Source organism: Culex pipiens, chromosome 3, assembly GCF_016801865.2.
Source record: "Culex pipiens pallens isolate TS chromosome 3, TS_CPP_V2, whole genome shotgun sequence".
Taxonomy (NCBI): domain Eukaryota; kingdom Metazoa; phylum Arthropoda; class Insecta; order Diptera; family Culicidae; genus Culex; species Culex pipiens.
This window is the reverse complement of record NC_068939.1, coordinates 165,108,927-165,230,822: the sequence shown is the minus strand read 5'-3', so window position 1 is coordinate 165,230,822 and position 121,896 is coordinate 165,108,927. Positions and strand designations below refer to the sequence as shown.

The 121,896-nt window shown below is 34.1% G+C and overlaps 3 protein-coding genes across 6 annotated transcripts; 2 read left to right on the top strand and 1 right to left on the bottom strand.

The window, feature by feature from the left end:
• Positions 1-294: 294 nt before the first annotated feature.
• On the top strand, positions 295-28,332 carry LOC120418797 (actin-binding Rho-activating protein). Of its 3 annotated transcripts, none has more exons than XM_039581293.2 (4): positions 295-855; positions 20,882-21,018; positions 21,628-21,787; positions 27,053-28,332. In XM_039581293.2, exons 1-4 carry the CDS (start codon positions 811-813, stop codon positions 27,275-27,277), a joined length of 567 nt encoding a protein of 188 aa, XP_039437227.1. In that variant the 5' UTR covers positions 295-810; the 3' UTR covers positions 27,278-28,332. The 3 variants fall into 3 exon arrangements, with proteins under 3 accessions (XP_039437227.1, XP_039437238.1, XP_039437219.1); XM_039581304.2 differs by lacking the exon at positions 295-855 and adding an exon at positions 9,586-9,743; XM_039581285.2 differs by lacking the exons at positions 295-855; positions 21,628-21,787; positions 27,053-28,332 and adding an exon at positions 16,869-20,768 and having other exon boundaries at positions 20,882-20,928.
• Positions 28,333-32,339: 4,007 nt separating this feature from the next.
• On the top strand, positions 32,340-32,879 carry LOC120419387 (uncharacterized). Its single transcript, XM_039582062.1, has one exon. The coding sequence runs from the start codon at positions 32,340-32,342 to the stop codon at positions 32,877-32,879; it is 540 nt and encodes a 179-aa protein (XP_039437996.1).
• Positions 32,880-36,096: 3,217 nt separating this feature from the next.
• Positions 36,097-93,440, bottom strand: LOC120418785 (tyrosine-protein phosphatase corkscrew-like). 2 transcript variants are annotated; one of them, XM_039581266.2, is made up of 10 exons: positions 92,420-93,440; positions 68,384-68,546; positions 62,714-63,041; positions 54,567-54,877; positions 53,992-54,498; positions 53,841-53,931; positions 46,971-47,160; positions 45,966-46,085; positions 45,730-45,794; positions 36,097-36,850 (listed from the first exon to the last, which is right to left on the bottom strand). In XM_039581266.2, exons 1-10 carry the CDS (start codon positions 92,833-92,835, stop codon positions 36,792-36,794), a joined length of 2,250 nt encoding a protein of 749 aa, XP_039437200.1. In that variant the 5' UTR covers positions 92,836-93,440; the 3' UTR covers positions 36,097-36,791. The 2 variants fall into 2 exon arrangements, with proteins under 2 accessions (XP_039437200.1, XP_039437208.1); XM_039581274.2 differs by lacking the exon at positions 45,966-46,085 and having other exon boundaries at positions 92,420-93,438.
• Positions 93,441-121,896: the final 28,456 nt, after the last annotated feature.

Here is a 121,896-nt window from a genome sequence, read left to right as displayed (position 1 = left end):
TGTTCATTTAATTATATTTTGGGCAATTTTTATGTAAATTTCGCAACATATTTTATTGTTGTTATTTAATTTGCTCTCTTTGGCTCTCTCAACTAAAATTTCTCTCCTTCTCTCGTATCTTTCTCTCACACATTTTCCTCTGTATGTGGACGACGCTGGCGTCGCTCTCTCTCATCTTTTCCCTTGTAAGCTGAGTAAGCTCCGCCAAGCGTCCAAACCACCCAAGTAGGCGCGGAGGAAAATTTTTATAAAAGCGTTTGCCAACTTTCGGCGCGGCTCACTCGCAAGAAAGTGACTAAACTGAATCCGTCGTCGTCGTCGTTTGAAAAATTTGCGCGCGCGCCTTACCCTCTCAAGAATTCACGAAACAAGAGAAAAAAAAACGCGTGTGTAAAAAGATTTGGTCGAATTTCTTCGCGGGCCAGAATTTCAGTCGGTGTCCAGAGCTTGACTTGAGCAGATTGCAGTGCCCGTTCAGAGCAGAGTTGGAAAGCGAGTGTTCGAGTTCGAGTCTCTCTGCCAACAGAACGAAGCAAAAAAAAGAAGAAAAGTTGAGAGTTTTTTGCCGGTAGTGAATTTTGAAACAAATTGTGTTTGAAAAAACAAAATCGTAAAAAAAGCCACGTGAGTTTGGATAACACGTGAGCAAGAAAGTAACAAATTTCAAGTGGTTGACGGAGCAAAAGGTCTGTCAACAGTGAAGTAAACCAGTAGTGACAGCTAGAGAAAGAGATTGTGGCCAAACTGTCCGACCAGGAGTCATCGTCTGCCAGTAGTGCTAGCGGTAGTGAGTTAGAAAAGGTCAACACCATGACGGACGTAGCCCACGAGCTCGGAGCCCTGCGGTTGATAGTGGTGAGTTGCTTTGTTTTACTTTGGAGAATCGTTTGACATGTCAAACTTTCTGAAAATTTCCTGATTAGTTTGAAAGTTAGTTTGCTTCTAGTTTTTGAATCCTTTAAGGAATTTTCGACTAAAAAAATAGCAAAAGAATGCTGATATCAGAAAAAAATCTTTGTTTTGACTTTTGACAAATATTTCTTTTTTCAAAACTGAGGAAAATCTATATAAACCACTCAAATAATTAGTTCTCCAAAATATCTTTGAAAATCATTTTGAAATTAATAAAAATCAATTTCAGTAAAATATATATAATCTGGCAGCACTGTCAAATCAAATGTGCAGTTAAGTGTAATTTATAAAACTCTCAACAGCTGGCTGTCGTAAATCTGGTATAATTATTCTTCACATCGATGAAAGTGTACTCAAAATTTTTTGTTAATAAGTTTCAAAGTTGATCTGGCAGCACTGTTCTGAGATATCGTGACTTAAGTGTAACGCTTTTTTTTTTTCTATTTGGATGAAAGAGAAGTATTGACTTTTCCGATATGTAATTAAGTGTGATTATCTGGTAGCTCTGTGATCCGATATTATCTGATAAAAATACTAGAACAAGGGAAGAAGGCAACTAAAAGCTACCAGTAAGAATATTACGCATAAGACATTTTCAAAAAGATATTCTGAATTTGTAGTTAGAATTGTAATGATGAGAATTGTCATCCTCAATTAATAATTATACAATTAAATTATAAATGAAAGATTACGTTTAGTATTTTCTTACTAATCTTTATGATAAATAAAATAAAATATAAACTCAACACAGAATGTTACACCTTTTATAACGTGTCCACGTGGTATATGAATGGCCTCAATAAGCAAAATCGGTTTTGTTTTTTCTTTTGGTCATATTTTCAAAGTTTTGTCCGGGGCAAAAAAAAATTAAAATTTATCTAACAAGTCATTGTTTCAACATTTGAATGGAAAAAGTGAATGAAATTGCATTCAGTTGTAGGATTGTAATATTGTAGATTGTTAAAGTTTTCAAAAAAAAAATTGAGATCTGACGAAAACAAACATTTTAACGAAAAAAAGTTTTTGCTGCTCTGTACAACGAAAATTTCAAGAGTTTAAGAGATATTTGAATAAACCCAAACATGCTAAAAATGATTTCAAATGCAGGGGAATGCATATTAAATTGATTTCAGCTTATTGCACTTAAATTTCTTTTGAAGTTTTTTTGAGCAAATATTGCTTTCCCCCCTGATTTTTCGGGCCGATTTTGAAGGCCAAAAACTTTTAAAAATATTTGTACCAGCCTTAATTTATTTTAAACAATTGTTAATTTTATTTCAATTTTATAGCAAACAATTGTTTTAAACATTAGTTTGCATTCATGCTTTTATTTATTTATGAAAAATGAGCTTCTGGGTTCCGACAATTAATGATATAGTTAAGGGCATAATGCTAAGGAAACTTATAAATTATAAATAACGAGGGGACCACCGATGCATTTTCCTGATTAAATATAATATAAAAGTTACTCAAATTTATTTTCAATATGATTACTTTTCAAATTTCTGTAACTGTGACTTGAAATTAAATTAACGTTAATACAAAAGTTTTCTTATTCATTGAACATGATATTTCCATCCATTAACCCCTCGGTCATTTCAGTTTGTTTGGTTTTTTTTACGTTTGTCTGCTTTTTAACTGGGCTAAGGTCCAGAAAAACAAAAACAAAAGACGAAAACTTTGATAAATATTTGCTACAGCCTGATACAATTTAGAAAAAAAAGATAATTTTTAGAAATATTTAAATCTTTCAAATTATTTTTGAATATGAGAGAAAAACTATTAATTACCTTTCAAAAATTTAAAACAAAAATACAAAATGTTTGTTTCTTTACATGACTTGAACATTTTTTTATTTTTTTTTTTGTTTTCTTGAAATAAAAAACAATTTTCAATCCAAATAGTTTCTTTAATTTCTTTGCATTTATTTTTTTTATTTCAAGAAATGTTTTTTCCAAGAAATGTAGAGAAATATTTTTTTTATTTTTTAGCTTAAATTTTTGATAATTAATAGGCCATTGCTTATTTTTTTTAAGTGTATGTCTTCTGGCCAAATCAAGGCCTTTAACAACAATCGAACTAAATTTAACAACAAATTTATTTTAATGAAAATGATTTCTTCAAACAAAATATTTTTTCGAAAAAAAAATTATTGCCCAGTTTTTTCAAGCAATCATTAAAGGGGAGGGGCGACAAAAACTTTGAAAAATATTTGTGACGGCCTTAAACCGAAAAACAATATCCAGTTTTAGAAAATTTTAGAAGATTTTAACGTGAACACTTTTATGATTGCCATGATTTTTCGTTCAAAGATATAAATTTTGCGTCGCTATCAATATTTTGATAAAATTCCTTCTGCAAGTTGTTTTGAATAGTGCCCTACACATGCTGATTCCTTTTGGTAACGATTATCCCATTCCTTGCAAAGTTATGGAAATCATCATTAATCAATAATTGCCAACTAGGACGTCAATGATTGTACCACAAAATTATATAAATTTTGAAACACATTTGATTTAGAACAAAAATTCTTTCAGTGGTTTCAAGAAGGCAACAACCGGCACTTGCTGATTCATTTTGGTGCAGAAATTCGTTAAATTGAATTCAATACAAAGAATTTTAGAGCGATGATCAAAATTATTCGAAAATTATCAACGGCTTCACCTTAACTTATTTTAATTTATTCAATTCTCATTTTTTTTACAAATATTACTAATATCCAATGGGCTACCTTTTTTCAATAAATTATTAAAATTTACATACTTCTTGTTTTGAAAAATAAAACAACTAAGATAGTATTAGAAAAAAAATAAAAATAAAAATACAAAATTTTTATTTCTTTACATTTGTTTTTTATTTGCTTGAAGTAAAAAACAATTTTTCAATCCCAATAGTTTCTTTAATTTCTTTGGATTAATTTTTTTTTATTTCAAGATATTTTTTTTCAGGAAATGTAGAGCAATAAAATTTTTGTTTTTAAGCTTAAAATTTTGATAATTAATAGAACATTGCTTATGTTTTTTTAAGTTTATGTCCCTTACCTCTGGCCAAAATCGAGGCCTCCCTCGAACTTAATTTAACAACAATTGTTTTTAATGAAAACTATATTTTTTGTAAAAAAAAAACAACAAGCGAAATTAAAAAAAATCAAAAAAATATTTTAATTTAAATCAATGTCAAAGTGATTATCAACGCATGTTTTTTTATTTTTCACGCATGATTTCTTAAAAAAAAATTATTTTTTCGAAAAAAAAGGATATTATTCCCCAGTTTTTTCAAGCAGTTATTAAAGGGGAGGGGCGACATGAACTTTGAAAATAATTGTAACAACCTTTAACCGAAAAAAATCTCCAGTTTTAGAAATTTTTAGAAGATTTCAACTTATTTGAAATTATTCAATTCTATTTTTTTTTAAACAATATTACTACTATCCAATGGGCTACCTTTTTTCAATTAATTATTAAAATTTACATAATTCCTGTTTTGAAAAATAAAACAATTGAGATAGTATTAGAAATTTTAACATTCAATTTAAAATATATTTTTGAAATTTTTGCAGTAACATTAAAATTGGCAGCAACAGACATAATTACCCTTTAAAAAACTAGTTTCTTAAAAAATCTTTGACATTGGACAATATTTGTAAACGGTTAATTTTTTTCATACGCCTTTCTTTGCCAAGAGACAAAAAAGTTGAACAAGCCAAATCATTACACCGTAAAAAAATATGTTGACTACTTCGGGAATTGGGGACAGAAATTGAGTCAGCAATTTAATATTACTTACACAGTAAAAATAATGTAAATTTGGAAGGTGTAATTTTGGAAGATTGAATATTACCTCTTTAATTTGTAATTTTACCTCAATCTCGACTGAAATAGTGGCATTACATCAGAAAAGTTGTTAAATTACACATTTTCAGAGGTAAAATTACAATTTTTTTTACATAAAAGATGTACCCCATCCCAGGTATAATATTACCATGATTTTTTTTACTGTGTATAAAAATGTGTAAATTTACATTTTTTATGTAATTTTAAAAAAACATAAATTAAGGAAAAATTCCATAGAAAAAGATGTTACGTTCAACAATCCCATTTTTCAACCTAAGAAAAATCAAACTTTTTTTACAGTGTAACTTCATGAATTTTGATTAACATTACTTGAAATAAAAAAGACTTGTTTACAATTCTCAATCAAATAAATCCATCAACTTTCTCAAACTTGCAGTCTTAACACACTTCAAGAAGGGCACTTTTTCTTTGTGGATTAAAATAGAAAATATACGTGTTTTATCTTTGCCCTACGATTCCTATCAGCAAAGTGCAGTAAATTTTTACAGTGAATCATTGTCGCGTGAGCCGTAAATCAATTTCGTCGTTATCAGTTTGTGTCACTTTGATTTTTTAAGTATTATTAGTGTCGTGACAGTTCATAGATAACCATCATCGCGCTCCGATAAATCAATCGTTTTGCAACGTGCACTTAAGTCGCAAGCTTTACACGGGAAGAAACAATTGCAACTTTGTGAACAATTTCGCAAAAAAGTAACTTTCCAGTTGTCGAATTCCTTCCAATTTAAACAATGCAGTAATGACAGAAAAAATTTGGAAAATTAAAAAAAACGAAACAATACCCGCTGCCAAGATGCACACTCTAGCGAGAGAGGTTAAAACAAAAAGCTTAATAGAGTGTAAAGTTTCGACTTTTTACGAGCCGTTAAAGTGCACCCCACCCCACGAGACAATAATACCAAAGGGGGGTAACCACAAAACGGCAACGGGTCATAAATGTTGCAAATTAGGCATTGACTTCGCCACAACTAAAAAAAAGAGGCGCAAAGCAAAGTGGAAGCTTCAAACAAAACACCACACAAGTGTGCAACGCTATTTCTTCGTTTATAGGAAGAAAGTGGTTTAAGTCTGGGTTGTTGCCACGATTTTTTTTCGCTTCTTTTTTCGTTGTTGTGCGCCTATTTATTGGGTGTACATCATCACCAACCTGTGGACTGCCCTGTGCCATGTGGGAAAGTCTCGTTAACGTTAATCGGAACCATCTGGCGGAACGGACTCGAGCACAACGCCGCAGGTCATTGTGGCCATTCTTCAGGGCAGGCCAGCTCTTGGCTGGGGAAGATGAATCGTTGCATTTGGATGAGCACACAGCGGCTGTCAAATTGTAATTAATTGTTGTTGAATTATTCAAATCATTCATTTAATTATAAAAGTTTAAGATTCTGTTGCAGTGCAACTGAAAATTATTGATTTTAAGCTGTTTAAAATTAGAGTGTAGCTTGAAAGTGACAGCTCTTTGTTTTCATCAAGAGAAATATGCACGCTAATGAATAATCACTCAAGTTTGAATTAAATCTGATAACTTTCGCATCATTACAAAAGAAGCAGCTTACCTCACCTTCGACCTCTGTTACGGTCGATTGATCCCTGTGCGAGTGCAGTGCCAACAATGTCAAACGTCGTTTGCTGCTACGATGGCTGACAATCCGAAGAATGTTGCTTGCAAATTTTTCCACAGCCCAAAATAACCTTCCCGCGCGGGGTTGGCTCAATGTCAACGAGCAGTCTTTGTATAAGGTGGACGCCATTATGGCACACTGAAGAGTGCTATAATTTGTAGGTTTTACACGCTAATGAGCAATTCTCAAGAATTCAAGAATGTTTTCGTGATTTTCCATTTTGTATATTTTATGATTTTGATGATACTTTGTTTAGTTATTCAAAATGTCTAATAAAAAAAAAACATTGCATCATTAGTTTTTTTCATACCTCAATACAATGTTGTGGGCTCACTATTCAAAATTGAAAATCTTTTAATGTTAAAAAAAGTCCAAAAGAAACTTTTTCTGATTACTATTTCAAATTTTTTAATGAAAATATCGAAAAAATTAAAAACCAAAACGACAACAATGCATTTTACAACAATTTTTTAAAATTAATTTGGAATTTTTTATTTAAGATTTGTTTTTTTTGTAGACGAAAACGACAGCTTTCATGAATTTTAAGTATTTTTTGTTAACAAAAAGCAACCATATAAAATAAGTTTAAAGCTGAGATAACTGATAAGGTCGATACAGATATAATTTAAAGGTTTTGTCAGTCACAAAATTTTCATAATTGATGAGACATTGTGTTTTAGATATTGCTTTATAAAAATATCAAAAAATATCTTAGAATTATGTTTTTAACCTATTCTATTGAGTTAACTTAATTTTTCAACTGATCTTGGTGACCGTTCGTGCTATTTTGAATGTAAAAAAAAGATAAATTACTAGAAAAAATTCTGATCTTTTACTATTGCCACAATTTTATTTTTTGTTTCTAAATTGGTGTCGTGCGTCTTTAAAAAATTGTCCTGCTTGAAAAATTGAATTTAATTTTGTTCAATTGAAAATATTTTCACTAAAGAAATAATTATTAGAATGATTGTTTCCTAAAATTTGGCTACACTTAAAAAAAATAAAAGTACCAAATTCCCAAATTCTAAGAATTTTGGCTCCTTTCCTTATTAAGTTATCCAAAAAACCCGATTACTAAATAAGGAAAAGAGGCAAAATGCCTAGAATAAAGGAATTTGGTACTTTTTTTTTATTTCAGTGTATACATTGAAAAATCTACACTTTATCAAAACTTTGCTTAATATATTTTGGTTCCGAACCAAAAATTTACTCCTAAAATGATTTTATAAAAAATATCAGACTGTCGATCTAAAAAAAAAATGCTTACAAAAATATTATGGACATAATTTGGCCACATCATGTTTTTTTGTCCTTAAATAATTTTACTAAAAAAAATCAAAAAAACAAAAAAAAAACTAAAGGTTTTTTAAAGGTACAACCAACTTTTTTTTTGCTTTTAGGGTGTGGTTTCGCGTTTATTTAGGAAGCGAAAAAATAAAATTTTGTTTATTGGACATTTGAAGAAAAAAAACTCCAGAAATTCTAACTAGAAAATTGAAACCATGTATGTAATTAGGCGAGGAAAGGCGGATTTTCCAGCTGTAAAAAATAGTTAGCAGGAAAACTGGATTTGATTTAGAGATTTTAAGAATCAGAATTCTATATGGAGATTTTTCAGAAAAGTTAAACTTTGACAATTTTCCGGGCAAATTTAACCGGAATTTCAGTTTTAACGGAAAATTAGCATGCTACTAAAATGTAAATATTTTTTTCAAAAAAATAAATTCAGCTGAAAACGTTTTCGGTCCAATTTGGCATTCTAAATCACCGTGCAGAAAAAATAAGATTAAATTTGCCCGGAAAATGACCAAATTTTAACTTTTTTAAAACTATTTTTTGCTAGCTGAAAAACTCGCCACACCTTATATCTAGATTAAATTTTAAAAACAACCTATCCCTCATGGGTTTCCTATGCAGATAGGGCCTTTTGAAAATTTAATCGAGATATAATCTATATGCTTTGCGTTGAAACGGTTGAAACTGAACCTTGACGTTTAAAAGAAGTTCACTGATACACTCTCATTTCACCCAAACGCAGGTGAAATTCACCCAGAAATGACTAAAAACCCCTAAAACGCATTCTTGAGTAGGTTCGATTCCAACGAAATCTGAGTGAAAATAAATTAGGAATTAGTTATTTGAAATTAGAGTGCAAGCAGTTTCTCAAACGTCAAAGTTCCAATTTAACGGTCTTCTGGAACTACCCAAAAATGAGTTATTTCAAATGAGAGAAATTCCAGCGAAACAATGTAAATGGGCCAATGACAAAGTGTAAACAAAGAGTCTATCCTGCTCACATCAGTTAATGTTTACATTAGAAACGAGTAGGATGGACTCTTTGTTTACACTTCGAATTTTTTACATCTATCAGCTCAAATTATCCTTCTGAAATGTAAACTCAGTCCTGTCATCGATGTAAGGGTAGTCGGAGCATGACTCATTTTTCACCACAATAAAAATTCTTTCACGATCTGGCCTACCTCACTGCGGCGCACCCAAGCGACCACTGGCGGTACTAACAAACTGACATTTGGTGTGCGAGCGGTCATCGCGCCGAGGGATAAACAACCAACTCTACGAGGAAGGCCACCACATTCCTGCAGACATCTGTCCGCCGCCCATGGTCCGGTCCGATGCTCGGCTAAATCCATGTTTATAAATAAACCGAAGAATCTCTTCCCGTTTCAACGAAAAAATCGCACCCGTCGTCCCAGAAGGTCATCCAAGCAAACCAAGCGCGCGAAAAACCGCCAACTGCAGCCGCCGCGGTTCGACTCGGGGTACTTTATGTAATTAATCGGCCTAACCGAGTAGGCGGTGTGAATTTCATTCACAATTTGGCTTGGGAGATGCGGTGAAAGGCCAGAGTTTGACGTTTGACGGTGCGGTATTGATGGCGAATCGGGTTTGTTTGGTCTTGGTTGCCAACCGCAGAACTTGGATGGAATGTCAACAGGTTGTTTTTGACAGCTTGAATATCGAGCACGACTAGTGGCAACTACTCAAAATAGGGTAAAATTGTTTCCGGTACACTGTAAAGTGTACGAACATAAAATGTAAGGAAATTTTCCGTTCTTTGTATTGCTTCGTCGCACCAACCTTTCCCGACCGCATTTGACCTATACCTAAAATTGTCCCCACGAATGTCGGGCCTCGGTGGTGGTCGTATGCAAGTCCGAACAAGTCGCAAGATGCGCAAATCGATTGCAACGAAAATAACCCATCGATCCACGCTAAATCGGCACAGTTCCCTGCCGTTCGTCGTTCAAATAGGTCCTTTTAGCTCAGTGAGTCTCTTCCGTTGACAGCCGTCAGAATGTCCGTCATTCCCGAGATTATTCCCAGCCAGGTGGACATTGTAAGTACCGTTAATTGGGCGCGCAAAAATCGAAAAAAAAGCTGTTAATCAAGATGCCATATTTCACCGCGCTAATTGGAGCCATGCTGGGACGCCACACGCGCTCATCAAAGGTGGCGTTGAAATGTCAAAAACCACGCGCGTGTGCACCACACACGCTCAACCGAAAAGGCCCACTTTGGCTCGATTTGTTGATTGTTTTAGCGCCTCCAGCACGCACGTAGATTGCGTGATAAGAAGAAAAGCACAAATCGGGGCGCCATCTTGGTTGACTTGGTTGGCGCAATTGGTGTGCGGTATTGTTGTGGTTTTGCGCCGCTCGTCCAAAGTGACGTAAGGTTCGTGCGCCGTCTGTACACTCTAAAACGAAAGTCACCGTAAATTGAATTACGCCTGCTGCGATCACTTCAAGGTTATTCTTCGCCCAATTGGCGTTCGTGCAAAAGGATTATACAACACAAAAGTTGTTTGTGTTTTGTTTGTGTTTCAAAAACAATTACAAAGTAGTGCAGCAAACTTGAATGAATCAAATCGGCGCAGTAGGCGGCTTGCTGTGGGACTAAACTTGGTGGGATTTCTTGCCCGGCTGTGACAGCCGAGGAAGCCAGCCCAGCTGTCCTAATTAATTTCCCTCGTGCCGTGTCATAAAGTGGCCATCTCTGTCAGGGGGGCCGTCGTTTCATAAATCAGAACGGCGCGACGGCGGCGGTGACGGCGTCATCGATGGCGTAGCGAAGGTTGGGTGGAAAGTATTTTGGAATCATTTTTGTTCCAGATTTGAGTTTTTAACCAAAAAGTAACGGTTTCCTCGTTAGCGTGCATAATTTTCCGGTTCAAAACAAAGAGCTGTCAAAAATCATACCAACTTGGAAATGAGTAATAAGCCGTGCATCAGATTTGAGTAAATTTAAGTCAAAATTCAACGAAAGCAGAGTAAAATTACCCAAATTTGCACGCTTATCCAAATATCTTGATTCAGAGATTTTTTTTTCAAATTTTGTTAAAACCTATAAGGCTTTCTAGTCAGAAATTTACCAACACATTCAAAGTATGTTTACATTACAGCTGGACGTTTGTTTGCATCAGGTTTCCTATCTCTTTCTAGCAAAAGTTTTTTGTCAGGCGACTTCTAGCTGGTTTTTTTGATTAGCCGCCCAATATGTCAGCCACCATACTTCGCAGGGCTGTGACAGCTCGAGCTCGATCATTGTTTGCATCAGGACACTGTGACGAGAAGTTCGTCATTTTTGGGTTAAATTATATTTTTTTCACTGGGCCTAGAAAGCCTTATTCGATTTTTTGACTAAATTTGAGAAAAAAAACATCAATTCGCTTTGATAACTGTGCATGTCTGAATAATGATTTCTAATATAAAATAAATACAATTCAAAACAAAAAGCTGTTAATAACAAACCAACTCAAAAATGATTAATAGCTGTAAATCAGATTTAGGTTAATTAAATTCAGAATTAAACAAAATATGAGTAAAATTATCATCATATAAAATTAAGGGTTGGTTTGTTATTGACAGCTTTTTGTTTTGAACTTAAAAAATTAGGCAGAGTTCAGAAAATTTAGTTCGCTTTTTTGAGTTTTTTACCCACAATGAACGGTTTCCTTGTTAGCGTGCACATTCACATAGCGTGTACATTTTCATCTTTTTTTCTACTTGGAAATTAGTTTTAAGCCGGTTATCCGATTTGGGTAAATTGTTACTCAAAATTAAATTAAACGATAACAGAGTGACATTACCCAAATATGCACGATCATCAGAATTACTAAGTTCAAAGTTTTTTTAAACTCAAAATTTGCAATCAAAAACCAAATCAAAAAAAAAATCAGCCTTAATTTTTTTTGGGTGAGCGCGCAGATTTTTAAAAAATTTACTCATATTTCGATGAATTCTGATTTAAATTTACCCAAATCTGATTAACAGGTTTTTACTTATTTTTGAGTTGGTTTGTTGTTGTCAGCATTTTGTTTTGAATGATTTTTTTTTAATTTGGATTAAGAAGGAAGTAAGTTTAGACCAATGCAGATGTAATTTGCTCTTGAAAACCAAAAAAAACTATAACTCATTCTGAAGTAGGATCGTTTTGATGAAATCTGTTTAAAAATAACTCTGGAAAATGAATGAAAATATCTTATTTTTATTACGAAATCCAACCTCCCCTAACCACCACACTCTGTCCGTCAGCCAGTCGGTTTGTTTTGTTTCCCTATTTATTTACGATTCCGCCATTAAGATCACGCTTAAAGTTCCTGACTGAGAGGACCACCACCACTTGGCCGATCTTGGCGCGCGTTCAAAACGCGATCGCCGTCGTTAGCGACATTCCAAAGCGGTTACCGCGCGGAAGAAACGCGGACTAAAATTAGAACTTTTTGCAAGCGAAACTATTTCAAAGGGACGATCGGTCGGCGCGGGCGGCTCGTTTTGAACTTGAACCTCTGGCCGAACGAAAGGGTACATTGACAGTAGATCACTCCGTTGACAGATGATTGCCCGGACGGAATCAAATTTGACAGTTGCTCACCTCTTTCCACAACCACCTTGCGAAGCGAGTCATCAAGATGGTTAAATAAGGGTGGGAACGATCGGAAAAGATACAATTTCATGCAAATTTGACAGTTGCTCACCTCTTTCTACGCCACTTTGGTGCAAAAATAACCCAACCTGACCCAAAAAAAATTGACCGGCGACCTCACACACACCTCGAGACCCCCCAACTTTGGGTTCATCGCGCAGCGTAACGAAACTAGGTTAAACGTGGCCGCTTCGACTAAGTGCGCGGCTCGCGAAATGCGCAAAGTGGAAGAAAGAGATGCCAGCAATACACCATTAGTGAGATGATGCAAATGCGCCGATGGCTGGCTGGAGGCAAGTTCGTGAGAGAGTGTGGCTGCTTCTTTTTGAAGACTCAATTATGCTTTAAAGTGGACACGTGTTATCGCACTGCTAGGCTGCTGGTTTAGAAATCTGGCCATTAAAGATCGACGTTTAGTTGGGGGGCCTTTGTTTTGGGCTCAATTGTGTTGTGCTGAGCTTTCTTTAAAAATTCAAATTTTCACTTTTCAATGAGTACTTATTGTGTTAGGCTGGCAGGGTTCGATGAAAGTGATCATGACAGATGGTCTTTTTTTCAACCTTTTGTGGAACTTGATGGGAGGTGAAACTTGGCATTTCACATCTTGAGCGCATCTTTAGATGCAATGAGTTTACTCAAACCGATTGCAAAACAACGATTTCCCAAAAAAAAAAGTACTCAGGGTGACCACTCAAATCCCATTTCCAAATTCCCGACTTTTCCAGAAACTCAAATATTAGGAATTTCTTATCTAAAGAATGATTTTTAAACAAAAAACTTAATACAAAAAAAGTCAATATCAGCTATGAAAAAAGAATCGAAATACATTTCCAGTTCAATTAGTGTTTTTATTAGAATTTAGCAGTTCTGTTCCAGGATATTACATTTGCAATTCAGAGATTTGGAGAACCTTTCAACTGAGATCAATTCATAAGCCTTTGCAGGGAGCGTACATATTTCTATGTTTTTTGCTAGCTGAGTGCTAGGGAAAAAAAAAAATTCAGAAAAAAACCCTAGATCTATGAGTGATTCAAAATCAATTTAGAAAAAACAAACTTTGACATTTTTTTATAAAAACAGAAATAAAAAAAAGTCCTTAAAAATAAAACCAAATTGGAAGCACTTTTTACTTTGATTTGGAGTAGAAACATAAACAATGAGTCTTTGAAAAATACCTAAAGCTCAACAATACTTAAAATTTCAATATTTATTTCTATAATTGGCAATCATTTATTTTTAATACATCGTTTCAACCGGAAATGGTAAAAAGTTGAATTGAAAATTGTATTCTTAACTTTATTTTAGTTCTAAGAACGCTTAAAACATGAAAAATGTTATTATTCTTTTGAGAATTTAGACAAATATCTAGGAATTCGTTTTAAAAAATGTTTGTACAATGTTTCCTTTTAAATTCTGTAAATTTTGCTATTGATTTTTAGAATCTTGATTTATCTAGTTGTCAGTATTTAACTTTTTTATTTTTTCAATGACAAAATTCAGTTTGATACGATTCCATGTGAAATTGGGTCATACCAAAATGCTGAATATGACCTTTAAACATATTTGCAATAATTTCCTGGATTTTATTTTCCATTGTTTCATTCAGTACGAACTACGAATGGATTTTATTTGATATTTAGGTTTTGCGATAACTGAATATCAAGCTCTTGTTTTCTTTGTAAATAAAAATGATTAAAAAATCTGTGAAAATCTGTGTCAAATGCACCCCATACTATTTAGGATTTCTGATGACTTAAGGGGTTATATACATGTTAATTTGTCGAAAATGACAGAGGTTGGAATGTGCACACATTTAAACTATTTTTTAAATATTTTTGCAGGGCATTCAAAAATTCATTTTCGTTAATTAACAAAATAAATATGAAGACATTTGGATGTACCATTGCCGAGATATAGCTATTTCAGTTTAGCAGTTTCAAAAAACGGGTGCCACGATATCTCAACACCGCTTTGACCAAATTGGCTCAAAATTTTGGTAAAGACTCGTTAAACTGGTCCCATGTGCATGACGAAGGCTGATTTTCAAAAACTTAGTTAAAAAAAAAGATAAAAATATTATTATGTTTTTCATATAAAAATCGTCAATTTTTGATTTTTGTATTAAAAAAAAAATAAATTTCAGAATCGGGCTTCGTCATGCACACGGGATATGTCTTGGGAGTCTTCACCTCAAATTTCAGCCAATTTGGTCTATCCCATCTCGAGATATCTTGGCACCAGTAAATCAACTCGGTGTTTAGAGAAAAACGATCAGAAAGTTTGACAGTTCGCTTTGCGCATGGCAAAATTGTGAACTTAAATCGTCTCTTACTCAGCTCAGTCTCGAAATATCGTCATGAAACCTTCAGATGTGATTAAAAATCATCTTTTAAGTAAATTTAGTTAAATTTCTGAAATATGATTTTTTTTGATTTTCTACATGTATGTAACCCCTTAAATAGACTTGTCATTCTCAAATAGATTGAAATTGTGAAAGAAGCCTTTAATTTAATGTAAGTTTCTAAAGAAGAATCTAGTGAAATTAATTTTAAAATTGTACAAAAAATTACAAAATTAGTCAAGAGTTCGAAAAAAAATTACTTTTCGTTAAAAAAAATCACAAATAGGGTCCTAAAGCCCTATGTTAATTTGTATGTATAACGGTAAAAACACGATTAAAAACCATTTCTGGTTACTTTTTTCTCATTTTATGCAAAAAAATAAATTGACAAGACAACATTTTTTCAATGAATCAACTATGGTCCCCTTGAAAAGAGCTGTCTAGTAGGAACATTTCTGTCAAGAAGGACCGAGAGGTAAATTTTTCAAGATTGATTTAAAAATTCTTTTCAAACTCTTTGAGCCCACACAAAAGGTCGTTTTACTCTGCTAAATAAGCTTTATCGTTGTGAAAGATAATATCAGCAACCTTTTTCCGATTTTTGATGGATTTTAGCGAATTCCCGACTTTGCCGACTTGAGTGGCCACCCTGCATAGTACTTTTTTTGTTAGTGTGTATAGTTTTGAAGTAACATGAACCAGCTATCACAAATGTCAACAATACTCTGGTAATGTAAAAAACGACAAACCTGCTGTTTTCAAAATTTCCAAGTCGAGGCTAACATTTCAAAAGGGCCAAACATTCAATATTAAGCCCTTTTAAAATGTTAGTCTTGGTTTAAAATTTTTGAAAATATTTTTTTCGAAAAGATCGGAAAATTTCACGAATGTTTCATATTTTAACATTGAAAGTCGGACCATTAGTTGCTGAGATATCGACTTTAAAAAATGGTGGGTTGTTTGGGTGAGACTTAGAAAACATCAATTTCCCTGTTTTTAAACCTTTGCATTGCAATATCTCAGCAACTAAGGGTCGTATCAACAAGGTTCAAAAAAGCAAAATATAGAGAACTTTCTCAGCTTTTCAAAAATATTTTTTCAAAAGTGGGCAAACATGTGCACTCATTTAAAAAAATGAAAAACTGCGACTATTTTCAAAAAAGCCACCTTAAAATTGATTTAACATGAAAACGGTGCAGTTTATCAAAATTTCACTACTTTTTGAGTACTTTTTGATTGTAAATTTGATTTTACATAGAAAAATGAAGTTGACAAATTTTTGCGACCGATATTTCGATTTTTTGAAAAAATCAGTATTGATTCGGAATTCATAACTCGCTCAAAGTTTTTTTGCACTACCTGGAAATTTCTGAAAAGTTGGCCTCTAAAACATACCAAAAAATAAAAAAAATAAAAATAGTGTTTTTTTGCAAATCAAGTTTTAGTGACAAAAAGTTAAATAAAAATTCACCAAATTTTTTTTACCGTGTATCATTTTTTCCAGTGTAGTCCGTATCCATACCTACAACTTTGCCGAAGACACCAAATCGATCAAAAAATTCCTTCAAAAGATACAGATTTTTAAATTTTCACATATCATTTTTGTATGGACAGCTGCCAAATTTGTATGGAAAATTATATGGACAAACTAATGATGCAAATGGCTCCTTTGGGCAAACCAAAGGCACCAAAAAAGTTTCAGCCGGATTAAAAAATACAAAAATTAAAATTGAAGAAAAAAGACCGATTTCGTAGTGAATTGCTCTGCTGTAATATTCATACTCATTTCTAAGTTATTTTCATAGGGCTTTATACTGCCCATGTTCGCATAAATGTCCCATATGCAAAAACAGCAAGCTGAGAAAAACGCATTTTAAGTTTGTCCCATACATAAGGCTACGTGTTAAGTTTTCACGAAAAAACGGGATTTTCTCTTGATTTCTAGAACAAAGTACTGGATGTTATAGGCTCTTTCGAAAGAGCACACAATTTTGAAGCAAACTGCATCTATAACTCGAAATCGATGAAAATGCATATGGGACATTTATGCGATCAGGGGCAGTATAGGCCCAGTGAAAAAATAATAATAATTTAACTAAAAAATTACGAACTCCTCGTCACAGTGTCTTGATGCAAACAAAGATCGAGCTCGAGCTGTCACCTGTCCCTGCGAACTATGGTAGCTGTCATCGGGCGGTTGACCTTTAAAAAAAACTGTAAATCGCATGACAAAAAAAAAAATAGCTGGAAAGACAAAGCAGATCTGATGCAATCCCACCAACTTCTGTGGCACTCGGAGTGCTAGTAAATTTTCGACTAGAAAGCCCTATTAACGTTTAGGTTTGGTTTTGAAGAGTTTTACACGCTTAATCAAGGCTATTAAGCATAAGTTTTAAAATTTTGTGGACTGATATTTTATAAGAGTTAAGTCAGATTATTCACCGAAAACGCTCGAAGAACATGTTTATTTTAATCAAATTGTAAACATTGAGCTGTCATTGTTACTCTCCAAACAAGGTTTTCAAGCCGTTCTGGTTGAAATTCACACAAATTTGACAGATGCCCCATTTACTCATTTCTAAGTAGGAACTGTTTTGACGAAAACTGAATGATGTGAAATGAGGGTGTCGTTTTTCACTGCATTTCCAGCTATACCTGCTCCATTTACCCTCTGTAGACAAAGTAATTTTCAAATTTGCCAATTCAGCACAAAAAACACAAAACAAACAAACATTTAGGTCTTCCAAATGTTTTCCCACCTCACTCACGCTCGGTGCAAAACGGTCACCTTGAGTCATCGACTGTCGAAGCGGGAGGGAAAAAACGAAACCAGATCAACAAACAGTAAACAAATTTAAGAACCACCCGAAAAAAAAACTGCGAGTCTGTATATTTTTCTTGGTTGTACCTCTAGCTTTCGCTCCACTCCACTCTGCCGCTATCCAGAATTTAACGGCAGTGCAGTCCCCCAAAAACTGGTGCAGTTGTTTACCCAACTGCGCATCGGCACACCTGACCATGGGCCACACACCCGGCGGTGGAGAGAGGCCATGGAGTTGTTTTTTCTTTCCACCTCACATAAGGTTTTTTTTCGAGATTTTCTTTGATTTGGTGGAATGTAAACAAAGCTTGAATGTTTGCAATGTTTGAGATTTGACGTTTAGATGCACGCTAAATTTTGCTTGACCAAGATGCGCGTTTGGAGATTTGTCAAAAGTCAAGGGTCGCTGCGTTGCAGCGCAGATCTCCTGTCCCTAATTTGACCGTAATGAAGCGCCATAACGCAGTCACGATCGCGTTTACGTAAAACGTCAAATCACTCACGATTTGTTCACACAAATCGGCGCCGAATGGGCGTAACCTTTACACCGTCATTAACGACGGTGCGTTACGCTACACGGTTAGTTTTTTTCTACGGTCTTCTTCACAACACTTTCGGAACTGTTAAATTTTTGATAGTTTTTTTCATCTTCGTAGACCCGTTGCGCTCGTGTATGAGCGCATGTTGATTAGACGGTGCGAGCCGTCAAATCGTGATTGCTCGAATAGATTGTAAATAATTATTTTGGCACGGTGAATCTTTTCAACCGCCGCTGCAATTACCCGCATTTTATGGCACATCTGAGCGGACCAACTGCTGCGTTAGATAATGCAGCAGCGCCTGATGAGGGTTCAGTGGGACACTTATCTAATGCCCTGCGCCGCAGGGCCCGGGACAACGGACAAGATTTCTCTACAACAGACTTTTTCCTTTTCCCCCCAATTACTCATCAATCCAAGCATGCCGGATCGAACGCCACCTCCCGTGGCGTCGCCGAACTGTCATTGTTTTCCAAGATGGCCGCCCGTTTCGATTTCAGGCCGCGTTACCTCACCGTCCTTTCGAAAATTTTCACCCCCCGAAAATCCTCCCACGCAAGCTCGCAGTGCAACCGTTTAATTGATAAATCAAAAGAGAAAACAAAGCGCGACCTCTTGCGGCAAAGTCACACGATGCCGCCGCGATGACGAGATCGAGAAATGAAGAAGATGAGTTCATTATGTAAATTTTGCAAGCGCGAGAAATCCCAGCGGGTTCCCACAACAAAGTTGCAGCAATTGCAGCGCGCAGCGCTATCTTGAGCAAGTCACGCAACTTTCGCTCTCAAGAGAACCCGCGCGGCGTGGCCTACTATGGCTGTCAGTTTAGCAAAAATGGCTGCGTGCAAGCGCGCAGCGCGCGCGTTGAACTCTTTTTGAGGTTAGAGACGAACCACTTTTATGATGTGCCAACGGGTCACGATAACTAATTGGCAAATGGTCGGTTCGGGAATTTAGCTTACCTGCACTGTAGGCATGCAAAGGGGTCCGCTCAAGCGGAACCGATCGCAGTTCTAAGGATTTGATCGAGTTAATTACGGAGGGTTAATAAAACCAACGGTCAGCGCTAGAACGGCAGTTTGTAGCGATTCTAAACTGTAAGCGTTAACATCGACGCGTGCTCCAATCGGACGTGATCAGAGTCGGAAGCCTCTAGAAGAAGCCTACTTCGTTGCAGGACGCAGCCAGTTTTGAGTGTGTTTGAGTTGCGTCCGTTGTAAAGCTCCCCGAAAGCAAAAACACTTCACAAAATGGGCGGAATCGTGTCGCGAGTTCTACGCGGAAACGCTGAACAACCCTGCGTCAAGTGCAAGCGGGAATGCTGCGTCTGTCTGGACGCGAACCTGCAGCTGACCCAGCGCCGTGTCCGGCGACTGGAAGATCGCGAACGGCGACGCAGCCGCGTTCAGCCGCTGGACGAGGAAGACACGGACGACGAGGGAATGTTGACCGCGGAGGAGGACCTTCCTGGCTTTTCACGATCCGGAACGATCCGACGAACCCGAAGGCGTCTGCTGGTTCCTCCACCACCTCCTCCTCCTCCGATGATGATGCCTCCAATGCCACCGATGGTGATGATGGTTCCGATGCAACAGCAACCTCAGGAAAGTCAGCAACAACAACCACAACAACAGCAAAATCAGCAACAACAACAACAGGCTCAGCAACAGCCACAACAACAACAACAGCAACAACAACAACAGCAACAGCCTCAACAACAACCTCAGATGATGATGCCGATGGTGATGCCACCAATGATGCCTCCCCAAATGATCATGGTCATGCCGGCAATGATGCAACAACAACAGCCGCAAACACCGGAACCTGCCGCTGCCGCTGGAGGTAATGGAAACGGAAACGGAGGTGGTAACGGAAATGGAGGTGGTAACGGAAACGGAGGTGGTAACGGCAACGGAGGTGCTAACGGAAACGGAGGTGGTAACGGCAACGGAGGTGGTAACGGAAACGGAGGTGGTAACGGAAACGGAGAAGCTGCTGCAGCGGAACCTGCAGCCGCACCCGCAGCCCGGCCACAGCGTAGACAACCCGCTGCGCAACCGGAAGAGGAAGAACCAGAGGAGGAGGAGGAAGCTCCACGGCGTCCACGACGCCGACCATCCCAACGTCGTGCTCCCCGTCGCCGAGCTCCAGCTCCAGAATCTGAAGAAGACGAGGAGGAGGAGGAGGAGCAGGAGCCACCTAGACGACCCCGGCGACGTCCGTCGCAGCGAAACGGAAATGGTCGCCGCAACGGTCGGCGCGAGGAGGAAGAGGAAGAACCGTCCGAAGAGGAGGAGGAGGAGGAGGATTCCGGCTCACGGCGAGCTCCGCGTCGTCGGGGATCTGAACGTCGCGAGAGACGCACTCGTCGCAACCGACGCCCGGAAACCGAATCCGAGGAGGAGTCCGAGCTGGAGGAAGAGCGCCGTCGGATCCGGGTGCGACGCACGCGCAAGGAAGTTCCAGAAGTGCGCAAAGAGGCTGGCGTCTGCCGGCATGACTCCGTCCGGCGTCAGCAGCTGCACGTTCACCACGTACACAGTCATCCGGAAGTGCCCCAGCAGCGAGAACAGCAACCTCCGGCCGCTCATGGTCCGAACGTCCGTCGACTGGTCGCTTGTTACGAACTGATGCGTTCCGACATGAGCGAGTGTGACTCGCAGTCCATGCAGAACCTCATGAGTCGCGTTGACGACCATCCGATGCGGGATTCGGGTCGTCGCTGCTAAATTTCCAGTAAAGTTTCTTTTGTTTACCTAATTTTGAACTCCGTGACGTCATATGTAAACAATCCACCAAGAACTGTCAAATTTTCTAACCTCAAATTTGTTTTCTTTCCCCCTTTCCAGGACTCCCCGCTGTCGTCCAAGGTCGCCATGTTCAACAACCGTGAGAAGAGCCACACCGAGTCCCAGCTGACGAATCCCTTCTCGGAGTCGCACGGTGGGATGCAACGGCTCAAGATCAGCAAAGAGGAGTACGGCAGGTAAGGGTTTCGAACTTGACCTCACCGCGGTGGTCATGGCGCTCAGCATTGCTCCACTGACCAACTAACGCTGTTCGTGTTCTACTTCTGGTGTTTTACTTGTTTTTGTTTTGTTTTGCCTGCGCGCATAACCAGCTTATCGCATGACTAACCACCGTTGGATCGCCCGTAACGGCCAACTAACCTCACTTTCCGTGCACGCCGGCCCCGGCGGAATCTCTCAACACCTAGCTAATTAAGTTATAGTAGCTAATTAAAAGTGTATTAACGTATTATCTAACCCAATCACTGAACGTATCAATCAATAGGTGAGCAAACAGACTAGAAGAGAAGCAGCAATTGTAGCATAACCTCAAAATATTTAGTCGCACTTCTTAGTCAAGAGAATTGTTAAACTAAACTAGTCAACGTAAGGAATCTTCTACTGTCCCACCGTTCTGCGTTTGCCCTAACCTCAATAACAACAGTATCTATTTAGTATTAACCCGTTTAATAACAAATACATAACCTAAAACTAGCACCCCTAAAAACCAAAACAAACCGCCATCTTTATTCTAACCTCTCCGAAATTCTCCCACCCCCCTTTCTGTCAAAACTTCCAACTCTTAGACCAAAGGCCGGCAGCCTCACCGAGTACCGCGGCAAGAAGGCCAACATCCAGGTGTACCAGGAGATGCTGGAGCTGTGCACCGTCATCAACGACGAGGGCCACTCGGTCTCGAAGCAGACGCCCGAGATCCGGGGCATCCTGTTCGGGGAGCTGTTCAATGTAGGTTTTTGTCCACGACTTTGTTTGTTTGGGTGTCGACAGATTTGAAAAGCAACTTTTGAGTAATTCAAATTGAACGTGTGCAAGTGACAGATTGGTGCTGTCACATGTGCACGCTTAATTAACTATTCTTTAAAAAAAATAATGTCACGGCGTTCTAGCAGAGTTCAAACAAACCTGTACATTCTAATAGAACTTTGACATAAATATTAGAACGATTCTGGTAGGATACTAGCAGAATCAGCTCTGCAAGCATTTTTCGTGACTGGGTGTGGTGCTGTCACTTGTGTACGCTAAATTTACTTTGCTCAGGATTTTCACGTTTTGGACAAAGCAGTTTAAGATGATTATAATCATGGTCAACCAAACAAAACGTGCTTGTTATTGTTTAAGAAGAGAAAACGCGTTTTCTCCAAACGTCAAAAAGCGACATGCGACAAGATAGCTCGACAGCGTCAATTTCTTATTCTGATTTTAAATAATTTCAGATTTTTCCCAGAAAAAAAAAGATCATTAACAAATGCTTTCTGAAATTAATAAAAATTTCAAGTGTCCACTGGTTCAGTGATCCGGAACAGTCAGAACTGGTTCCTGTTGGTCACTTGGCAACACTTCTAATTCTGATTTTAAATAATTGTAGATTTTACTGGAAATCTTGAATATTTCTTAATCAAAAATGTTTTATAAAATATACGAAAAACTTCAAGTGTCCACTGGTTCCCTAATCCGGAACATTCAGAACGGGTTCCCGTTGGCCACTCGGCAATATTTCTAATTCTGATTTCAAATAAATTCAGATTTTTTACCAGGAATTTTAAAATTTAATTAATCAAAATATGTTTTTTTTAATACTTAATAAAAATATCTAATGTCCACTAGTTCCCTAATCCTAAATGTTTCGGATTAGGGAACCAGTGGTCATTTGAAGTTTTTCCGTTGGTCACCTGGTCACATTTCTGATTCCGATTTTGAATTAATTCTGATTTTGCCTAGAAATCTAGAAAATTCTAATGAAATTTTCTAGTCTTTCGAATGAAAATATTTTCAATTCTTTTTATATCAGCCATAATATTTTAAAAGGTACCCTATGAATAGTTTTTGGATGGTTTTTATTCATCAAAATGTTCGTAACAATAGTACAGAGCGGATTCAGTAATCCGAATTTCGCTACTTAGAATGACCACTAACTCTTGCTAATTTGAACGTATTCGTCTAGTAATCCGATCAAAATATTTATCTGTTTTGACAATTGACTGTTTTGACAGTGTGGTTTTGCCATGGGCAAATTTAGCTGTCAAAAAAGGTAAATATTATGGTCGGATAACCAGACGAATTCGAACTAAAACGCACCCAATTGTCAAAATCAGCTGTCAATTTGATGTTGACATTTCAACCTCATGGATTGACGATTTGGGAGCGTTCTTTTATTACGTAACGCAAAAAATCTGAATTTAGAACCCCTCCCCCCGCGTAACAAAATTTCCATACACATTTTTAAAAATTTGTATGGAGCGTAACATGGGCTCCGACCCTCCTCCCCTACCCCCCAATTTCGTTACGCAATAAAAGAACGCTCCCTTTCTGAGCAAGTGGTTTTGTGCTTTTGACAGCTGTTAGTCATTTCAAGGCAGTTTCATTCGAAGTACTGAATTCGCTCTGTATAAAAGTAAAACAAGAAATGGGTTAATTTCTTTAAGTGTGTAACATTTTTTTCCTAAATACTTCTAATCAATACTTACAACTTTTCCGAAGACACCAAATCGATCCGAAAGCCCGTTTTCATAATTTATATTTTTTTATGTATTTTCACAGCATTTTTTTTTTTGCAGCTGCCTCGATTAATTTGTAGAAGATTTGGGCGAATTATTTATGCAAAATAGCCTCTCAAGATCATAGAAAAAAATCTCACAAAGTTTCAACTAAATCAAAATCGCAAAAAAAAGGTGTTGAAAATCTCAGAGAATTGCTTTTTGCACAGAAATTAAAAAAAAAATAAATAATAATTTTTGAGCGTAACGTAAATTCAGATTAGACACACAAATTTAAGAGCCATATTTTCGCTAGGGGGCACGGCTTTGTTCTAAAGGTCGTATCGATGAGCTCCGATTTTGATGAAACTTTCAGCGTTTGTTGGTCTACATAAAAGATGAACTCATGCCAAATATGAGCCCTCTACGATGCGGGGAAGTGAGGTAAAATATCAATTCAAAATTTTACAAAAATGTTCAAAAAAAATAGGCCAAATTTTTAAAATGCTCATAACTCAAGTTTGGCAATACGTAAACCTGCTCGCTTGGTTTCATTCGAAAGGTTTTCACATGCACTACAATTTCGACTTTGAATTACATCTGTCGGATACTTACTTTCAGATATATTTACTGATTACTGAAAAGTAGTGATTTTTTTTTAAATTGTCGTATCTTTCTCAAAAACGTAGATACCACCATACCCTATGTGGCGAAATTGAGGCATGGTTTGTACTCTAAGTCTACAATAATAACTTTTTGGTACCTCCGATTGTGGTGAAAAAATCAATAATTCTTTGAAAATCCATTTTTTTTTAAATAAATTTTACAATTCCATCAAACCCAAAACAATGTTTCGATATGAAATTGTTCTTGTTGAGTCTCAATTTCATCACTGAATATGTTTTATACGTTGGAGATGTTAAATATGGCATAATTTGACATATCTTTCAGCTTTTTTTGCAAAACTTATTCCAATAACTGTATTAAAAAAAGAAAAGTTTGTGAATACAAGCTGAAACTATTTTAAAAACTATTATCTTTATTGCTGTTGTTACATTGAAGTTCATAACCCATTCATGACTTTTTGGAGATACTTTAATAAGGATAAGGTGAGGAAATAAAAATGAGTAAAATTAAATTGAAAATGGATGTGAATGTCATTTCTCATTATGAAAAAACGGCTCGCAAAGATGATCACAAAATGAACGCCAAAAAAAAACAGATAAAATAACAAAAAATCAAACTATCTAAACGTTTATATCCGATGCAGGATGAGGTTATAAACTTTCAGCAGACATTTTTGTTGAAAATCAACCATTAGCATTGACAAAATCAAGAGAAACCGGTGACAACACAAGTTTTAATGAATCCAGTATTTTATATTATAGCAAAGGTTGGTGTATTAGTAATCGGAAAACTCAACGCCTTAACCCCAATATAAAGCAGTACATGTTGGAATTATTTAGTGTTGGGCAATTAACAGGTAAAAAATTCACTGCTGCTGAAGTTTTCAAAGCAATGCGTTCGAAAAGAGATTTTTGAGACATTTTTGAAAAGAATGATTGCAAATCAACTGAACGCGTGTACAATACATTTTCTAACCATTTTTTCATTGAAATTTTTAAATTCTGACTTGTAATTTCACTTTTTATATATCTTTTTTTGCCTCCCCTCGACCATAGCCATGTTGGAATATTACGTCCAAAACGTAACAATTGATTGAAAGATAAAGTTACGCCATTTACATAAATTGTTCAGAATTCATGTCACCATTTTCAAAATATAAAAAAAACTCTAAAATTTAAATGAAAACACAAGAACATTTAACTAAATACCTTATTTCAAATACTTAAAACAATAAAATCAGCAAAACTGATTGACAACTTTCATTTTCTGTTTTCTATTATTTTTAAATACCAAAATTTTCCAAAAAAAATACAAAAATTCCGAAAAAAAATCAAGTGATGGATGAATTTTTAGAATTTAAATTATAATATCGTAATTTCATTTTTTCAATAACCAATTTTATACGTTTGGCCCGCAAGCCCATTTGAGCTTCAAATTTGGCCCGGCATCAAAACACTTTGAGCACCCCTGTCCTAAAATGATAGTTTTTTGAATGAAAACTGATGTTTTGTGCAAAGTCTTGTATCAAAATATGCCATATTTAACATCTCCAACGTATAAAACATATTCAGTGATGAAATTGAGACTCAACAAGAACAATTTCATATCGAAACGTTGTTTTGGGTTTGATGGAATTGTAACATTTATTTAAAAAAAAAGATTTTCAAAGAATTATTGATTTTTTCACCACAATCGGAGGTACCAAAAAGTTATTATTGTAGACTTAGAGTACAAACCATGCCTCAATTTCGCCACATAGGGTATGGTGGTATCTACGTTTTTGAGAAAGATACGACAATTTAAAAAAAATCACGACTTTTCAGTAATCAGTAAATATATCTGAAAGTAAGTATCCGACAGATGTAATTCAAAGTCGAAATTGTAGTGCATGTGAAAACCTTTCGAATGAAACCAAGCGAGCAGGTTTACGTATTGCCAAACTTGAGTTATGAGCATTTTAAAAATTTGGCCTATTTTTTTTGAACATTTTTGTAAAATTTTGAATTGATATTTTACCTCACTTCCCCGCATCGTAGAGGGCTCATATTTGGCATGAGTTCATCTTTTATGTAGACCAACAAACGCTGAAAGTTTTATCAAAATCGGAGCTCATCGATGCGAGCAGCGTGCCCCCTAGCGAAAATCTGGCTCTAAGAAAATAAATATTGTGGATTTAGTTGACTGCTGGATTTTCTGACATCTTCACACGGTCGTTCGAAACATTCGGGAATTGACCGAGGGGATCCCAAATGTTTCAACATTATTGCTAGATTTTTCTGCATTTGAAAAAAATATTTATATTTATTTTTACTTCATCTAAAATCACATCTGGAACAAATATTTCACAATTCTTCCTAAATTTGTATACATTTTAGAAAAAATATGTATTTATAAAAATAGTTTAATTTTTTACTACAAGATTTCCCCTCGATTGAACATTCTAACCTCACTTTTCCGCATCATAAGTAAACGTCAAACCAGAAAGCTGTTGCTAGTTTTTTTTCCAGAAGAGTTCTACAATGATCCGACAGAACTTTTGTTCTGGTTTGACGTTTACTGAGGGTGCTAAAAAATTTAGTTATGTCACTGCTTGGGTTTGTAAACAACAATACCGAACTTTCTCAGTTTTGTTTTGATACAAACTGAGTGTTTTCAATAAGAGTGCAGAGTTACGCGACATACCGAGAATAGCGCAAACATTTTGATGTTTGACACTTTAAAACTGATAGACATTACACGTTTACGAAATTTTACTGAACTTCAACAATATTTTCTAGAAGTTCAAAGAAAATTAAAAGGAAACAAAATCTCGACACCCAAAGAAAAAATTAACATCACAATTGAATTAATTTCCAATAAATTAATCAATTTCTCCCCCATTTCAACCCAGATCTACACCCACATCAACGACAAGCTGGTCGGGCTGCTGCTGCGCGCCCGCAAGCACGAACTGATCGCGTTCGAGGGCGAGGTGCTGTTCCAGCGCCGCGACGACAACGTGCCCATCCTGCTGCTGAAACCGATCCGGGAAATCCGCGAGATCATGGTCGGCAAGCAGACCGAAATCCGCCGGAGTCTCAGTCCGAACCCGCAGCCCACCAACATGTTGAAGTAGAGCGGGGGCGCAAAGTGACAGTGACCAGCTGTCAATTGCGGGAACGAGTGAGCGAGAGTGTGTTCGAACGCGCGCGTGACTTGAATTTGGTACCGAAAAGCGTAATTTGTATATTTTAGAAGATGTTTTGTTCGTATCAAACGCGATCCCTGTGAGTGTGATTGAGAGAGAGAGTGTGAATTTCCTACCAATTGGATCAAATTGAAAGACATATGATATTTGTTTCTGCTGTTTAACGTTTGACATTTCGTTGGGGCAAAATTTCGCAGTGACACTGTATACTAATCAAACTGAGAGCAAAAAACTGTCAAAATGGCGACGGCAGAATGCATTGTTTGTTTATTCCACGTGATGAAATGAAACAGTTGTGGTGTGAATGATTCGTATCGGTAGTGTTAGGCGAATATACTAAAACAAACAGAACCAAAAATAGTCCATAAGTCTACTAAACTGACTCTTACAAACATACCTTGATAATTTATTATCTAGTAAGGCTTTTTCTTCTATCCCTTTCTTTTCCTTTTCCTTTCCACTTATCTTTCGTTCGATCAAATATTTGTTGTGCAATATTTAGTTGTTATTCAGTTTTTCCTCATCTTTCTTTCTTTTCACTTCCCATTCGGAAGCAAACTCCACTTTTCCTTTCTTCTGTGTAGCTGCGCGGTAGTCACAGTATTAAAATGCTCTTGTACAAGACGAAACAGAAAACACGCAAAATCGCAAGACCGAAGATGAACACACGCACAAAGCAAACATCTTCGGGAAGTAAACAAAACAAAACACGCCAAGTCGTGGGAATTTCAAACTTTATCCAAGTAAGCCAGTGGTTTGGGAAAGAGCATCGGAAGAAACAATAGCCAGCCAGCCAACATCTTAATGTTACCCTATTGACTGATTTGTGCGTGCGTGCGTGCATGCGTGATTTCTGTTTGTGTATAGGAAATTCTTTGTTTATGTAGCGAGAAAAGCAAACGATATGGTACTGTAATTAGCTCATTAAGTAGAGATAAAATAAAGGAGAATAAAAAAACTACTGTTTACATTACCATCAGGAAGATTGGTGTAAAGTTTCAATTCTTTTAGCTGAAAGAAATTCCTCAACAATATCAGTTTGCCAAAAATAAACCTATATGTCAGGTCGATGTCGGTCGCATAGGCGAAAATAACCAAACTTCTTATGAGGTGGTTGTCACTACTACACTGAAACCCAGAGATTGAAGTCAATTGTTGTCAAACAAACGGGGTCACTTTTTAGTGTGACACCCTCTTCACAAAGAGCTCATACACACAGTACCAAAATTTTGGTTTGATAGTAAGTGTGAGGTTCATGTAAAAAGTAACAGTTCGTCACTTTTGAGTTTGACTCTGTCGAACCAATCTAGAATAAATTTTCAAAAGGTCCTATCTGCATAGGAAATCTATGACTCATAGATTGTTTTGAAAATTTACTCTGGCAATGAGGTAAAAGTCAAACATTCAATATAACGCCCATTTGAAACCTTAGTCTTGATTTAAAATTTTGAAAATATTGTTTTCGAAAAGATCGAAAAATTTCACGAATGTTTAATATTTTAACATTGTAAATCGAACCTTTAGTTGCTGAGATATCGACGTTGGAAAATGGTGGATTTTTTGGACGAGACTTAAAAAACATCAATTTTCCTGTTTTTAAACCTTTGCATGGCAATATCTCGGCAACTAAGGGTCGTATCAACAAAGTTAAAAAAAAATATTCAAATATAGAGAATTTTAAAAATATTTTTTTTCAAAAGGGGGCAAACATGGACACTAATTTCAAAAAATGAATGAATGCGACTGTTTTGAAAAAAGTTACCTAAAAATGGCTATAACTTGAAAACGATGCACTTTATATAAATATCACTTAAGTACTTTTTGTAAGCAAATTTTTTTTTACATCGAAAAGGAAGTCAAAAAATTTTTGCGACCAATATTTCGATTTTTTGAAAAAATCTGTATTGATTCAAAAAATCAAACTCGGTCAAAGATTTTTTGCCCTTTTTGGAAATTTCTAAAAAGTTGGCATTTGATGTCCTCCAAAACATATCTGAAAATGAAAAAATTAAAAATTAAGGTAGTGTTTTTTTGCAAATCAAGTTTTAGTGACAAAAAGTGACATTAAAAATCGCCAAAATTTTTTACCGTGTATCATTTTTTTTCAGTGTAGTCCATATCCATACCTACAAATTTGCCCAAGACACCAAATCGATCAAAAAATTCCTTCAAAAGATACAGATTTTTGAATTTTCACATATCATTTTTGTATGGACAACTGCCAAATTTGAATGGAAAATTATATGGTTGTACTAATGATGCAAAATGGCTTATTTGGGCATACCGAAGCACAGTGGTTCAAAAGGCTGTTTTGACGAACTTAGTTGATTAGAGCAAAAAGTAAGCATTTTCGTGCTTTGATATGTTCTACAACTTTGTTCAGCGTTGTCATGGCCTACTTTTGATGAAATTTGTTTTTCAAAATACTCATCACAGTAGGCTATGGAATTTCTAACTTTTGACTGTTAAGAGATAGAGCTTTGGTGTCTTGGGCAAAGTTGTAGGGCTGAAAATTTCCACAAACTTTGTCGAAGACGCCAAAGCTCTATCTTTGCGTTGAATACCAGTTTTGGAACCTTTTCCATAAATCCCTGCCAAAAACCAGTTTTTTGACTAAAACTATGTTGAACTTTGATTTTAGACGATTTCAATGTTCAGAAGAGTTGTCAGTAATATCAAAACAAAAATCTTTGTCGAAGACACCAAATTGATAGGAGCTATGTGTGATGAGTTATAGCAAGATTTGGTGATAATTTAGCTAGTTTTCGAGATCGGTATACAAAGCCTCGGGCAAATTCGGGCAAAAACCCATACAATGGGCTTCAAGTATGACTATTCCCAAACTATTCCAAAATTTTGATGTATTGGAAGTCTATTTTTGAGGCTATCCAGTGTATTTTTGTGAATATCTTTGAAAAAAAAATCCTTCCAAAAGATAGAGAGTTAATCGGCGAATCTAGACATCTAGACAATGTCATAACGTTGGTGTTGCAAAGACAGTAAATTATTTCAAACATTCATATTATTTATTAGCCAATAGGTTCCAAAGATAGACTTCCAATACATCAAAATTTTCACGAGAGTCTGGCCTACACGCCTCGTGTGTCCGAATAAATCGCAAAAATGGCTTATGTGCCTTAAAAGTGTCCTAAATGCATTTAAATAGTCATCAAAAATAAAATAAATTAAAATGCTCGGAAATCTATGACCGTAAACCTTCGGACGAATGATTCACCCGACATTTTGTAGTGGAATAGTCATACTTGAAGCCTATTGTATGGGTTTTTGCCCAAATTTGCCCGAGGCTTTGTATACCGATCTCGAAAACTAGCTAAATTATCACCAAATCTTGCTATAACTCATCACACATAGCTCCTATCAATTTGGTGTCTTCAACAAAGTTGTTTGTTTTGATATTACTGACAACTCTTTTAAACATTGTAATCGTCTAAAATCAAAGTTCAACATAGTTTTAGTCAAAAAACTGGTTTTTGGCAGGGATTTATGAAAAAGGTTCCAAAACTGGTATTCAACGCAAAGATAGAGCTTTGGCGTCTTCGACAAAGTTTGTGGAAATTTTCAGCCCTACAACTTTGCCGAAGACACCAAAGCTCTATCTCTTAACAGTCAAAAGTTAGAAATTCCGTAGCCTACTGTGATGAGTATTTTGAAAAACAAATATCATCAAAAGTAGGCCATGACCAAGCCATGACAACGCTGAACAAAGTTGTAAAACATGTCAAAGCACGAAAATGCTTACTTTTTGCTCTAATCAACTAAGTTCGTCAAAACAGCCTTTTGAACCACTGTGCGAAGGCACCAAAAAAGTTTCGGCCGGATAAAAAAATACAAAAATTAAAATTAAAAATTTGCTCCAAATATTTGAAAAAAAGTTGTCAAAATACACACGATTTTAAATTTTTAAAGAAAACCTGAAAAGCCAGTATGGCATGCTTCAGATAATTTATTTTTCATGAAAACATAATTTCTGTATGTTTTTAATTCATTTCAACTTTGTTTCAAACCACACTCTCTCAAACTGGTCACAAAGGCAAGTTTAAATGAAATTTATAAGTGTCGAGTATGGATTCATTTACTCACTGTTCAAACAATTTAGTTAAAAAAATACCAGACATCATTTTCTGATTTCTTGTACGTTTTTAAAGTATTTAAAATTATAAAAATATACATTTACTTGAAATTGTATGATTTTTTAACATGCAGTCGAGCTTTCAATTGATCTTCACGTTATAAAATTTAAAATTTAGTAGACAAAAGCTTTAAATAAAATTTGTCTTATTTGCCTTATAAAATAAAATAAATAAATAAAGATTATATTTTTTTAATTTCTCTTCTAAAAATAACAGAATCGAAGAGAAACACATCTCAAACAAATGCTGAAAAGTTCTACTTTTCAGCACTGATATGGATGCTGAAAAGTAGAACTTTTCAGCACTTGTTTTGTAAGTACTACTTTTTAACATTATTTAAACGGTGGATTGACCAAATATATGGACATTTGACTTATAATTTCATTCAAAAGGTGTTTTCGGAATTGCAAAAAATGTTGTATGGAACTCGTTGCAAAACTTGATTTTTTCAGCACTTGTCGTATTTATGCAACTCGGTGAACCTCGTTGGATAAATGTACGACTCGTACTGAAAAAATCTTCTTCTTTTTGCAACTTGTGGCATAAAATACTATTTTAAGTCCAACGATTGTAATGAACATTAGAATGGAGTACTAGATTCAATATTTAATGTTTTTCATTTTTTTGCATTAATGTGCTCAACGATGTTTTAAGTAATTTCAAAGAATGACCACTTATAGAAGGTTCCATCAACTCACGGTCTCAGTCGATCTCTAATTGAGTCCATCTTCAACGCACATGGCTACAGCTCGCTAATTAAAAGAGGGAGCACGCGTATAAAACGAATACTTTCTGGAATCGAAACCATTAGTCTTTCGGCGACATCCCTCTCTGGTGCCATGTTTGCCAACGCGCTACTCAGAACTTGGGTTTTCCCGGTGTTAATTGTACCACGCGTCGTCGTCGGCACCGTTCCGACGGACTGCGTCACCATCAAAAGCCACGCGACCGGATCGTACCTCGAGTTGGACGACAGCTTCGATGACCTTCGTACGCACGTAACCCTCGGTGGGGCGCTGGACCTGTGGAACGTTCTACCGGACGGGGATGGCGAAGGAGGGTGGTTCCGGATTCAGCACCTGGAACCGTACCAGGATCTGTACGCGGCCAGCGAGCAGTACGAGTACAGTGAGGACTTGAGGCAGGTGTTTACCTGGGCAAATGGAGCCACCGTTCGGCAGGGTCATTGGGACATTACGGAGTTGGATGGTGAAAAGGTTGGAAATGGACCGAAGAGGTTTCTCATCCGGAACACGTACTACAACGAGTACCTGTGTGCGGCGCACGAGCGAGTTTTTACCTGGAGGACGCATGCCGACATCGAAGACAGCTCATTTATGTGGACAATTCAAAGCTGTGACCAGGAAACGTTTCCTTAAAATAACTCAATAAAATTATCAATTAAAAAAAGGATAAACTAATGAATAGAAAATTTTAATTTGTATAGATTACTACACTCAACCCCCGGCATTTGGTCACTTTTCCGTTTGACACTTTTTTAGTTTGTACCCTGTTGGTTTGACAAAGTCACACTAAAAAGTGACGAACTGTCACTTTTTACACGGGACTCACACATACTATCAAACAAAACTTGTGGTAGTAAGCGTAAGCTCTGTGTAAAGAGGGTGTCAAACTGAAAAGTGATCCCGTTCGTTTGACAACAGTTGGTGTCAAACCAGCGGGGTCAGTGTACTGAGACGAACGTCAGGACTGTTTCGAAAAAAAGTAACAATAAAAATAATTAGAGATTAGAGTGGTCCTATCCGGAAAAGAATGGTCAACAAAAACGTTCAATTTCGCAAAACCCTTATTTTTCAAACAATCATGACTTGAAATCTCGCTTGCAATTAATTATTACAAAAATTACAAGAATTATAAAAATACAAAAATAATAAAAAATGCAAAAAATTCAAAAAAGTAAAAAATTTAAAAAAAAACTATTTTTTTTAATTACCGAAATTTAAAAAAAAATTGCCAAAAAAACTAATTACCAAAATTACCAAAATAACAAAATAACTAAGAATACAAAGAGACGAGTTGTTCTTTTTAATTCCGCTATATCGAGTCGAGAACAGAACACTGATGAAGTCTGCAAGTAGTAGACGAAATACGTATCTGTCAAGATATTAAAAATATATAGCGGAATTAAAAGGAACAACTCGTCTCTTTGTATTCATAGTAATGTATTCTGCTAAAACGCTCAACCAAACCACAACAAAATAACCAAAATGGAAAAAAGAACAAAATGCCAATAAATGATCAAATTGATCAAAATGATCAAGATGGCAAAAATAACCAAATTACAAAAAATATCAAAATGATCAAAATGATCAAAACGATCAAAACGATTAAAACGATCAAAACGATCAAAACGATCAAAACGATCAAAACGATCAAAACGATCAAAACGATCAAAATGATCAAAATTGTCAAAATGATCAAAATGAGCAAAATGATCAAAATGATCAAAATGATCAAAATGATCAAAATGGCCAAAATGATCAAAATCCAGAGTTTTTTTTAAAGGTCCTATAAGCTATTGTCTTTCATATGTTTATAGGACCTAATCAAAAAAGTCGAGAAATGATTAAAATGAATAAAAATTACAAAAATTACAAAAATTACAAAAATTACAAAAATTACAAAAATTACAAAAATTGCAAAAATTACAAAAATTACAAAAATTACAAAAATTACAAAAATTACAAAAATTACAAAAATTACAAAAATTACAAAAATTACAAAAAATTACAAAAATTACAAAAATTACAAAAATTACAAAAATTACAAAAATTACAAAAATTACAAAAATTACAAAAATTACAAAAATTACAAAAATTACAAAAATTACAAAAATTACAAAAATTACAAAAATTACAAAAATTACAAAAATTACAAAAATTACAAAAATTACAAAAAATTACAGAAATTACAAAAATTACAAAAATTACAAAAATTACAAAAATTACAAACATTACAAAAATTACAAAAATTACAAAAATTACAAAAATTACAAAAAATACAAAAATTACAAAAAATACAAAAATTACAAAAATTACAAAAATTACAAAAATTACAAAAATTACAAAAATTACAAAAATTACAAAAATTACAAAAATTACAAAAATTACAAAAATTACAAAAATTACAAAAATTACAAAAAATTTAGTAGTGCAGACTTCGATAAATTTAACTGAATTCAGTAATGAGAAATTGGTGTGAACGTCTTTGTTGTACACGCAGTGATGAAAATAAGTTGTTCGCTTTTGTTTAAGTAATTCTATAACTTATTGGAACAAATTATAGATAGTTACTCTTTTTTGGTAAACAAATACCTTTTAATTAATGAGTGTTTTTTTAATCGTACGATTTTTAACAATAAAGAAGAGAGGTATGGCTTTCGGATATTCCAACAAAAACATTGTAATTCATTTAAGAGACTAGCATTTCGACATTCTTTTTTAATGAGTTTTTTATCACTTTCATTTTATTTATGTTTTAGCAATAATTTCTTCTGCCTAATTATGACATGAGACTCGTTAAAAAAATTACTGTAAAGTTTGTTAAGCCAAACAAACAAAAATAATTTCTTTTTCAACTGTCATAAAAAAAGACAAAAGAAAACAAACAAAAAGAAACAATGGTAAAGTAGGCTATGCAATTCTTTTTTGCTAAGGAAAAATGCATACTTTTTATGTGAATTTTTGTTAATTTGTTCGTTTTAGAGTAAAGTTTATCATCCTTGACTTTTTTTTCTGTTATCGGTACAAAAATATAATGATAGATGGTACTATTTTATCGATTGTTACATGCTTTACTCTGTATTTATGTGTTTGCTTTAGATTTATGCAATATCCTACTCTTTGTTAATTTTTTGTTTTCTTTTCTGCGGGAAATATTTGAAAATCTCTACTTTAACACATTCAGCACATTGATAACGAGTTTCTTTTTGTTTAATTAGGGGGGGTTCGAGTTATAGTTTACTCTATTTTTTCTTTTCTTCGTTCAAATCTTTCTTTCTTAATGTTTTTTTTTGTTGAGCTGCATTTCTTGAAAAAAAAATTGCAACGAAAAGAAACAAGGAAAATGTGATACGAAATAATAAAACGAAACCAAAAACGATGCACGTAATGATATATTCATTCAGAGTGTCGGTGTGGATTCCGTAGTTATAACATAAAGAATATGACAGTAACATTCGGCGCGTAAAACCTTTCCTGAATCTTCCCTCAAACGTTTTGTTGTTGTTCAATTTTCTTTCAACAGAAAAGTAAGAAGAAACAAAAAAAGTGTAGCGGGTGCAACATAGAAACGGCTCCAAGCGCCATTTCTCAAAAACACACTAAACAAAACTACTTAATGTCGAGTAAATGACCGTTTAAAATGAAGCAAAAATTGTAAACAAAAAGTAACAAGAATTTTGTTTTTAGAATTTGGGAGTTTCTGAGTTCGCTCTCGCACTGTCACACATTTTTTGTTTACTTCTTTCACTTGTTTTGTTCTCATATGTTTTCATCACATTTGCAGCTTACGGTCGGCCCCACTTTTTTTTTTCTAGATTAGCGTGTAATTGTAATGTCGAACCAACACGGGGTGTTTTCAAACTGCGCGACAATTTGTTAGACTAGATACGCTAATATTTTTTTCTTTTTATGTTTTCTGTATTGTATTTCGATAGACGATCTTTTTTGTTGATTTTTTTGTAACTTCTCTTCTAATATATTGTTTCAAATGACGGCGGGGATGAGTAGGAAGAGCTTTCGTTTTATTTTCCCAAAAAAATAACTAGTTCTATCTGCTAAACTATCTCGTAAATGTATATTATTATATATATGCAATATCTATTAACTGGTTGTATTTTGCTTGCATTTTCTCCGTTGCAATTTTGCATGCTTTGTTTGATTTTGTGGGTTTGAATGTTTAAAAAACAAAACGGGAAAAACATTTTCTTTTTATAAGTAAGATAACAAAACAGTTTGCTTCTCTCGCAGTCGTCCTAACCTTCTTTTTTTATTATCTCCATTTATGTTGTTTTTTTGTTGTTGTGAATGTTACTTGTTTCATCACGTCGTCTTCGTCACATGCGCTTAATTAATTCACCTTTCCTACCATGAATCACACTTTGCTTATATATGTTCTCGAACCCGGGTTCCGGCTGTTTTTTTTTCTTTAGATCTCACTGCGCGATTTTTTTTTCAACTTTTTTGTGGTGCAACCCCTCTCCACACAGAGACAGGGCAGATTGGATTGGACATCGATGGTGGTTCACAACCAGTTTAAAAATCCATTTGTCATGATTTCCGCGGTGGCGTCGGGGGTGGTCGCGATTCTTTGGGAATGTTCTCATATACTGAGGTTGAGAGATAGAAGAAAGGAAAAATGTTGTTAACCATTGTGAAAATTTTGCTTAAATTTAGGTGAAATATATATGTAATTTTACAAAAAAAAAAAAACTTTCGAAAACATTAAACATACAAATGTTTGAAGACCTAAAAATTTAACAAAAAAACATGAAAAATATCATATCCATTTCAAACAAAGATGCTACATAATCAAGACAGCCAACTGCCTCAAATCTGGGAAGCAGAGCCATCTGATGGATTAAAACTAAAATTTCGTAGTTCGACTCAAGCCCGCTCGTGGTGCCAGTGGCGCCACTGTTTTAGATGTTATTTACATGAGAAGTTCAAGTTTTTTTTTACGATTTCCGGATAGGAATGTTTATACCAAGAAAAAAAATGTGACTCAAGGTGCTTTCAAAAACATCCAAAAAGCAAAAATATATTTTTTTTATTGAACCTTTAAAAAAAAAACAAAACAAAACCTGTTCCAATTATTTTTAGTCAGATTTTGATTCAGAATATTGAAAAATATTTCTAGGTTTAATCTATACTAGACCAAACAATTATGACAGCTAAGTAATTTTCGCTTGAAATATGTTGATAGTATTGTTTGATCATAAATACACTAACTTTTCAAGTGCAAAGGATTATGTAGAGTACGCACTTGGTAAGGAACCGGTCAAGAATAATTTTAAATGGGCAACAGCGGTAGCGAAAGCAAGCCAAAGAGGGTGAAGAAAAGCCCCAAGTAATCGCTTCCTCTTTTTTGTTCTGCTGTTCGTACACACCAAATTTTTTTTTCGCTGAAATTCAGTAAAGTTTCACTGAATTTTAATCAACAAATTCTCAGTTAATTGATATTTATAATTTTGACAGATGATTGACAGAAATTTCAGCAAAACGGTTGCCAAAGCAACTGAAATTTCAGCAAAAGAAATGACAGTTAGTTTTGCTGAAAATTCAGTAACATTATTTTGTCAGTTTGACAGATCATTTGCTGAAGATTCGGCAATCGTTGCTGGTTTTTCAGTTATCATGATTTGATTTGTATGCCATTTTATGCCAAACCTAAGAAAAACTTTTGGTTAGCATCGAGGCAATCCAAAATTTGATGTGTATGGCTGTTTCATGACCTCTTTTCTTTAGAGGTGCGTACCGGACCTTTTTTTTGAATATCGATAGATCTGGGATTTTTGTGCGTTATTTGGCTAAATGTCTAAAATGAATGTTTGACAATAGGTCGAAAAGACAAACATCCGAAACAAGAATTAAAATTTAAAAAAAATATACAAATGACATTTTATCATTTTTTTAATCTTCCCATGTTTGGAGGAATGAGAAAACTCACTTTTTTTAAGCTCGCAATATTTTTAAAACTCACGAAATATTTACTGAAACAATGATAAATTATATGAATGAATAGAAAAAAAGCTAGTATTCTATTACAGCAAAAACGAGAACGAAACTCACAACTTTGTATTTTGTCCAGTTTTCAAGTTTCTCAAACAATTTGCAAATAAATTTTCATTTCGGATTTCACAAAAAGAAAGTTAAACGAACACATATTGCCACTTCAAACATTTTGACATTCGACCTTTTGTCTTCTAGATCTCGAATGTTTCCTCGCTGCGAATTAGGCACAAAATGTTAAAGCTAATGAACTCATTTTATTTAAATATTCACCGTAATTCAAACCTCTAGGCGGGCTATGATCCAAAAAAATCGTCAAAAATCATTTTTCAACCAATTTCTGTTCCTAAAAAAGCAATGAAAAAAAGAACTCCTAAAATTTTAGAAAATTGAAAGATTGAAGTTTTACTTGTTTATATATATACATTGCCATTGTCCTTAATTTTTTTTCAGGGATCAGTAGTGTGGAAAGAGTCCGTAAAACATGAAAAACGCAAAAAGCAAAAGGTAATGATAGGAGGTGGTAGAAGCAACCAAATAATATCAGAAACAAACATAAGTTAAACAAGATAAATGCAAATTAAAAAAGGCTAAAATTGAAACAAGACAAACATAAAACAATACAAGTAAACTTTTCCGTAGTTCAAAAGTTGCTTTAAATGAGCTCCTAAACAAAAAATCTCTTTTTTTTAAATACAGTTCTTGGTCGGTAACTGGGCTGAGAACGTAGACCAGTCACCGAATGCTGCTCGCTAACTGGGCTGAACGAAAAATTACGAGGGGACCACCGATGCAATAATATCTTCCTGATGAAACATACAAATAAAAGTTACTCAAATTAATTTACAATGCTGGCTTTCCATATTTCTTTAATTGTGACTTGCAATTAAATAAAGTTGGATTTTTTTTTGTATTTATTGAAAATTATTTTTGCATCCTCGGTCATTTCGGTTTGTTTTGGTTTTTTGACGTTTGTCTGCTTTTTAACTGGGCTACGGCCCAGTTATCGAGCGCCCAGCTAAAAAGCAGCCCAGTTCAACAGCGCCCAGTTACCGAACAACTACTGTTGTTCGGGCTGAAACCTGTCAGTCCGAAGAAGATTTTTCGTTTGAGCAGTGTCGCACCCCCCGACTACTGCGATCGATAACGACGAAGGTGGCAACACGGCGTCGTTAGCGACGAAGCGCAAACGAGAGAGAAGGAGAGAACGACGCAACGAACGCACCCGCTTGTGGAGAGTTTTTTTGGCGCGAAAACGGACGAGTTGCGCGATTGTTGGTGGAAGCGTCGAGTCGAGGACCAAGCAAGTTCGCCGCAAGCAGCCGAAGTGATCGGACGGAAGTCGCCGCCGCGGATCGCGAGTTTTTCGGAACAAACAATTTACATTAAAATTAGTTGCTAAATAGATGTAGTAGAGAAACTCGAGTGTTTTAATCGGTGTTGCTTGCGATAATCCGACCCTCCCAAGTGGTTCCCCAAGTCCGCCAAATAGTGCAAAAAATACAGTCCACAAGTTGAACTCGAAAACGGACATGGTCCAAACGAGCCGGATCTGGTGAACCGGAAGCGCGGGGACAGTGCCAAGGACAAAGGCGGAGGGTCGTTTTATCGCGGCAAATGGACAAGTTCGCGAAAAGTGCGAAAAAAGTGAACGCCGCGAACAAGTGAAAAAAGCCGCCATCTTGGCGAAAAGTGAACGAGGACGCCATCTTTGTGAAAAAGTGCAAAGTGTGAGAAGCGATGCGTCCAGAAAGTTCTTGAGTGGAAAAGGTTCTTGAAGAGGAACAAGTGGCAGGTTCCAGAAGCGGGACCAGAAGAGAAGTGACGATTCGGATTAGAGGACACAATTTCCCCCCAAGCATCGCGATTTCGGACTTGGCCGATTTCCGTGTTTGATTCGGGCACAAGGCTCGATTGTTGGTGTTCCTCTAATGCCGAAAAGTGCTTCAAAAGCTCCTGCAACATCCCCCGGAAGCAGCGCTGAATTTGGAGATTCAGCCACAACGTCGACGCCAGTAGTGAAGAAGGAGAAGAAGAAGCGGAAGTTGCAGGACAAGATCAAGATGGAGATCGAGACGCTCGTCCACCGCCGAGGCCTGGCCAAAGGTAAGGTGACAAAAATCTTGAAAGCTATTCGCCCTACGGAGACTGCGGAAGTCCGCCAGCTAAGCGAGCCGCAAGTCCACGTCTACCTCAAGAAGTTGGAAACTGCTCAAAAGGAGTACATGTCCAACCACGAAAGCATCCTGGCCATGGTCGACATGGAGGGTCGTAAGCAAGCTGACAAGCACTACGAAGAATTTGACGACCTCCATGACAAAGTAGCCCTCATGCTCGAAGAGCAGTTGCTCGGGTTCAATGCCACAAGGGCAAACGGAACGCTGAACGCAACTGCACCCCCGCAAGCCCCTCAACCCCCTGTCATTGTTCACCAGCCCTTGAGAATGCCAATCCCCTCGTTCGACGGCCGCTACGAGAGTTGGCCGAAGTTCAAGGTTCTGTTCAAGGAAGTGGTCGACAAGGCGCCCGATCCGCCAGCGGTGAAGCTCTACCATCTGGAACACGCGCTGGTGGGGGGTGCAGTTGGGTCGATCGACGCGAAGACCATCAGCGAGGGCAACTACGCTCATGCCTGGGAGATTCTGGAGGAAAAGTACGGCAACAAGCGTCACACGATCGATCGGCACATCCACGGTTTGCTGAACCTGTCGAAGATGACCAACGAGGACCACATCGAGCTGAGAGGCCTGGTGGATGAGTGCACAAGGCACGTCGAGAGTTTGAAGTTCCTAGGACAAGAGTTTACGGGAGTATCGGAGCTGATCGTGGTCCATCTGCTCGGCGCAGCGCTGGACAAGGACACTCGGAGACTCTGGGAGTCAGAAGTCAAGAACTGTGACCTGCCCAAGTACGACAAGATGCTGCAGTTCCTGAAGGCCCAGTGCTTCGTCTTGGAACGCTGCGAAGACCTGAACCAGAAGCAGCCAACGGTCCAGCCTAAGCCGGTCGTCAAGTCGACCCAGAAGTCGTACGCCATGTCAACGTCAGAGTTCGAGATCACATCGGAAGACAGGTGCGACATCTGTGGCAATGACCACAAGAACCACGCTTGCCCAGTGTTCAAGGAACTTCCGATGCCGCAGAAGCTGGTCAAGGTTCGGGAGCACAACCTGTGCTTCAACTGTCTCAAGAGGGGACACCCCAGCAAGAAGTGCACTTCACCTGGAACCTGCTCGAAGTGCATACTACGCCACCACAGTCTGCTCCACTCGGAAGGAAGTCCAAGGCCGGAACGGAAGGTAACTCCTCAAGTGCCACCGGAACAAGCTCCGGAGGTCCAACCTGCAGAAGCAGCTCAACTGACAACCGCCAGTTGTCACAACGAGACGCCAACCCAACAAGTGCTGCTTCTCACGGCTGTGGTGGACATAATGGACAGAAACAACAAGGCCCACCCCTGCAGAGTTTTATTGGACAGTGCGTCACAAGCCAACCTGATCTCGAAGTCCATGGTGGAGTCGCTGGGCTTGAAGCAGTTTCCGTCCAACGTCACCGTGGCAGGCATCGACAACACGAAAACCCACGCTTCAACTGGCAGCGTGGTCCAACTACGTTCGAGGTACTCCAGCTTCAGCGCCAACGTCAAGTGCTTGGTAACGGAGAGGGTCACGGCCGACCTTCCCACATCCGCAGTGAACGTCCGCAACTGGGAGCTGCCGCCTGGAGTACAACTTGCGGACCCGTCTTTCCATCAGCCAGGAAAGGTGGATCTACTGCTGGGTAATCAGTTGTTCCTGAAGCTGCTGTTGCCCGGAGAGGTCCAGTTGTCGGAGCACCTGCCAATGCTACGCGAGACTCAGTTCGGCTGGGTCGTCGGTGGCGTGTGCGATGAAGAAGAAGAAACAGCAACAGTGGTTCACTCGCACATGGCCATACTGGAAAACTTGAACCTGGAAGCAGGCGAAGCCAAGATCATCGCAGAGAACTTGAAAGTCGACAAGGCGGTGTTCGCCTCCGACGGCATCCCGCAAGCGTTCAAGGAATCGCAGCTAATCCAACTGTGCAAGACAGGTGGATTCGAGTTGCACAAGCCGGAAGCCGAACGCGAGGAGCTGGTCAGCGTTGGAGGAACTGAAGTCAACGAGGTGATCAAGGCTCTTGATCTGTTGTGGAACCCCACCGCAGACAAACAACCTTTCCGGCCGCTGCCATGTATGCGAGCTGGGCGGCCAAAGACATCTCAAGTGTTCTCACTCGGCGCGAGCCTTTTATCCTTTGTGGATTCAAACCTTGACCTCAAGATGATCCGAGAGCCGCGTAGGGTGGTGGCTACGAACGCAGCTGCTGACGAGCTGCACAAGTACGCTGACGCGTCAAAGCACACGTACGGAGCAGAACTGAATTTGAAGCTGGTGCCAAAGACGGTCAACACGATTGCACGGAGTGAGCTGCTAGCCGCGCGCTTTTCACACATGCTGGTCAAGAACGTCTTGGTGTCTTCCCGAGAACTGCGGTGCATCTACGCCTCCGTCGTACGGTTCGGCCTCACCTGCAAGAAGAAGGTCAAGAAAGGGCGGGTAGAGCAGCACTGGAGGCTTGCCGCCAAGGTGGCCAGCCGAAGACTTGAGATAATAACGCACACTAACCTGGATCTGGGCAACATAGTCCGAGTCGTTGACTTGCGGACACGTCGCAAAGTTTTGAAGCGGCCGATCCTGTACAACGCCGCTTCCGGTGGGGAGGATGTTCGGGCTGAAACCTGTCAGTCCGAAGAAGATTTTTCGTTTGAGCAGTGTCGCACCCCCCGACTACTGCGATCGATAACGACGAAGGTGGCAACACGGCGTCGTTAGCGACGAAGCGCAAACGAGAGAGAAGGAGAGAACGACGCAACGAACGCACCCGCTTGTGGAGAGTTTTTTTGGCGCGAAAACGGACGAGTTGCGCGATTGTTGGTGGAAGCGTCGAGTCGAGGACCAAGCAAGTTCGCCGCAAGCAGCCGAAGTGATCGGACGGAAGTCGCCGCCGCGGATCGCGAGTTTTTCGGAACAAACAATTTACATTAAAATTAGTTGCTAAATAGATGTAGTAGAGAAACTCGAGTGTTTTAATCGGTGTTGCTTGCGATAATCCGACCCTCCCAAGTGGTTCCCCAAGTCCGCCAAAATAGTGCAAAAAATACAGTCCACAAATTGAACTCGAATTCGGACAACTGTAGTTATATAATATTTTTTCAAATAGATTGAAATTGTACTTCACAAATCCAAAAATACTTTAAAAGGCAACATTAAATTTACGAAAAGCATTTTGTCGATTTTTTTCACATCTGGCTTAACCCACGTAAAAAAAATCGACAAAATGTTAAATTTTAAAGTTACAGCACGCTAATGCTTAGAATTAAAAATTTTGAACCATTTAAAATTTCAGACCAGATTCTGAAATTTTGAAAATATTTTTATTCGAGAGATTGAAAACATTTACCAAGATTTCAATTTTTTTGGAAATGAAAATTGAACCAATTGTGGCTGAGATATCGTCAGTTGAAAAATTGGCCTTGTGAGAAAATTCGTTAAAATGACTCGCTTTGCTCTTTTTTCTCACTGAAAAGGCTGATTGGAAACACTTAGAAAATTTCAATTCTTTGCACCACAGTCCAGACTCGATTATCCGAAGGTCTTGGACAAATTTAACTTTGGATAATCGAATCACCAATTTTTTTTTCGTTGTCTTATTTTGATTGTCAAGCTTAACGTGAAGACTTCCATCATTGTCATGATTTTTTCTTCAAAGTTATAAATTTTGCGTCGCTTTCAATATTTTGACAAAATTCCTTCAACAAGTTGTTTAGAATAGTGCCCTACACAAGCTGATTCCTTTTGGTAACGATTCTCCCATTCCTTGTTAAGTTATGGAAATCGTCATTAATCAATGATTGCCAACTAGGACGTCAATGACTGTGCCACAAAATTATATAAATTTTGAAGCACAATTGATTTAGATCAAAAATTCCTTCAGTGGCTAAAAGAAGGCAACAACCGGCACATGCTGATTCCTTTTGGTGCTGAAATTCGTTAAATTGAAATTAATACACAATTTTTAATAGTGATGATTAATTTTCTTCGAAAATGATCAACGGCTTCACCTTAAGTATGACTCCTAAACTACACTAAAGTGATTTTAAATTTGTAAATCCAAGATATTATGTGAAATGAAATGAAATAAAAAAAATCCAAGATGGCGGCTAAAATGGCCGCGATAAAAAAAAATTAAAAATGTTAATTTTGTAATTTAATAGGCAATCAACTATTAAAATTTAACTGTAAATTTAACAAACTTTCGGATAATCGCACTTCAGATAATCGAGTCTGGTATTTATCCGAATTTCAAAGAATCAAAATGAAAATTCTAGAGAACTACTTATCTGCCGTTCTACGCATAATTGTCCCATGTTCAAAAAAGTGCAACTGAGAAAAACGCGATTGAAATTTCTCGACCGGTTTTTGTGTTTCTACGCATAATTGTCCCGTGAGTCCCTATTCACCCCATAAGTCTCTAATCATCCCAGTTAGCAGTTTATCACTCTTATTTGTAGTCCTCTTGCTATACAATAGGTAATCAAGACACAATACTTCGTAAAACTGATAATTTCGTGAAAGAAAATACTTGGTGGGACAATTATGCGTAGAAGTACAACGTCAAACTAAACCTGACAAAAAGTCAGAATCGACCAAAAATGACATGGGACAATTATGTGTAGAACGGCAGTTATGCACATGAAAAAATATTTTATGATATGATATGGACACTACTTTTAGAAAATCTTGCAATATACTTAATTTTTATACGAAATTAACCCTTAAATAGCTGTTACTTTAAAATGATGCATTTTAAAGAAAAAAAAATGAGGTACCTTTCAGTTGCATATTAACAAATTTCATTTTGGATAAAAAATGATTTTCAAGTTTTTCAGTGGACATTTCAATATTTTTCAATTGAAAAAAAAACCAATGATACAAAGTGCCATCTTTGTTTTTTTGAAAGACTTCAGCAATACTTTAGCAAAAAAAAAAAAACATCCAAATGAAATCTGTTTCCGATTTTTATGGAGTAATCGGGGAAATGTTCCCTTTGTGTCAATTCATGCCGATTCGCTGAGTCGAGGATTTTATTATTTTTAGGGTGGATGACTCAATTTCTGTCATTTTTCTCAGAAAAGCGATATTTGAGAAAACGTCGTTGAAATTTTGTTTTAAGAGAGAGCTGTCAAAATTGTATTGAGTGAATTTAAACTAGTGTAGACGACGTAATAGAGCAAATGGTCTTATTTCGACTTGTAAAAAGTATGAGAAAAATGTCAGGCAAATAACATGAATACTACTAGTAATTTTGTTGTTTTTTCGTTTTTTGTGATTTAAACCCCGCTCAGGGTGAGAAATTAAATTGACCAAAGAGGTATCAAAAGAGTTTTGAAACTTACCTGATGAAGGATTGTTCAAGTCAGTCACAGCCCTCGGTAGTGGTATTTGGGAGTCGGATGTTGATCTAAGTGAGGGGAAGACATATAAATTTAGGTTAGCAAAATTGGTATTCCAACGAAGTTATTTTTGCAAAAAAGAAATTAAAAAAATAATTATTTTCTACCATAACCAAAAGTTTAGTGAAAAAAACAAAACTAAAGAGAAACCCAATTGTTTGTAAGAACAAGAACAATACCTAGTCGTGTGATTATGCGAGCGATTATTTGGCAGTTCTTGCTGTCTAGTGTTTAAGCTTAGTGTCGAGAGGGAGGCCGGCAGGGGCGACCGCTGCAGATCACTGCTATCACATGCATATCTGGGGTGCGTGCCCAATGGAGAAGTGGGAGTGATTTTTGAGACAGAAACAGAGAGAGAAAAGAAGGAGAAAGACAAAAACAGGGTTAAAAACACGAACACACACCACACGCACTTGTCCTGAAAAGTATGCGGTTAGTAGTGAAGCAAGCGATTAAGAATCTATTAGTTCCATCTGTTGGCGTTTTAGAGAGACGCCCTGGTTGCCTGCCTTTTGGTGTTTTCCACCCCAAACAACTACATTTGGTTGCCTAACTTCAGGCGCTTTTGCCCGATTTCGCCAACAGATGGGCGAAATCGGATGAATGCGCCTGAAGGTAGGTTGTTTTGAGGAAAAAAACGCCGAAAGGTATGCAACCGAGACGATTCCAGGAATGACTAACTGATGGCACTGATTTTGCCTTACGAACCAACGCAAAACGCAAAAGAACCGATCGAGCGGAACGAAACAACCCATTTTTCAAGGTCAAACCGGACTTTTTGAGGCAATTTTGGTAAATTTGAACGTGAATCGACCATGCTACGGAAAGTTTGGCATTTTTATTATTTCATTTTCGTTTTTTGAAAGTGTTAAGTTTACAATAACAGTAATATCACAATAGACAATTGGGATTGACTTTTGGCTGATGACTACCGCTTGGTTCGTGCTACATTTTGCGTTGGTCTGTGTTTCCATTTATTTGTATTCACTTCCACAAAGCAAACAAAGTTAAATCTATTCTACTTTTTGAGGTTAGAGCGAAAGAGAGCGCGTGGGATCGGCGATCTGGAACGCGTTCCGGAAGGGTTAAAATGGCACTCCTACTACACAGTAGCAAAACATCCTCCAAGAACCGTTCCAAATCCGTCCCCCCATAAAAAAAGCTAAACGTAGATCTCGTCGTACTTTATGTTGGTGTACTCCCGGCCGACCTGCAGGCTCTGCTGCTCGGCCCGCTTGCGCTGGAACAGCGTCTGGATGTAGTGCTGCACGGCGTAGTACACGAACTTGTACTGCGCCTCGGTCTGGACCATGCCGGAGCGCTGCGAGCGCACCATCTGGATCGTCCGCTGGATGTCGATCTCGCAGTCGAGGCCTGGAAACATTTGGGAATAATTTTTTTTTTTAATTTGCGTATCATTTTAATTGCTTTAGGTCTAAATTTATTCTTCCTTGTTAAAATAACATAGAAAAAATATCAGAAAATGTGCTTAAATAACAGGTTTCGATATTGTAAAATCAAATATATAACATAAATGAAAATAAGAATTTTAAAATCTGAATTTTAATGTTTTGGAACATGGATTTTAGAACTTTACAATTTACAATCAGAATGTAAGAATTTTGATAATTTCGATATTTTCAATAATTTAGATAGTCAAACCTTTCAGAATTTTCAAAATTTTCAGAATTATCAGAAATTTGAGAATCTTGAAAATTATGAGAATCATGAGATTTAAAAAAAATGAGAATTTTGATAATTTTCAGAAATTACAGAATTTTGAGAGTTTTCAGCGTTTTCAGAATTTTCAAATTTTCAGAATTTCAGAATTTTTAGACTATCCAGAATGTTCAGAATTATCAGAATTATCAAAATTTTGAGAATTTTGAAAATTTTGAGAATCATGAGAATTATGAGATTTTTGCAAATTTTGATAATTTTGTAAATTTTCGGAAATTACATAGGGGAAATCTACCCATTTTAATCCTAATAAGCGGTCGTGTATGAATGATGCTGGATAATCTAGAGTCTCCCTTGAATTTTACTAAAACCAAGTACACCAACGAGTAGAGCAAGTTTTTGTGAACATTTCTGTTTATTTTCACTTTCACTAAAAGTTATTCTATTTCTTTACCAAGCATTTAACAAAAAAAAAATCCCAAGGGTATTCTAATCGAGGCGAATGCATTGGGCCACGCCCATTTTTCTAATATCGGCTTAGTTCTTTTTTCTTCCAACACTCTGTCGAGTGTTGCCATTTGCGCTGACATTTCAAACGAACACTCACGAAAAGTGGCATTTATAGGGAAAGTTTCCTGGCATCGCTGGCTGTGCTGCTGGTGGTGTTGACGGCCAGCCTTTGTTCTTTTTTGCCTTCGTCTCTCGCTCGGTTTTCTTCAGCCTTCGAGTGGAATGCAAAGTGAAAATTGAAACGTCAAACGACTTGGCGCGTTTGTTTTTTTGATGGCGCTTGCTAATTTATTACATTTTTCGGGATTATTCTTCACGTGAGTGCCTTACTAATGATCAAAAGAACATGTTGCCGGTAGTTGGAAGCAATTTCATATCTTAAGCGCCGTGAAAAAGTAAGCGAAAGTGAAAAGTTAATTTTGGCGATATTCATTAAGCGTTTGAGGGATTCTCGTGTGTGTCACTGTGTGTGCCAACAAAATGATGAGAAGTGGTCTCGCAAAATACAAATTATGATCAAAAGTGCATTAAATGTGATCTTTTTGGCCAGTAAGTGGCATACATTTGCGTGCTTACTCGAGGCGGTGCTGTTGCTGGTAAGTTTATAGCCCAAATAGTATTTTTGGAGCTTTAATCGAGCATCAAACTCTCCATATGACGAAGATAGGTGTTTGATTGGAAAGGGTAGATTTCCCCTAATTTTGAGTTTTCAGAGTTTTCAGAATTTCCAAAATTTCTTGTTTTTTTCAGAACTTTCAGAAGTTTTAAAAATTTTATATTTTTTAGAATTTTCAGAATTTTTGAAATTTTCAGAATTTTTAAGAATTTTTAAATTTACAGCATTTTTTTAAATTTACATAATTTTTATTTTTTTTGGAATTTTCAGATTTTTTAAAACTTTCGGAATTTTCCGAAATTTTAGAATTTTTACAATTTCCAGAATTTACAAATTTCCCGAATTTCCAGAATTATCAGAATTTTGAGAATCTTGAGAATCATGTAAATTTAGAGAATTTAGTTGATTTTCGAAAATTACAAAATTTTGAGTTTTCAGAATTTCTAGAATTTTCTTTTTTTTTAATTTTAAGAATTTTAAGATTTTTTAGAATTTTCAAAAAATTTCGATATTTCAAATTTGAAGGATTTTCAGATTTTTAAGAATTTTCAGAATTATTAAAATTTTGAGAATCTTGAGAATTATGAAATTTTCAGAAAATAACAAATTTTGAGTTTTCAGAATTTTAAAAAATTTCAGAATTTTTAATATTTTCAGAATTAAAAAAAAATTAAGAACTTTAAGAGTTCGGAGAATTTTGATGGTGAAAATTAAGAAAATTTTGAGATTTTTTTCAGAATTTTAATATTTTGAGAATTGTGAGGCTTTCAGAATTTTCTGAATTTTGAGAATTAATAATTTTTAGATTTTTCAAAATTTTAGGAATTTTAAGAATTTTTAAATTCACAGAATTTTTAAATTTTTTGGAATTTTCAGATTTTTCTGAATTTTTAAAATTTTTAGATTTTTAAGAATTTGTAAAATTTCCAGGATTTCCAGAATTTTCGGAATTATCAGAATTTTGAGAATCTTGAAAATCGTGAGAATTTAAATTCTCAAAATAGATTTTCGGAAATTAAAAAAATTTTAGAATTTTGAATTTTTATAGTTTTTAGAATTTTTGCAATTTTTATAATTTGATTTTTTTAGAATTTTCAGAATTTCAAGATATTCTAGAATTTTCAAAAAAATAGAATTTTAAGAATCTAAAGGATTTTAAGAATTTTTAGAATTTTCAGAACAGTCAGAATTATTAGAATTTTGAGAATCTTGAGAATAAAGAGATTTTCAGAAAATACAGAATTATGAGAGTTTTCAGCATTTTAAGAATTTTCAAAATTTAAAATATTTTCAAAATTTTAAATATTTCAAGAATTTTAAAATTTTGAAAATTTGAAGAATTTTGAGCATTTGGAGAGTTTTAATATTTAAAATTTTTAGATTTTTTTCAGAATTTTAATATTTTTAGAATTGTGAGATTTTCAGAATTTTCTGAATTTTGATAATTTTGAGAATTTCCAGAATTTTCAAAATTGTATGAATCATCAAAGTTTTCAGAATTCAGAATTCAACTTTGACAATTTTGACAAATTTGGACAATTTGGACAATTTGAACAATTTGGACAGTTTGGATAATTTTGACAATTTTGTCAATTTTGTCAATTTTGTCAATTTTGTCAATTTTATCAATTTTGTCAATTTTGTCAATTTTGTCAATTTTGTCAATTTTGTCAATTTTGTCAATTTTGTCAATTTTGTCAATTTTGTCAATTTTGTCAATTTTGTCAATTTTGTCAATTTTGTCAATTTTGTCAATTTTGTCAATTTTGTCAATTTTGTCAATTTTGTCAATTTTTGCAATTTTGTCAATTTTGTCAATTTTGACAATTTTGACAATTTTGTCAATTTTGTCAATTTTGACAATTTTGATTATTTTGACAATTTTGACAATTTTGACAATTTTGACAATTTTGACAATTTTGACAATTTTGACAATTTTGTCAATTTTGACAATTTTGACAATTTTGACAATTTTGACAATTTTGACAATTTTGACAATTTTGACAATTTTGACAATTTTGACAATTTTGACAATTTTGACAATTTTGACAATTTTGACAATTTTGACAATTTTGACAATTTTGACAATTTTGACAATTTTGACAATTTTGACAATTTTGTCAATTTTGTCAATTTTGTCAATTTTGTCAATTTTGTCAATTTTGTCAATTTTGTCAATTTTGATAATTTTGACAATTTTGACAATTTTGACAATTTTGACAATTTTGACAATTTTGACAATTTTGACAATTTTGACAATTTTGACAATTTTGACAATTTTGACAATTTTGACAATTTTGACAATTTTGACAATTTTGACAATTTTGACAAGTTTGACAATTTTGACAATTTTGACAATTTTGACAATTTTGACAATTTTGACAATTTTGACAAATTTGACAATTTTGACAATTTTGACAATTTTGACAATTTTGACAATTTTGACAATTTTGACAATTTTGACAATTTTGACAATTTTGACAATTTTGACAATTTTGACAATTTTGACAATTTTGACAATTTTGACAATTTTGACAATTTTGCCAATTTTGCCAATTTTGACAATTTTGACAATTTTGACAATTTTGACAATTTTGACAATTTTGACAATTTTGACAATTTTGACAATTTTGACAATTTTGACAATTTTGACAATTTTGCCAATTTTGCCAATTTTGCCAATTTTGCCAATTTTGCCAATTTTGACAATTTGGACAATTTTGACAATTTTGACAATTTGGACAATTTGGACAATTTGGACAATTTGGACAATTTGGACAATTTGGACAATTTTGACAATTTTGACAATTTTGACAATTTTGACAATTTTGACAATTTTGACAATTTTGACAATTTTGACAATTTTGACAATTTTGACAATTTTGACAATTTTGACAATTTTGACAATTTTGACAATTTTGACAATTTTGACAATTTTGACAATTTTGACAATTTTGACAATTTTGACAATTTTGACAATTTTGACAATTTTGACAATTTTGACAATTTTGACAATTTTGCCAAATTTGCCAAATTTGACAATTTTGACAATTTTGACAATTTTGACAATTTTGACAATTTTGACAATTTTGACAATTTTGACAATTTTGACAATTTTGACAATTTTGACAATTTTGACAATTTTGACAATTTTGACAATTTTGACAATTTTGACAATTTTGACAATTTTGACAATTTTGACAATTTTGACAATTTTGACAATTTTGACAATTTTGACAATTTTGTCAATTTTGTCAATTTTGATAATTTTGACAATTTTGACAATTTTGACAATTTTGACAATTTTGACAATTTTGACAATTTTGACAATTTTGACAATTTTGACAATTTTGACAATTTTGACAATTTTGACAATTTTGACAATTTTGACAATTTTGACAATTTTGACAATTTTGACAATTTTGACAATTTTGACAATTTTGACAATTTTGTCAATTTTGTCAATTTTGTCAATTTTGTCAATTTTGATAATTTTGACAATTTTGACAATTTTGACAATTTTGACAATTTTGACAATTTTGACAATTTTGACAATTTTGACAATTTTGACAATTTTGACAATTTTGACAATTTTGACAATTTTGACAATTTTGACAATTTTGACAATTTTGACAATTTTGACAATTTTGACAATTTTGACAATTTTGACAATTTTGACAATTTTGACAATTTTGACAATTTTGACAATTTTGACAATTTTGACAATTTTGACAATTTTGACAATTTTGTCAATTTTGTCAATTTTGTCAATTTTGTCAATTTTGTCAATTTTGTCAATTTTGTCAATTTTGTCAATTTTGTCAATTTTGTCAATTTTGTCAATTTTGTCAATTTTGTCAATTTTGTCAATTTTGTCAATTTTGTCAATTTTTGCAATTTTGTCAATTTTGTCAATTTTGACAATTTTGACAATTTTGCCAATTTTGTCAATTTTGACAATTTTGATTATTTTGACAATTTTGACAATTTTGACAATTTTGACAATTTTGACAATTTTGACAATTTTGACAATTTTGTCAATTTTGACAATTTTGACAATTTTGACAATTTTGACAATTTTGACAATTTTGACAATTTTGACAATTTTGACAATTTTGACAATTTTGACAATTTTGACAATTTTGACAATTTTGACAATTTTGACAATTTTGACAATTTTGACAATTTTGACAATTTTGACAATTTTGACAATTTTGACAATTTTGACAATTTTGACAATTTTGACAATTTTGTCAATTTTGTCAATTTTGTCAATTTTGTCAATTTTGTCAATTTTGTCAATTTTGATAATTTTGACAATTTTGACAATTTTGACAATTTTGACAATTTTGACAATTTTGACAATTTTGACAATTTTGACAATTTTGACAATTTTGACAATTTTGACAATTTTGACAATTTTGACAATTTTGACAATTTTGACAATTTTGACAATTTTGACAATTTTGACAATTTTGACAAGTTTGACAATTTTACAATTTTGACAATTTTGACAATTTTGACAATTTTGACAATTTTGCCAAATTTGACAATTTTGACAATTTTGACAATTTTGACAATTTTGACAATTTTGATTATTTTGACAATTTTGACAATTTTGACAATTTTGACAATTTTGACAATTTTGACAATTTTGACAATTTTGACAATTTTGCCAATTTTGCCAATTTTGACAATTTTGACAATTTTGACAATTTGGACAATTTTGACAATTTTGACAATTTTGACAATTTTGACAATTTTGACAATTTTGACAATTTTGCCAATTTTGCCAATTTTGCCAATTTTGCCAATTTTGCCAATTTTGCCAATTTTGCCAATTTTGACAATTTGGACAATTTTGACAATTTTGACAATTTTGACAATTTGGACAATTTTGACAATTTGGACAATTTGGACAATTTGGACAATTTGGACAATTTTGACAATTTTGACAATTTTGACAATTTTGACAATTTTGACAATTTTGACAATTTTGACAATTTTGACAATTTTGACAATTTTGACAATTTTGACAATTTTGACAATTTTGACAATTTTGACAATTTTGACAATTTTGACAATTTTGACAATTTTGACAATTTTGACAATTTTGACAATTTTGACAATTTTGACAATTTTGACAATTTTGACAATTTTGACAATTTTGACAATTTTGACAATTTTGACAATTTTGACAATTTTGACAATTTTGACAATTTTAAAGTTTTGGTTCAATCGATCTTACCTTCCCGATCAATCTGGTCCAGAATCATATCGATCACAATGAACGTTCCCGTGCGACCGATTCCCGCCGAACAGTGGACACAGATTGGGCCCTAAAATGGAGAATTGACATGACTTCACAATTCCAGGACAAACGAAAACCCGGATCTTACCGGCGCGAGTCCCTCCAGCTGCAGCTGCTCCTGGCGCGCGTTCACGTCCTGCAGAAAGTTGAGCACGCAGCCGGGGTCGGACGGGACGCCGTGGTCGGGCCACACCTGGAAGTGGTACTGGAAGATCTTGCGCTCGTCCTGCCCCCGCCACGCCAGCAGAAACTCCCGCAGCGTGTAGTCGGCGGTGCTCGTCTCGCTCAGGCAGGTCACCCGGGCCTGGCCCCACTCCCGGCTCTGCTGCGGGTCGGGCCAGTACTTTTCGCACTTCTTCTTGCCCCGCTCGATCTCTTTGGTGGTCATCACTATCACGCGGGTGTTCTCCTGCCAGATCATGTTCCAAAAGTCCTGTATCGTGTTCGCCAGGCAGCCCTGCGTCGCGATGTACGTCTTGAAGAGGTCCTTCTCGTCGGCGGCGCCGGTTCCACGGAGCAGTCCTCCTCCGGTGGGACAACCGCCGGCCTGCAGCTGCAACCGGGACGTCAACGATTCGTTTCGCTTGTGTTTGGACTAAAAAGGAGAAAAACTTGGTCAGAAATTTGAACGAAAAACCCAAAGACCGCACACTCAACCCTAACCTCATTCGCCTTCAACGAGCACTGGGAGCACGGTTTGCCGAGCAGTTGGCAGCTCTGACAGTTCTTCGTCGGTTGCTGGTTGATGCTGGCGTACGTCGTCGGAGTCCCGCTGCCGTTGGAGGTTGCGGACGCGGATGAGGTGTTGTTGCAGGAGGAGGAGGAGTTGTTGTTTTGCTGGGCCAGGTTCTCCGACGAGGAGCTCATCTCGTTCTGTTCCGATTCGGTCGGTTGCCGGATGTAGTTGGCGTTGATGTATTCGGCGCCAGGCGCGGAGCTGTCCACGTCTTTCAGCTTGACGCGGGTGTGGTCGACTGGAATGGAGAAGGAGAAGGAATAGAACATTGGAATTATTAATTTGATTATTTTTAGAATAATAAAACAATTTATTTATCCATCACAATAATTTGTTGTCACATTACTTAAATGTTAATTTTTTTTTAAAGAATATTGAATTTCACTATGATACATTTTTGTGAAAAAAATTATCTAAGTTAGAGAAATGGTAAAAATTTATATAGGGGAATTATATCCATTCCCATCACACTAAGCGGTGATGTCTGATTGATGCTCGATAACCTGCTAGTAGAACAGCCTTTTGTGAACATTTCTGTTTAATTTGGCTTTTACCAAAAGTAATTTCTATTTCTTTTACATGCAATTTACAAAAATATGTTTAAAGTCTTTTCTCGTCTCACGAAAATGCCATGTTGCCAAATCGATCGTAAAAGTTTATTTCCTAGAACATTTCTATTTTTGCAACAGAGCAATCATAATATATTAGAACCGGAATCAGATTTCAATCGAATACAATTAAACAAATTTTTATTCCAGTTTATTTCACTTTCAAAACATGTAAGCTTTAGAAAACATAACTTTGGAAAAAAAACACATAATAATCAAGGTTGTTAATCGATTAAATTATCGTTCGACGATTACTATAATCTATCGTTATCGCTATCGTTATTTTGATAATTCGATCGGCGATAATCTTATCGCCGATAATGGACGATAACTCGTTTTTTTTAATCTTTCTAAAATCGATATATTCAACAATATCATGTAAAATTTTCAATGCTTTCAATAAGAATATAAATATGTACTCAAATTTTTTCACAAAATACCGTATTTTTTGAAAATACTCAAAATTTTACAACTTGCAATACGGGTATCAAACGAAGCGAAATTTTGTATGCTTTTTTCAATATTTTACAGTTTTATTTGAAAAATACAAAATATTTCACAAATTATCGCATTTTTTCGAAAATACTCAAATTTCAAAATATGCCACTTGGGTATCAAACGAAGCAAAATTGTGTATGATTTTTTCACTATGTTACAGTTTTATTTGGAAAATACAAAATATTTCATAAATTATCGATTTTTTTCGAAAATACTCAAATTTTTGAAAATATGCAAATATGGGTGTAAGCATACAAAATTTTGCTTCGTTTGATACCCAATATTGTATATTCTGGAAATTTTAGTATTTTCGAAAAAATAAAGTAATTTGTGATTTTTTTTCCTGAAATAAACTCTATTAATGTGAAAAATCAAACCAAATTTCACTTCGTTTTATACCCATATTGCAATTTTTAAAAATTTAAGTATTTTCGAAAAAATACGGTATTTTGTGAACAATGTTAATTACATATTTAACTTTTTCAAAAAATATATTCCTAGTGAAAGCATTGAAAATTTAACATGAAATGGTTGAATTAATCGATTATAGAAATATTTTAAAAATGAGTTATCGTCCATTAACGATAACGATAGGTTATCTTTATTGTCCCGATGATAACGATAGAACTATCGTTATCGTTATCGAGCCTCAATAATTTTATTGTTAACAACCTTGAATAATAAAATTGAATGTTTTAGGCACATTTGTTCAAGTTTCTATTAATAAATACGACACATATTTTTCTACAAATGGAAAGGGGCAACTTTTGGATTGATTGAAAATTAGGGTGGTTCACGATTAGGGTTCGATTCGACAATCTAACTTTCCAAGAATATTTTTATTCACTTCTAGAAAGTTGTTGGGCATGTCAATCAAAGCAACTTTGTCGAAGACACCACTTTTTTATCTCGCAATATACGCCACCTACGACAAAATTTAGAGAAAGCATCAGATCAACTCTCAGGGTAGACCCTCAAAAATCAAAAATATAAAATATTCAAATAAACACATAGAAACCCAAAATATGAGCAAAAATCGATATTGTGACTGAGGGCAGATTCCGATTCAGCGGGCAAAATTACATGGAAAAACCGTTAAACAATTTTTGAAATTTCGTTACGGTAGTCCCATAAAAGTGTATGGGACCACCCTAACGAAATTTCAAAAATTGTGAAAATTAGAAAATCAGACATTTTCAAATGAAGATAACTTGAGTTTAAAGAAAAAAAAAAAGATTTTTTCAGAGTTTGCAGTGATCTCCCCTTTCGAATGCAACCTGGCGAATCAAATTTGGAGAACAGCTTAATGTTGGTATATCAAAACATTTTGGATAGTGGAAATGGGACCAACTCCTCAACCTCTCAAAAAATAAGAATTTCCGCTTGAAAACTGTTAAAATTTTAGCTTAGCTACAAAGTAAACAACCAATTCTAACTGTGTTTGTTTACTACCGGTGTGCGGGTCCATAAACGGGTCCCCGAAGGCCTTCCGAAGTTAACACCACCACCACCAGGGGTAATCAACCGCAGCCTGAGACCTCCTCCCACGCGCCTGCTATGTCGCGTATTAGACACAGCTGTCTTAAAACTGTCAGAGCGATTCAACGGTGCCTGATTTTATCACGATTTGCCATAAAAATAGCGCTGGAGCGACCGCTAACCTCCTCCAACTCCACCACAAAAGTGCGGAAGTGACATTTCTCAATAAAAACCACATTAATTTTTATTTCCATCTTTAGCCGCGGCTACACACTTTGCAGTTATTGAAACTTTGTTTGTTTTTATCCTCTCGCTTGCGGCTGATTTATTTCCGAAGGAGTTGGTTTATCGCTCAATCGCAGGCGGCGGGGCGTCCAAGCAACTCACTGTCAGTGACTTTGCTTCAACAGCATTATGGTTTGTGAATTCTTGACCGGCGCCACCTACTTTGTCCGGCGTTACGACGCCCCGGCAACGTCGGAAATTGGGTCCTAAAATGAAGCTTAGATTGCTGATATTATTGTTTACAGCGATAAAGCTTATTTTTCTGAGTACAATGACCCTTTGTACGACCACAAAGAGTTTAAAATGGTTTTTTAAATCAATTCTGAAAAATTAACCTGGCGGTCCTTCTTGACAGAAAAGCTCCAACTTGACAGCTCGTTCCAAGGGGACCATAGTTGATCCATCGAAAAAATGTTGTCTTGTCAAAAAAAAAATTGCATTAAAATGAAAAAAAGTGATCAGAAATGGGTTTTAATCGTGTTTTTTACCGTTGTACATAAAAATTGACATAGGGCTTTAGTACCCAATTTGATAGAAGCACGTGGTCTGTTGAGTCTGTGACAGCTAGATGACGTTGTTTGCTGAGTTTTTGCGATCATTTGGTGACATTTTTGTTATTATTGGGGAAATTTGCTCGTTAAGTGGCTTGAGGGTAATTTGAAAAAGTCTCATTAAAGTTGAGGAGCTTGACTAGAAAAAGTAACTGCTTAAAATGACAGTTATTAAATGGAAATAATGTTCCAGGGATCAAATCCCGTTTGGTTCTCTTGAAATAATCCAAATCTGATCAAACTATACTTTTCGATAATTTCGTTACCGGCCCCACTGGCCGTAAAGGTAGAGGCAAAAAATTACAAAGAACAAGTGAACCAACAAGCTAGTAACAGCACAACCAACAAGAACATGGACAAAACCATGCTTCGTACCGGCCGGTACCGCTTGCAGCCGGTTCTTCAAACTGCAAAACCCCTTTGATTGCCTCGCTTTGTTTCTCTGCTGCTGCAAAGGTCAGCGCTGTCAATAAATATCTATTAATAAAGGAACGGACCACGCTCGTTCAATATTGATTGAGTTATGTAGATTGGGCGCGCGATGATGGCGAGATTTCGAACGAGGAAACAATAAATCAATACAATATACTTGTTGGCAAGTTTGGGCACTTTCTCGGCCAAGGTCATTTTGCCTGCAAGTGGAACACTATGCGTCTCCATCGATATAAACTACTCGACGCAATTAGACAGGTTAAGTCCGGTTCCAAAAGGGACACTGCTAAATTACACTCAACGTCATTCAACGTCTAGCCATTTTGTGTGACTGACGGAAAACAGATTGAATAGCTGACGGGGGAAGAATTCGCAAACGAGAGCAATTTCCGAACTCATTTACATTTCACCCTTCCTCAGACGCAGCAGGGCAGACAGACTCCATCGTGAGCGTCACCGACGGCGGCGTCACGTCACGTCCTTGACCCTTTGCTCGGCTGTGACCGGGCTTGCACAACCTGAGGATGCCAGCTTTTAAATTCTTCTTTCTTTTGAAAGATCGGAAAGACACTCAGTTGAATATTTTTGCACTTTTTGTATTTTTGTAGCGGTTTTTGTATTTTTGTATTTTTGAATTTTTGTATTTTTGTAATTTTGTAATTTTGTAATTTTGTAATTTTGTAATTTAGTAATTTAGTAATTTAGTAATTTAGTAATTTAGTAATTTAGTAATTTAGTAATTTAGTAATTTAGTAATTTAGTAATTTAGTAATTTTGTAATTTTGTATTTTTGTATTTTTGTATTTTTGTATTTTTGTATTTTTGTATTTTTGTATTTTTGTATTTTTGTATTTTTGTATTTTTGTATTTTTGTATTTTTGTATTTTTGTATTTTTGTATTTTTGTATTTTTGTATTTTTGTATTTTTGTATTTTTGTATTTTTGTATTTTTGTATTTTTGTATTTTTGTATTTTTGTATTTTTGTATTTTTGTATTTTTGTATTTTTGTATTTTTGTATTTTTGTATTTTTGTATTTTTGTATTTTTGTATTTTTGTATTTTTGTATTTTTGTATTTTTGTATTTTTGTATTTTTGTATTTTTGTATTTTTGTATTTTTGTATTTTTGTATTTTTGTATTTTTGTATTTTTGTATTTTTGTATTTTTGTATTTTTGTATTTTTGTATTTTTGTATTTTTGTATTTTTGTATTTTTGTATTTTTGTATTTTTGTATTTTTGTATTTTTGTATTTTTGTATTTTTGTATTTTTGTATTTTTGTATTTTTGTATTTTTGTATTTTTGTATTTTTGTATTTTTGTATTTTGTATTTTTGTATTTTTGTATTTTTGTATTTTTGTATTTTTGTATTTTTGTATTTTTGTATTTTTGTATTTTTGTATTTTTGTATTTTTGTATTTTTGTATTTTTGTATTTTTGTATTTTTGTATTTTTGTATTTTTGTATTTTTGTATTTTTGTATTTTTGTATTTTTGTATTTTTGTATTTTGTATTTTTGTATTTTTGTATTTTTGTATTTTTGTATTTTTGTATTTTTGTATTTTTGTATTTTTGTATTTTTGTATTTTTGTATTTTTGTATTTTTGTATTTTTGTATTTTTGTATTTTTGTATTTTTGTATTTTTGTATTTTTGTATTTTGTATTTTTGTATTTTTGTATTTTTGTATTTTTGTATTTTTGTATTTTTGTATTTTTGTATTTTTGTATTTTTGTATTTTTGTATTTTTGTATTTTTGTATTTTTGTATTTTTGTATTTTTGTATTTTTGTATTTTTGTATTTTTGTATTTTTGTATTTTTGTATTTTTGTATTTTTGTATTTTTGTATTTTTGTATTTTTGTATTTTTGTATTTTTGTATTTTTGTATTTTTGTATTTTTGTATTTTTGTATTTTTGTATTTTTGTATTTTTGTATTTTTGTATTTTTGTATTTTTGTATTTTTGTATTTTTGTATTTTTGTATTTTTGTATTTTTGTATTTTTGTATTTTTGTATTTTTGTATTTTTGTATTTTTGTATTTTTGTATTTTTGTATTTTTGTATTTTTGTATTTTTGTATTTTTGTATTTTTGTATTTTTGTATTTTTGTATTTTTGTATTTTTGTATTTTTGTATTTTTGTATTTTTGTATTTTTGTATTTTTGTATTTTTGTATTTTTGTATTTTTGTATTTTTGTATTTTTGTATTTTTGTATTTTTTGTATTTTTGTATTTTTGTATTTTTGTATTTTTGTATTTTTGTATTTTTGTATTTTTGTATTTTTGTATTTTTGTATTTTTGTATTTTTGTATTTTTGTATTTTTGTATTTTTGTATTTTTGTATTTTTGTATTTTTGTATTTTTGTATTTTTGTATTTTTGTATTTTTGTATTTTTGTATTTTTGTATTTTTGTATTTTTGTATTTTTGTATTTTTGTATTTTTGTATTTTTGTATTTTTGTATTTTTGTATTTTTGTATTTTTGTATTTTTGTATTTTTGTATTTTTGTATTTTTGTATTTTTGTATTTTTGTATTTTTGTATTTTTGTATTTTTGTATTTTTGTATTTTTGTATTTTTGTATTTTTGTATTTTTGTATTTTGTATTTTTGTATTTTTGTATTTTTGTATTTTTGTATTTTTGTATTTTTGTATTTTTGTATTTTTGTATTTTTGTATTTTTGTATTTTTGTATTTTTGTATTTTTGTATTTTTGTATTTTTGTATTTTTGTATTTTTGTATTTTTGTATTTTTGTATTTTTGTATTTTTGTATTTTTGTATTTTTGTATTTTTGTATTTTTGTATTTTTGTATTTTTGTATTTTTGTATTTTTGTATTTTTGTATTTTTGTATTTTTGTATTTTTGTATTTTTGTATTTTTGTATTTTTGTATTTTTGTATTTTTGTATTTTTGTATTTTTGTATTTTTGTATTTTTGTATTTTTGTATTTTTGTATTTTTGTATTTTTGTATTTTTGTATTTTTGTATTTTTGTATTTTTGTATTTTTGTATTTTTGTATTTTTGTATTTTTGTATTTTTGTATTTTTGTATTTTTGTATTTTTGTATTTTTGTATTTTTGTATTTTGTATTTTTGTATTTTTGTATTTTTGTATTTTTGTATTTTTGTATTTTTGTATTTTTGTATTTTTGTATTTTTGTATTTTTGTATTTTTGTATTTTTGTATTTTTGTATTTTTGTATTTTTGTATTTTTGTATTTTTGTATTTTTGTATTTTTGTATTTTTGTATTTTTGTATTTTTGTATTTTTGTATTTTTGTATTTTTGTATTTTTGTATTTTTGTATTTTTGTATTTTTGTATTTTTGTATTTTTGTATTTTTGTATTTTTGTATTTTTGTATTTTTGTATTTTTGTATTTTTGTATTTTTGTATTTTTGTATTTTTGTATTTTTGTATTTTTGTATTTTTGTATTTTTGTATTTTTGTATTTTTGTATTTTTGTATTTTTGTATTTTTGTATTTTTGTATTTTTGTATTTTTGTATTTTTGTATTTTTGTATTTTTGTATTTTTGTATTTTTGTATTTTTGTATTTTTGTATTTTTGTATTTTTGTATTTTTGTATTTTTGTATTTTTGTATTTTTGTATTTTTGTATTTTTGTATTTTTGTATTTTTGTATTTTTGTATTTTTGTATTTTTGTATTTTTGTATTTTTGTATTTTTGTATTTTTGTATTTTTGTATTTTTGTATTTTTGTATTTTTGTATTTTTGTATTTTTGTATTTTTGTATTTTTGTATTTTTGTATTTTTGTATTTTTGTATTTTTGTATTTTTGTATTTTTGTATTTTTGTATTTTTGTATTTTTGTATTTTTGTATTTTTGTATTTTTGTATTTTTGTATTTTTGTATTTTTGTATTTTTGTATTTTTGTATTTTTGTATTTTTGTATTTTTGTATTTTTGTATTTTTGTATTTTTGTATTTTTGTATTTTTGTATTTTTGTATTTTTGTATTTTTGTATTTTTGTATTTTTGTATTTTTGAATTTTTGAATTTTTGTATTTTTGTATTTTTAAAACTGAGTGTAGATGGCGTCTGCCCGGCAGCACTTTGCTGATTGCAAAAAATGCTCTCTTTTGTGCTCTGTTTGAAAAAAGTACTTTCTTTACAAAGCAGCATTCATTTAGGCGCATTCACGCAAAATAATCCCCTGCAAGTATGCAACACAAAACCTTGATAAAAAGTACTCACAGGGCAGAATGTTCTTGTAGCGATTTTTGACCCGGTTCTCGTTCCGTTGGCCCTCGCGCCTCGAGAACGTGTGCCGGCACTCCTGCTGCTGCAGAGATTCAAACTCCTCCCAGAAGCCACCCTTGCCGTAACAGTGGCTGCCGTTTTCGCGCTGCAACTGCTCGACCCGGGCGTCGATTCCTGCGGCGGTGATGCGCGTTGCGTTAAAGGGTTGCCGCAGGTGGACCACCGTGCCGCAGATCTCCACCATCGGGTTGCGCTTGTAGTGCTCGATCAGCTCGCACAGCGTGCCGAACTTTTGGCCGCCGCCGACGTCGTACTTGTTTTCCTGGGGGGGGGAGGAGAATACAGATTGGTCAAAAATAACAGGTAATGACATTTTATAGAATTTTTATTATATTGCAACTTAATTTCAACTAAACTTTGGAAGAGAAATCAGAACTTTTGCTCATGGATTAGTTTCGTTCTATGTGAGTCAAAATGTTAAGTGTGATCTCAGTAGCTACCCTCATTGTTTGAAAAAAGTAAACAAAAAAATCACAGCACCAACAGTAAGGACTGGAGCCTTAGCCCACTCGGCCATCAGACCGATGTAAAGCTGTTAGGATAATCGCATCACAGCTAAAAAAGTAGTAATCCAGCTGCGTGTGAAATATGTGGCCCATCAGTATGGGAAACCTACTTGACCGAAATGTCAAGCCCAAATATGCATTTATCCTTTCAGCTTTACATCGGTCTGATGGCCGAGTGGGCTAAGGCGCCAGTCCTTACTGTTGGCGCTCGGTTTGAATCCCATCGGTTGCAACTTTTTTTTTGTGTTTGCAACAATTGTACATGCAGTGTGTAATATTAAATGTTTATTGTGACGAAGGTGATGTGCATGCTTTTGCATGCGATTTTACCATAGGATTTTTTGCTGTGTAAGCTTGACATTTCGGTCAAGTAGTATTCCCATAGGGGGATGGCGTCGCTATTTTTAGACCACGTTTTCCACTTTTTCTCATCGAAACCGACTACTTTATCGACTTCATTTTGCTGGGCGAGATAGAACGCCGTCTATTTTTAGACGATGACTCAGCAATTTTCCACTCTTGCGCTTAAAAAAACCAGGTGGCAGCACGATGTAACGCCACGTCCCTATACTGATGGGCTAAACATTTCAGGGTGTAAAATCACATAAAATTGCATAAAATAATGCAATATTTATTTAACACCCAGGCCTTTTACACGCAGCTGGATTACTACTTTTTTAGCTGTGTAGATTTTGTGAAATGTGATCCGTTCACAGAATCTTCTCTGCGGTTAACATTACGCAGTAAGGCTGGCCGCTTTAATTTTTGTTTTACATTTCCGAGTGTTCTCGGATGTTAAATTAGATTAGATTAACTTAGACAAGATTTTGTTCTATTTAGCAGGGTGCCCAGAACATGATTTTTTTTTAGCACAGCTCCTCTTAGAGCTTCTTTTACGAATTTCATCGATAAAAATATGTTCCAAGACCAAACAATCCCAATAGTAGGATTTTTATGAGGAGTTTAACAACTTTGCTCAAGAGTCAAAAGCGCTGCGACCCTATCCTGAAAAGTTATAGGCTGAAATTTGGTACAAGAGATTTCAGGAAATTGCGTTTAAATGGTGGAGCATGAGATTTTTTTTTGAAAAGCTGTCATTCACATGTTTTAGAGCGTCAATAAAAAAAAAAAAACAACAACGGTATGTAGAATTTTGTAAAATATTTTTATTGGAAAAATAAAAAAAAAACACGAAAGTTTAACTTTTAGACATTGAAAATTAGATTCTAATATTTATAAGCCATAGAAAATTTAGTGCTATATTGGTTTAAAAACCAATTTATTATTTTTTTCGTAGAGCTAAAATTTCAAAATATTTTTTTTTCAAGGGATCATAGATATAAACCAAAAAATGTATTTTTTAATGCCATAAAAATATGAGTTTGCTTAAGTCGTTTTTTTTGTTATTTGTTATTTTTTGAGTGATTTTTGTGCTAGAAAGTGAAGAATGTGTAAATCTTTTTAGAGTGTATCTATTTTTTTCCGGATTGTCCTCAAATTGAATTGAATTGAATTGAACTGAAAATACAGATTCTTGATTATTTAGATACCTTTCAAGGATTGAAAGAAGCAAATTTGGTAAAGATTAACCTGTGGCTGAAAATTATGAAAACAAATATTCCCATACAAAAATTCCTCTTTTTTAACGCTGAAAAATTTTCAGGATCAGCTTCAGTTGTAGAAAATTATTTTTTCCTATGAGAATCACACTTTTGAGATTATTAAAATGGAAACAGCGTGGTAGTCAAATATTTTTTTCAAACATGTTTTTATCCGAAATGTTGACAAATTTGCTCATATTTGGCTTAGAGGCTTAAAATAGGCCAAGAAATAAAATTTCAAAAAAGTGTCCACGTAGTTAAATGATGGTCCCGTAATTGCAAAATGGGTTTAAAATGATCGGGATTTTGTCCTACATTTTAAAAATTATAACACATATTTTGATAAACACTCCTATTTTTTTTTACAAAACTAGATTTTTTTTAAATTCTAAAAACTAAAGTTTTTTTTTTTATAATATGGGTATCAAATGATAAGGTTTTTTCTCAATTATTTCGAAAACAATAACATTTTTTTGAAAATACTCAAAATTATCACAAAACTACGTATTTTTCTAAGATGTTCTCAAAATTACAGTATGTTACAATATTTTTTTTACATATATTTCAAAAATTAAAAAAATACTTTTTTTACAAAACTATTAAAAATTAAGTTTTTTTACAATATTGATATTCGGGATTTTTTTGATTTATTTAAAAAAAACACATTATTTTTATAAATACTCAAAATTTTTACAAAAATTCGTATTTTTGAAAAAAAACCGTTTTATGGTAAAAACTAAAATTTTGAGTATTTTTTTTCGAAAGTCCGTAGCTTTGTGAAAATTTTGAGCATTAAAAAAACCATCGAAATGTATTTAAAATTCACTATCATTTTACACCCATTTTGTAAAAAAGCAAAAATTTTAATATTTTTTCAAGGATACGTAGTTTAAAAAACAATATTTCACAAAAAATATTATTAATATTGAAATGTTTCAAAAATTTCCGATCATTTGATACACATATTACTGAAAATTGAAATTTTCAGTATTTTCTAGAAATAACGTAGTTTTGTGAAAATTTTGAATATTTCAAAAATGTGTCGTATAATCGAGAAAAATTGCCATTCCTAATCTAATCAAATATAATCTAATCGAGAAAAAATTGCCATACCTAAATACATGAAAACACGTATTTTGTCAAAAATGTAATTATAATTGCAATGGATAACTGATTCCAAAACATTATGCACGCCTCGGATTTGCATCCCCCATATTCGGTGCTAAACCGAGGCATGTCTAAGAGTGAAATTTTAAAAACTTTTTTTTTTTATTTTGAAGAGGCTGCTATACTATTCTGCTAGCATAGAAATACATCTCAATTCACAAAATAAATTTTTGCCAAAAAATAAATAAATTTTCGCCATAAAATTAATTCTGAAAAAGAGATCCGAATTCAACTTTGACGATACGTTTCAATAAATTTGTTGTTAATCTCATGATTTTTTCTATCAATAACAGCTAATGTTTTATAAACTTGAAGCAAACCTCAATTTCATTCTTTGATTTTTTTTCGTGGGAATTTGTTTGAACAGCAAAAATATTCAAAAATTCTAGAATAAATAAAAATTCAAAATAGTACCATTCACCTCTCACCGAAATTTGCGTCACTCATTAAAGATTCCAATGACACTCTCCTCGAGACGCACTTGTCCCATCTCTATTTGTCACACCTCGCCATTCATCCAAATCAGTCATCCAAAAGTAGCATAGAACTCGCGACGCATTTCCACCCGGCAAAATCCGCCACAAATGGCGGAACGGAAATCACTTCCACCTCTTATGACCAGTCGCATTAAATCATTTGGCTGCGACGTCAACTTCCACCTTCACCTCCACGAAAAACAAGAATTTAAAACAGACGACGATTTTTTTTTAACTTTGCGTGTGTCTTAATCATCGCTGGAGCAAGTTTGCGCAGAGTGACGATGCCGGTTTGTTGTGTTTCGAGTCCCCTTTCACCTCCCTCCAACTGGCTTTTCAACTGCGTTTCCCCTTAAGTCTATACCAAGAAAAGTGACTGTTGAGGTGTAGTATTTCTTACTACAATGCATATTAGTCATAGTGAGTAAGGTGAAGAACTTTACCGATTATGGTGGATGGTGGTCACGAGATGTTTAAAAGTCCTCTGATGAGTCAACTTCTAATGAAACGAAGTTTGAAAGAAGTTTGCAAAAAGAAAGAGGAGGATTTTGGAAGTATTAATGCTCCACTTTTTTAAGAGGATAAGGGAAAATCTCCACGATATCCTCAAAAAAGTAAAAACAGAAAATGATTAGTTTGATAATGTTGATTTTCCACTTTTTTAAGGGGATAAGGGACCATCCATAAACCACGTGGACACTTTAGGGGGGGGGGGGGGGGTATGGCGATTGTCCACGATCCATACAAAAAAGTTTTTTTTTGTATGGACGATTGTCCACGAGGGGGGGGGGGTTCGAGATTCCCAAAAAAGTGTCCACGTGGTTTATGGATGGTCCCTAAGGGAAAATCTCCATGATATCCCCAACTAAGTTAAAACAAAAAATGATTTTTTTTTTGTTGATGAATGCAAAATTGCAGCTTCAATTTGATCTGATTATCTTGAATTTTAAATTTTTAATCTCTTAAAAGCAACATAATCCAGTCCACCATTAAATTCCTCTACTCAGAATCAATTTTCTGCCCGTAATCCTCACAATCTCAGGAATGTCCATCCTGTCTTCTTCCCTTAACCATATTTTTAAATCTCCGTTCGAACTAGACAACAACGAAAAAATCTCACATCACGAAAGCAGAACAAAAAAAACCTTTTCAAGGTCCTCCTCCGACCGGACTCACAAATAGATATCACTGGACGCGGTCATCGTCTTCTGCTTAAGTCGCCGGACTTAAGCACCATCTTCGTCTAGTGGGGAAAAATATGTTGACTTGCCGCTTTAGGCCATCAGCCTAATCTATCTTGCAGAGCGTCCAACACCAGACGATGGTGGTTGAGATGCACTGAGAAAAATTCTCGCTTGATTTTTAAGGGGTTGAAATTATGACGAGATTTTCAAACTAAAGTTTTTTTTTAGAAATTGAAGTGTGATAAAAATTTTGATGTTAAGTTTCAAGAAAAAATATTTGAATTGTTTTTTTAACAGTGTAGTACTCACGTCAGAAAAAAGCAGAATTTTTTTTCAAAATACCTCGGTTTTAAGCTTCAATAAGAAAAAAAGATAACAAGTTTTGAAAGAAGTTCACATACTCGTATTTCGTTGATATTGATACATGAATTTCAGTGGAAGGACTTGAAAAAAGCATTTCAAAAATAGAAATTCAAGAATTCTCAACAAGATATTTCCGAACTTTCCGTGCACATCGTGAATAAATCCTGAATCATCACTCACAAGTCCATCTTTGGACTTGTCTGACTTCACCATCCACAGGATGTCTCTAATATAGCTTGTTTACTGAGAAGTACTCACGCAGAAAAAAAACAACAACCACAACAAAACAAACAAATCCAATACTCACATGCCACCGAATCATCACGTGTGTCACCTTGTCCTCGGTTCGCACGGAAAGCACAAAGTCGCCCGGTTTGCTCTGAGATTCACGCACTAGAAAGGAGCCATTCTTGCCCCGTTCCAGAATGAGCCGTTCCGCCTCCTTGCCGGACAGATTACCGTGGAACCATCTGCGAAAGAGAAATTGAAAGGGAGTTTTGGTTAGAATACACTGAAACAAATTTACTAGCTGAAATTGAGTTTAACTTGCTTTAAAGTTTTGTAAACTACAATAAATTTAAAGCAAAGTTACTAAATTAGTTGCTTAACTGTTTAAAATTACTTGTTTTAAAAATAAATCAATTCAAAAACGTTTTATTACAATTCTCAAGCAAACACTGATAAAAGTTTGATCCATAAATCCATCGATTTTGATAACTGATTTTCGTTACAGAATTTATTCTTACCAACAAAAATCCACAATTTTCTTGAGTAATTTACGTATTTTTTCTAAGATAATTAGAATTACTCTCACTACAATTTACTCTAAACAACTATCAAAAACTTTCCCAACTCTCGTAACACAAATCACAGCAAATCAACAAAAAATTAACATTTGTCGAAAAAAAAAACACTTCAAAGCTCGACACCCGAGAACGATGTTGGTTTGATAGTATCGATAGCGAGACTGAACCGTCGAGCTCGGAGGAGCAGATCGCGAAGGCGCAGAATATCGCTGCTGAACAGCAGCAGAGCTCCAGCACCAGCGGCAGGTTCGGCTTCGGCTCGGAAGTTGCTGCGGATGACGAGATTCTACCGGCTAGCTTGCGGTGTGATGATGGTGAGTGGAATTCAAAGGGGAAGTTGAAGGGTGAAGGGTGGGAAAAGAGGGGAGAGAGGGCTTTTATTGGTGTGAGTTTGTGGAACAGGGATGAAGTTGTGTTTATTGAATTGTCAATTATTTGAATAAAATAAAATAGAAAAATATTTGATTTTCGTAATATTTCCAGCCCAATTTTGAAAAAAACTAAATGAGTTTAGTTATTCAATGTGATTTTACAAAATAAATGTACCAACCCTAACACAAATAAAGTTACCTACATCAAGAATGATTTTAAAATTTCGAAACAAAAAGTTGCTTAATAAAAAATTTGCATAATATCAATGAATTCATGGTTTTTTCTTGGTTAGCTTTTACATTTTGTACTGGGGTTCCAAAATTTAAAATTTTTAAAATGTAAAACAAAAATGGTTTGTTCGTTTTTGATTTTAATTTTTTAAATCATAATTTATATTCTACTCAATTATTATCATTGCCCCTCATTTTTGGTGGAAATTTCTTCCGGTGGTTATGGCCTAAAGGATTTTTAAAACAAGTGCATTTTTCAAACTACTCTTAATAAATATAAAACTACTCTTAATAACTTGAACCACCCTATTCTTTAATAAATCGTTATATATATTATATTAAGTTGAAATATTATGGAGTGTCCAATCACAATCTCTTTTTTAAATATTAGAAATTTTACTTTAGTAATAAAAGAACGTTATAATCTATTTTTTTTATTCAAAAAAATCTGTATGTAAAAAAAATGGTTGAAACATTTTCGAAATTTCCATTATTTTTTTAATCTATTTTTTTTCATTTTAATATTCGAAATGTAAAACTCCTCATCGTGAGGTTTTTATCTGGTAATGAACGAAATATGTTCTTCTGCTATTATTTTGCCACTAGAATCGACCACTCAATGATCAGATCGATCCACGAAACTTTATTTTTGCAAAAAAAAATAACACCCTATTATTGCACTGAAATTTGATTCAAGCAAAGAATTCTAAATATAAATTGGTCAAAGTTGAGTAAATTTCGAATTTCTTGTCCAACTTATAAAATTTTTAAGTAAAAATATCGCAAAAAGCTTTATATTTTCGGAAATTACTGAAATATTAATGTATTTAAGAAAATATTTTTTTTTCAAAGTTTTTTTTTCTTTTTCCAATTTGTGGTCCCGAAATTCAAAATTAGCAAAAAAGTGCTTTAGTAAAAAATACAAAAATGAATTGTACAAATTTTCAGTTTTGAATTTCAATAAAATAATTTTCAGCCATATGTTTTTGCCCTCTGATTTTTTGAAGAATTTGTGATGGGCAAAAATTTTAAACAAAATTTGCAATCACTACATTTTGCGTCAAAACTCCAGATTGAAATATAACAAAAAATACTGCGTTCTAATTTTGACATTAAAAATACATGACATTAATTAAAAAAAAGACGTCAAAGTTGAGTCCAAATAAAAATCGGAATATTGGAAAAGTTACATAAAATAAACCCAATTTTTTTTGAAAAAAATTAAAGGTCTTCTCCCCAAAGCTTTTGAATATTCAAAATTAGTTTAAAAATTGATTTTTGGCGAATTTTTATAATCAAACCAATCTACGATTAGAATTGGTTCTTAAAAGGTTAGTGATATTTTGAATGAAAATAAAAAAAGAGAAGAAAAAATTGAGAGAATAAACACCATGTCTGATTGAACATTTCGAAATCATCGTTAGAACATTTGTTTTATTATTTCTTCCAATTTTTAACTTTAAGGTAAAAATTTATGAAAAAAACTTAAAACAATATTTGAACAAATGAAAAGTTCAAATTTATGTTGAATTTCATACGATTTTTAATAAAACTCATGAATTTCATTAATCAGTTTTGCCCTATAATTTAGAAAGGAAAAAGACAACCCTACACAGTAAAAAATGTGTTAATTTGGAAAATTGAATTTAACCTATTTTATAATGGGACTTACCCTCAATTTAGACTGAAAAAGTGGCATTACACCAGTAAAATTGTAAATTTAAACATTTATTTAGGTAAAATTATACATTTTTTCTGACATTAGCGATGTACCCATTCCTAGATACATATAATATTACAATGATTTTTTTACTGTGTGAAACAATATTGGAACTATTCTATAATTTAAATCTTCACAAAAAAAATCGAAGTTTAAATCTTTCTATCATAATTTTGCAACTATAAGAAATTTCGAAGCTTTGGGATTCATTTTTATTTTTGTTCGATAATATCTTGCCAGTGTTGCCAGATTGTCAATCTTTATGACCTTTTCAGTCTTTGGTTAAATGGGCGTATCTCAATGATTTTTGAAATCAATTTTCAAAACATCACTGCTTTCAAAAGTTGCAGCAATGCCAAAAGTTCCCATATAACTTGATAGGGTTGCCAGATTTTTAGATTTTGAATGAGTTTTTTAATAATAACAAATTATTGTGAGAACAGCTCAAAAAAGTTTCAATAAATATTTGCATTATTTGGTCTTAAAAAATTGTCAAAAAAATAAACACTTCAAGTGCTGAGTACATAATTTAGTGCTGCCAGTTTTGCAATATTTTTCACTAATTAGAAAAAAAACTTAAAAAAAAATGAATTTGCTCGCTCGTTCAAGCTTCACCCCTGTCCCCGTTTTGTCAAGCCCGCTCGTCGTGACCATAATTTGCTCATTCCATATGCGGGTGCTGCCGCCACCGACTGCTGCTCCCCGGTCGTCGTACGATGACTACCATATAGCGGTTTTCAAAGGTCCAATATGGAACCCCTCACGTTCGCAGCAGCGCTACTTGTCGTCTCCTCAACCCTTACGCTAGATGTGTCGTGAGATATTGAAATGTAAAAAAAAAGCAAACTCGTCCGATCGATCGCCACATTCGCTGATTTGCGCGAGGAATCTTCCATTCAACCGTATAACCAGCAGGACAAATATGGACAGGTGCCGCGGTCATGACATCACACACTGAAACGAATCTCGGCGCGAACTGTGAGTTGCGCTAGCGATGCATATGGGGAGCGGTGGAACGTTACAAATGTTTTCTTGTTTGATGGGTAGGATTTAAGAATTCCATACAAACAAAAATTTTGAGGTTTAGACCTCCTACTTATTTTTGGAACCCTACAAATGTTTCTCATGCATCGCTAGCGAATCATGTTCTGTTATTTCTACTCAGATTTTAACTCACACGACGCGACAAGTGTCATAATCGATTCGCGTTAAGGGCTTCGAGGAATCCTCTCGCGCGAGTCACGAACCCTCGTCAGGGTCAACCGGTTTCGCTCCGATGTGACAACCCCAGAGATTCGAGGCGAGCGAAAAGTCGAGTCGCAATCGGACTGCATTATCGCTGTCGTCTAGTCTGGTCTGCTGCAGCTTTTTATTATTGATTACCGCCCGGACTCGGGTTAAAATCGGGCCCCCCCTCGGTGGCTGGTTTACCCCGCGGATCCCCTCCCCCGGTTTGGCCCTCCGTATGTTTACATTGAGAATTGTCATAAAAACGACAACAACAATAAAATATGGAGTGGAGAAATACCGAGTCGTGTCTCGCGTGGTGAAATCTGTAGGGATGTTTGAAATTTATTTATTTTTAAGCTGAGAAATAGATTTTTAAATTTGAATAAGATTCTTCGAGGTTTGGAACGTTACAAATGTTTTAGATTGATGAAATATGACGTCTATCAAATTGATCTCTTAGAAACATACAAGTTAGACTATTGGTACGAAACTGTTCTTGCAATTTCAAGGACCTAATAGAAATTAGGTAAGGAACAAAACCGTTCAAATGTTCATTACGCATCGCTAATGGGCCATATGTTGTCAATGGTCTGAGAACATACATATTGCGAATCCTTACAAATGTTTTTTTTCTTCAAAATTTTAACCTAATGAGTCGTGGAACCTTTCAAATGTTATTCAAACTTATAGTCTAATAAGTCGCTGAACTTTACAAATGTTTTGTTTGAAAATTTATTCTGACATTTGCCGAGCCTTACAAATGTTTTAATAGTTTCATGGGCTGAAAATTCAAACAATTTCAGAGTAACCAGTACAGCCAATCCTGTAAAGGCACCTCCGAGCACGCAAAGTGCCCAGGATCGATTCCAGTCAGAACAACTTTTTTTTTGTGACATCCCTACAAAGCCCTTCCGAACAGCCTCTCCGGCCCCAGGAATGCGACAATGAACAGTTTGAGCGACACCGACATGCTGGGGAGGGTTCGGCCCCACCAAACCGTTCCCCGGTCCCGACCCTACCGGATTCCGATAAGGTCAAGGTCACCGAACGGTGCTTCGAATCCCGCGCTGGTATTTGTGAATATGTTCTGCTCAAACGATTAGCGACAGGTGAAAAGTTGTGCGGTGGCAGAGCTTGAGTGGACCGTGGTCGATAATTACCATTATTGTTAGAAGAGCGAGGGAGAGGTTAAGCTAGAACCCGTAATTAGCCGCACACGAGACGCGGAGTTGATTACCTCACTGTCATCTCGTGGCCGGAGGCTGGACGTTTGTGGTAATTGAAGGCAGTCTGAAGGATTTTCCTGATTCGAACAAAACAACGCAGAAATAGACACATTATCACAGTCGAGAAAGAGTAGAGAGAGAGAGAGGCATTACTCAATTTTGGCGAGGTGTCCTTTCAGGCTTCAACGAAATTGTCAATGCCGGTTTCGATTTTGCATTTCCAGGGTCTAGCCAGCCAAACTGTTGCCAAATGTTTTGTTTATATCGATCGGACACGTACCGCGGTTGGAAATGTTTCACAATTGCAAGCGGCAGGCGGCGGGTACAGTGGAGATGCGATTTTGTTACAGTTAAATTCAATGTTTAATGAAAATTTAATGAAAAAATATTTGAAATCATTTGAAATATTATCATTAGGCTGGTACAAATTTTATTTAAAGGTTTTGTCAGGGACAAAAACTTAGAAAAATATTTGCATCAGCCTTATTCAATTATAAGTATCGTAAACCGGGGTGACTTTGATAGGATTTCAATTTGTTTTAGGAATATTTTCCAACAGGTAAGGTTTTTCTCAAGATTATTATTTTTAAAACATGTACTGGGGTAGGCCACACAAAGTCCATGCACTATTTTGGAAAAAAGTTTTTTCAATAGTGTTTAGAAAAATAGTTACGTTAAAAATTCCTAGTTTAAATTCCGGGGTGACTTTGATAGTCATAGTTCTTCTTGATAAAATCATATTTAAGAGGCAGTATTTGTAAATATATTGTCCCGCCCGTGTGGATCAATCGGACCGCGCACTGGACTCACAATCCAGAGGTCGCTGGTTCGAATCCCGCGGCGGGCGCTCTAAAATTCTTTGTGTAAATATGGGTATTCGGCGCCGTCGCTCCGTGCCATACTTTCATACACTTAGGAGCCCAGGGCGGCGAAGTCCTTGCAGATAAAAAGGAAGACACTAGTGGTTGGTACTAGCAATGGTGGCCGACAGCTATAAAGTCAACTTCGTTTTATTTGTAAATATTGCTCGGTTTGTTCTAGAGGTCGTATCGAGGTGCTCCGATTTGGATGAAACTTTCAGCGTTTGTTTGTCTATACATGAGATGAACTCATGCCAAAAATGAGCCCTCTACAACAAAGGGAAGTGGGGTAAAACGGGCTTTGAAGTTTGAGGTCCAAAAAACCTAAAAAAAAAAATTGCTCGCATTTCCGTAAAACTTCATCAATTTCAACTCTCTTAGATGCATTCGAAAGGTCTTTTGAAGCACTTCAAAATGTGACATAGACATCCAGGATTGGTTCGACTTTTTCTCTTAGCTTTTGCAAATTACTGTCAAAAATGGATTTTTTTAAAACCTTAACAACACCCATACTCCCATTTGTCAAAAGATAGGTAATTACATGGACTATAAGCCTATGGTATTAACTTTTTGGCCAATTGCAGTTTTTCTCATAGTTTTTCGATTTTTCTAGAACAAACATTTTACAACGTTAGTTTTTGCCCTGTAGTCCGTCATAGCGGCACTTTTTGGTCTCGATTTTGTCATATTCGGAATCCTCGGACAATTTCACGTAAGTTAGTAGTATTGGAGTTGTAAATTTGATTTTAAAAATAATTAAATAAAACATTTTTGAAAAAAGAAACAGATCTTATTTACCATATGATCAATACGAGCAATTCCAGCTCAAATCAGGAATTTTTCTGGTACTTTTGTACCCGACCCTCTCCGATTTCAATGAAACTTTGTAGACATGTTATCCTAGGCCTATATAAGCCATTTTTGTGTATATGGAGCCAACAGTACTCGAAAATAACATTTGAGAAGGGCGTAAGGTATTTAAATATTTTTGTATTTTGTAATTTAAAAATTACTGTATCTCGAAGCCGTTGCGTCGTATCAAAAAGTGGTCAAAGACAAACTTGTAGGAAATTGGACGGGCTTTCTGAAAAAAATACACTGAAATAAAAATACACGCCATATCTATGAGATTTTTTGATTTTTAAGACTAAAACTTAAATTTAAAGGTGATGTCACGATTTTTTTTCGTTCAAAATTTTTGAGGAAATATCCTAAAATGTTACCAAAAGGCTGACGAAAAATGCAGGATGGTATGTCTCTCCTAAAAAAATACAAAAATCATTTACTAAAACTGTTTTTTTGAAAAGTGGTCTAAACGTCAAATTTTTTAAAAACCGGTAGTGGGAATCGATTCTCCAGACAATTTTACATAAAAGTCTCCATATTGACCATTGTCCTATGTCCAATCCTTGGGAAGATACAGCGGTTTTAAAAATAAAAATGTTGAAAAAACGGGTTTTTTGGTGGTTTTTGGCAATTTCTATATGACAGACTTGGTTTTTCAGTCTCGTAAATATTTTTACCGGAAAGCTCGTCCAATTTCCCATAAGTTTGTCTTTGACAGCATTTCAATTGGATGTAAGGGCTTACAGATATAAGCTTAATTACATTTCTAATAACTGAAAATAGAATATTTTTTTCAGTGTGGTAGAAACCAGGATAGTAAATTTGCTTACGTAAATATAAAAAAGTTATAAATCAAAAAGCTGTCAAAGGCAAACTTATGGGAAATTGGACGAGCTTTCCGGTAAAAATATTTACGAGACTGAAAAACCAAGTCTGTCATATAGAAATTGCCAAAAACCACAAAAAACCCTATTTTTTCGACATTTTTATTTGTAAAACCGCTGTTTCTTCCCAAGAATTGGACATAGGGCAATGGTCAATATGGAGACTTTTATGTAAAATTGTAAAATGTAAAATCAAATTTACAACTCCAATACTTCTAACTTACGTGAAATTGTCCGAGGATTCCAAATATGACAAAATTGAGACCAAAAAGTGCCGCTATGGCGGCCTACAAGGCAAAAACTTACGTTGTAAAATGTTTGTTCTAGAAAAATCGAAAAACTATGAGAAAAACTGCGATTGGCCAAAAAGTTAACACCGTAGGCTTATAGTCCATAAAATTACCTATCTTTTGACCTATGGGAGTATGGGTGTTGGAGGCTGTTGCAAAAAGATATTAAGGTTTTAAACAAATCTATTTTTGACAGTAATTTGCAAAAGCTAAGAGAAAAAGTCGAACCAATCCTGGATGTCTATGGCACATTTTGAAGTGCTTCAAAAGACCTTTCGAATGCATATAAGAGAGTTGGAATTGATGAAGTTTTACGGAAATGCGAGCAATTTTAATTTTTTTTAGGTTTTTTGGACCTGAAACTTCAAAGCCCGTTTTACCCCACTTCCCTTTGTCGTAGAGGGCTCATATTTGGCATGAGTTCATCTCATGTATAGACAAACAAACGCTGAAAGTTTCATCCAAATCGGAACACCTCGATACGACCTGTTTCACATTGGTGAAAAACTCGCTCTTAAGATGTTCAAAATTTATTTGTATGTTAAATGTACCATATCTAAAGTAGCTGATATTGTTTTTAAGAAAAAAGATCAATCCTTATTTTTATTCAGTTTTATTCAGTTTATAAGCTTTTTAATCAAGCTTCCCATGCGCCAGTGCCAACGCACACCGCGGGTTTGGTTTTCTAGCTTCGGTACGTGCCTGAACCCATTTTTGTATTGGTATCTTGGTACATCGTACCAGCGCACCACGACACTCTCGGCTCGCCCCATCGGTTTTGTGTCTGGCACTCACCCATGGCATGAACCCAGCGTGCCGTGGTACGTGTCGTGGTATTGAACCCGTTTTGTACCGCCAGCGCGTACCACGACACGTACCTCGGCTCGTAACGAGTGAAGCACCTTGGCTCATATACCGGGTTCATGCCATGGGTGAGTGCCAGACACAAAACCGACGCGGCGAACTGAGAGTGTCGTGGTGCGCTGGTACGATGAACCAAAATACCCTCGGTTCGTGTGAGTCGGGTACGGGTGTAAACCGAACAAAGCAGGCGCAAAGCAAACCCGAGGTACAAGCGAACCGCGTGTACCGCACGGTGCAGGGAAGCTTGTTTTTAATAAAATACATATAAATTTTAGGTAAAATTGTCAAAAAGTTGGAATTTAACTGAAATTTGTTAAAACTAGTTTTGTTCATAAAATAATCGATTTATATTGCATTTTATACTGAATTCTAAGCACGGATCACAAGTTTTTGACACTTTACATGAAATTGCCTATGAATTTGGAGATTTTTATTAATTGTGTTTCATATTTTATTTATTATTTACAAACTTATTTAACCTTCTCCTAGTGGAAAATTGTCCAAAGAATCGGAAAATGCATTCAGTTTTCCGATTCAAAATCATGTTCGTTGAGAAAATCATGACACTTAGAGAAGCTTAAAATAATGACTTTCATCAACATTTTCTTAACTTTAGTTAACTAACTTTATAAACTTTTCAAAATTTAATGAAAAGTTCTTCTTAAGGTTTTTTGAACACTTCTCTACCACGGTCAGTATTATTCTAAACCATTCCGTACGTATTTTAATTGTACTCTTCATTTTGCGGAAACATTGCCTATCAAAGTCACCCCGTTTTACGGTAACCAAAAGAAGCAACCATCCCAGAGGAAAAAAAACTTAGAGTGGAAAGTTGCATTTTACTCTCAGCTGATTTTGTTAAATCTAATTTCAATCAATTGATAAGAAAAGAGGTTGCAGATGGTTATGTTACACATGACCAATATCACAAAGAACACAAAATTTGTTGTATTCAATAAATTAAAAAAAAAATCGAGAAAATTTTCCATTTTGGCTTTTAACGTGTTTTTAAAACCGCCTTGAGTCAGAGGTATTCAAATACACCCAAAAAGCTTAAAAAAATGTATAAGAGCTTTACAAAAAAAAAAAAACTCCAGATATGTCGATGTTCATCATGTCCAGTTTTTAAAACCATGCAATTTGTAACCATATTGCCCAAAACGTATGACAGAAAACAAAAATAGAACAAAACTCCAAAATGAAAATAATGGATAAAATTTAATGAAATGAATTCCTTTAAAATGCGAAAATTTAGTTTAAAAAATAATTGTCTTCCAAACATTTGTATTATTTTTAATTTGAAAAAAAAAAACTGTTCTTTCTGCTTTTATTATAGGAAAACAGCACTTTTTTAGCAATATTTTTTTTGATGATTCTGTATCAGAAATATTAATATTGTCAAAATTTGGATCGATTTATAAAAAAAAGAAAAATTATCTTTTAGAAAAATCTTTTAGAAAGTTTTTATCATCCTGAATCTTTAAATTTTTAAATATTAGTAATTCGCGATCCTTAAAAATTGTACCAATTGAATTGAAAATTGTCCAAAATTTGGCCTTCTTTCAGTACCAATTTAATTTTAAGTAAAAAATATTAAAAGCCTCACTTCAGTTTTAATTAAAAAAAAGTGTCCACGTGGTTTATGGATGGTCCCTAGAATGATAATCCTGATTTTTTTTAAATTAGGTTTTTATTACGAAAAGTTGAATTCACAAAATCCGTTTTTCTGAGATTTGCGAAATTTATGATATGTTTTAGGGCAGGGGTGACCAAAGTATGGCCCGCGGGCCAAACGTGGCCCGCGAGGTGATAATTTGTGGCCCGCGGACCCATTTCGAATGATCATGTAAAATGGCCCGTTGACCACTTGTAAAGTGATTTTATATTTTTTCAAAATTAAGGTTTATTTGAAACTTGTTTACGCTTATCTTTTTTATTTTATGCTAATAAAAAAATATGATTTATCAATATTTTGATCCCCACTTTCAGGCAGACAAAATGTGGCAATCGGAGGAGATTTTACAAAGTTCTCCCCCTCTCCTCCCTCCCCCATTATTAAAAAAATGGCAAGCAAAATCAGGAGCAAAAAAATATTTTCAAAAAACTTCAAAACTTCAAAATAAAAATGAGCATGAGCATGAGCATGAGAGACCACCCATGGTTGCCCTTCTCCGTTGCTGAACAGAACCGTAATATCCTTTCAGCACTACTGATTAAGGCTTCGACTATCAAGTGGTATTTCCCTTATCAACAGCATGTATGAATGCGCTGAAAAGATAAAACACCATGATTGCCAAAACAAGATCAGTTGCGAATAGGTAACAGTCATGGGCCACCAACGGCGCCCGCCATGTCAGTTTGTAGATCTTGATTTTAAGGGACGGGAATGTTAGTTAGCGCAGGTTGCTACTAGGGCAGCTGATTTACGCTGTGCTTACACCCCACGAGCGCCAGGAACCTGAAAACTTGTTCGTAGGATAGGGTGTTTGGTCAGGATTCATCATAGAAGATGATGATGAGACCCAAAATCATAGTGTTTGTTGAAAGGTATTATATTTTATTCTCAAGGCAAACAATCGGATGCTGCGGATGAGACATTTCCCGTTTAACTGTTGTTAAATTTTTAATGAAATGGTTTAATCTTAGACAGCCCGCTGTGGAAAGATAAAACCAAATAATATTTATTTATAAAATGAGGTGTTGAACGCAATGCTGCAATGATAGCGTCGTCTGATTTTTAATTATATAATCATTTAGTTCATGAATTTGTTATGGAATAGACGCGACGAACTCAACCATCAAGTGCCTTTCGATCTTCTTTCTGTTGACTAGATAAGGTATTGATTTTCGTTGCCTCTCGAGCTACAACGCTATGGAGAGGGCTTAACACGCAAACAACTGACGTCGAGCCCTTCGAGCTACGGAGCTATGGGAAGGTCTTTTCAACGTTCTTGATGAATCAAAATAATTTTGTTACGCGATAAACCTAACGAACTCAATCGTCAACTTGCCATCCAATCAGCGATGATGAAGAAAGGGCTTGAAGCACACAATAACTCACCGATTAATATGAATAATTTTCAAGATCGATCTTGTTTTATAACTACAGCGCGACTCACTCCTGATTTTCACGATCCCGAATACAGCACAAAACGAACACCGCAAAAATTCATCTCACAATCCTGCATTGTTTTTTTCATTTTTTTCATTTTTTTTTTTGCTTTTTTCACTTTGCACACAAACACAACCATAATTGAATAATTTCCCCCAACCAACGCGTCCCTTCACTCACCATTCTTGCAGGCACAATCCTGATTTTTTTCTTCACTTTGCACTCAAACACAACCATCCGCTTGCACTGGTGGAACATAATCTGAACACAAACAGCGACACAAAAGAGACCAAAATTATCGCGAAAAAACAGGACTGCGCGTCCCCAGAAGCACTGCACTTACTTTAAAACTTAAAAAAAATGAAATTTAAGTGCAATCAGCTGAAATTAATTGAATATTCATAACATTGCATTTAGAATCATTTGAGCATGTTTGGGTTTATTAAAAATAATTTGAATTTCAGTGAATTTTAGATGAAATATATGTTGAAATTCTGGCTCTCAACGATTTTTCATTAGCCACACTTAACTTATAGATAAAATTACGCCTTTAGATGAATTGTTCAACATGTAATGTCACCATTTTCGAAATATAAAAACAAAACTTTGATTATTTTTTTGAAAACACAAGTACATTTAGATAAAAACTTGTTTTTCTTCAAATACCTGAAACATTAAAACAGCAATACCGATGGAGAACCGTTATTTTGTGGTTTCTATTATTTAGAATTGACTTTTTTTTTAAATTAACAGAAATATAAATATTTTAAATTAAAATAACGTAATTTATTTTCTTTAGTAACAATTTTTGTAAATTTGGCCCGCAAGCTCATTTGAGCTTCAAATTTGGCCCGGCCTCCAAAAACTTTGAGCACCCCTGTTTTAGGGTATCACAACAGGCTTTTTTTGTGCCAAAGAGAAGTGTGGGCAGAGAATTTATGAAAAAAAAGTTTTACACCAAAAAAAAATCAGGCATATTTAAAAAAATATTTTGTTTTGAGAAAAAAAACTGTTAATTTATCGATTTTTAAATCTCAGAAACAAATGGTCCAATTCACTATACAAAAATATTAGCCATTCGTGAAATTTTGTGATTCCCTTTTTTATGTTGAGAATTTTAAACTAAAAATAACATTCAAAAAATGCCTAAAATTCAATATTGATTGCATGGGCATCAAACCATGCAGAATTTTGAACAAATTGTCATTGCATGAGTGATTTGAGTTTCAAATACGAAAAATCACAAAAAACAGTTCATGAAAAAACAGACTTGACCAAAGGTCAAATATAACATGGTTCAATATATTGATTTGAAACGTAAAATATTGAATTTCCAAATATTTCAAATTATAAAACTTGAATTATTTTCGAAAATACGATATTTACTTTAACCCTATTTTTTGAAGATTTTGAAAAAAATGTTTAAAACATGAAATAGTCGAAGATATCTAAAACATAAAGATTTTTCATAACAGTGTTCGCGGTTCATCATAAACTTAATAAAGTAATAATAGTTGAAAATTCTACTCATTTAAATTCTTTTAATATAATAATCTTTGATATTTTGCATATTATTTTTTGTGTATAAATCATAGAAAAGTTTGGACTATCAAAAATACTCAGTTTGTGTTTCTGTTTTGAACTCTTTTTTATAATTGTATTACATAAGAAAGTTCCAAAATTATTCCTAGACCGATCGAAACTCACTTTTTTTTTTAAATTAAATCCATTAGTCGAAACAAACTTTAACGAGATGTAATATTCTATATAAAATAATATAACATGCATTCTTGACAAATTTCAAATTTATCTAAAAATCATGTTATATAATCCCCAATGTATATTAATAATAAAATTTTGATAAAAGGCAAGATTCAATTCAATAGCATTTTTGAAATCTAAATTTTATGATTTTATTATGAAAATTTAAAAATCTAATTAAAAATTTAACATTCGTACACAAAATCTCGTCTCAACTGTACGGTACATCCGTTAGCAATTTACCCCCGCAAAGGGGGACGCTGGTAAACCTGACTTCAAATCTACACAGGCCTAGGCTCCTCCCCGCATTAATTCCATCGCATCAGCTTGCCGACCTGATCGCTCCCAATCATGTTCACCGCGCGGAATCGCCAAGTAGCAGCTCAAGCCAAATGCCATCTCCGCGCGTATGGAATTCGCAGCCGGTCGTCGTCGAAGATTTTTTTACGCGCAAATATTTGTGCGACGATAGATGCATAACAATTTCGAGGGGCGAGAAATTCAATGAAGAATCATAAAAATAAACTGGCCAGAACCAGTTTTGAATTTTTGATTGCTGGTTCGTTTTATTTTTCTTTTCGGGGTTCGTCGCTTGATCTTTTAGTGTTAAGGAGAGGAGAGCGATCTCGTTCTGCTAGGCAACTTTTCATAATGATCGAAACCGGTCACCTACTTTCAGTAGGTATGCGGGTATCGTTCAAATTGTTGACAACTTTAAATATTCAGTGCTGCCAGATTGATCTAAAAACAACCAACAATTGCCTAATTACCCCAACCATTCCAAGAAAAACAAAGCGATCAAGGTGTTGTTCAGAACGAATTCACTGCGCAATTCCGAAACTGTCTCAAGTCACAGTGTCTGGTTCTGGTTCTGGATCAAGTCAAGACAGACGCGAGAGAGAGAGAGATAGAGAGGGGTAGAGAATCGGGATCTGAACCATGATGGATATGAGAGAGCACGTGGCTTGGCCGTACTGCACTGCACTATGGAGCTCGTTGGTTACGGGCAGGTAGGCAGCCGTGCGTGGACACCCGGCGATGGTCACGTGGATTTTGTGACAGAGACAAATGAGGTTGATGTAATTGGAAGATAAGTTAGTGTTGCGAATAAGAATATTGGAGTTTTGAAGAAATTTGTCAATGTTTGATATGTTATAAAAACGATAAATATTTTAATTAAAATCTTCAACTTAAACTTTATTAATTGTTCAAACATCAAAAATTTGAAAATAAAGCTAAAATAATTTTAGTAAAATTTCAACTCTATTTGATGAAATTTCGACTTATTACGATATTTAAAATAACGATTAAGATTACATAATTTAACACGCATTCAATGTACCGTCAGTACGGATTACATTGACCCTAGGGGTAAAATTTAGCAAATTTGGCCAAATTTCATCGAATTAGATCAAATTTTAGGAAATATATAGCATATGCTCATGAACAATTAAACAAATTCTGTTAACATATCGATGAAAAAAGCCAGGGTTGCCAGACCAATCATTTTTAATAACTGATCAATACCCCTTTCAAATATCTATCCAGATGTATAGGAAAACATTTTCAAATGCGTTTAAAAAGCATATTCTGCATTATTAAAGATATCCAGCTTTTGAAATGTTTTAAAAATGCTACATAAGAAGCGGTACTTTACAGCAGGGTTGCCAGATGTTCCAAGTTTATGTTTCATCAAAAAGGTCTATCAAATATCTATCAAGTAATACTAAACTAGTAATTACATCTGAGTAATAACATTACGCCATATTTTTTGTTGAAAAACTCAAAACACTGGACAGGGTAGCCAGATTTTCAATTTCTTGGGTTAATCAAAATCGCATGCAAAAATATTATATTATTTTACTTCTGCAATTTTATTTGTTTCACTATAAAAATAAGCCAAAAACAGATTTGGAATGACCAACGAATAAATATTTATATGAATACCAAGGTTGTTAATCCATAAAATTATCGTCGATAATATTATCGTCTAACGATAACGATAATGGTTATCGTTTTCGTCGAGACGATTACCCGATTTGCCATATGGGTATCAAAAAAAGCGAGATTTTGTATGCTTTTTCACTTCATTTGAGGTTTTTTTAATGCTAAAATTATCACAAAATACTTTATTTTTTCGAAAGTACTCAAATTTGCAATATGGGTTTTAAACGAAGCGAATTTTTTTATGCTTTTTCACTTCATTGAGTTGTTTTGAAAATTGTAAAAATTTTACAAAATACCGTATTTTTTTCAATATGGGTATAAAACGAAGCGAAATTTAGTATAGTTTTTCACATCTTTAAAAAGTAAATTTTTCACCAAATACCGTATTTTTTCGAAAATACCCATATTTTCATAATTAACAATATGGGTATCAAACGAAGCGAAATTTTGTATGCTCTTTCACTTCATATGAGTTTTTTCTTGGAAAATACAAAAAATTAAAAACTTACTATATTTTATTTGAAAGTACTACATTTTTTTAAATTTGCAATATGGTGCTTTAATAAAGTGAAAATGCATTCAAAATTTCGCTTCCTCTGCGAATTTTGAAAATTTGAATATTTTTGTAAAATACTGTATTTTGTAAAAAAATTGAATATTTCAACAAAAAAAAAACTCTAATTAACTGAAAATGCGTAACAAGATTCGCTTCGTTTGATACCCATATTGCAAGTGTTGAAAATTGGAGTTTTTTTGAAAAAATACGGTATTTTGTGAAAAAGCATACAAGATTTCGCTTCGTTTGATACCAATACTGCAAATTTTGAAAATTGGAGTTTTTTCGAATAAATACGGTATTTTGTTAAAATTTAAGTAAAAAAAACTCTTATAATGTAAAAATGCATAAAAAATTTTGTTTCGTGTGAAACCCATTTTGCAAATTTGAAAATTTGAGTATTTTCGAATAAAAAAACAGTATTTTGTGAAAATTTTAGCATTTCCAAAAAAACAATTAATGTAGTGAAAAAGCACATCAAAATTTTGCTTCGTTTGATACCCATATTGCAAATTTTGAAAATTGAAATGCGAAGCGAAATTTTGTATGCTTTTTCACTTCATTGGAGTTTTTTTAAATTCAAAAATTTTCACAAAAAATACCAAAATTGTTCACAAATTATTGTTTTTTTCGAAAGTACTCAAATTTGCAATATGGGTATCAAACGAAGCGAAATTTTGTATGCTTTTTCACTTCATTTGAGTTTTTTTGTGAAAAATACTAAAATTTTTCACAAAATACAATATTTTTTTCGAAAGTACTGAAATTTTAAAAATTTGCAATATGGTTATCAATAATAAAGTGAAAATGCATTCAAAATTTTTCTTCCTTTGCGAATTTTGAAAATTTGAAAGTTTTCAAAAATACAGTATTTTGTGAAAATTTGAATGTTGCAACAAACAAAACTCTAATTAACTAAAAATGCACAACAAGATTCGGTTCGTTTGATACCCATATTGCAAATTTGAATATTTTCGAATAAAAAGACGGTATTTTGAGAAAATTTTAGTATTTTAAAAAAAAACTCTAATGAAGTGAAAAAGCATACCAAAATTTTGTTTCGTTTGATATCCATAATGCAATTTTTTTAAATTTGGGTATTTTCAAAAAAATACGGTATTTTGTGAACAATTTTGAATATTTATACTTTGAAACTTACTACATTTTCAAAAAATATATTCTTAGTGAAAGCATTGCATTTTGGAAAGATTTAAAAAAATAAGTTATCGTCCATTATGGGCGATAAGATTATCGCCGATAGAATTATCGAAATAACGATAACGATAGAATTATCGGTTTGCCACATTTGTTTTACTAATTTTTTCAAAACATGTTGATGTTTTGTTTATTTTTTTGTTTAATTAAATTTGATTAAATTAACATAAAAATGAAGTAAATCGCATTGTATTTTTCTATTTTTTTGTCCGTTTGATTTTTAGTCCCGTGCACTGTCCAACGATTTTTCAGGAGTAAAAATGCAAAAAATCAAAAGATCTTTATTAAAAAAAAAAAATCCAAAGTTACTGTCAACCCAATAAACGTGTGCCAATTTTGCGGATATTTGAAGGTAAAATTTTCGCGTGCTAAAATCTATGCAAAAAATTCTCACCAGCAGCGCCAACTTTCCATCTGCCAAGTGCTAGTGCAAATAAAAAAAATCCAATTTTAGCTCCTTCAGACATATCTGTATTGTTGACGAGGACACGAGAATTTCGTATTTGCTCGCCAAAATCTTTGGAGTGCTACTTCTCCGCGTACGCACATTCCGGTGTCCCTGACCCTGAACGACCTCCCAATTCTGGAGACACTTAGCAGCCCAAACGGGTCATCAGAACGAGGTCCAATCTCTGGAGATGGAAACCCCCTCATTCGAATCTCCTAACCGGTCAATCACGTAGCTTGAAGTTGGTTGCACAGTAAAAAAGTGTGTGAATAATCGCAAATTTTAGATATTTTTCTCAGTGCACCCTGGACCACAACCTGTAATAATCGCAACCATGTGATCGACCTGCTCCAATTCGACCTGTTCGTCGTCGTCGTCGCCACCAGATCAACCTACTGCGATCTGTAACGCACCCCCCAGAGCACTCTCTCTATCTCTGTGCTTTCTGGTCGCAGCAACCTGGTCACTCGCGGTTATGTAATCTCGTAGTAATCTCCCTGCACAACCTGCTAGTAGGGTAGTTGCGCGGCTTACTATGATTAAGGTTTGCTGCTGCTGCGTGAACGTACCCCAAATTCGGAGGTGAGTACACTCTCATGGCAAGCAAGTGACATCATTCAGGTGTCCAAGTTGGAAGCTTAGCAGAGGGAGAAAAAAAGAGTTATTGACTGGACTACCCTCGATTGTTCAAACAGAAGTCACGAGCGTTTGGGGATGTGAAGAACACTCAGTTCTGTTTGAAAATCTATCGACATCGCGTGGCAGTGTTGCCAGCTCACCAGAAAAAAAATCTTTCAATATTATTTAATAAAGTCTGGGAATCATTTGCGTCAAAAAATTAAACTCTCACCATAGAAAATACATAAATTAGAAATAAGTGCCGATATCTCACGGCAAGGTTGCCAGATTTTCAAATTTCTTTACTCAAGATTTTCGAATACAAGATTAGAACTTGTAAAAATATCGTTTTTTTCATCAAAATGTACGTCTTTGTAAAGAAATATAAATATCACTTAAGGGCACATAACGTTTGGCAAGGTTGCCAGATCTTTAATATATTTAACTTCTTTAATTGAAAAACATGAATTGTTCGATTTTTTTTAAGTTTGGATGTTTAGATAAACTTTAATAATAGACTTTTTTAGCAACTAAGTGTACTCAAGGCATTTCCGTTGGAAAATTTTCCAAATTCCCCCGCCGTCTGTCAAAACACGAATCGCACTCAACGTTGAAGGTGCTAATGGTTGCTGGCTTAAATTCGCCTAGGTGTGATAAGAAACACTGTGCGCGAATGTGTGAGACATTTTTTGCACACGGCACTCTGCCCAGGTGAAAATTTCGGCCCCTGTCTTCAGCGCGGCAAGTGTCAAGTGGGCAAAATGTTTCAATTTGCATCTACGCGATTGTCGCTTCCTGACGACAATCGCAGCGGGCAGATAATCTAATTAGTGGTGGAGAAGCGCCGAAGCTTCGTGCTCAAATTAAGCTAAAGGCAATTAGGTGATTTTTTCGTTGGAAAAATCTGGAATATTATTTTTTAATTTGCTGCAAAAATATTTGAAAAAAAAAACTAAAGAAAAGTCAAACAAATGTTGAATTTACTGTCGAATTAGCAATCCAATAACAACTAGCCGGCAGCTAAATTATGGAAAAGAACAATTTGTTTCAAACTTGAGCAGTTCTCTAGACTTTTACAAAAAAAACTGTTTTTAATTCGTGTAATTTTTAATTGGATGAAACTTTTTCCATCGATTTCTTAGGTCTAAATTAGCCATTTTGCATAATTGGATTCTCCATACAAATTTGGGGGTTGTCTATAGAATAGAATCACATAATCGAACATCTGAATCTTGAGAAGGGATGATCTGATCGATTTGATGTCTTCGGCAAAGTTGTAGGTTATGATTAGGACTATTCGGAAAATAGGTACAATAACATAAAAATAACACATTTTTTAAATAATTTTTTATTACAAAAGCTCAATTTTGACAAACATGAACCCTTTCGTTTTTTTAATATGTTTTAGCGAAAAAAAGTGCCAACTTTATAGTTACAATGTATGACAGATGTTTATTTTTTCGTCAAGCTAAGAATTTTGAAAAAAAAAATTGGATGGTATAGAAAATTCACACAAAAAAGCTTTCAAAAATCGTGTGGATGTTAAATTGAATTTTTAATGTAAAAGAACTTATTTGAATTATTGATAAAATGCATCGTTTCCGAATTAAAGCAATTTTAAAAGTTTTATTTTTATTTTTAGAAATGTCTTTTTGATTTTTCAAAAAGGGTCCATTGTTGCCAAACCCGATTTTTTTTAAAAAGCTGGGGCAATTTATACATTTTTTTCGGACATTGTTGATCCAAAATATTTTGATTTAAACCCTTTTGAAATGTAAGACGTGATTCTAAAAATATTTGTTTCAAAAGGTTGAGAAAATTTGATACGAGCTTCACATTTTAAAATTAAAAATCGGATCAGCAGTTCCAAGACATCATCGATTGCAAATTGAGGGCCAAATGAGTAACACTTAAAAAGACTTATTTTTCAGCTTTTCAAATACAATTTTTCAAAAGTGGACCAAGTTAGACAACATAATTTTTTTTTTTTAACTATAAAATTTACTTTTTGATTCAAAATTTATTCTCACATCCATAAATGAACTATGAATTGGTATTCTATTCATTGGTATGAATAGATTGGTAAAAAAGCCATCATTTAGCTTAAATGCAGAAATTTTTATTACTAAAACATATAAAAAAACAAAAACCTAAGTTGGTAAAATTTGTCAATTTTGAATTTTTATGATAGAAAAATAATTAAAAAATGTTTTTTTCCCGTGTACCTTTTCTTACAAATAGTCCTAATCGTAACCTACAACTTTGTCGAAAACGAGAAAACCAATAAGATGAAAATAGATGAAGATTTTTTTTTATAAAAAAGTTGAATAAAAAAAAAGTTGCAGATTTATAAAGGTTTAAAAAATCTAAGTAAACAAAAGTTCTATCACCGTCTTCAAAGTATACATTTTTACTAATGATACAATATAGTATACATTTTTACTCAAACTCTATAAACTCTCTCAAAACATAAATCATGATTTATTTACAAACATTGACCGCATGCGAAAAGTGACAACACTTTTAATATTGTCTGCGAATGTATTAATAAGATCGAAATCTCTCCCAAAATTCTCAAAATTGATTTTTCAAGCGCTCATTTAAGCGAACGATCTCTCTTGAGTGTTTCTCTCAGTGAGTGAAAAGTGAAACTCTACTGATGAAGAATTTTACATTCCCACTAAATAATTTGTTTACAAACATTGACCGTCTACGAAAAGTCACAGCATTATTATTTTCTATTAGCTAATCATCAAAATCCCTGCTGAAAATTTCAGAATTGATTTTAAAAAACTTTTTATTTACCGGATTGTGTCACGTTCCCCAGAAAACCATTCCCCCGAAAACCATTCCCCAGAAAACCGTTCCCCAGAAAACCATTCCCCAGAATGTACCATTTCCCAGAAAACAATTCCCCAGAATGTACCATTCCCCAGAAAACCATTCCCCAGAAAAGTTTTTTTCTCGAAAAATATTAGGAATTGATGCAAAGTAATTTCAAAGATAAGATTTTTTAGGAAATTCTTAGAAAATATAAAAATTGGACTTTATCCATGCAAAGAAATTTCCTTTCTTTTTTGACAAAAATTCTTGAGAAAATAACAGAAAATGTAAATTCGGCCTATGACTCGTTCTATTATTCTAAGATATTTTCCCTTCTTTTTCAGTCATTTGTATAACACATTTAGTTATACAAATGCCGAATAAATTGCAGTTTCTTTTTATTTTTTGTTTTTCCGTTGATGGTATTTTTATTTTGCAAAGAAGAAAAATGCCATTTTAAAATTAAAATTCAAGAAGATTAAAGAAGAAATTAAAATTAAAGAAGGGAAAACTCTCCTCCTCCCTTTTAAAGGTAGAATTCCACTTATGTCAGTCAGTAGAGTTTTCCCTTCTTTAAAGAAGGGAAAACTTTCTAGCCTTGTAATAACTGCTGACACAAGTTAACGTGATGATTATTGCACCCGGGCGTAATATTTCAATCTTCATTTCTCGCATCACGATCGAGATTTCTCGATCTAAATATTACGATCGTAAATTGTCCCAAAAAAAATGCAAAATTTAAAAAAAATCTAAAAAATTTAAATTTAAGAATTAAAATCAAAAATGAAAAGAAATTATTAAAATTTTGAAATTTAAAAAAAAACTAAAAAAACTAAACTGGAAATTTTGGAAATTTTAAAAATTTTGGAAATTTTGGAAATATTGGAAATTTTAAAAATTTTGGAAATTTTGGAAATTTTGGAAATTTTAGAAATTTTGGAAATTTTGAAAATTTGGAAAATTTTGGAAATTTTGGAAATTTTGGAAATTTTAGAAATTTTGGAAATTTTGGAAATTTTGGAAATTTTGGAAATTTTAAAAATTTTGAAAATTTTGGAAATCTTGGAAATTTTGGAAATTTTGGAAATTTTGGAAATAATAATAACCACGATAAATATTTCTGGGGAACGGTACATTCTGGGGATTAGTTTACTGGGGAATAGTACATTCTGGGGAATGGTTTTCTGGGGAACGGTTCATTCTGGGGAATGGATTTCTGGGGAATGGTATTCGGGGGAATGGTTTTCTGGGGAACGTGACACAATCTATTTACCGATATTTCGAGAAAGAGAGAAGAGAAACTCGGATACTTTTGCTTTTTTTCAATTATTGAGTGCAAAAGTAAAACACTATTGATGGCGATTCATCAATTGCTGATCACCACTAAATGCTTTGGTTACAAACATTGGTTTTCTGCAAAAAGTGACAGCAAATCTAGTTTCATCTGCTAATGTATTGATTGAAGTGGATCTTAGCCATGACCAAAATTTATTTAAGAACTGATATTTTTTAACTTTCATTTTGCTCTATTGTTAGTGATTCTTCCATGATCATCAAAAAATGCCAATGTTAGTAAACATTGGTCGTATGCGAAAAGTGACAGCATAGTTAGCGACGTCTGACAATTCAAATGTGAACGTATTAGTGAGGTCGAAATTTCTCCTGAAAATCTCTAAATTCATTCACCGAATTGTCATTTTTTTCAATATCTCACGAAAGAGAGGACAGAATCACAATCTCGTTCGATTTTTGCTGTCTTTGTTGTTTGAAACCTCTTTAAATAAGATAAAAACGTTATGAAAACTGATAAAAAACAACAAATTATATGCTTTAATCTATCAAAACAAATTAACCAAGGTAGATTGATCCCTCATTACACAAAAGAATATCGTTTGCCCCATAATTAGTCAACTGTTTCAAAACCCACCTACACACACACACCTCCAAGCCATCGCTCAAACTTATCGTAAACAAATTAAGTCAAGCGTAGAGCGGCTCCTTCGCCACCAGCGATGCTTGAAATTGCACCACCAGGTAAACTGGATTTGCATTTGCACTTCGAAATGCCCTCCCCCATGCCGATCTGTCACACCTGAGTAGGCTTACGAAGACACTGGTTTACTTGGATCGCGGGGGGCTCGTCCAACAACAAGAACATAAACAACAACAAAGAGCTGTCAAATTGGCGATTGTTGAATCAAAGATGTTCTTCGAAGATTGTCAAACCACGCCAAAGTCACGTCTTCCGTGGAAGTTCCCCGAAACGTGCCGGCACCGCGAAGCCTGGAAGAAACCCCGGGCAAGTCTTTATTGCGCATTAAGGTGTGCGAGCGAAGCTCGTATTCATTCTGAGATTTTTATTTATTTTTGTGTTATGTCCGATTCCTGGTTTAGGGGACCTCCACCGCCTACTGATGTTCCGATTCGGACTCTGAATGTCAAAGAGAATGTTTTTATTTTTGCGTGTTAATTTTGGGGGAACTTTTTTGACAGTTCTTGTTTGTTTGAGGTTAGGTCACACTAAATGGTACTAACGCTTGTAGTTCCGGTGCGTTCCGCAGCTCCGCGATGGCCGTCGAGATGATGATCTGGGCGGCCGGCAGGGCCAGCAGGGCCGTCTCGAACAGCAGCACGTTGTCCTTGTTGGCGTTCAGCAGGATGTCGGGCGAGGCCGGTTCCGAGTCGGTGTCGCTGCCACTTCCGGCGCTGCTTCCGCTGCTGCTGCTGGACGAGCTGCCAGCACTGGTGATGGCACTGTCCGTCGAGCAGGCACTCGGGTAGCGCGACCGGGGCATGTAGTCCGCCTCCAGGTCCAGCCCGGCGCGGGAGTACTTTTGCTTGCGGTAGACCGGCGGCCGGATCACATCCGACTTTTCCGACGATTTCTTCCGCAGGTAGTCCACCGTTCCGATCGTGTTCGTCAACTTGAGCACGTACTTCTTGAACATCATGGTAGGCTTTGACGCGACACTTTTTACGATATTACGTCCTAGTGGGTCACGAATGACCGGTAACTCAACGTCTACTTGGATCGCTCCTTCCAGAGGAGCTTAGTCTTTCTGGCAACACTGTTTTTATTAGTTTTTAATGTTTTCTCCGGTGATTTTTTCACTTCTTCAGCTGGACCTTCTGATCACTTGACTTCTTCTGCTTGGCTTCGGCCTCGGCGACCTTCTGGGCGTCACTCTTTGGCAGCAGGAACTCCACAATGTGCTCGAAGAAGAATCCACCGGACATTTTGGCAACACTTTTTTTTCCTTCAAACTTGCTTAGGGAAATCACAAACGCTCTTCCCAGCACACTCCACGTGTTTGTTCTTCAACTCAACTTCAAAATTCGCGTGGCTGCCCTGGGTGTGGCGGTCCTTCCAATCGCTGGAGGATCGTCTCAAAATACCAAAAACCGGTTAAATTTGGTAAACAAACAAAATTCGCTGCAATTCCCGATCGTCCACTCAAATCGGAACGTGACCTTCCCTAAGACTGTCACCAAAAGTAGGCTCCTTTCCCCTTTTCGTCCTTTTTTACCAGAGATGACAGAGAGAATTTTTTTTGGAGCCCGGAGATGCTTTTGGTACCTGAATTTGCGGCGAACTAAGCCGATTTCCATCGATGGACTGTCGTTTAATATGAGATTTTTTTTTCGCGCGACTTCTCTTTCTTTGGACGAGAGCGCGCGAAAAAAAATCGAGAGTCTCTCACTCTCACTGATCGCGACGCGATGTGAGGTGACTCGTTGATCGGTGTCGCGATATCGCGCACTCTGCGAGGGATCTGGGCGCGCAGATTTGGGTAGATAACGTGCGAACAGGGGGAAAATGACAAGAAGTTAGGTCGCGGGAATTGGAGCAGGCAGGTGAGTTTTGAAGAGGTTATTAATTAGTTACTATAAGAATTTCTTTTGAGCATTTCAAGTAATTGATTTTACCACATTTTTAAATTACCAAGAAATTTCGTTTTTATAAAAAAATTATCACTATCCATAAAAAAACAAATTTGAATTAAAATCTTAAAGAGTATTCAAAATCATAATCCGTTCCAAGTTCTAATTCTGAGTCATAAGAAATAAGAATTCAAATAAGAATTTGTTTGTCCAATTATCACATTTTCGGTCGTGTTGATGCTAGGGGTAAGACATTTTACAAAGAACGAAAATTTTGAATAAACAAAGGTGGAGTTCCTCAATTACGGGAAATTTTCCCATTTATAACAAAATACATGCAGAAAAATAGGGCATATTTGAGCATGAGCATGAGCATGAGCATGGTTGACTGCCAATGAGCTGCTACTCCGTTATTGACGGATCAGCTGAAGTTACACAATGAACCAACAGATGAGTAGTGGGAGCTAATCATTCTCACTGTATAACCCCTGAAGATCTCTGCTTTAAGTCAATACCGGCGCCCCCCCAAGGAGATGCAGTTCAACAAAGGTAGGAATGTTAGTCCGATAGTTGAAGTTGCAGACTCATCAGACACAGAGTTTGTCGCTCTATACCTGTTGACACCGCATGAGACCGTTGAATCCACAGCATCTCCTTCAAGCATCACGGGAAGTGGGGGTATTGTGTTAGTAGGGGAAGGAAAGGAAGGTCAGGATTCATCTTGGTAGATGATATGACCAGAATGTGAACCATAATCGTTGCCTTCTGAGCTACGACGCTATGAGAAGGACTTATCATTCGCGTTTTTTTACTTCTTACCGCCGGTGTGCCATCCGAGCAACGATGCTTTGGGATGGACTTTCAAAACGAAATGAAATTTGAATTAAAATAGATCCGGATTTATTATTGGTAGATGATATGACCAAAAGTGAAACATAATCGTTGCCTTCCGAGCTTCGACGCTTTGAAAAGGACTTAATTATATTCTCAATCCCGTATTTTTTAGTTCTTACCGTCGGCGTGCCATCCGAGCATCGATGCTATGGGAAGGGCTTTCAAAACGAAATGAAATTTTTAGTAACGTATTATTCGTTATCATGTAAACCTCAAATAGTGCTGATACACCGAACTGTTTCAATCGATTTCATGAAGTTCTTCGCGCACGACTTCTTTACAACCAACTTAACCACGAATTTACCCAGTCCGGACCGCAAACAACCGGCTCAAAAACAGAAAGACAATATATACACGACGACGCGAAGCCTTCTATCAATAAATTCAAGAAACTTCACTACTTTCTCGCGGATTCTCGCGCGTCGATTCGCCAACTGATCTCCCCCACGAACACCACACGACTCACGCAGAAAAATAGGGCATATTTGAATCCACAAAACCGTTTTGTTGATTTGAAAATCATAATTTTTGTTGAATCAACGCTAAACGTCAAAGCAGATTTTTCAAAACAACAAAAGACTTTTGTGAAATTGAGAAAATCAAGGTTTGTTTCAACGCAATTTTTTTTGTTGATTATAGTAAACAAAAATTTTGTTGATTCAAACCTCGTACAGGCTGATTCTACAAAACATTTTTCTGCGTGTAAGAATTCTATATTTTATTTATCAACACATGTTTTGAGTGAGTTGTGTCCCCTCTAAAAAAAACTAGGGGGAAAAATATAAACACAGATTGTGTTTCTCATCGTTTATTTGTCAAATTCATATTTTTTATCTGAGATTTATCACATCGTAAACAGACATCTTTTCTAAAATTTGACCGATAACAAGATAACAAAATCAAACTGTAATCGAATTTAACCTATTTTTGTGATACATTATTCAGTTTAGAAATAATAAAAATAGTGCATTGAATTTCATGTTTTTTATTCTTTTAAACATCATTTTAAAAAAAATGGTCATGATATCCTTAAAGAATTTTGAAATTTCCGAAATATGACTAGTTGAATAATATTTTTAATCTCAATTTCAATTCATTGCTGTGCAACTATTTGCCCAAAGATCAAAAATGATGATAATTGATAATTTTCTCAGCAATTTGAAATGCGCCATATTTGATTAACTTTTTCAGGCCTGACCCAAAAATCAAAATTTCCGAAGGAATTTATGGTATGGTGCTTTTGCACTATAAACGTGTATATTAGGATGCATAGCATAGCATAGCATTGGTGTCTACCCGTAGCTGCTACTTCGTTATTGACCAGGACCCCCAAACATTGCTCCGTGGACCACAGATGAAAAGTAGGAACCAATCATCACCCCTTCGCAATTTTCAAAGGTCCCTATCATGCTGATCAATACCGACGCCGGCCACGACCAGAGGTAAGACACGGGGAAGTGGATGGGAATGTTAGTCCGATACTTGAGTGATGGGACCGCCAAATCGACTGCGTCTCCGACAAAGTATCACATGAGTTTTGAGGGGTTAGTAAGATGGGTATGAGGTCAGGATTCACTGTGGTAGGTGATGCGACCATAAGCAATTTGTTTATCGGTTGAAATTTTAAAAATCTTAGGCAGCCGGCTGCGGAAAGATAGCTATCTAGGGATTTAAATGTAGTATTAATTCGACCGCGATTCTCCAGAAATTCTCCGTCGGCGTGCCTTCCGATCAACGGTGATGTAGGAAGGGCTTCATTTATTGAAATGATTATTGAAATGATATAGAAAGGGCTTAATCCAGCAATACGACTTGCAAGTCTCAAAAAAAATAGGTACGTTTTTATAGAAAACTGTAAATAGAGAACAACACAAAAAAACTCATCGGCCAACGAACGCGAGTGGAAAAAAAAACAATGAAAAAAAGAAGGTAAAAAAACAGAACTGCGCGTCCCGAAAAGCACCACACTATTGATGCCATTATTTAATTATAATAGCCAATCACCCCATGCTCTCGAACAGCGACACAAAAGAGACGGAAAATAACACGAAAAAACAGGACTGCGCGTCCACACAGGCACCGCACTACTGATGCCATTATTTAATTATAATAGCCAATCACCCCATGCTCTCGAACAGCGACACAAAAGAGACGGAAAATAACACGAAAAAATAGGACTGCGCGTCCACACAGGTACCGCACTACTGATGCCATTATTTAATTATAATAGCCAATCACCCAATGCACTCGAACAGCGACACAAAAGAGACGGAAAATAACACGAAAAAACAGGACTGCGCGTCCACACAGGCACCGCACTACTGATGCCATTATTTAATTATAATAGCCAATCACCCAATGCACTCGAACAGCGACACAAAAGAGACGGAAAATAACACGAAAAAATAGGACTGCGCGTCCACACAGGTACCGCACTACTGATGCCATTATTTAATTATAATAGCCAATCACCCCATGCACTCGAACAGCGACACAAAAGAGACGGAAAATAACACGAAAAAACAGGACTGCGCGTCCACACAGGCACCGCACTACTGATGCCATTATTTAATTATAATAGCCAATCACCCCATGCTCTCGAACAGCGACACAAAAGAGACGGAAAATAACACGAAAAAACAGGACTGCGCGTCCACACAGGCACCGCACTACTGATGCCATTATTTAATTATAATAGCCAATCACCCCATGCTCTCGAACAGCGACACAAAAGAGACGGAAAATAACACGAAAAAACAGGACTGCGCGTCCACACAGGCACCGCACTACTGATGCCATTATTTAATTATAATAGCCAATCACCCCATGCTCTCGAACAGCGACACAAAAGAGACGGAAAATAACACGAAAAAACAGGACTGCGCGTCCACACAGGCACCGCACTACTGATGCCATTATTTAATTATAATAGCCAATCACCCCATGCTCTCGAACAGCGACACAAAAGAGACGGAAAATAACACGAAAAAACAGGACTGCGCGTCCACACAGGCACCACACTACTGATGCCATTATTTAATTATAATAGCCAATCACCCAATGCACTCGAACAGCGACACAAAAGAGACGGAAAATAACACGAAAAAACAGGACTGCGCGTCCACACAGGCACCGCACTACTGATGCCATTATTTAATTATAATAGCCAATCACCCAATGCACTCGAACAGCGACACAAAAGAGACGGAAAATAACACGAAAAAATAGGACTGCGCGTCCACACAGGTACCGCACTACTGATGCCATTATTTAATTATAATAGCCAATCACCCCATGCACTCGAACAGCGACACAAAAGAGACGGAAAATAACACGAAAAAACAGGACTGCGCGTCCACACAGGCACCGCACTACTGATGCCATTATTTAATTATAATAGCCAATCACCCAATGCACTCGAACAGCGACACAAAAGAGACGGAAAATAACACGAAAAAATAGGACTGCGCGTCCACACAGGTACCGCACTACTGATGCCATTATTTAATTATAATAGCCAATCACCCCATGCACTCGAACAGCGACACAAAAGAGACGGAAAATAACACGAAAAAATAGGACTGCGCGTCCACACAGGTACCGCACTACTGATGCCATTATTTAATTATAATAGCCAATCACCCCATGCACTCGAACAGCGACACAAAAGAGACGGAAAATAACACGAAAAAACAGGACTGCGCGTCCACACAGGCACCGCACTACTGATGCCATTATTTAATTATAATAGCCAATCACCCAATGCACTCGAACAGCGACACAAAAGAGACGGAAAATAACACGAAAAAATAGGACTGCGCGTCCACACAGGCACCGCACTACTGATGCCATTATTTAATTATAATAGCCAATCACCCCATGCTCTCGAACAGCGACACAAAAGAGACGGAAAATAACACGAAAAAACAGGACTGCGCGTCCACACAGGCACCGCACTACTGATGCCATTATTTAATTATAATAGCCAATCACCCCATGCTCTCGAACAGCGACACAAAAGAGACGGAAAATAACACGAAAAAACAGGACTGCGCGTCCACACAGGCACCGCACTACTCCTATAAACGTGTATATTAGGATGTAACAAAAATGACTTTTTGGCGGGCATTCAGGGGTTTGTTCCGTTGAGAATACTGAGCCCAAATCCCTAATATGAGCTTGATTGGACGTAACAGGAGCTGGCGCTCCGCCCTTCAATTTTAAATGGGATTTTACCCGTAAAAAAGATTTTTTCAAAAATGGCACTTTTTGAGGCATTTTGGCCACTGAAGCGTTTATTTTCAACGTCATTGACGTGTAGGCCAGATCTTTGCGCATCTTTTGGTATATATATAACATTGAAGTTTGGAGCACCCTGGAGCTCGGTACAGACCTTCAAAGTTTGGCATTTTTTCGAAAAATTAACCCCAGCAAAATCAAATGGCGTCCAGGGCGTCGCGAGGCGCGACGCGTATCTTTTTTGCTGGAGTCAATTTTTTGAAAAAAATGCCAAACTTTGAAGACCTGTACCGAGCTCCAGGGTGCTCCAAATTTCAATGTTATATATACCAAAAGATGCGCAAGGATCTAGCCTACACGCCAATGATGTTGAAAATAAACGCTTCAGTGGCCAAAATGCCTCAAAAAGTGACATTTTTGGAAAAAAACATTCTACGGGTTAAATCCCATTTAAAATTGAAGGGCGGAGCGCCAGCTCCTGTTACGTCTAATCAAGCTCATATTTGGGATTTGGGCTCAGTATGCCCACCGGAACAAACCCCTGAATGCCCGCCAAAAAGTCATTTTTGTTACACTCTAGTGTATATATTCTTTCATGGTTCTCAAAATCATGAACACAATTCACGATTTCGAGAATTGTTTTTTTTCCGTGTAGTCTTTACTTTTCGTATGGTCATAAAAATCATTTTCCCATCATAAACATATTTTTTTATTATTTTTTTTTATTCTGACCTGAAAGGGTTATAAATACCAAAAAATAAAACATATATGTACAATATTTTTAAAATAGTTTACAATCAATGGTAGAAATTATTTCAATTAAAATTTGATTTTCGACAATAAAGCATAAAGCTCCTATTTGAATTTAAATAAAAATAATCTTAATTCATTATATTCCAAATAGTTTAAAATCGTTTGTACAAGTTTCTTTCTATAATTTTTTTATGCACTCTAATATTTAGAAAATTTTGAAGGTGAAATGTAAAAAATATGAAACAAAACTTGCATTTTTCTTACTTGAAAACTTATTTTTAGGTAGCATTCCAAATTTATTAAATTGTATGATCTGTTTTTTTGAGTATCCTAACTATAAAATGAAGATTTTTTTTCAATTTAGTTATGAAAGTGAAAAATTGTTTCGTAATCAATATTGTTTTTTCAAATTATTTCAAAACACGTGATTTGTCAAAATGCTTTTTTTTTTTGAAAAGGTGAATATTAAATTTGCCATCGAAAACATTATAATAGTTTTTGATTAAATTCACCATTTCCAAGTTTTTTGCTATTTCCGGGATGATTTCTGTAGAAAATGAATTTTTAATTTTCAAAAGCAGTTTCGATGTACGTCCGTTTCATAAAATATTTATTTCATGAGCTGAGAAAAATACTGATACTATTTTTCTTCATAAAATATTATATAAAACAAGCTCTTCCCGGCAAACTTCGTCCTGCCCTTTTTAGGTTTCCTGACGTTTCTTGCTTGTTTGCTAATTCAGCCTCCTGCGATCAAAATTTAATTTTAAGTAGCTTTTCCAATACAATCTGAAGATTTTCCGGAATCGGTTCCAGAGTGGCCGAAGTTGTCACTTTTTGGCGCAAGAACCTTTCTTGGGCTTATACGAACTCAACGCAACAAAAAGCACATCGATCCGACGCTCCGTATTGAACTGATTCGCGTTCGAACAAAACCATCGAAATTTTATATATATATACTGCCCATGATCGCATAAATGTCCCATATGCATTTTCGTCACTTTTGAGTTATTGATGCAGTTTGGTTCAAAATCGTGTGCTCTTTCAAAAGAGCCTATAACATCCAGTACTTTGTTCTAGAAATCAGGAGGAAATCCAGTTTTTTCGTGAAAACTTAACACGTAGCCTTATGTGTGGGACAAACTTGTTTAGCGTTTTACTCAGCTTGCTGTTTTTGCATATGGGACATTTATGCGAACATGGGCAGTATAGATATACAAATAATTGCTGCAGAATAAGATTGCAATAATTTGAATTTTTTTATGCAATTTCCTAAAAAAATTCAGGCTTTTCAAAAAGGATACACGTTTTAAAATGTCACGATTAATTTTGAAATTTTTATAATATTTTTTTCGATGGCTTGGAAATTTACTATTTCTTTTTCAAATTGAAAATCCGATAAAGAGTTGCCGAGTTTTAACTCAATTTCAATTCATTGCTGTGCAACTATTTGTCCAAAGATCAAATACTACGATAATTGATAATTTTCTCAGTAATCTAAAAAAAATATGTTTAGAGGTGGCTTACATGAACACTGTCCAAAAAGTTTTTTTACAATTTTTCACTCAAATTAACCCTCCACAGCCCTGCTTTTAACAAAGATTTCAGGTAATTTGATTCTATTTAAAAAATGATTTTCGGAAAAATGGTGAAAGCACATTTTTTTATGTTTTTATTTAGGCCATAGCAGATTTTATTAAAAAAGTTTCCTAAAATTTCTCCAAAAAATCAGGGAGCAAAAAAATAATTAGTGACTAAATTTTAGCTAAAAACTTGAAATAAAATGTTCAATGGCCTCATAAAATAAAGACTAGAATAAAGAAAATTTTTTTAACAAATTTTGATTTCTGGGACCACAGATCGGTAAAAGACGTAAAAGTTCAGGATTTTTTTTCGTAAGTTCATCGATATTTGCTATTTTTTGATACCAACATAACGATGCCCGTGTGCTCTCTTTAACTAAGCTTCCTGTGATTCCTACACCCAGAATTCAAAGTCGAGAGAATTGTTCCCTCAGAGTTTATTGAGAGCTCAGCTCCAAAATCGATAGAATAATACTACCAACTCACACCATCAAAACAAACGCGTTCATTCGTTAATTGAAGCAAAAAATCTCCAACAGGTGTCACACATCAACTTCTGACCACTCCTTTGTCACCAAGCTGTGGTGGCCGAGACAGATAAGTCATTGGGTTAGTATGCCAAAGGTCCCTGGTTCGATTCCTTAGTCGACACTTTTTGTTTTTTGTTTTGACGGATGAACTTCTTTTTGCGAATGAACCTCGAGAGAAAAGTTCTCTCGCCCTTCTCGAGTTGTGTTCTCTGTGTCCGTAAATGGTACCACTATTCTCTCGGCTCGAGACCATCATTCTCTCGGACAAGCGCTTCCCAGTTTTGGCTGTATCTAGTTAATACAAGAGAGCACACGGGCATCGATAACTGTAAAGAAATAAAAAACATTTTGTGGCACTTTTTGTTTCGAAAACCAAGCTTGAAATTTGAAATATTTTTGCTCTTGTCTTGCCTTTTGACGCTTTAATTTACAATAGATTGTTGTAAGTTTAAAGCTGGAGCTAAAAATTTAAAAAAAAAGTAAATGTGGATGGTAAAACATAAATACACACAATAAAACTATACCCTTTTTCAGCCTATTTCTATTTTCGGCTATTCAACACTTTGATCCTTAATTACAGCATTCATAAAGTGTTTTCGACTGTTCCAAATTAATAAATAGCTCAAATAAAAGTGAGCAAGCAACTCTCCATTGTTGATACATCTGAAAATGTTGATTTAATTGCGGAAAACGGCAAAAGTGATGAGAATTGGTCGAACGGCTTAGAATGATTAAAATAGGAATATTTCCCTTAATGATTCTGTAGGCATAAAAAAAATAAAAACATTTCAAATTAAGAGACAAAATATGTTTATCAAATGTTAACAGTTTACTACAAAAATTAAAAGTAAATTAGTGTGTCCTACCCCTCGACTAGCGATGGCGCTTCAATTCGTGGCAGAGGTGACCTTTTTCGGGTTTTTTTGTTGACTGCACAAAGCTCGGTCAACACCGGCTAAAACAAGCCGCAGCAGCAGCGCGTTCTTGTTGTGACGGTTTTTGCTGCTTGTGATCGATAAATTACTCCGGAGGAGATGCTCAAATTTGCCGCTTTTTGTTGATTTTAACTGTTTTTCTTTTTTGTATAAATATTTATTGGAACTTTGAAATTTTGTAACATCACATAAACAAAGGGTACTTAAATCACACAAGCATCGAAGCAAGTTGTTAACTCTTGACAAGATACAAATGAGTTACTTAGCCGCGTATCGCGTCTTGTTTCGTCATTAGTATAAACAGAACTATAAAAAATGGTACATCAATTTGTCGCTAGATGCGTCACGCAGCGCAAAATTCATTTTAGTTATTCCGCAGTGTTTTTACTGTAGCTTCCTCGTCATAGATAAAGCGTTTTAACCCTCAAATGTTAAATATATTTGCTAATATGTTCTTTTATCTGCACTATTTCAACCATTTCCAATTACTTTTTTTAATTTTTGGATTTTTCGTGAAGGAAGCTTAACTTGATTGCTAAGGATTTGTTTTAGAAATCTGTTGAAAAGTTATAAAAATTGGTTTGCCTCCTAGAATAATGGCATTTCTTTTTATCTGACACTTTGAAAGATCTACGAATCAAATTCCAATGGAAATCTTTCAACGTGGAATATTTATTATTCGACAAAAGCAGTTTTAACAACCGCCACGAACAATGCGCGACTTACGGTGAACCCATCATCCCGGCGCAGTCGTACCTAATTGGACGGACAAATTTGCGGTTACAATTAGGAAGCCACTGGTAATTTATTTGTTTTGGACACCTTATTTTCAACAGTTTGCTGCTGCTGACAGCGCAAGGTTTCTCTGTCACATTTCTCGCGTGTTGGGCCTCCTCTATTATAGGTAAAATAGAGGAGACTTTGATTGTTTCTTCCCGCGCAGTGAGTGGGCACAATTTTTCATTTCTGAAACCCCTCGCTATGATTGATCGATTGATTTTTGCTGCAACTTTGTAGCGCGCGAAAATTTGTATTGTCCCGCTCAGGTGCGACATGTGCTTCGAATTTGCCTCGTGCTGCGATATTAATAATTTCAAAACAGAGGAAACTACTTAAAGCTACTCCTCCGCAAAATCAAGCTAAAAATAACACAGCATCCGGGAACATGCGTCTGGAATAAGCACCCAAAAGTCGGGAATAGTGGGCAGATCCTCAAACAAGATACAACATTTGGGACCCCGTCAAGTTTGGATGTTCGATTATCAAGAACTAGCAGAACAGAGAGAGAGAGAAGTGTTACCAATTCCACTGCGTCAAAACAACTCCCTAGTCTGCGACGTTCAGACACTTTTAACATTGCAACATTTCCACCATGGGCGTTTGTTGTTTACTAACCAACATGTTTGTTTTTGCGATTGTCTGGAGAAAGGAAACAACAATAAGTTTGATTTGAACTTAAGCAGCTTTGCCTCAATTAGGATTGGAATTAAAATTTAATTACACTAGAAAAGGGCAAAGTTAACCATAAAAATCATGGCAATATTACATCTGGAAAAGGGTAAACCTTTTATGTCAGAAAAAATGTGTAATTTTACTTCTGAAAATTTGTAATTTTACCAATTTCCAGGTGTAATGAAACTTTTTCAGTCTAAAATGAGGAAAAATTACATAATAAAAGAAGCAATATTCAACCTTTCAAAATTACACAATTTTTTACTGTGTAGATGTAACATTAAAAGTTTTCTGACATAAAAAATGTACTCATTTAGAAATGTAAAATTACCATGTTTTTCTACACTATGAATTGATTTAAAAATCGATTTAAAAAAAACCCAATTTAAAAAGGAGTTTATAAAAGCAAAAAAAAGCGTCAACAGCTGCATGAAACAGCCCTGGGTGTAAAATAAATTTTGCACTAATTTATCAAATTTTATGTAAGTTTACACCCAGAAATATGTAACCCATCAGTATGGAAAGTCTACTTGATCGAACTATCAAGCTCGCATAGGCCTTCATCAAAGCCATTATTCAATGAAATTTTTGGTAACATAACATGCAGGAATATGTAGCCACCAGTATGAAAAAAAACCTACCCTATTGAAAACATAAAACTAATATTTTTTGTAATTTTTGTAATTTTTGTAATTTTTTGTAATTTTTGTAATTTTTGTAATTTTTGTAATTTTTGTAATTTCTGTAATTTTTGTAATTTTTGTACTTTTTGTAATTTTTGTAATTTTTGTAATTTTTGAAATTTTTGAAATTTTTGTAATTTTTGTAATTTTTGTAATTTTTGTAATTTTTGTAATTTTTGTAATTTTTGTAATTTTAGTAATTTTAGTAATTTTAGTAATTTTAGTAATTTTAGTAATTTTTGTAATTTTTGTAATTTTAGTAATTTTAGTAATTTTAGTAATTTTTGTAATTTTTGTAATTTTTGTAATTTTAGTAATTTATGTAATTTTAGTAATTTTAGTAATTTTAGTAATTTTAGTAATTTTAGTAATTTTAGTAATTTTAGTAATTTTAGTAATTTTAGTAATTTTAGTAATTTTAGTAATTTTAGTAATTTTAGTAATTTTAGTAATTTTTGTAATTTTTGCAATTTTTGTAATTTTTGTAATTTTTGTAATTTTTGTAATTTTTGTAATTTTTGTAATTTTTGTAATTTTTGTAATTTTTGTAATTTTTGTAATTTTTGTAATTTTTGTAATTTTTGTAATTTTTGTAATTTTTGTAATTTTTGTAATTTTTGTAATTTTTGTAATTTTTGTAATTTTTGTAATTTTTGTAATTTTTGTAATTTTTGTAATTTTTGTAATTTTTGTAATTTTTGTAATTTTTGGAATTTTAGGAATTTTTGTAATTTTTGTAATTTTTGTAATTTTTGTAATTTTTGTAATTTTTGTAATTTTTGTAATTTTTGTAATTTTTGTAATTTTTGTAATTTTTGTAATTTTTGTAATTTTTGTAATTTTTGTAATTTTTGTAATTTTTGTAATTTTTGTAATTTTTGTAATTTTTGTAATTTTTGTAATTTTTGTAATTTTTGTAATTTTAGTAATTTTTGTAATTTTTGTAATTTTTGTAATTTTTGTAATTTTTGTAATTTTTGTAATTTTTGTAATTTTTGTAATTTTTGTAATTTTTGTAATTTTTGTAATTTTTGTATTTTTTGTAATTTTTGTAATTTTTGTAATTTTTGTAATTTTTGTAATTTTTGTATTTTTTGTAATTTTTGTAATTTTTGTAATTTTTGTAATTTTTGTAATTTTTGTAATTTTTGTAATTTTTGTAATTTTTGTAATTCTTGTAATTTTTGTAATTTTTGTAATTTTTGTAATTTTTGTAATTTTTGTAATTTTTGTAATTTTTGTAATTTTTGTAATTTTTGTAATTTTTGTAATTTTTGTAATTTTAGTAATTTTAGTAATTTTTGTAATTTTTGTAATTTTTGTAATTTTTGTAATTTTAGTAATTTTAGTAATTTTAGTAATTTTAGTAATTTTAGTAATTTTAGTAATTTTAGTAATTTTAGTAATTTTAGTAATTTTAGTAATTTTAGTAATTTTAGTAATTTTAGTAATTTTAGTAACTTTAGTAATTTTAGTAATTTTTGTAATTTTTGTAATTTTTGTAATTTTTGTAATTTTTGTAATTTTTGTAATTTTTGTAATTTTTGTAATTTTTGTAATTTTTGTAATTTTTGTAATTTTTGTAATTTTTGTAATTTTTGTAATTTTTGTAATTTTTGTAATTTTTGTAATTTTTGTAATTTTTGTAATTTTTGTAATTTTTGTAATTTTTGTAATTTTTGTAATTTTTGTAATTTTTGTAATTTTTGTAATTTTTGTAATTTTTGTATTTTTTGTAATTTTTGTAATTTTTGTAATTTTTGTAATTTTTGTAATTTTTGTAATTTTTGGAATTTTTGGAATTTTTGTAATTTTTGTAATTTTTGTAATTTTTGTAATTTTTGTAATTTTTGTAATTTTTGTAATTTTTGTAATTTTTGTAATTTTTGTAATTTTTGTAATTTTTGTAATTTTTGTAATTTTTGTAATTTTTGTAATTTTTGTAATTTTTGTAATTTTTGTAATTTTTGTAATTTTTGTAATTTTTGTAATTTTTGTAATTTTTGTAATTTTTGTAATTTTTGTAATTTTTGTAATTTTTGTAATTTTTGTAATTTTTGTAATTTTTGTAATTTTTGTAATTTTTGTAATTTTTGTAATTTTTGTAATTTTTGTAATTTTTGTAATTTTTGTAATTTTTGTAATTTTTGTAATTTTTGTCATTTTTGTAATTTTTGTAATTTTTGTAATTTTTGTAATTTTTGTAATTTTTGTAATTTTTGTAATTTTTGTAATTTTTGTAATTTTTGTAATTTTTGTAATTTTTGTAATTTTTGTAATTTTTGTAATTTTTGTAATTTTTGTATTTTTTGTAATTTTTGTAATTTTTGTAATTTTTGTAATTTTTGTAAGTTTTGTAATTTTTGTAATTTTTGTAATTTTTGTAATTTTTGTAATTTTTGTAATTTTTGTAATTTTTGTAATTTTTGTAATTCTTGTTATTTTTGTAATTTTTGTAATTTTTGTAATTTTTGTAATTTTTGTAATTTTTGTAATTTTTGTAATTTTTGTAAATTTTGTAGTCAAGTGTCAAGTGTCAAGTGTCAAGTGTCAAGTGTCAAGTGTCAAGTGTCAAGTGTCAAGTGTCAAGTGTCAAGTGTCAAGTGTCAAGTGTCAAGTGTCAAGTGTCAAGTGTCAAGTGTCAAGTGTCAAGTGTCAAGTGTCAAGTGTCTAGTGTCAATTGTTTTTAGTTTTTAGTTTTTAGTTTTTAGTTTTTAGTTTTTAGTTTTTAGTTTTTAGTTTTTAGTTTTTAGTTTTTAGTTTTTAGTTTTTAGTTTTTAGTTTTTAGTTTTTAGTTTTTAGTTTTTAGTTTTTAGTTTTTAGTTTTTAGTTTTTAGTTTTTAGTTTTTAGTTTTTAGTTTTTAGTTTTTAGTTTTTAGTTTTTAGTTTTTAGTTTTTAGTTTTTAATTTTAGTTTTTAGTTTTTAGTGTAATGAGTGACTTTTTGTCAATCAATCGGAGTAAGTATCCACGATAGCAAAAATTGCTTCAGGTGTTGTAATTTGCCTTGATCCCCAGGGATCTACAATCAGTACTCAAACGTTCAACGACCCAGGAAACAAGTTGAATTTGGACACAGTGGTCTAGGAGACTTTCTTTCCAAATGCATGAGAATGATGGACGGCTTTCCCTTAAACAGACTTCGACCTAAATGGTCTTCTATATTACGCACGTTTCTCCCGTTTTGATTGAACCAACGAATCACGTAGGAATAATTCTGAAATCTGTACCGACTAAATTGAGTGCACGTTTAATCTTTATTACATATGGGTAGAAATAAACCGAGCCGGTTCAGTGTTACGCCGAACAATGATCATTCTAGGCCCTGCAGGGACGTATCGGCCGGTGGGACGATTTCTGGAAGGCTCAGTTCCAGCCTGCATTTGACGCGAAGGTCGCCCCTGGCGCACAATCAGCCACACGATCGCGGCACAGCTGGCCAATCCCAGCAAGCTGTATATCGGTGTCGCCCAACCAATTCCGTTGAGTTCGTGAGTCTTGACCTGTTCCGCTTCTTCCAAAGCTTGTATCATATGGCGACAGTTGAGCTCGAGCCGGGTTTGGTCGGTTTCCCGAGGTACACCTCGCGTGTCCGTACTCCGACACCCGAACGGGTTGTTGTCCGGGATGGAAATGTCCAAGAACAGTGCCGAGTCCAGACATACCTGCAGCCGTACGTGGGTAAAGTTCACGTTCGATGCCAGCTGAACCCGTTTCCAGCGGTCTGGGAATGCGGGATCCGTGGTGTCGGTGAGGTTGACCCGCCTAATCCAGAACCAGTGGGGTCGCGAATCAACGGCCGTCAGCGGCTTGTGGATTACGAAGGCAGAGTAGTACGAGTTCGGCTCGCTAGCGGGATCCATCGACTGACACGAGATGAACAGCACAGCGGATTGGTTGGAGTACCGATTCAGATCGAAGCGCAGCGAGGACAATTCCAGCGGGAAGAAATCTCCCAGAAGAGTTGGTATGTACCGCTGGTCGAGCAGGGTGTCGCGGAAGCGATGGATCGATAGTGCAGTCGAAGCCGTTAGAAGATCCAGCGGGAGTTCACTGTAGAACAGTTCATCATATTTATACTGGCAGATGATGTCTGGATCGTCTTGGTCTAGGTGAAAACGGATTGTTTTTAAATTGAGATAATTTCTATAATAACAAACCAGAATTGTAATCTACCTGGGGTGGTAAGTCCAGAAATCGTCTTTACAATTTGTAGGAGACAACAGGTCAGAGCGAACATCGTTAAGCAACTGGTATAGACAAAATTCCTGCTACTGATACTGATATAGAACGACATTTAATCAGAAAGTTGATCCATATTATGCTTAATTGGGCAATGAGTCTTTGCCATTCGCTTACCATTTTCTACCCAGTAAAGACGAAATGTTCCGCGTGCCGAAGTTACTTGTCCTAGCTGTGACTTTGTCGAGCCGCTGTTAACACACAATAATGCAATGGCACGCTTTTTGAAGTATGATGGATATTTTCTGTGATGTTAGTTTTAAGATTTCTTTCTCATCACGAAACGAAATTTTCAAACAAAAAATATTGCCAAAAGCATTCAGTTATGTACAGGCAATCAACAACTTCAATTTGACTAAACTTAAATCACGTGGAAACAATATTTTTTAAATTTCGTGGAAACAATATTTTTTAAATTTCGTAATTTAAATATTGCTGAACCTCGGATTTCCACAAAATTTATTAGCGAAAAAAAATCGCGGGCTCATCTTCAAATTTGACTTTTGAACTTAAAAATCAAAAAATCTCATTAAAGTGGCGTGTTTATTTCTTTCAGTGTATTTTTTCAAAAAGCCCGTCGAATTTCTGACAAGATTGTCTATGACCACTTTTGATACGATGCAACGACTCCGAGGTACAGCAATATTTAAATTACGAAATACAAAAATAAATAATAAATAATAAAATATATAAATGAATAAAATGAATAAAATGAATAAAATGAATAAAATGAATAAAATGAATAAAAAGAATAAAATGAACAAATGAATAAAATGAACAAAATGAATGAAATGAATAAAATGAATAAAATGTTGTGGTTTGGTTGAGCGTTTTAGCAGAATGCATTACTGTGAATACAAAGAGACGAGTTGTTCCTTTTAATTCCGCTATATATTTTTAATATCTTGACGAAAGACGAAATAAGTATCTGTCAAGATATTAACAATATATAGCGGAATTAAAAGGATCAACTCGTCTCTTTGTATTTACAGTGAATAAAATGAATAAAATGAATAAAATGAATAAAATAAATAAAATGAATAAAATTAATAAAATGAATAAAATGAATCAAATTAATAAAATGAATAAAATAAATAAAAGAATAAAATTTATATTAATAAATAAAATAAATAGTATAAATAAAATAAAATGAATAATATGAATAACATCAATAAAATTAAGAAAATGACAGCATTCGAAGTTTTTGACCGGTTTTCGGATATCTTGAAGAAATTGTTTTCGTAACCAAGTTCCGTATTAACGGCAAATGATAAGTTAATTGAGAAATTTTCTAAGACTTCAGACAATGATTAATTTTGTATTTTTTTTAGTTGGATTCCTGGCGTGCAAATAGGCTATTAATACAACATTTTTTTTTGCATCTTTTGTAATTTTTGTAACTTTTGTAATTTTTGTAATTTTTTGTTCTTTCTGTAATTTTTGTATTTTTTGTAATTTTCGTAATTTTTGTATTTTTTGTAATTTTTGTAATTTTTGTAATTTTTGTATTTTTTGTATTTTTTGTAATTTTTGTAATTTTTGTAATTTTTGTAATTTTGTAATTTTTGCAATTTTTGTAATTTTTGTAATTTTTGTAATTTTTGTAATTTTTGTAATTTTTGTAATTTTTGTAATTTTTGTAATTTTTGTAATTTTTGTAATTTTTGTAATTTTTGTAATTTTTGTAATTTTTGTAATTTTTGTAATTTTTGTAATTTTTGTAATTTTTGTAATTTTTGTAATTTTTGTAATTTTTGTAATTTTTGTAATTTTTGTAATTTTTGTAATTTTTGTAATTTTTGTAATTTTTTTAATTTTTGTAATTTTTAAATGTATTTTGGAAATTTTTGAAAAAGTAAAAAAAAAACAGCAGGAAAACACAAAAACCTGGTAAAACTAACGAAAAAACAAGCTGAATCGGTAAAATAGCTGGCTTATAAAACGAATATCATGTTTCCAGCTGAAAATTTAGCAATGTGTTTGATAAACTTTGCTTTTACCATATTTAAAAAAATCATTACTTTCACGAGAAATCTTCTTTTATATGTTCGTCATTGTTGAAGTTTTTTTTTCTAAATAGTAGGCAGGTGCCGAAGGTCTGGCCGGTTAATTCCCCGAAGGCTCACTTTCAGCCTGCACGCGTTGTGAAGGTCGTTCAAGAAGTAACAATACCCATACGAGCACCGCACAGCCAACAAACCCCAGCAAGCTGTAAATCAATGCCGCCAGCCCTGCCCGCTTGATCCGGCTCACCTCGACTCGTTCCGCTTTTTCCAAAGCTTGTACCATCCGGCGACAGTTCGCCTCCAGCTGGTTTCGATCGGTGTCCCGAGGCAGCCCTCGCGTGTCCGTACCACGACAGCCAAACGGGTTGGTGTCCTGGGCAAACGTGTCCAAAAACAGCTCCGTGTCCAGACATACCTGCAGCCGTACGATGGTCATGTCCGAGCTCGACGCAAGCTGGAATCGCTGCCATCGGGCTGGGAAGGCTGGATCCGGGGTGTCGGTGAGGTTGACCCGCCGAATCCAGCACCAGTGGGGTTGCGAGTCAATCAGCGGCTTGTGGAGTATGAAGGCGGAGTAGTACGCGATTGGGTCACCATAGGGGTTCAACGACGGACACGATACGAACAGGAGTGTGGTTTGGTTGGAGTACCGGATGAGATTATAGCGCAGTGAGGACACTTCCAGCGGGTAGAAATCGTTCAGAAGAGTCCGTATGCTATGCTGTTGGTACAAAGTGTCGCGAAAATTGTGAATAGCATACGTATGTGACGTCGTCAGGCGATCCAACGGCACAACACTAAATAACAGATTTTCATATTTTTGCTGGCAGAAGGTCTCTTCATCATCTTGGCCTAGATGAATAGAAGAGTTTTTTTTAGAGGAACTGTTTTTCAAAAGTCTACGTGGTTTATCAGGTACCTGGGGTATTGAGTGCAGAAATCGCCTTTAGTACTTGTAAGAGACAACAAGTTAATACCAACATCATTCAGCAACTAGTTAGCAACTAGTTCTTTTTAATGACTTATATGGAACGACACATGATTAACGAAAAGGTAATAGAATTTCGCGGAACTACACTCTTGCAGCGTCATGATTTGTTGCCAAATGAATCTGACAATGGGTAATTTCAATCGATCCCAGTGAACTAAAGTGAGCGAGCCAGCTTGGAAGTAATTCTTCCATGGTATGAACATGATTACAATGCACAGTACTTTGTCATACCGGTCATGCCTGTAACATAGTCGCATGCAGCTTTTGATTTTATGAATAAAAAGTTGGATTTCTCAATACAGAATAGCAGGCGTGTAATACGGAACATCTTGATGTTTTTATTACCAGGGCTGCGGTGTCAGACCCAGAACTATTAAGTCGGACCCACCCGTACAAACGATTTGCCCAGCAAGATGTAAACGCACGCCACAATGGCCGTCACCAGCAGAATCGCAAACACGACTATCTTCATTTGCTTCTCTTTTCTACCGGTCCAAACGAGGCTGCGCATTTCGTTGGCCAGCTCGCGGTACCGCTCAGTGCTGATGTTGCACGACGTTTTCCACTCGTGACGAAAGTCTTGCTCGTAGTTCCAGCACGGAAGCGTTTCCGTCAGCTCGCGATACAGGAAGCTACCCGGAACGGAGGTCCGCTCCATTATTCCAATCTTCCAGAAGACTTTCCCATCGTCGCAGACGTTGAACAGGGTAGTCTTGTCGGACGGTTCCGTAACCGACACCTCCAGCCAATCGTTGTCCAGCGAGAGTGTGCGCGAGTCCGCAGAGCGAATCGTTTGCAGGAACACCCTACCCTGTCCGGAGTCCTGTTCCTGGACTAGGACCGCCGAGGCACAACGGTCCAGATGGTGGCTGAGGCATTTGACGCGCAGGACCGCCGTTGAGTTGGACAACCTGCGGAAGTCGTACTGTAGATACTGATAGGTAACGAGTTTGAACAGCTGCAGCACACCGAGCTGGCTCGCCGGGTACCGGTTCAGGGCGGTGAAGTTGAACCGTTGAAGCTGACAACCGTGGCAGTCTCTGAGTTCTGACAGCTGTGGCGAACTCAGGGCACTGCTCAAAGCGGCCGCAAGGACAAGTACCGACACGTACAACATTTCGTAGTCAGACTGGTGTAGAGGACTTCTTGGTATTATAGATTGTCAGACGGACGGGCACGGGTTGCGACACAGAACTTCCCTAGAGATGAGCTACGCAACCGATGACAAAGCTTCTGACGGTAATCTCTTCTGCCTAATTCATATCAGTAGCTTTCATCACCCAGAGAATACCATTTCGTATCAGTTTCAAGTTACCACACGATGATAGTCCTAGCATATTGTCTCTTACTAATGGCCATGGTGACTACAGGGTTTAACAACGATAGTGTTACCTTACCCACGTTAGGTCAACACAACGGCGTCGATAGAGTACGCGTCCCTATAAGAGCAGGTTATCCTGAATCCAGCTGCAGGCACAAATACGGAAAGATGCACTACGGAGTGATGCCACTAGAGCTTTTAACGATGCCAATTACATTATCGATCCATAACGCTCTTATCCTCAATCAGCGTCAGTACAAGACACTTCTTGAAGAATACATGGATTTTAGCTCACTCCAGTTCGTCCTGCACCGTGTATCCAACCATTCTGCTCTGCTATTCATTTCCTGCAAGTCAAAAGACCCCGAAAATGCACCATTACCGTACTACTCTGCCTTCATAATCCATAAGGCGCTGAGGTTTGATTCGCGACCCCACTGGTACTGGATCCGGCGCGTCAATCTCACCGACACCCCGGATCCAGCCTTTCCAGCCCGTTGGCAGCGTGTCCAGGTAGCATCGAACGTAGACTTCACCCGCGTACGACTACAGGTATGCATGGAGGCGGCACTATTTCTGGACACAGCCAGCGAATACCCAGACGCGTATGGCTGCAGTAGCACGGACCCACGAGGAGTTCCACGGGACACCGATCGGGGTCGCTTCGAGCGGAACGGTCGTCTGATGATCCACGCGCTGGAGAATGCGGAACTGGTCAACGCTCGCGATCGGATCAAGCGGTCCGGCGTTGTAGCGACGGGCTTGCTGTTTGGGCTGGTCAGCTGTGCAGCTATTGTGCGGATGTTTCTGTTGCTGAAGCGGTCCACCCAACTGATGCAGTATGATAAGGACTGCCCGTTCCATGGTAGGGACTCTCCATCTGGAACTAGACTTGTGTTTGTCAAGCACAACGCACCACCGAAGCAGTTTTCATCTAACCATATATGAATAAATGTTGTTGTTTGTCGTTTGGGAAAGGCAACGCAAAAATTTACTGTTATTGTCATACTGGTCATGCTTGTGACATAAACACCTGCAGCTTTTTGAAGCAAGATTTAACAAAACTTGAGTACAATTTCAAAATTGTCTTCAGCCAAATTGGTGGAATCGTTTGTAATTTTTGTACATTTTTTACGCTTTTGACATTTTGTAATATTTTGAATTTTTGTAATTTTTGTAATTTTTTGTAATTTTTGTAATTTTTGTAATTTTTGTAATTTTTGTAATTTTTGTAATTTTTGTAATTTTTGTAATTTTTGTAATTTTTGTAATTTTTGTAATTTTTGTAATTTTTGTAATTTTTGTAATTTTTGTAATTTTTGTAATTCTTGTAATTTTTGTAATTTTTGTAATTTTTGTAATTTTTGTAATTTTTGTAATTTTTGTAATTTTTGTAATTTTTGTAATTTTTGTAATTTTTGTAATTTTTGTAATTTTTGTAATTTTTGTAATTTTTGTAATTTTTGTAATTTTTGTAATTTTTGTAATTTTTGTAATTTTTGTAATTTTTGTAATTTTTGTAATTTTTGTAATTTTTGTAATTTTTTTAATTTTTTTAATTTTTGTAATTTTTGTAATTTTTGTAATTTTTGTAATTTTTGTAATTTTTGTAATTTTTGTAATTTTTGTAATTTTTGTAATTTTTGTAATTTTTGTAATTTTTGTAATTTTTGTAATTTTTGTAATTTTTGTAATTTTTGTAATTTTTGTAATTTTTGTAATTTTTGTAATTTTTGTAATTTTTGCAATTTTTGTAGTTTTTGTAATTTTTGTAATTTTTGTAATTTTTGTAATTTTTGTAATTTTTGTAATTTTTGTAATTTTTGTAATTTTTGTAATTTTTGTAATTTTTGTAATTTTTGTAATTTTTGTAATTTTTGTAATTTTTGTAATTTTTGTAATTTTTGTAATTTTTGTAATTTTTGTAATTTTTGTAATTTTTGTAATTTTTGTAATTTTTGTAATTTTTGTAATTTTTGTAATTTTTGTAATTTTTGTAATTTTTGTAATTTTTGTAATTTTTGTATTTTTTTTTTGTAATTTTTGTAATTTTTGTAATTTTTGTAATTTTTGTAATTTTTGTAATTTTTGTAATTTTTGTAATTTTTGTAATTTTTGTAATTTTTGTAATTTTTGTAATTTTTGTAATTTTTGTAATTTTTGTAATTTTTGTAATTTTTGTAATTTTTGTAATTTTTGTAATTTTTGTAATTTTTGTAATTTTTGTAATTTTTGTAATTTTTGTAATTTTTGTAATTTTTGTAATTTTTGTAATTTTTGTAATTTTTGTAATTTTTGTAATTTTTGTAATTTTTGTAATTTTTGTAATTTTTGTAATTTTTGTAATTTTTGTAATTTTTGTAATTTTTGTAATTTTTGTAATTTTTGTAATTTTTGTAATTTTTGTAATTTTTGTAATTTTTGTAATTTTTGTAATTTTTGTAATTTTTGTAATTTTTGTAATTTTTGTAATTTTTGTAATTTTTGTAATTTTTGTAATTTTTGTAATTTTTGTAATTTTTGTAATTTTTGTAATTTTTGTAATTTTTGTAATTTTTGTAATTTTTGTAATTTTTGTAATTTTTGTAATTTTTGTAATTTTTGTAATTTTTGTAATTTTTGTAATTTTTGTAATTTTTGTAATTTTTGTAATTTTTGTAATTTTTGTAATTTTTGTAATTTTTGTAATTTTTGTAATTTTTGTAATTTTTGTAATTTTTGTAATTTTTGTAATTTTTGTAATTTTTGTAATTTTTGTAATTTTTGTAATTTTTGTAATTTTTGTAATTTTTGTAATTTTTGTAATTTTTGTAATTTTTGTAATTTTTGTAATTTTTGTAATTTTTGTAACTTTTGTAATTTTTGTAATTTTTGTAATTTTTGTAATTTTTGTAATTTTTTTAATTTTTGTAATTTTTGTAATTTTTGTAATTTTTGTAATTTTTGTAATTTTTGTAATTTTTGTAATTTTTGTAATTTTTGTAATTTTTGTAATTTTTGTAATTTTTGTAATTTTTGTAATTTTCGTAATTTTTGTAATTTTTGTAATTTTTGTAATTTTTGTAATTTTTGTAATTTTTGTAATTTTTGTAATTTTTGTAATTTTTGTAATTTTTGTAATTTTTGTAATTTTTGTAATTTTTGTAATTTTTGTAATTTTTGTAATTTTTGTAATTTTTGTAATTTTTGTAATTTTTGTAATTTTTGTAATTTTTGTAATTTTTGTTATTTTTGTAATTTTTGTAGTTTTTGTAATTTTTGCAAATTTTTGTAATTTTTGTAATTTTTGTAATTTTTGTAATTTTTGTAATTTTTGTAATTTTTGTAATTTTTGTAATTTTTGTAATTTTTGTAATTTTTGTAATTTTTGTAGTTTTTGTAATTTTTGTAATTTTTGTAATTTTTGTAATTTTTGTAATTTTTGTAATTTTTGTAATTTTTGTAATTTTTGTAATTTTTGTAATTTTTGTAATTTTTGTAATTTTTGTAATTTTTGTATTTTGTTGTATTTTTTTGTATTTTTCTGTAATTTTTGTTTTCATTCACATTTTTTATTTTATTTATTTTCTAGCTTTATGATATTTTTTTGCAGCATTTATTTCCTGTTGGTCAGTAAAATAGATTTTTTTGTTTGAAGTTTAATGTAATGTAATCAAGAAATTTCCATATTTTTCACACAACTCAACGCTTTACCTTACAACTATTTTAAGCAAACTGTTCACACTAATAAGGAAAACGCACGCACAGGCCGTAACGATCCCCAGCCTCACAATGAAACGCCGTATAACCAAATCCGGATACGAAACCGTGCCCCGATGCACTCTCAGCGCCAGTTTGCCGAACTCGTGCCTCACATTACAGCCCCGTGTTCGGAAGTTCCCATCGGTGTCCGTGGCGGAACATCTCAGCAGCGAGGACGTCGATGTCGACGAGCTCCGGTTGGTCAACGCGAGCCAAAGCGGACGAAAGTTGCACACTTGAAGAACCAGACGTTGCCGGTTGCGGTCCGCGAAGAGGAAGGTTCGTTTCCAGTGCGTTTGGAATCCGGTGAATTGGATTTCTCTGCGGGCGACCTGTTTGATCCAGATCGATCGCGTAAACGGAGACTGGGCGAGCATGTAGTTGGTGCAGTATTCGGGGCCGGCTGCGGATGGACAGCTGGTGGATATGATCGCCACTCGATCGGTAAGCTTCTGGATGGATGGCTATAGAAGGGAATGCTCAACGGGGTAATACGTGTCCAGGATCCAGGTGCTTTTGGTTATGTCCAGCGATGATTGGGGAAGGAGGTGAAGTTGGTGGAACTGTGGCAACTGCTGGATTACAATACGGGTCAGGTTTTGGATCTCGGGCGAAACGATACACTTGGTTGACTTGACAATGCTGATAAATGCACCATGAGTTGGACATGAGAGAAAAAGTACTAGGATTACGGTGCGTCTCACGCTGAACGTCATGTTGGAAATTGATGGGTTTTTTTGTTTTTTAGGATCCGGAAATATTCGAGTGGTAATCAATTGTTGTATTGCGGACCTCAGGGGACCACAACTTAAAAATACATTAGGCAGCTTTCTTCACCACCTTTTTCAGCAATCCATTAACTCCGAAAAAGTACACGTACGTAAAGGCAGCGATGATCACAAGTTTCAGTGCAAACTGTCTGACGTTCGTCCTGGGGTAGAAAATCTTGCCACGATCAACTCGCGTCGCAAGCTTGGCGAACTTGATCCTCGAATCGCACACTCGACTTCTCGGGTGACCATCAAAGTCCTGTCGGGCACACTTGAGCAAAGAATACCGCAGCGATCTGTTGGTGATCTCTAGCCAAATTGGTTCCAAGTTGCACACCTGCAAGATCAACCAGCGTCTCGAATGGTCCAAGTACAAACCGGTCTTCAACCAGTTATGGTGGAATCCTTTGAACTCGATCTCCCCTTCGGTGAGCTGTTTGATCCACACGGGTCTTCCAGCTCGACGTTGAGCCAGCATGTAATGCATACAGTAGTGACCCCCGTCAAGCGCTGAACAACGGGTCTCCAGGAACGCTACCCGGTTGGAGATCTTCACGACGACGACTTCCAGTATCGTCAACTCGTACGGATGAAAGGAGTCCAACACCAACGATCTATGGAACTCGTCCTGCGATGAATTCCTGCGCAACAGCACCTGTTGAGACTTTGGCAGTTGGTGGATCGAAATACGAGTCAGATTCTGCAACCTTGGTGATGCGATACACTTGACAGCTCTCGATGCCATATGAATGAAAGCGCATCTTGCCGGAGATACTAGCAAAGTGAAAACGAGTACTGTCCGACCTAGTATTGGAGACATCCTATCGAATACAACCCCATTAAGGATAACTCGTCCATGAGTAATGCATTTCACTTGATTGAATTGATCCCTAAGGGAATCATTCACTTGGACGTTGAGTAATCAACTGAGCAATAACTGAATATCAGATTATCAGAAAGGATATCAGTTTAACCTCAGAAGAAATCAGTTGATTTTTCTCTTTGTACCGTAGCAGCACGTCCGCGTGCGGTGGAACGTTTCAAGTCGGTTTCATTGACGGGGAAACCCATTCGCAGCGAGACTTCCTCCACGTTGTGGTCCACGCCGCGTTAAAAAAAAAACAATCAATTCCCACCTATTACAAACCATCTTGGGGCGCTCCCGTTTGACAGCTCATGCTATGCACGCTGCGAAGCACGCGGGAGGACATCTTGCGGTTAAGGTGTGCAACGGCGTGCCGCCACCATGTGGAACCGATTAGTAATCATTGGTGACTCCCAGGACGGAAGGTACGAACCGCCCGCAATAACCGTAAGGAAAACCGCAAGCAATGTTGCCTGTGTTGCAAGAACAATCAAAGATTATTGAAAACTGTGCAGCGTAATTGATTTCCGTAGCTTGCCTTTTTGTGAATCTGTTTTTAAGTAACCATCCTAAGCTATATTTTTTTACCGAAATTGTCAGACTCTATTCAAGAAACTCAATTAAAAATGCAGGCAATTTAACAAAATTTAAACATAAAAATTTTGATAAATTTGAGAAGTTCAATTCATTAAAAAAATGAAAAATACAAGACATTAAAAAAAAATCTAGAAATTAAAAAAAATTCAAAAAATCAAAAAAAAAATTAAACATTTAAGATTGAATGACATTCAAGAAATTCAAATTATCAATAAATTTAAAAAAAAATATGAAGAAAAAACAAAAAAAAAATAAAAAAAAATCAAAAAAATTAAGAAATTAACGATTTTCAAGTAATTCAAAAAATTTAAAAAAGTTAAAAAAATTCAATTCAAGAAATTTAAGAAATACAAGAAGTTTAAGAGATAAACTCTTAAACTGAAATGAGATTCGAATGATTCAAGAAATTAAAAAAAATCAATAAATTCAAAAAAATATAAATTTAAAAAATCAAGAATTCAAGAAATTCAAAAGAATTAAAAATTAAGAGATTAAAAAAATTAAAAAAAATTAAGAAATTCAGATTTTTTTGGATTTTTCAGGGAATTATTTTTTTTTAAGGAATTTCAGAAATTTAAGATTTCAATAAATTAAAGGAATTCAAGAAATTTCAAAAAAGAATCCAATTCAAGAAATTCAAGTTATTTAAGAGATTAACTCTTAAACTGAGATTGAATGAGATTCGAGAGATTCAATAAATTTAAGAGATTCAAGCAATTCAAGGAATCAAAAACAAAATTCAAAAAAAAATCAAGAAATTCTAAAGATTCAAAAAATTTAAGAAATTCAAGAAATTCAACAAAATTCAGAAAATTTAAGAAATTCAAAAAACTCATGTCATTTAAGAAATTCAAGAAATTTAAAAAATTTAAGAAATTTAAGAAATTCAAAAATTCAACAATTTCAAGAATTTCAAGAAATTTAATTCAAGGAATTTAAGAAATTCAAGAAATACAAGAAAATCAAGAAATTCAAGAAATTCAGGAAATTCAGGAAATTCAGGAAATTCAGGAAATTCAAGAAATTCAAGAAATTCAAGATTCTCAAGAAAATCAAGAAATTCCAAAATATCAAGAAATTCAAAAAATTCACGAAATTCAAAAAATTCATGAGATTCAAAAAATTCAAGAAATTCAAGAAATTCAAGAAATTTAAAAAAATCCAGAAATTCAAGAAATTCACAAAAATCAAGAAATTCAAAAATTCAAGAATTTCAAGAAATTCAAGAAACTAAAAAAAAACAACAATTTCAAGGATTTCAAGAAATTCAAGGAATTCAAGAAATTTAAGAACTTCAAGAAATTCAAGGAATTCAAGAAATTTAAGAAATTCAAGAAATTCAAGAAATACAAGAAATTCAAGAAATTCAAGAAATTCAGGAAATTCAGGAAATTCAAGAAATTTAAGAAATTCAGGAAATTCAAGAAATTCAAGAAATTCAAGAAATTGAAGAAATTCAAGAATTTCAAGAAATTTAAGAATTTCAAGAAAGGAATTCAAGAAATTCTAAAAATTAAAAGATATTCAAGAAATTCAAGCAATTTAAAAAATGCAAGAAATTCAAGAATTTCAAAAAAAATTAAAAAATATTCAAGAAATTCAAGAAATTTAAAGAATGCAAGAAATTTAAGAAATTCCAGAAATTCAAGAATTCCAGAATTCAAAAAAATTGAGAAATTCAAGAAACTCAAGGAACTCAATAAATGCAAGAAACTCAAGAAATTCAAGAAATTTGAGAAATTCAAGAAACTCAAGGAACTCAAGGAACTCAAGAAATTCTAGAAACTCAAGAAATTCAAGAAATTTAAGAAATTAAATGATTTCAAAAAAATCAAGAAATTTAAGAATCTTAAGACATTTAAGAAATTCGAGGAATTCAAGAAATTAAGAAGTTCAAGAAATTCAAGAACTTCAAGAACTTCAAGAAATTCAAGGAATTCAAGAAATTTAAGAAATTCAAGAAATTCAAGAAATTCAAGAAATTTAAGAAATTTAAGAAATTCAAGAAATTCAAGAAATTCAAGAAATTCAAGAAATTCAAGAAATTTAAGAAATTTAAAAAATTTAAGAAATTCAAGAAATTCGAGAAATTCAAGAAATTCAAGAAAGTCAAGAAATTCAAGAAAGTCAAGAAATTTAAAAAGTTTAAGAAATTCAGGAAATTCAAGAAATTCAATAAATTCACGAAATAAACGGAATTCACGAAATTCAAGAAATTTATAAAATTCAAGAAATTAAAAAATTCCGAAAAATTTAAAAAAAAATAAGAACTTCAAAATAATTGAAAAATTCCAGAAATAAAAGAAAAAAAATAAAAATTTTTAAATTTGTAAAAATTGTATAAATTGTAAAATTTGTAAAATTTGTAAAATTTGTAAAATTTGTAAAATTTGTAAAATTTGTAAAATTTGTAAAATTTGTAAAATTTGTAAAATTTGTAAAATTTGTAAAATTTGTAAAATTTGTAAAATTTGTAAAATTTGTAAAATTTGTAAAATTTGTAAAATTTGTAAAATTTGTAAAATTTGT

Excerpts from the sequence above, each read along its gene's own strand:
- LOC120418785 (XM_039581266.2), bottom strand. The coding sequence starts at position 92,835 with ATGATGTTCAAGAAGTACGTGCTCAAGTTGACGAACACGATCGGAACG. Across the intron at positions 47,161-53,840 it reads GGACCAGATTGATCGGGAAG|GCCTCGACTGCGAGATCGAC; the intron begins GTAAGATCGATT and ends AAATGTTTCCAG. Across the intron at positions 45,795-45,965 it reads TCGCATAATCACACGACTAG|ATCAACATCCGACTCCCAAA; the intron begins GTATTGTTCTTG and ends CCCCTCACTTAG.
- LOC120418797 (XM_039581285.2), top strand. The coding sequence starts at position 19,283 with ATGGGCGGAATCGTGTCGCGAGTTCTACGCGGAAACGCTGAACAACCC.
- LOC120419387 (XM_039582062.1), top strand. The coding sequence starts at position 32,340 with ATGTTTGCCAACGCGCTACTCAGAACTTGGGTTTTCCCGGTGTTAATT.